At 34.0% G+C, this 110,613-nt stretch overlaps 17 protein-coding genes, 1 long non-coding RNA gene, 2 other non-coding genes and 1 pseudogene across 31 annotated transcripts in view; 11 read left to right on the forward strand and 10 right to left on the reverse strand.

Moving 5' to 3' along the window:
* Positions 1-2,750, reverse strand: part of LOC140175447 (uncharacterized) — a 3,726-nt gene extending 976 nt beyond the window's left edge. The window contains exon 1 of the mRNA XM_072203998.1: positions 1-2,750. This exon is cut by the window's left edge and continues 582 nt beyond it. Within this exon, the coding sequence (XP_072060099.1) occupies positions 1,326-2,081 (756 nt within the window). The 5' untranslated portion in view covers positions 2,082-2,750 and the 3' untranslated portion in view covers positions 1-1,325.
* Positions 2,751-2,958: 208 nt separating this feature from the next.
* Positions 2,959-7,319, reverse strand: LOC112714501 (putative zinc finger CCCH domain-containing protein 9). 9 transcript variants are annotated; one of them, XM_072204396.1, is made up of 9 exons: positions 5,398-7,319; positions 5,059-5,202; positions 4,847-4,927; positions 4,650-4,718; positions 4,416-4,442; positions 4,307-4,330; positions 3,823-3,892; positions 3,394-3,631; positions 2,959-3,264 (listed from the first exon to the last, which is right to left on the reverse strand). In XM_072204396.1, the coding sequence occupies exon 1, from the start codon at positions 7,224-7,226 to the stop codon at positions 6,072-6,074; it is 1,155 nt and encodes a 384-aa protein (XP_072060497.1). In that variant the 5' UTR covers positions 7,227-7,319; the 3' UTR covers positions 2,959-3,264; positions 3,394-3,631; positions 3,823-3,892; positions 4,307-4,330; positions 4,416-4,442; positions 4,650-4,718; positions 4,847-4,927; positions 5,059-5,202; positions 5,398-6,071. The 9 variants fall into 9 exon arrangements, with proteins under 9 accessions (XP_072060497.1, XP_072060501.1, XP_072060499.1 ...); XM_072204400.1 differs by having other exon boundaries at positions 5,398-6,070; XM_072204398.1 differs by lacking the exon at positions 4,416-4,442 and having other exon boundaries at positions 4,307-4,373.
* An 18,526-nt stretch (positions 7,320-25,845) lies between these two features.
* LOC112714503 (tetrahydroanabasine acetyltransferase) lies at positions 25,846-27,556 on the forward strand. Its single transcript, XM_025766118.3, has 2 exons — positions 25,846-26,805; positions 26,894-27,556. Exons 1-2 carry the CDS (start codon positions 25,988-25,990, stop codon positions 27,402-27,404), a joined length of 1,329 nt encoding a protein of 442 aa, XP_025621903.1. The 5' UTR covers positions 25,846-25,987; the 3' UTR covers positions 27,405-27,556.
* Positions 27,557-27,712: 156 nt separating this feature from the next.
* Positions 27,713-29,640, forward strand: LOC112714504 (uncharacterized). Its single transcript, XM_025766119.3, has 2 exons — positions 27,713-28,402; positions 28,612-29,640. Exons 1-2 carry the CDS (start codon positions 28,332-28,334, stop codon positions 29,303-29,305), a joined length of 765 nt encoding a protein of 254 aa, XP_025621904.1. The 5' UTR covers positions 27,713-28,331; the 3' UTR covers positions 29,306-29,640.
* A 568-nt stretch (positions 29,641-30,208) lies between these two features.
* Positions 30,209-33,208, forward strand: LOC140175448 (uncharacterized). Its single transcript, XR_011866251.1, has 2 exons — positions 30,209-31,886; positions 32,774-33,208. It is a non-coding gene; the product is annotated as an uncharacterized lncRNA (long non-coding RNA).
* A 6,556-nt stretch (positions 33,209-39,764) lies between these two features.
* LOC112714505 (magnesium-chelatase subunit ChlI, chloroplastic) lies at positions 39,765-41,768 on the forward strand. The gene is made up of 2 exons (XM_025766120.3): positions 39,765-40,146; positions 40,317-41,768. Exons 1-2 carry the CDS (start codon positions 39,946-39,948, stop codon positions 41,367-41,369), a joined length of 1,254 nt encoding a protein of 417 aa, XP_025621905.1. The 5' UTR covers positions 39,765-39,945; the 3' UTR covers positions 41,370-41,768.
* A 171-nt stretch (positions 41,769-41,939) lies between these two features.
* On the reverse strand, positions 41,940-43,276 carry LOC112714506 (nudix hydrolase 15, mitochondrial). The gene is made up of 4 exons (XM_025766121.2): positions 42,897-43,276; positions 42,666-42,808; positions 42,468-42,587; positions 41,940-42,391 (listed from the first exon to the last, which is right to left on the reverse strand). Exons 1-4 carry the CDS (start codon positions 43,147-43,149, stop codon positions 42,155-42,157), a joined length of 753 nt encoding a protein of 250 aa, XP_025621906.1. The 5' UTR covers positions 43,150-43,276; the 3' UTR covers positions 41,940-42,154.
* Positions 43,277-43,743: 467 nt separating this feature from the next.
* Positions 43,744-46,066, reverse strand: LOC112718111 (nudix hydrolase 15, mitochondrial). The gene is made up of 5 exons (XM_025770011.3): positions 45,961-46,066; positions 45,194-45,524; positions 44,837-44,979; positions 44,440-44,559; positions 43,744-44,366 (listed from the first exon to the last, which is right to left on the reverse strand). Exons 2-5 carry the CDS (start codon positions 45,486-45,488, stop codon positions 44,145-44,147), a joined length of 780 nt encoding a protein of 259 aa, XP_025625796.1. The 5' UTR covers positions 45,489-45,524; positions 45,961-46,066; the 3' UTR covers positions 43,744-44,144.
* A 1,222-nt stretch (positions 46,067-47,288) lies between these two features.
* On the reverse strand, positions 47,289-49,777 carry LOC112714507 (protein IQ-DOMAIN 9-like; annotated as a pseudogene).
* Positions 49,778-50,076: 299 nt separating this feature from the next.
* Positions 50,077-50,150, reverse strand: TRNAI-UAU (transfer RNA isoleucine (anticodon UAU)). Its single transcript has one exon. It is a non-coding gene; the product is annotated as a tRNA-Ile (tRNA).
* Positions 50,151-57,214: 7,064 nt separating this feature from the next.
* On the forward strand, positions 57,215-60,472 carry LOC112714509 (uncharacterized). Of its 2 annotated transcripts, none has more exons than XM_025766122.3 (5): positions 57,215-58,611; positions 58,707-58,841; positions 59,254-59,420; positions 59,537-59,753; positions 59,940-60,472. In XM_025766122.3, exons 1-5 carry the CDS (start codon positions 57,940-57,942, stop codon positions 60,105-60,107), a joined length of 1,359 nt encoding a protein of 452 aa, XP_025621907.1. In that variant the 5' UTR covers positions 57,215-57,939; the 3' UTR covers positions 60,108-60,472. The 2 variants fall into 2 exon arrangements, with proteins under 2 accessions (XP_025621907.1, XP_025621908.1); XM_025766123.3 differs by having other exon boundaries at positions 59,537-59,729.
* Positions 60,473-61,466: 994 nt separating this feature from the next.
* On the reverse strand, positions 61,467-68,901 carry LOC112714510 (probable pre-mRNA-splicing factor ATP-dependent RNA helicase DEAH9). The gene is made up of 22 exons (XM_025766125.3): positions 68,578-68,901; positions 68,403-68,477; positions 68,004-68,093; positions 67,742-67,821; positions 67,477-67,546; positions 67,282-67,367; positions 66,969-67,038; positions 66,389-66,484; positions 65,975-66,080; positions 65,708-65,754; positions 65,540-65,623; positions 65,403-65,456; positions 64,987-65,087; positions 64,469-64,559; positions 64,173-64,337; positions 63,458-63,547; positions 63,172-63,243; positions 62,913-63,011; positions 62,737-62,823; positions 62,419-62,472; positions 62,181-62,260; positions 61,467-61,913 (listed from the first exon to the last, which is right to left on the reverse strand). Exons 1-22 carry the CDS (start codon positions 68,830-68,832, stop codon positions 61,769-61,771), a joined length of 2,097 nt encoding a protein of 698 aa, XP_025621910.1. The 5' UTR covers positions 68,833-68,901; the 3' UTR covers positions 61,467-61,768.
* Positions 68,902-70,323: 1,422 nt separating this feature from the next.
* On the forward strand, positions 70,324-72,505 carry LOC112718112 (glutamate receptor 2.7-like). The gene is made up of 3 exons (XM_072205713.1): positions 70,324-70,582; positions 70,664-71,937; positions 72,185-72,505. Exons 1-3 carry the CDS (start codon positions 70,324-70,326, stop codon positions 72,503-72,505), a joined length of 1,854 nt encoding a protein of 617 aa, XP_072061814.1.
* A 57-nt stretch (positions 72,506-72,562) lies between these two features.
* On the forward strand, positions 72,563-73,759 carry LOC140175792 (glutamate receptor 3.4-like). Its single transcript, XM_072204405.1, has 2 exons — positions 72,563-72,979; positions 73,080-73,759. The coding sequence occupies exons 1-2, from the start codon at positions 72,680-72,682 to the stop codon at positions 73,569-73,571; spliced, it is 792 nt and encodes a 263-aa protein (XP_072060506.1). The 5' UTR covers positions 72,563-72,679; the 3' UTR covers positions 73,572-73,759.
* Positions 73,760-74,880: 1,121 nt separating this feature from the next.
* LOC112718433 (glutamate receptor 2.7-like) lies at positions 74,881-78,466 on the forward strand. The gene is made up of 5 exons (XM_029289458.2): positions 74,881-75,377; positions 75,493-76,786; positions 76,978-77,284; positions 77,375-77,772; positions 77,867-78,466. The coding sequence occupies exons 2-5, from the start codon at positions 75,905-75,907 to the stop codon at positions 78,143-78,145; spliced, it is 1,866 nt and encodes a 621-aa protein (XP_029145291.2). The 5' UTR covers positions 74,881-75,377; positions 75,493-75,904; the 3' UTR covers positions 78,146-78,466.
* Positions 78,467-78,761: 295 nt separating this feature from the next.
* On the forward strand, positions 78,762-81,014 carry LOC112714511 (uncharacterized). Of its 2 annotated transcripts, XM_072204406.1 has the most exons (8): positions 78,762-78,780; positions 78,971-79,226; positions 79,318-79,384; positions 79,471-79,501; positions 79,604-79,744; positions 80,382-80,407; positions 80,514-80,569; positions 80,651-81,014. In XM_072204406.1, the coding sequence occupies exons 2-8, from the start codon at positions 79,093-79,095 to the stop codon at positions 80,676-80,678; spliced, it is 483 nt and encodes a 160-aa protein (XP_072060507.1). In that variant the 5' UTR covers positions 78,762-78,780; positions 78,971-79,092; the 3' UTR covers positions 80,679-81,014. The 2 variants fall into 2 exon arrangements, with proteins under 2 accessions (XP_072060507.1, XP_025621911.1); XM_025766126.3 differs by lacking the exon at positions 78,762-78,780 and having other exon boundaries at positions 78,814-79,226.
* A 1,604-nt stretch (positions 81,015-82,618) lies between these two features.
* Positions 82,619-82,691, reverse strand: TRNAE-CUC (transfer RNA glutamic acid (anticodon CUC)). The gene has a single exon. It is a non-coding gene; the product is annotated as a tRNA-Glu (tRNA).
* Positions 82,692-82,911: 220 nt separating this feature from the next.
* Positions 82,912-86,671, forward strand: LOC112714512 (GDSL esterase/lipase At5g45950). Its single transcript, XM_025766127.3, has 4 exons — positions 82,912-83,495; positions 84,023-84,156; positions 84,646-84,879; positions 86,112-86,671. The coding sequence occupies exons 1-4, from the start codon at positions 83,207-83,209 to the stop codon at positions 86,544-86,546; spliced, it is 1,092 nt and encodes a 363-aa protein (XP_025621912.1). The 5' UTR covers positions 82,912-83,206; the 3' UTR covers positions 86,547-86,671.
* A 2,666-nt stretch (positions 86,672-89,337) lies between these two features.
* Positions 89,338-95,223, reverse strand: LOC112714513 (GDSL esterase/lipase At5g45960). 2 transcript variants are annotated; one of them, XM_025766129.3, is made up of 5 exons: positions 94,861-95,223; positions 94,424-94,545; positions 93,748-93,981; positions 89,794-90,079; positions 89,338-89,705 (listed from the first exon to the last, which is right to left on the reverse strand). In XM_025766129.3, the coding sequence occupies exons 1-5, from the start codon at positions 95,132-95,134 to the stop codon at positions 89,512-89,514; spliced, it is 1,110 nt and encodes a 369-aa protein (XP_025621914.1). In that variant the 5' UTR covers positions 95,135-95,223; the 3' UTR covers positions 89,338-89,511. The 2 variants fall into 2 exon arrangements, with proteins under 2 accessions (XP_025621914.1, XP_025621913.1); XM_025766128.3 differs by having other exon boundaries at positions 94,424-94,557.
* A 3,204-nt stretch (positions 95,224-98,427) lies between these two features.
* Positions 98,428-99,429, forward strand: LOC112714515 (ethylene-response factor C3-like). Its single transcript, XM_025766130.3, has one exon. The coding sequence runs from the start codon at positions 98,497-98,499 to the stop codon at positions 99,301-99,303; it is 807 nt and encodes a 268-aa protein (XP_025621915.3). The 5' UTR covers positions 98,428-98,496; the 3' UTR covers positions 99,304-99,429.
* Positions 99,430-101,939: 2,510 nt separating this feature from the next.
* LOC112714516 (pathogenesis-related genes transcriptional activator PTI5) lies at positions 101,940-103,094 on the reverse strand. The gene has a single exon (XM_025766131.2). It carries the CDS (start codon positions 102,486-102,488, stop codon positions 102,039-102,041), a length of 450 nt encoding a protein of 149 aa, XP_025621916.1. The 5' UTR covers positions 102,489-103,094; the 3' UTR covers positions 101,940-102,038.
* Positions 103,095-110,613: the final 7,519 nt, after the last annotated feature.

Here is a 110,613-nt window from a genome sequence, read left to right on the forward strand (position 1 = left end):
GAGTACCTTGTCTAAGAGTAATAGGAGGACTACTGCCAACTCCCGAAGAAGGATCCAAGGACGATTCAACCACGGATTCAAGAGATGAGTTATCTTGGACTGCAGGCCGTGGGCGGCGATGATAAACCTGGAGAGGTTTTGTGGGAATAGGAGGCCCATCTAACTAAGGAACATGAAGCACCTCCGTAATGGAAGGTGAAGTGATGTTAGGTGTAGAGAAAAAAGGAGTATTCTCAAGAAAAGTGACATCGGCAGACACGAAGAAATGATTAAGAGCTGGAGAATAACAATGATAACCCTTTTGAAATCGAGTGTACTCTAAGAAAACACATTTGATAGAGCGAGTAGTTAACTTGTCTTTGCCTAGGGTAAGATCATGGATTAAACAAGTACAACCAAATACTTGTAGTGGAAGAGAAAAAATGTGCTCATGAGGAAATAAAATGGAATGAGAAACTTGATTTTACAAAACAGAAGAAGACATACGATTAATTAAATAACATGCAGTCAGAATAGCCTCACCCCAAAACTTAAGGGGAACATGAGTATGGAGAAGAAGAGTGCGAGTAGTTTCAATCAAGTGACGATGTTTACGCTCAGCCACACCATTCTGTTGAGGGGTATGGGGACAAGACGACTGATGTAGAATGCCTTGGGAGGACAAGTAAGACGAAAAGGGTGCTGAAAAATACTCACGAGCATTATCACTTCGTAAAATTTTAATTGAAGTTTTGAATTGGTTTTGAATTTCAGAACAGAAAGACTTGAAATGTGCAAATAATTCAGATCTGTCCTTCATTAAATATAACCAAGTGCAACGAGAGAAGTCATCAATAAAGGTGACAAAATAACAAAAACCAGAATGAGAAGTAACACGATTAGGTCCCCATACATCAGAATGAATAACAGAAAAGGGAGACGTAGCTCGTGTATTGACACAACTTGAAAAAGAACTACGAACATGTTTACCTAAATGACAAGTTTGACACTCTAAGGTAGTAAGACGAGATAAACTCGGGACCATAGCTTGTAACTTCAGAGGCTGGGATGTCCTAGGCAACAATGGACCACGTCCGGAGACTCAACAGCAGCAACAGAAGACACAGTAGTAGTGGGTAGGGCAAGCCGATACAGTCCTTGAGACTCACATCCTGTACCAATCGTTTGTCCCGTCCCTCGATCCTGCACAATGACGGAGTCAGCAAAAAAGGTAATAGAACAATTAAGAGAACGAGTAAGTTGGCTAATAAAAATCAAATTGAAAGGACAATTGGGCATGTAAAGAACAGGTTTTAAAGGTAATGTAGGAAGAGGAGTAGCTTGACCTATTCCCTTAGCACCAATTTAGAACCATCAGCCAAAGTGATAGAAGGAAGAAATGCATGGTGTTCAAGTTTAGAAAGGACAGAAGAAGTACCAGAGATGTGATCAGAAGCACCTGAGTCAAGGACCCAAGGTCCAAGAGAAGAGGAATGAGAGATATAAGCAACAGAATTACCAGAGTGGGCCACCGAAGCAATGGGAGTAGATGCCTGCTTTGAAGCTTGGTACTTGAGAAACTCATCATAATCATTGCTAGAGACAAATATCCCGTGTGGTTGTGCGGCAGAGTGAACGTCAGATGGCTCATTAGTTTGGACAACATTAGCTACCTTGGTAGGACGACCATGGAGAGCATAGCATTTATCCTGAGTATGACCAATCTTATGGCAATAGGTACAACTAAGGCGAGTACGATTACCACGACCATTACCACGACCCCCACGGCCGTCGCGAGTGGGCACTTGAAAGGACACTTGAGAAGAAGATTGGGATGCTAATGCAGTTTGGTCGAAAGTATGGTTCTCAAGAGAGGGGCCGGATTGCAAGAGTCGTGCAAATACGTCCTCAAGGGAAGGAACGGGTGAGGTGCCCAATATTTGTTGCCGAAGAGATTCAAGTTCAGCTGGCAACCCAAGTAACGTAAGTATCAAAAATAACTTTCCCTGTTGAGCATGATGGTTATTAGCATTAAACACATAGGGAAGGAGAGTCGAAAACTCTTCCTTGACAGCTTCCACAGCCCCAACATAAGATTTCATATCAGTTCCTTGAAGCTGTAAACTACATAACTTCTTAGCAACATGGTAAAGTCTTGCAAGTTTTGTAAGCTCAAAACATAGTCAGCTTTGGTGGATCAATGGTCTGCCACATAAGGTTACATAGCTGGGCATCAATCTTCTTCCAAGTGGTTTTGTCAGCAGCGCGAACATCATCAACAGATTTAGTAAGGTGGTCTTCATAGCCTTGGCCCATGAACCAAAGTTCCACAGAATCAGCCCAAGAAAGGTAATTTTTGGCACACATCAATTTTTCAGAGGTCATTGTAGCAGTTCCAAAAACAACAGATGTTAGAACAACCGATTTGTCACCATTGGAGTTGGTGTCGGGGGTTACCTCAGAAGACATGATGGCAGACACTCAGAAACGGCCGAAAAACACCTGCAGAAGGGAAACGAGGACCGGAAAAAGCCTGGGCAGTAGAGCATGACGTTCACGCGTGTCTGGAGCGGAGGCGCGTGAGGACCACGTACAGGAAAAGGGGCGGCGCGTGTCGGCGCGTGCGACGGTTGACGGCAGTAAAATTTTGGGGACAGGCCGAACTTGGCTTTCCGGTTCTGATTCTGGGGTTGTTTCGGAGTGGGTCTGATGTTTGACAAGGTTTTGGCCGGAAAAATGGTTTTTGACGAAGAGACACAGCTGATAGTGTCAGCTGGTGGGAAAAGGGAACACGGCTAAGAGATTACAGCCGGAAAAGAAGAAAAACAAATAGAAACCAGAGCCAGGTCGGAACCCGCCGCTCTGATACCAACTTGAAATACACGAATGAAGTGAGACAAGGATTGTGTTTTGGATGAATTCCTTAAGAGAATCATCTCTCAGTGTCAATATATATATATATATATATATATAGGTACAGAAATAAAATTCCTTAATACTAGGAGATACAACAGAATCAGATATCTAAAAATAGAAACTATATCAAAACAGAATAACTTATATAAAGCCTATATCTCTCAGAATAACTTATATATAGCCTATATCTCTAATCTGATATTCAACAATAGTGATATATAATTAAGCAAATCGAAGCTGACATAGTCCAAAACACAACCGCCGAAAATATTCTTTTGCTTTGCAATGGATACAGGCCACCACAACTCCATACACCTGATGATCCGCTCACTAGAAGGTCAAGCCTGCCTAGAAGCTAAGATCCTTTACCTTGATTAAAAACAAACACGCAAAACAACTCAAATCATCGGCAAAGGAAACACAACTTAAAATCCCAAATAAAAAAGATAAAAAGTTCAGAAACAGAAATTGATAGAGGAATTCTGAAATTAAATTCACCTTCCAACAGAATAGAGAGACCTCAAAGGCTCACGGTAAAGTTCAATGGGATTTGCAGCCTCTACAGAAGCCTGACTGCTGGCAAGGGCATAAGGTACTCCTCAGCACAGGTGCAAGGGACACATCGGAAAGTTCAAGTAACGCAACAGATAAGCATTTGATCCGATAAACAGTAGAGTTTCTAGGTGTGTCTGAATAATCTTTGTTCTCTTTCTTATATTGCGGTCCTCAAACACATCTAAAAGTCTCAAAATTAAAAATTTTTAATAACTAATAATATTTCAAAAAAAAAAGTTTTTTTCCCATTTTAAAAAGTAAATAATTAAAAAAAATTTGTCACACCCTATCAATCCAAGAATCAATATTGACTCCCTGTAATACAAATACACAAACATATTATATAATAAATGATTTATAAATAAAAATTACCTTCTCTTTTGTCTTAGCGATCAATTCACGTGTACTTCTCTTTCGTCTTTCTTCTCAGACATCCTAAGATCTTCATCAAATAAAAGAGACAAAAACACTTGAAGCATTATAAAACAACAAACATCACTCAACAGCTTTATGCTGAACGAAAAATCTTCCACAAAAAATTTAATGAGTTTTGCAAAGGGAATTTATTATTCTATCACTCTATCAGTTTATAAAGCACAACATCAACTTATTAGAGAAATAGAAAATTGACAACGTACAGAATTCAAACACAAAATAAAACTAAATGAATTAGCAACTACCATCAAAACAAAACCCAATCAATGGAATCAGGATACAACTGACAATTATTATTCTTAATATAATTTAACTTTTATAAAATAAAACAGCTCAAATCCTGGGCAAAGAAAACGCAACTGAAAACTCCAAATAAAAAAAGATAAAAAAATTTAGAAGCAGGGATAGAGAAAATTCGTACATCAGGAGAACACCGGTTGAGATCCTGGGTCAGAATTTGTCAACCAGGTTAGAAGTGTAAGTGATAACTACATCATTTTAAAGGAACAAATAAAATTAATATACTCTACCTGTTTAGGAATCTGGATCAAGTAAACCTAGTAATCAACACACAAAAAGAATCTCAAACTATAAATATGAGTCAAAATAAAAATTCAAGATTATTCCAAACTACACACATACAATAGAATTATAGATTACCACGGAACACATCCTTTCATATATAAAACAAGAAATCACAGAAATCAATTGTGAAAGGGAATATTAACACATATCAAAAGTATAACCAGAACTATATTAAACACCTGGCACAAAGGCTGGCCAATTGGCTCCAGGTACTCCCATCCTCTAGCCCTAGCAACAACACCAACAGCCTGAAACATTCACATATCACGAAATCATTAGACCATTGCAAATATATGAATCTCATATTTCAATTGATTAAAAAGAATAGTGATTCAAGGGAAACTCCATCAAACAAAAAGACATTTGATTCAATAACCTCAACACTTGCCGGATCAGACCGGGAACCCTCGCTCAATCGGCCGTACTGATCCATTGGGCGGACACAATGAAACCGGATCTGATGGAATAGAAAATGAAAAGGTTCTTCATTTTCTACACTAAGAAAAACTGATGATCACATCAAGCACAAAAATAACACAACAAAAAATCCTCCACAAACTTAGAAATCAAACGAACTATAAATTTTACCTCGACCCGGTCACAGGGATGGTTGAAACGGCAGCGGGAACCATAGCCACAAAATCCAGTCCTCAAATAGTAGATACAATCAGCCTCACCAAGTCTTTGGGGATAAAATTCCTCTGCAGCAGCCAATCTCATTTGCCACGCAACCTTTGTATTTTTCAAAATCAGGATCATACACACTTCACAACACCCCACATTCTTTTATAAAACAAATTACAATCGCAAAAAATCACAAACATTGAGAAAAAAGGGAAACAATTTTCATATTTTATTTTATAAACAAGAAATAAAAAAAAAACAGAGCGGTTGGGGCATTATATCAAATTTAACATAATATCATACCTTTGAGTCAAATTCCGATCCACTTTAGCCATTGATCAGATTGGGAACCCTCGTTGGATCGCCCGTACAGCTCCATTCGACAGACACAAGAAAACCAGAGCTGATGGAACAGAAAATGAAAAAGATTCTTCCGATGAGATCTGTTGCTGGATCTCATCACAACAATCGATCATTCCTTCTCAGCGCCTCTCTGTAACTCCATAGATTTTCATCCTAATCTCCAGAGACCGTTTCATGATTCACACTATAGGAGATGCGTTAAAATTCCAGATAATTAAAATGAAGTGAAATCAGAATGAGATCTGAGGGTTTGTAAAAGAAAGAGAGAGAAGGGAATAGGACAAGAACGAAAGAAAAAGAACAAGAGAGAGAGCAGACGAACGATGATAGAGGTGGCAAGAGTCAAGAGTTATCCAAAAGAAGGAAAGAAGGGAGAAAGAAGCTCAATTTGGTGAAGCTTGAGGAAATGAATAGAGTTTCAAAGGGAGAGAGAGAAAGAAGAGAAAGAAGGGACACCATAAAAAAAAGAAAAGAGAAGGAAGCTCACGAAGAAAGAAAAGAAAAAAAAATTGAATTATGGACCTTTGAAAAGATATTTTTTGAACTAAAAAAAACTCTAAAAAATCATAAAATACCACTTCGAATATGATTCCTCCTTGATGAAGAGCAAAACATCACAAGTCATGAACTACTAAACTGCCGCCAATGGTGAATTGGTCAAAAGAAGAGAAGATTTTGTGGGACGAAGAAGGAGTGGCAGAAAGCTGCCAATCATCACCCCTCTTTGTGTTGTTGAGGTCCAGTTGAGAGCACCAGAGCTCATATTGTTGGTTCCAATAATGAATCCAAACCAGAAACAAGCTCCTCCCATTGCTTCCGGAACCAGCCAGTTGCTTGGGCCTCCTCCTAGTGCCTATTGAGTACCACATGGGCAAATCCAACAACCCTTTCACCGCCCAAGGCTTCCCCCAATACTCAACCGACTCCTCCATGTCCCCCAATTCGTGCCCCACCAGCTTGTCCGGGTACTCCAATGTGTAAAAGAAACCATCCTCAAAACAGCCCCACCCGTTTCTCCCCAACCATAACTTGTCCACTCTCCTCGCATCGCACGTCACAACACGCGCACCAACCGTAAAGCACGCTCTATTCTTCTTGAAATCCGTGCCATCTCCACTGCTTGAGTTGAGGCAGTTATAATCCGCCTCCACCCAACGACCAACAGCTGGGTCAAGAACTTCGCCCCAAATATCTGGCAGCTGGCGTCCCCGTCCGCCCATGACGTAGATCTTGCCGTCCGCGACAGCGGTAGATGCACCGACGCGAGGGATGAGCATGCTAGGGCCTTGTCGCCAGCGGTTAATGCGGCAGTCGAGGATCCACACTTGCTGGGAAAGTATGCCGCCGAGGTGGCCGCCGATAACGTAGATGTGGTGGCCTAGGATGGCGTAGGCGGCTTGATATGTTGGCGAAGGAAGCGGTGGAATGGGAAAGGGCATTACTTTTGATGGTGATGGAGGAGAGGCTAGGGAGAACGCCCACCATTGCGAAGGGAGGCCGCAGTTTGGGTGGAGATGGAGGTAGAGGAAGGGTTGCTTGCCATGAAAGGCAGAGTGGGCATTATAGAATATAGGAGAAGCCAGGAGGGAGCGTATGGGTCCCGAAACTTGGGAAAGTGCTTTGTAATGGCGGCGTGGCACGCGTGCTAAGCACCTCACTGCGACTTCGTTCGGGAGCGCTGGGATTAGTTGCTTCTCTTGTTCTTGCGGTGGTTTAGGGTTACCTCTGGTGGCCGCCGCCGATGCAGACGAGGACAAACAAGACATCATGCTTATGACTTTTAAGTTTCAATATTCCACTAATGAAATAATAAGATAAGTATCAATCTACACGGATTTGTTAAAATATAATTCAATCTACGTGATTTCTTAAAGATCCAATCTTTCAACATTTTGATTTCTTCCAATTTTGAATAAGATTCACTATTAAAAGTATTTAAAATATTTAGTAATCTAATAAAATTAGCCAAAAATAACAATATCTTATTTTATTTAACATTTTTTACCATCTTTTTTGTCTCCTTAATATTACTATAAAAATATTTTTAAATTAAATTATCAAGTTCTTGTCAATACAAGTATTGTCACATGTTCTCCGCCCTATTCATGCAACTTAACTAATTTTTATTAGCTTATAAACAATTATTCAATAATCAATTCTCCAAAACTTAGTAACTATAGTTGAATTTAAGATATTCTCTTAAACGTTCTTTAAATATTAAATCAAGTTAATATTATAAAATTTGGGGATTCAAACTTTTAAACCTCTAAAGGCAATACATCATTCTTCTTATTTGAATACGACCAAGTAAGCTTTTTTGTATTCTCAGATTCTTTCAATTCGTTATTAATATTAGGTATTTACTCTCAGTCTCGTACATATTTTAAACATATATAAAAACAGAGAAAAAAAAATTAACATGTTGGTCTTACTTTTTCTTTTTATTTTTTTTTTATTTCTTTTTTGGTTGTTGCAATGAGTGTCTATGTATTCTATGTACCAATTTCATATGTACTCGACGAGAATCCACCTAATATTAATGCCTCAAAGAGAAACAGAAAATGAGATATGAATCAAAATCTGGAAACCATGGTATTTTGGTAATAATAGTAACACTACTCTCTGTCTCTGAAATCTAAAGCCCTCATGACTGCGTGTATATGGTGAAAACTCAGGTGAAGTTAACTTCACATGAAGTTGATATCTGAGAGCCGTTAGATGAAAATTTAGTCAAATCAGTCAAATCATCTAATTGCTCTCAAGTATCAACTTCACGTGAAGTCGACTGCACGTGAATTTTCCGTGTGTATATATATATATATATATATATATATATATATATATATATAAAATAAGACAACAACTACCTACAAAAACAAAGATCTCAACACACACTGCAGCAAATGGAAGATACATAAAAACGAAAGACGAAACACAAGGTTGTAGTCAATAGTTTATGTAGTGATGCTGACTGTCGGGTCCTTCGGGACTCAGTCTTTGAGTGCTGTAATCATTATTATATCGTCCATTCATATTTTCTGCAATTGAACGATGATCGTGAGTAGCTGTGGTTGTTGCTGATGATGATGACGACGGCTCTTTCTTGTTGCGAAGCATGTAATTGCTTACAATTGTAGGACTCAGTGGCCGTGTCTCACTTCCACCACTTAGAAGAAGAAGCAACAACACCACCACCAAAATACACCCCATATTCCTCATCATCATCAACTTCCTCATGTATATATGTTGTATGTATATATATATCCTATAATAAACTAAGGATGTTTTGCTCGTATAGCTAGGTATAGAGCTATATACACATATTATGGTATTTATAGTATAGTAAGCTTTCCATAATTAAGGTGATGATGATATAGTTATATAGCGATGATGACGATGTAGATGACGATGATTGATGATCCTACACAGTGATTAGTGATGAAAATGTTAGTGCGGTTGAGCGTATCTCATTCATGATAATAGTATTATCTAAAAATGTTACTGTTTATTATACACACTACTATATATATACACTTTTTGATACCTAACTTATTTTCAACGTAAAAAAGTTTAGAAATTTTATTAAAATTTGATCAACACTTAATAAAAAAAATAAATAATTTTATAGAGAAATGTTAGGGGATAGTAATTTTTGTGTTTTGTAACTATTAACTAGTCATTAATAATATTTTTAATGGTGTGAGATTACATTTAATGGTGAGAGATCAACTACTTTTCTTTTGATGATTAAATGCCAACCACAAAATACAAAAGTTGCTGACCTCTAGACTTTTTCAATTTGATATTATGAGATGTAATCTCGTACCATTAAAAATACTAATAATAATTAATTAATGGTTATAAATCACAAAATTTACTTATTCCTAACACTTTTCTTTTGACATATTTAGATTATGATTATTTGATTGAATTATAACAAAAACTCAAGTGTAACTTAGTTAATTTTATGTAAAATTGATAGATAAAAATTGTTAAATTATGCTTAATTTTTTTTAATTTATATTTTCTCTTTTTAAATTTGAAAGGGCTATGGAATATAATTTGCCTAGAAAAAGACCTATAGCTAGGCAATGTTATTTACTGGTTGCTGCGTCGTCATATAAATCCACTTTCCACAACCAGCAAAGTGCTAATAATAAAGCTTCTATCTGTTGTGCGGATTAAAAGACACGTACGTGATAAGTTAGTTGTTCAAATTAAAACTTGAAAAGATTGCAATAAGCTCAGGTCAGGTGTGTATATTACTGTGTCCATTATATATTTCATCATGATCGTAAAAAAGTTTAGGAACAGTAATTTTATTAAATTTTGGCCAGTATATAATCAATAGAAAAAAGTGAATTATTAGATAAAATTTTACACCAATTTCACACTATCAAATCATCATTAATAACTAATTGATAACTAACAATCACAAAAATTACTGTCCCTAACATTACTCTTTCATCAATTCATCGTAATCTTCTCTTCTTATTAATTGGTTATAGTAATTTGTAAATGAACTGCATGCAAACTTTGGCCGACACAAAATAAAGTAAGGAAATAATATAAGGTGGCCTAAATAATAAAGTCATATCCATATGTGTAAGAGTTATACTTTAATTTGTATTACCAATTTTAATCATCTTCTTCTTCGATTAGCTCAATCTACTTAAAGATATTTCTAAAGTAACTTGATACCTATACTTATCGATTTCTAATATATATATGCTCAGTGGATTCCACTGGCTTGTGGATAAACAGGATTATAGTGGATAAGGCGGAAAAGGAAAAACAAAACATTCAGTTTGATTTGCATTACAAACAGAGAAACATATGACTGTGTTTTACACTTCCATGTCACACTTGTCAAATAAATGTGGCCACGGGTTGTCATTTCAACATTTTTTGGGTTACAAGTCAAATCCAATCCAGCAATATATATGAAATGTGACCTTCTTGTAGTTCCTTATGCATCTTAGACAAATTCATCATCTATATATATTATTTACGTCAAAATAAAATAAAAATATTAAAATGTTTAAATTTGAACTTTATATACTTCTAGGTGCGGTTTGGATCGGTTTTGAGGTATCCGATCCGAACACTAATTTTACTTATGGTGCGGTTTGGATTGGATGACTTTAAATAAAAATCAAATCCGATCTAATTTCAAGCGGTTTGGATCGGATTAGATTTGTGATTTTGTAAATTAAAAAAATTAAATACATATAACAAGTTTTAACATCAAATTTTAAATAATCAACAATAACATAACAAGTCTCAACAATATCTTTAAAAGCCAACAATAACATAACAATAGAAATAAAATTATAGGTTAGTTAAAATAAATAAATAAATAAATTTTGAACATAAAATATTTATTAAATAATAATAATACTGAATAATATAAAAATGTATAACAAATTGAACATGTTATAACTATAATTGTAAATATAATAATAAAATAATAATATTATAGTACATTGTGCAGTTTGGATTGGATTGGATCGGTTATGAAAAGTAGATCCGAAATCCGATCCGATCCAACGGTTTGTAAAAAATAGAATCTAATCAAATCTAAATTAATACGGTTTTAATCGATTTTCGGTTTGGATTGGATTGAACTGTTGAATTTAAATCGGTTTGGATTTTATATACTTCTACCTAATAAAAATAATTCATTCCCTTAGTGATGTACTAATGAGATGATGAATTCTAAGATGAACATAAAATGAAATATACATTATTCTTCTTTCTGCAACGCCAAAAATAAAAAAAAATACAAATAAAAAAGATAAAGGGTTACAACTTGGAATAATAATGTTAGTATACATGGGAGAAGGATGATGGATATTGAAAAAGATGATGGTTCCATCATGTATGTTTGTATGTATCTGACGATGATCTTCAATTTTGATATGTTCAGGATAATTCATTTTATTGAGTAGAGATCAGATAACATTACAAGTTGTGACTATTAGGATGAATATACATAACACCTGGTCAAAAGTTTGGCCTATTGGCTAGATAGATGGAACTCTTGGTCGTCAAAGATGAGGTTTCCAATTTCCATGTTAACCATCATCACCAACATATGATGCATTTGGAGATAAGAAGTGCAAAGCTAGCAGGGAAAAGTTATATAATAAAGCCTAAAGGTACGTAAATTTGTTTAATTTTTCAAATACTGAATTATCTAACCATGTTTTATAATTAAGGAAAAGTATAAGTAATGAAAATATTAAACAACGTGAATAAAAAATATATTAGATGTTCAATTTATTAGGTGTTTAGATGATTATCCTAATATTAAGATTTAGGTAGATAATTTAAAAGTGCAGTGTATTTTTATTTGATTGGATCAATTTTAAAATTTATTATTCATATTGTTCATAAAAGTCATTATCTAATATCTACCTAACAAAATTAAATTTAATTAATTATGTATGATTTTTTTTTTGCGGCGGAGGTGATGGTTTAACTTAAGTGATTCAATAGTTATTACATTTATCTTGAATAAAAATAAATAAATCATGTGTAATAATAAGTGATGGGTAAAAAATTATATAAAAATATTTTCATATTAAAATAATAATTAAAAATTATTTAATAATAATTTAATTAAATATATTAAATTATTTAATAATTATTAATTATTAACTTTATATAAAAACAGATATCGTGAATCTCATCTAAATGATGGCGTATATTATATGACCGGTAGCTTTTTTAAGGATGTGTAGAGAAATGAATTGATCTTGGGGTTTTAAATTTTGAAAGGAGTTTGCTATATATTGTGGATTATAACTGTAATTTCATTATATTTGATAATATATAAGTTTATAAACTTCAGCTCGAAACCATTGTTATATATGTAACATAACTATGGGAAAACACCGTTGAAAGAAAAAATCTTTTAAACTTGAGGAAATTAATAAAATGATAAAATAAAAGGTTAACTATTATTAAAGTTGTAATTTTTAAATCATATTATTTTAATTTAAGTGGGTTAATCTCTCCATTATCATTTTATGAATTTCCTTGCTTAAAAGGAGTTTGATCCCGTTGAAAATAAAGCAAAAATTCCATCCTAATCTACTCCAATACAAAGTATAAACTCTAACTTTTAATACATAAATAAAAATGAGTTTAATTTTAATGCAATGTAACAATCGTATAATTATATCTATTTTTTTAATGATTATTCACGTAGTCAATATAAAATTATTTATTTTTACTAATTTGACGTTATATAATTATTCCGGCTCAGTCTAGTTGGCCCATTAGCCGAACCCAACATACCAGCAGACCTGCTGGCCTCATACGACCCGAATCGGGAGACGGCTCGAATGTCGCCACCCCTCTCGCGAGGTATTTGACAGTGGGGGGGGGGAGCTTTTTGGAAGGTGGTTTGGCCATGTGAGACCCGCCCTAGGGCAGACTATATAAAAGGAAGGTCTTATCCCTTCCCCAGAAGTACGTTACCTAACATTTACCCTAACTATCGCATTTGTACGGACACTGACTAGATCGTCGGAGTCCTTTCATAGGTGGCACCCCATCTCCAATCCACATCGTCAACCCGGGAGGACCTCGAGCTCCGACCTTCTCCTCTACACACTAGTTCCAAAGGTCCAGACGCATGAAGGTGATCCAAATCCAGTTTTTTCATCATCCCTGAGCGTTTGGCACACCTGACCTGTTCGATACACGAGCTACGAATAATAATAAAATGCACGTATATTTTACACAGTACATCAAAATTAAATTAATAAAAATATACATTATTTATATAACTCTGCTTTTTATTATTATATACTTGTGTACTATTGTTGGATCAACTTGGGTTGCCTTAGGAAAATGTAGTGGCAAGGTGGGCCTGTAGTGATCAATTAATGGTGCCCTGGATCTGGCCCATCAGGACTAAGCCTGTTGACAATGGGACGTGGGCTTTCAGACAGTTTCGTCAACTAGATGCAGGCTGAAATTTTGAGCGCAATTGGTGCATCATTCCTCTTCAAATTTATCATTATATTGTAAACAACCATTGACATTCTCTCTCAGGAGAGAAGCTTTCTCTTTCAGGGAGAGTCAAGTAGAACTCTGGTTCTAATTCTTGTGAGTTTTAGCTTCATCAAAATATCCCTTTCATATCCAATTTTTCATCCATTTCACTACTACTAATTATCATCCAACCAAACCCCATATATTAACTCCCAATATTCACTTATACAAACAAACACTATCCGCTCCACTTCAAGGTAACACACAACCACTAAAATTTACATCATCAAACCAAACACTTGGAATCCCACAGAAACCTCCAATATCACGAAGAAGGGTCAACGAGCCAGTAAGAAATCATAGCAAAGTCAACATATGGACTACAACAGATTGAAGGAATGACCATCACAATCAACTAGAAGAAAAAGAAGGAATATAGAAAAGATTGTATCAACCTAGTGGGTAAAATAGTAGCAGATAAAGAAATTAGCTTTAAGGCAAGCAAGAATGCACTTCTGGAAATCTGGGAAAACCCGGAGGATATCTTCATTTCGGAAGTAGGAAAGAACAAACTACTGGTTAGCTTCAGGGACCAGAGAAGAGGGTTGCGAATTCTCAAGGAGGGACCTTGGTGTGTCAAAGGCCACTTCATTAACCTGCAATTATGAGGAAAAAATGCAGCCATTTATGAAGTTAGTCACGAGCTTATGGAGTTTTGGGTACAAATACATGGAGTTCCTTTGGAACACAAAGAAAGAGAAACTACAGAAACCATTGGCAATATGCTAGGAGTAGTGGTTGAAGTGGAGGATCCGAAAAAGAAAAATGTATTTGTCAGAACCTTCCTAAGAGTAAGAGTGGCCATAAACATTTCAAAACCCTTCCCTACGGGCTTCTGGATGACTAGAAAAGAACGACAAAAAACATGGATAGAGTTCAAATATGAAAGACTCCAAGATTGCTACTTTCTGAGATGCGGTATTATAGGACATGGAAAGAAGGAATATAAAAAAGAGCTAGCAATGGCTAGCTGGGATCCTCTGAGACCCAGATATGAACCTGGATTAGGAGTGAACCCAATTAGAGCAATTTTCAACATAGGGACGAGGATGAACAAAGAAGAAAACTCAGAAGGACAAGAGATGGAAGAAAGAGCGCGTGGAGAACACGATCACAATACAGAGAGTGAAAGTAGGCATACAAAAAGTAGCAGAGCAGGTGAATCCAAAAGTAAACATCAAGGGTCAGAGAAGGAGGGATTTGTGGGAGAAAAGGAGACTGAAAAACTGAAAGCGATGAGGAGAGAGGAGAATGACGGCGGAATCCCTAAAAATATGGTGAAAGAAAAGAGAGAGAAAAATAAGAAAAATCAGAATGGAGAAGGAGGAAAAGATATTGACAGAGGAAAAGGCATCATAGAGGAACTTGGGAATTTTCTACAAAACCTAGCGGAAAAAGGAAGGGACAAGCATATGGGCCAACATGAAACAGGCCCAAAACAAAAAGAGACTGAATATGAAGAAAAGAGAGAAGAAAACCATGTGGGCCTATCCATGAAGGAAAACTTGGACAGCCAAAGAGAAAGTGCAAACCATAAACCAAAAAATTTCAAGATGGATCGAAACATCAACATGGTGGACCTCTGTAACAACAGACTGAGCATGATAGAAAAGGAAGGAAACGATGAGTGTCAATCCAAGGCCCTTACTATACATAAGATTTTATTAGCAATATGGGAAAAAGGAAGAGAAGAGGCTAAAAAGAAAGTAGAAGGAAAATGCAAGATGTAGGAGAATATAAGAGCTGATGAAAATTTAGAGAAAAGTAGGAAAAGAAGCTAAAAGGCAGCACCAAAATAGAAACCCAAGTTTACAACTCTACAACAGGTGAGATGTACTTCGTTGAATTACCTGAGGAAGAGGGGGATGAAGAAGAAAAACACTATGAGAAGAAAAACATGACAGAAGCTTAGGAACTATAATTAGCACAAAATATCAAGGCCAGACTAAAGCTCAAAAGGAAGAGGGAAGGAGCAGACCAAATGCTGATAGAATATGATAATTAGAAAGGTGTAACAGAAGAAGAAGAGATGAGTAGCAGCAGCAAGAAAGGAAGAACACAAGTGAAAGAAGTCATGGGAGCAGAGAAAAGAATAATACAACAATCCGGAAAAGTTGACAACAACCAAATGATGGCTGAGGAGGTGGGCCTTACCATGCCCCACCCTCAGCCATGACCATCTTAAGCTGAAACTGTCGGGGGCTGGCGGTGCCTGCTACAGTTTTGGAACTAAGAAATCTGTGTAAATAGATAAAGCTAACCGTAGTGTTTTTAATGGAAACTAAAGCTAAGGAGAAATGTATTAGAAGCATTAAGAAGAAACTTAAATTTACTAGCTACTTTAATATGGAACCTCGGGGTTTGTCCGGGGGCCTCTGTTTATTTTGGAATGAAAGTATTGATCTTAATGTTTACTCTTGGTCTGATAACCTTATTGCTACTAATATTAACAACAGGAAAGGCAACAGATGGAAGTGTAAATTTATATATGATAGTCAGAAATTCGCTCAAAGAAGGCTTTTTAATTTGGAAGGAAATGGCAAAAAATCGAGATAGTGAGCTAATACCACAGCTGTTTATCGGGGATTTCAATGATATTATTAGCCAAAACAAAAAAGAATGTCTACATCCCAAGCCAAGCAGCCAAATGGTCGACTTTAGAAATTTTGTTGATGCCAACTATCTCATGGATTTGGAGCTGAAAGGGGGGCAATTCACCTGGTTTAGCAACCTAAGGCATGGCTTTATCACCAAGGAAAGGATTGGTCGCAGCCTAGCAAACTGGAAATGGAGGCTTATCTATCAACATGCTAGGTTAGAAACTAGGCCAGCTATAAGCTCAGACCGCTGCCTGCTCATTCTTACTCTAGAGTCGAAGAAGAAGTGCCCAAGATATTTCAAGTATGAAGTACATTGAGAAGATCACCGAGAATGAAAAGAAGTGGTTAGAAGGGGTTGAAATAGATGCGCAAGAGAAAGAAACAAATGGAAGAACTTGATTGAGAGAGTGGAAAGCTGTAAAAAGGAGCTCAAAGGTTGGAGCAGGAGAAATTTTACTAAAGCTGACAGGGAAATAGCAAGATTACAGGAAGAACTCCAAAGCCTTCAAAACTCAAGCATGACCAAGTAGCAGTAGGAACTTTCGGAGACCATCAAGAAGAGGATAGACCAATTATAGAAGTAAGAAGAGAAATATTGGGGTCAGAGATCAAGACTTAAATGGTTAAAATGGGGAGATAGCAACATGGCCTTCTTTCATGCCACTACTTTGCAAAGAAGGGATAGAAATAGACTGGAGAGAATAAAGAACAGTAGTGAAAACTGGTTGACCGACAGTTCAGCCATAATGAGAATGATAGAAGATCACTTCTCCAACCTTTTCACTAAATCTGTAAAGGAAGGTGTAGATCAATGCATCCAAAAAGTGTCAAAAAGAGTAACACAGGAGATGAATGAGAAGCTCACAAGAGAGGTGGGAGAAGAAGAAGTAAGAGAAACTGTCTTCAACATGGGAGGTCTCAAAGCCCCGGGCCCAGATGGTTTAAACATAAGGTTTTTTCAAAGTCACTGGGAGGTGGTTAAGGAAGATTTAGTTGCAATGGTGGAAGATTTTTTTGGAAATAGAAAGATCCACCTGGACATAAGCAAAACCATGGTTGTGCTCATTCCCAAGGTCAAGAGACCAGAAAATCTTAATCAGGTGAGACCTATTAGCTATTGCAATTTCATTTATAAAGTAATTACTAAGATTTTGGTGAAGAGACTGAAAAACATGCTTAATGACATTGTCTCACATATCCAAAGTGCGTTTGTGAGCAACAGGCTCATACAAGACAACATAATAATCGTACAAGAAGTATATCATAGGTTGGATAAAAGAAGAAGCGGTGGGTCGAAGAAAATGGTGATTAAGCTCGACATGAACAAAGCTTATGATCGAATGAAGTGGGATTTATTGAATCAGTGCTGAAAGCCTTCAGATTTCATCTGAGTTGGGTCAAGCTCATCATAGAGTGCATCACCACAACGTCCTACCGTTTTAAAATGAATGGAGTTCTTTCAAGAAAAATCATTCCTAGTAGAGGACTCAGACAGGGGGACCTGTTATCACCTTACTTGTTCATCCTAGCGGCAAAAGTCCTCACTTTTTTTATGAGAGAAGCATAAGAGCAAGGAAGGATCAAAGGTTTTAAGATAGCACCAGCGGCACCTACGCTCACGCACCTTCTTTTTACAGACGATTGTATTATTTTGGCTAAAGCAAATGTCGAGGAGGCATACCAAATTATTTCTATCCTCAACCAATGTAATGAGGCATCAGGGCAGAAAATAAACTTACAGAAGTCACAGATCACTTTTGGCAAGCAAGTGGCCTTACAAGCTAGAGTGGACATAGAGGAGATTATGGGCATGAGCACATGGGACAACCCGGGCAAATATTTAGGATTATCGACACATTGGGGGAGATAAAAAAGCAAAGCCTTAGCTTGGATAGAAGAGAGGGTAATGAACAAACTGGAAGGATGAAAAGAAAATTTACTCAATCAAGCTAGAAAAGAAACCCTCATCAAATAAGTGGTTCAAGCCATTCTGGTGGAGTTCTAATAATAAGGAATCTAGCATCCATTGAAAAGGTTGGAGAAAGATTTGTGAAAGCAAAAGAGAGAGGGACTTAGGCTTCAAAGATTTTCAACATCAAAATCTGGCCCTGTTGGCAAAGCAGGCATGGAAGATTTTAGAAGAACCGGAAGTAATTTGGGTTAAAATAATCAAAGCCATTTATTTCTCAAGTGAATGCTTTTGGGAGGCGAGAGTAAAGGAAGGTTCATCTTGGGTATGGAAAAGCATCATACAAGGGAGAGATTTCTTGACAAGGAAAGGAAAGTGGATGGTTGGTAATGGCAAAACTATCAATATTTGGGAGGATTCCTGGGTTTACGGCATGGGGAGGATTTTCAGAGGGAGAAATCAGGAGATAAGCGTAGTGGAAGAGCCGATAAAACAAGGAGAAGGTTGGGACGAAGTAAAGATCAAAAGAATTTTTTCGATTGATATAGCCAACAAGATTCTCATAACCCCGATAAGCTTAATAGATAGAGAGGATACTCTGAAATGGCCGTATAAGTTGGATGGATGCTACTTGGTTAGGACGGGATATCATACTGCTAGGAAGGAGGAGAACAAACAAAATTTGAATGCACCATCAACAAGTGGGGAGGACAAGGAGGTGTGGGAAGAAATATGGAAATTTCAGGTAGCATAGAAAATAAAAATGTTTATGTGGAGGGCGGCTCAGAATATCCTACAAGTGGGGGCCAATCTATTTAGAAAAAAACTCACAAGGAATCCCATCTGCCTTATTTGCAATGAGAGCATTGAAACTATAGAACATACCCTCTTGCTATGTCCCTGGACTAGGGCAGCCTGGTTTGGGGCTTAATGCCAACTCAGTTAATCAACAGAAACTATCTCAACTTTCGGGAACTGGTTTCTTATGAATGTGAGAAAAATTAGAGCAGACAAGGACAAGAATCAGGACATAATGATCAATAAAATTGCTTTTTTGTGTTGAGAGTTATGCAAAGTAAGAAATAGAGCTTATTTTTAGAATATAGCAGTCAATCCTAAGACTACAATCAGAAGAGCCAGCGCAATGGAGAAAGAATTTACAGCAGCAACCAATGATGAGAAACAAATAGCAACAAATACTAAAATGGCAAAGAAAATGAGAGCAGCTACCTGAAAGCCACCACCAAAGGAGGGGATCAAAGCCAATGTGGATGCAACCTTCAACCGCAACTCAGGAGAAGGAGCAACAACAACAATGATCAGAGACAACAGGAGGAGATTCGTCATGGGTGCTACAAACAGAATCATCGTAAGCTCAGCCCTAACAACAGAGGCAATAGCGATTAGAAATGCAATCATCCTAGCCAGAAACCTTAGTTTAAATAAAATTTTAATTGAATCAGATAGCCTTCTCATGGTACAAGCTCTAAAATCAAATAGCATAGGAGGCGAAGCGGAACCCATTCTAAGAGATATTTTAGACTGGATGAAAGAAGTGGAGAATTGTGGACTTACCTAGACCCCCAGGGAGGGGAACCAACTAGCACACATGGCAGCAACAATGGAAGAAGAGCGAAAGTTTGATAGAAATTGGCCTGAGAACCCGCCTAATCCGATACATGACATACATTGGAAGGAGGCTCGTCTAACTAGCAAGATTGGATCGAACACATTTGCAAGTTGGGTGCAGGCTCCAAACAGAATTGAGTAGCAGACAAATAAAGGAAAGCAGCTTACATCGGGGCTTCGGGGAAGGAAGACACAAACCATTCAAGGAAGCTCCACGAGGCATCAAATTGAAAGGAATGGAACAAGGGAGGATCAGCAGATCAACGCAGAAAATCAGAGACAAAATGCAGGCCATCTCGCATTTGAATTTGGAGCAGTAGAGATGTTCACTCTCAAGATTACTCTTTTTGCTTTGGATTTAAGGGGCAGCTCCACAACACAAGGTGATGAAGTCCATGAGAACCATTTCGAACTACGATGAAGGGAAAGCACAGACAAGACAGCACTGAGAGTTCTCGATCGCAATTGAAGTTCCAAAGCATCCGTAGGAGTTGAAAGTGGTGCCATATACCATGCAGTGAAGGCACCATGAATATTCAAACCATTTCATCTTTTTTGGTTAGAACACGACTTCAACTTTTGTTGTAGAACTGGGCGGGTCTTTTCAAATCGATTTTTTTTAAAGACTTTAGACCCAGACTAAAAAAAACATCATATTTTGAGTGAGAAGAATAGAGGATGAGATAGTACAAATTTGTGTGATTTGATTCCTCCAGTGATTTACGAACTTAGTACATTGGTGACTCAATAATCAATATATCAATATATATACCTTCAAATTTAAAAGCTAAATCCATATTTTGTTTGTTTCTTGTAAAGCAAGACTGCATCTCAAACTAGCTAAAGCATTCTTTTAATAATAGACAAATGATGAGGCATCATCAAATATATTAATTAGCTAATGAGTAGTGTGGACTGCTTTTGTTGTTCTTGTTTTTATTTGTTAGAGTATAATAAAGATTAATTAGTATTATTTAATATATCTAAATATTTATTATAGGATATTACATCTTTATTATTTCGATTCTCTTAATACATATAAATATCCTTTTATATTGTATTATTCTATACAATTTGAATACTTATAAACATTTTTTCTATTACTTCATCTTTCCTTTCTAACATAGTATCTTCCTTGAGAAGGATAAGTTGGTTTTCTTGTGGTAAAATCACCGTACTTTTTATACTTTTTTTGTGTCATTTTTTTTCCTTTTCTTTGGTCAATGCTATAATGTTTTTCTGACCTTACCGATTAGCTCATCTACTACTTACTTATTCTCGTAGAGAAACCAATGCTTTACATCACCTGCCGATAGTTTGTCATTTCTTCACACTTTATCATTTTTCAACAATTTTTCGACAGTTCGCCATCTTTTCAGCAGTAGTTTTTCGGCAGTTGGCCACTCTTGCGGTAGTTCCGTCTACATTCTTTTTTGGCAATTTCGTCTGCGTTCCCTTTCAGCAGTTTCATCTGTGCTTCCTTCTGACAGTTCTGCGTTTTCTTCCGGCAATTTCATCTGCGCTTCGTTCCGACAGTTCTATCTGCGCTTTCTTCAGACAGTTCCATCTGCACCCGTTCTATTAGTTTATGTAATTTTTATTTAGTTATTTCAAATAAGTTTCAAACTCAAGTTGCCACTTGAGTTTAAGGGGAGATGTTAGAGTATAATTAAGATCGATTAGCATTATTTAACATATATCTGAATATTTATTATAGGATTTTAGGTTTTTATTATTTCGATTCTCTTAATATTTATAAATATCCTTGTATATTGTATAATTTTATACAACTTAAATACTCACATACCTTTTTCCTATTGCTCCTTCTCCTCTTTCTAACATTATCTACCTTAATTAGCTGAATATTTATAATATAATTGGTTCCTGCATTGTCTTCTTTGGGTCTATAACGGCTACAAAATATGGATTACATCTACTAAAACGATGAATGAAGACAAGCAGCGCGACGTATATATGTTTATATCACAAAATTTGCGTTAAGATATAGTAGGTTCAAGCTAGCGTCCATGCATGTACTGATGATGTACACGTCAAACAATTTTAAAAAAAGAAAAGCAAATTATATTATATGCATGTGGATGCTACTAAACTAGAAACTAAAGTCATGAGAAAGCTTCAAATTAAATTAGTTTTGATAGAGATACGTTTTGATATGCTCTTTTCACTCTTCTCTTTACTTGAATTGATTTCACAAATGGAGATTTAATTTATTAGTATTTGGATTATTAAATCAGCAATGCTAAAAGTTTAATATATTTTGTAATTTGTAATTATTAATTAGTCACCATTAGTATTTTAATGATATGAAACTATATTTAATAGTGTGGGATTACATATTCTTTTTTTGATGATTAAATGCTGACTTAGATTTTAATAAAAGTAATGGTCTCTAAGATTTTTTCTTATCAATGTCACTCATGACTCATGTGTATATCCTGATTATAGTTATTTTTTAAGGGAGTCACTCAGATAAAGACGGCTAAAACGTCTTTTTTTAAAGATGCTTTTTAATAACTAAAATTTAACACATATAATCGATTAAATCGTACTATTTTTGTAAAAATTAGGTTAGACAAATTAATTTGACCGAAAAAATGGTGAATCAAATCTTGAACTGGTCTAAATTAATATTATTTTTTTATAGAAAATGACTACAATATCCTTATTATAGAAAATGATTAAAATATTCCTCTATATATATATATATATATATATATATATATATATATAAATTTTGAGAATCTTAAATTTTAAATTCTAGTCTTTTATTTTTCTATGGTCATAGGATTTGGATTTAGAATTTTTAGAATTAATATATATATATATATAATAGGAGTATTTTAATCTTTTTTATAATAAGAGTATTATAGTCATTCTTTATAAAAATAATATTAATTTAGACTAATTTAAGATTTGATTTATCATTTTTTTCTCAAATAAATTTATCTAACCTAATTTTAACATAAATAACACAATTTAATTGATTATATGTATTAAATTTTAATTATTAAAAAATATTTAAAAAAGACGTTTTGAAGTCTTTATTTATTTGAGTACTCCCATTTTTTAAATCAAGAAAAGTCGCACAAGCAATATACCCAATAGCAATAGCGTATGCTATATAAGTGGTGGTGATTGAAATAAGTGAAAAGTAAATTATATATCATCATCACCATATAAGTTCCTCTTCTTTATTGACTTTAATTTTTATATATAGTAGACGATAATAATACAACTCAAAAGCAGCTTCGTCCATTTCCACAAAAGTATTAAAGCTTTATATCGATGATTTTGCATTACATACGTGCGTACAAATTAAAGTGATCGCATTCGAAAAGCATAAGAGAAGCACGCATATCAACGTGGAGTCCATTACTTAAGGAAGTGTGTGGTCATTTTCTTTTCGAATTAGGCTACTGAACAATGAAGTATATGTAAGAACCATTAGCTTGATGAATGAAGATCATATAAAAAAATTTTAATTGGATTACCATATGATTTAATAACCCATTGATTCAAGATCTTAATGGAATGTACACCTCAAGGAGCTCGCTGTTTGGTATATAACTGGGCAGACAAATATACAAACTAGTAATAAGAAACAAAATTAATGGATTATCTATCCACAAAGTTGATAAGCTGAACCAATTAACTTAAAGTTGACTTTTGTATTAAATGGTTACTTGATCCCTATGAAATACCTGAACTTTATTATAACGATTTAATGGCAAATGTAATGCCTATGATAAAAGATTAATAGTACAAAGTATAAGATCCGAACTAGATATAACTTTTTATCCAGGAAAAATAATATTGACATGGCAGCAATGCAATGACACTATATGCATGCGCATGGACAAAGGACACTAGAAACTAACGTTAGCTAAAGCCTATATATATCAAGCAATTTCGAATTCAATTCACAAACACAACATATACTCCAGGATAAGCGTGTTACACACGCTACATATATAAATATAAATTAACTATAATGGCAAAACTGAGGTTATGTGTGATTCTTATTACGTTAGTATTTCTCTCATTTTTTTTGTATTCTGAGCCTCGTCCACTTATTGCTACTTCAGTTAATAATGCAGCTTCAGCCAAAGATTCTGGTTCAGGTGAGGAACATGACGATGTGCTCCCGTGGTTGTCTTCACTCTTTATTGAGAGAAACTCACATAAGACTACTCGTCTTAGTCCTGGCGGGCCTGATCCACGGCATCATTGATCACTGATACCACAGCTAGTGTCTAAGAAGACACGTCATGAGGATCACAAATAATAATCATTTCTTAATTATGAACTCCCAACTATAAAATATGCAGAAATAACGCTGTTATGCTCCTTTCTTTCTTTTTTTTTTCTTTTTTACTTTCGGAATAATGAAGGGGCTTATTAGTGTCGGATTATGCTTGATCGATCGAAAATCTATGCTTATATATGTAGTACTACTTAGTAATTTTCATATGAGTTGTTATTGTATGAATGTACACGTACGGTTCTACTCTCTATCAATAACAGAGAAAAAGAATTCTGTAACTTTGGCTAACTAATGTGACTTCTTGAATCAAAAGTATCAATAAAAATCCTATCATTGCTCTCTAAGTTGCGCTTATATCATATTTTCCAAATTAAATATTCTTCAAATCTTACCCTTTGAAATTTTATAACACTAAATCTTTTGAATTTGAACTTAAATTTTTCTTTTTTTTATTTGAATTTTGAATCTTCACATTATTTTTTTTATTTTTATCTTCGTGTGAGATGTTTTATCCAAATATTTCATCGTTTAAAATAAACTAATTTATACTTGAAATTATCCAAAATATATGAGAATAAGATATCAATTCAAAATTTTATTTTAAATCTTATATTCTCAAAATTCTTTATGAATTATTCATATTTTATAATATTATTAAGTAATATTACCTATTAATTGAGATATATTTTACAATGAATAATACAATTATTAGGCGGATTGAGTACATTGTACTTGTACTCAATTTTTGGTCTAATTATCTTCTAAGACTATATCTAATTAAAAGATAATTTAAAAATAACTCTTGTTATTTCTTGATGAATTGATCTAAAATGATTTATCCGATCTATTTTTTCGTTCAAATTATTTTCTTTTTAAGACCTAAACCTAATCTCTGTAGATAATCCAAAATCATTCTTCCTTTTTTCCTAAACCAGACTAGATGTTTTGAAAATGAAATGGAAACAATATAATCCATTATTTTTCATTGATATAAGTTACTGAGAATCGAATTGATAATTTTTCAAATCAAAATTATTGAAATAAAAAGATTATAAGAAATTTTTATGATAGACCTACAGATTCTACTGAGAAACAGAAAACAGCACAAAAACAGAATAACCAACTAAACTGAATTAACAGAATTTCTATTACTGGAATAACTCACTTCTCCTGTTCTCATCTAATTTGCTCTGCTTGTTGCTATCTTAATCATGGTTAAGGAATTTTGTTCTCCATTCACGTGCTCTCATATATTTTCATTTTTATAATCAATAATAATAAAAATTAGTAATAATTCATATAACATCACTCTAAGCTATAAATATAGCCTTAAATAATGCTTCCATCTTTTCTAAAAAACATTAGAAAAATTGTTTAATGCCTACAAAAGTTATGCTTAATTTGTCAAAAAAATAAAAATAGAATAAAATAAATTTATTTTTTTATGTTTGAATTCTATAAGTAAAATTTAAGAACTATACAAAAATACTAAAGAATTATGTCTGGAACTACGACACTATATTTTTTTTTTTGGTGACTTCTACGACACTATATTTGTTCCTTATAGTTGACCTTTTGAGGATTGTTTTCGTTTTAAATTGGTTTATTTGAAGGTGGATACTCCCATGAAGATATTATAATTGTCTTCATGTGATGATTTTTCTTTTTGACCTTTAGATGATGGAGTGTAGGGTTAGATTTTGATATGTTATAAAAGTGTTGTTTTTATTTGAAGTGTGGCCAAATTAATAAATTACACTTTTATACAAAGCATCTTCATAAAAAGATGTTTTTTGCATCTTCATTTGAGTAGCTCCCTTATTTGAATACTTAAATTCATTTTGTTATTTATGATTTTTGGGGTTGGTGGAGATGATGAGATGCAGGGAGGTCCACGTGTTTTGTGTTCGGATGGCATGTAATGCATGGAACGAAGCATGTTAATGTTAGTTAGGTTAGGTGGGAGAAAGCAACAGCTTGAGTTCAAGTTTGAAGCATACATAAAGCTTGAGCAGCTACAGCTTAGATTAACCGTCAAGGATGGAAGAAGCTGCTTCAAACACCATCAAAATCTCCCAACGCACTCTCATCTTCCCTTCTCGCACTCCCTTCTCCCAAAACCACGCCCTCCCTCTCTCCCCCCTCGACAACGACCCCAACCTCCGCCTCACTTTCCGCTACCTCCGCCTCTACATTTCCTCCCACCCCGACCCCTACGCCCTCATCTCCTCCTCCCTCTCCCAAGCTCTTCTTCACTACTACCCACTCGCCGGCACGCTTCGCTACCGTCTACATGACAACCGCCTCGAGAACTGGTGCGCTGCCGGTCAGGGAGTTCCCCTCATTCGCGCCACCGCCGCAGACATCACCCTCGAATCGGTAAACTACCTCGACGACCCGGATTTCACCTTCGTTGAGCAGTTAGTACCCGACCCGGGACCCGATGAGGGGATGGAGCACCCCTGCATGCTCCAAATAACGGTGTTTGGGTGCGGTGGGTTCACGCTGGGTGCTGCCATGCACCACGCGCTTAACGACGGTATGGGCGGGAGCTTGTTCTTCAATGCGGTGGCCGAGTTGGCTCGCGGATCGAGTTTGATATCGGTTGAACCGGTTTGGAACCGTGAGGTATTGTTGGGAGCGAGGAATCCGCCCCGGGTGGAGTCAGCGTTGGTAGGAGAGTTTTTGAGTTTGGAGAAGGGGGTTTTGCCGTACCAAGCGGACGCCGGTGATGTTGCGAGGGAGTGCTTCCACGTTCAGGAGGAGTCCTTGGAAGCGTTCAGGAGATCATTGTTTGAACAATCCGGTCTCAAATTCACCACTTTTGAGGTTCTTGCTGCTTATGTTTGGAGGTCCAAGTAAGTAGTATTCACCATTTCACCCTTCAATTCATCGATTACCAATGTTAATTACAATTATAGCCTTATAATTTGTGTTCTTAAACAGGGTTAGGGCGTCGGAAATGAAGGACAATGAGAAGGTTAAGTTGGCATACTCGGTTAACATACGAAGAGTGGTAAAGCCAGCACTGCCAGATGGGTATTGGGGAAACGGTTGCGTTCCAATGTATGTTGAGGTGAGTGTGAAGGATTTAATAGAGAGGCCCATTTGGGAAACAGCGGAGCTGATCAAGAAGAGCAAGAGCAACGTGAGTGATGAGTATGTTCGGTCATTCATCGATTTTCAGGCAGTGCATTATGGGGATGGGATCACTGCAGGGAAAGGGGTTACTGGGTTCACCGATTGGAGACACTTGGGCCACTCGTCTGTGGACTTTGGATCCGGAGGCCCAGTTACTGTTTTGCCACTTGGCAGGAACCTCCTTGGGAGTGTTCACCCTTGCTTCTTCTTGCCTTATTCAACTGCCACTAAGAAGGAGGGTTTCAAGGTTTTGGTCACCCTGCCTCAACCTGCTTTGCCTGCTTTTCGAGAGGATATGCACGTTTTTTCCCCCTAGCCAATATTGGTTTCATTTCTGGACACATGAAATCTGTTATAAATGTAAGAGTCTTGACAGGGAGCAAATAGAATATTTATACAATGTGTAAATGTGTAAAATGGACTGATTCTCCACTTGACTAGCTCTATAACTCATCCTTTTAACAACAACCGTTCCTTCACCATCCACATAAGTAGCTGTATGTATTAGTCATACTAAAGTTAGAGAAAGCATTTAAATATTAATTGACTCTAAATACCAATATGGATTAACTAAACATGTTATTACTTATTAGAACATACACACATACACACAAATATTAATTTACTTCCATTGCTTACTTCTGCCACTGAACATGTGTTATCCAACCAGATGAGGGCTCAGAAGATCTTCATCATCTAATAAGTACTGTTATTTTAACAAATCATATTACAGTCTTCGGAGATGTACAACTGAGTTGGAAGTAAATTAATTTGCTCTAGTGCTTGATACACCCTTCCTTAATATCATATTCCATCTTCTTTATTTGTGTATGGAGAAATTTTAGGTAGTTATGGAGACAAATAAGTGTATATTTAAAACATATAGAAATTATAATTTAAGTACAAATTTGGTATAGAAAATGTCGTAACAATTAATGAATGCTAAATAGGACAAATTCTGACTGTTTTTTTTTTTTTTTTGTCTCCCTAACTCACAAATGGCTGCAACAGAAACTCTGCAAGTGGAAAATGCCGCCGCGATCTTATATTATTCATTTAGGACAAACATACTATATAATGATTTGGATGCCGCTTTAATTAATTGATTTAGTATATGGCATTGTTGACGGAGCAACCTAGGCAGAGGCACAAACCTAACTCCTATTTTTATATTTTTTTCAATTTAGCTGCTGGATTAGGCTAAAGTATATTGGATATATATAACATTCATGCAAGCTTGGTAATGGTGGGTGTGGCTCAACGTTTTTTCTTTATTGTTATAGAGAAGGTCTCTCTATCCAGGCCAATTACAAGGTAACTATTGATTAACACACTTTGATACTTTAACAATCATGTTTGTCAGCATATTTATTTATGTTCAATCTTAAAGTTTATGCATCTCATGCGATACTGGAGATATACTTCATTACCAAACACTTTCAGTTACTATATTTCTTTAGCATTTTCAAAAAAGCATGATATAAAATCCGCCTTGACCATTTGAATTTGTTATTTTTTATCAGTATATACCAAAAGTTGTTGGTAATAATGGATGGTAAAGAAAAGATGAAAGAGAAACTGGAGAAATATTCTCCAACAGCAATAGCATTGCTGATAGGAGAATTGACAGCAATGGCAGGAGCAGCTATAAAAAATGCGCTATCTCGTGAAGCATGTCCATCTACTACTGCACTATTAGATGACATCATGGAGGAGCTAAGATATGGCCACAACGACACCATTGGGGTGTTGGGACCCGATTTGCGTCTAAATGCGAATCTTGTAGAAAAGGTTGCAAGAAGGGTGGAAAATGAAGGGTTGTTTGATGCAGTTGTCACGACAACTGTATCAAACAAGCCCAATTATAGAAAGATTCAAGACGAAATTGCTAGATCCCTGGGATTGAGATTTGATGGTGAGAATACCGGTACCGGTGTGGCTAAAAAAGGCTTAAGATGGCTTCCTAAGGTATTTGGTTCAAGAAATGATAAGTTGAATGATGAGATTGAAAGTAGAGCAAGAAGATTACGTCCGAGGATGTTGGCAGAGGAGAAGATTCTTGTGATATTGCGTGATGTTTGCAGCAATGGTGTTGATTTGGAGAAAGTAGGAATACCTTATGGAATATATCACACAGGATGCAAGTTGTTGCTTACTTCTGCTAGTGAGGATGTGCTATCCAACCACATGAGTGCCCAGAGGATTTTCACGCTCTAAGGTAGCGTTTGTTTTGAGGCGGACACCAAGGATGTGTTTGTTTAAAGTTAAAATGGGAAGAAGAAAATGAAAAAAAAAGAAAATGAAAAGAAAATAATTATTTTTCTTTGTCTCGATCTCTATTTCTCTTCTAAACCCTAGCTAATTGTTATGTATATGTTTGTTTCAGTTGAATTGACGTACATCTAATTTCATCTACCAATCAAACTATAATATCACTTTACAAATGACCATATATGGTAATCAAAAGCTAATAAGCAATATTTTGGGCCTATCACTGTAAATTAAAGTTGATTTTTCTTAATTAGTATACTATATAATGGTTTGGACTTGCATATTATATTCGTTTATCATCAGCTAGTTGATTAATTGGAGGCAGCCGCTTTAATTAATTGAAATTGATTTAGGATATGGCATTGTTGACGGAGCATCTTAATTACTTCTATGTTTGTATTTTTTATTTTTAATTTAGCTGCTGAATTAAGCTAAAGCATATTATTATATATAAAAAGTCACAAAAAAAAAATATATTATATATAAATAAAGTTAATATTCATGCAACTTTGGAAATGGTGGGCGCCGCTCAATGCTTTTCTTTCTTTTTATAGAGAAAGTTTCTCATTACACTATACTACTGTCTAACACTACATTATACGCATGCACTTGTTTTATTATTCTTTCTTTGCATTTAACTTCAACTATTTCTTCACACACTGTTTTATATCTTAAACGTTATTTTGTGTTAAGTCGATGATATAATTTAAATATTTAGATTTGAATTATTTTCCCCCTCTTAGTTATCCGGAATAATTTCGTATCTAAAAATTAGTGTTTTGGAGTAAAATAAAGTTTAAATCTACCACTTCTACATAATATTTCAATAAAGCATCTTATATATAAAATCCTTAGACCATTCAAATTTGTTATTTTTTAGATTAGTATATCAAAACTTGGTAATAATGAAGAGTGAAGAAACCATAAAAGAGAAAGTTAAGAATTATTCGCCAACAGCAATAGCAATTGTGATAGCAGAATTGGCAGCAGCGGCAGGAGCAGGTATAAGAAATGCTCTGTCTCGTGAAGCATGTCCATCTACTAAGGCACTATTAGATGGTATTATGGAGGAGCTAAAAAATGGCAACAACAATGTCATTGGGACCAGACAATCTTGAAAAGATAGTTAAAAGAAGAGTTGAGAAAGATGCAAGCTTGTTTGGGGCGGTTGTCATGACAACCGTATCAAACGAGCCCAATTATAGAAACATTCAAGATGATATTGCTAAAGCACTGAAATTGAGTTTTGATGGTGAGAATATTGGTGTGAAGACTAAGAAAAGTAAGAGATGGCTGCCTAAGGTATTTGGTTCTAAAAATGGTGGTAGATTTAATGATGAGATAATTGAAAGTAGAGCTAGAAGATTACGTCAAGAGGATGTTGGATGAGAACAAGATACTTGTGATGTTGTTTGATGTTTGCAGCAATGGTCTTGATTTGGACAAAGTTGGAATACCTTATGGAACATGTCACGCAGGATGCAAGTTGCTTGTCACGGCCTTGGACACACTCCAACGCTACCGTGCCGGCACTCGGACTTACTCAACCTCTTGAGCTAAGACCAAGTCAGCCTAACCCTCAATACTTAGCAAGAAAGTTAAGAATACAAGAGAACACAAGAGAAAGGAAGCTTTGGTGGAAGAACACTTTATTGCTCAAGTGTGGTTACAAATGATTCATACACACCAAACTCTAACTCTCACCCCTATTTATAGTCATCCACCTCCTCAATGGATGGTTAGGATTAAATCTAATCAACGGTCCAGATTAATCATCCAGAACCTTCTTTACAAATATCTATCCTATCCAAGGTTCTGAAAACCGGACCGGACCGGCCGGTCCGACCGGTTTAACCGCGAACCGGTAACAAACGGTTTGGTTTAACATAAAAAACCGCTAAAATCAAAACCGTTCTTAAACCGCTGAACCGGCCGAGAACCGGTCGGTCGGACCGAACCGGGACCCGGCCGGTTTTGAAAAACGGCGTCGTTTTCCGTTCTATTATAAAATGAATTGGCCAGGTCTCCATGCCCTCAACCCCTCGAGCCATTCCCATTCTTCAATCTTTCTCCCCAAAACACAACCCTAGATTACATGTCCCCCACTGCCACAGGGCTCAGCGCCGCCGTTCGTTGCTCTCAAGCACCACCGTGTTTTCATCCGATCGTCCGCGCTTCTCCCACATTCAGAAATTGGTGTGTCTTCCTCGAGCTCGCTGTCATTCGCTGCCTCGCTGGTCTTCGTCTGCTCAAACCCTAGCCTCGATCACTCTCCTCTTCAAGCTGTGTCACATCTGCCGTCGAATCTGGTCCAACCGTCGTCCCTACTGTTTCAGCGTCATCGCAGCTCGTCTCTGCCGTCGCGTCGCATATGCTCCACTCTCCTCTGCCGTCGCGTCGTGCTGCGAAGGGGAAAGAAGGGGTGGAGGTCGCGGGAGGAGGCACGCGAAGGGTGAAGCCTTTGCTGCTTCCGCCGTGTTTGAGCTCGAAGACTGCCGCCAGTGCTGCTACCTCTGTTGCTGAATTGGTAATCAATAAATTTGCAGATTTCCCTTCTCCTGTATTTCTGCATGTTGCTGAATCGGTAATCAATAAATTTGCCTTTTTGCTGTAAATTGGGACTTTACTAGGATTTGTTAAATTTGTTGCTTGTTGCTGAATTTGTTGCTTCCCAGTCACAGCATTAGAATATAAGCTGGTGAATAAGGTTTTAAACTGTGAAATCATGTGTTGTTGCTTGAATTTTAGGAGAAAGAGCAATGTAATGTATTCCTATTTATGATTTCATAAGACCAAGGTTAAATTAACAATTCAGGTGGAGTTGAGTTTTGTTTATGAGTAATTAAATGCAAGAAACAAGAATAGGATTGCTAATTAAATTTGGAATTTCTGATTAGTGACTTCTTAAGGTGCTGTTGTTGTTAACTTGTTATGCTGCTGTTTTGTTATGGCACTGTTGTTGTTATGCAGTTATGCTGCTGTTTTGTAATGGTTGTTGCTGAATGCTACTCTGTTTTTATTGTGTTTTAGTTGCTGGTTGTGTTGGTTTTGCTAGCTTTGTTTGTAATTGCTGGGTGAAGGTTTAGTGTTTTGTAATTGCTGGCTTTATTTTCTAATTGCTGGTTTTGCTGATGGCTCCTAATTTTTTTGTTCAAATTTGCTAATGGCTTTGATTTGTAGTTGCTGGTTGTGCTGGTTTTGCTGTTAAGTTCTTATAGGGTTTACTTGTATAACCCCTAACAAATGGGACAATGGTAAATTAATTATGAAAACAAGGATGTATTCTCATCAATTAGAAAAGTTCTTCTTGGTCAAACTTTGCCTCCCTATGTATCCTTTTGGATGGTAACATGTGTCATCTTCAATGCTTTTTAATTCTTCATAACCTATTCTAAATCTCTGTTTCTTTTGAAGGTGTTCTCCAAACTGAAAGAAGGAAGGTTTCCCGGAGAAATAGAGTTGAAAAATCTGATTACCAAAAAGATGGCTAATTCTAGACTTACAGATGGTGTGCCAGAATTGTGGCCATAGGTCATCTACATTTTGTTAAAGTTAGAATACAGAGCACAAATGATGGAAATGGACCTGTCTCTGCCTTGTAAAGTAGAGGTTGGTGTATAGATATCATAGGAATATTATGTTACAATGTCTTTAGTTGTTTAAAAATTAGAATGTGAACTCTATACTGAAATGACCAAGTAATGCTTTTATTACTATTTAGTCTTTAGTTGTTTAGTTGTTTAATATTTAGATATGCTTTTATTACTATTTAACTTTTGAGTTTGGATTTTGATAAGATTATATGTATTTGGTTGATGATATTTTATGTAGTATTTTAAATTTCAAAGATACTTTAAGATTTATATTAGACTATAATTATATTTTAGGATGTGTATTTATAATTTATTTATTATTTCTATTCTAAAACGGTTTTTCCGGTTGAACCACTGGTTGGACCGGTTAGACCAGTGAACCAGTAAACCAGTGATTAGAGCGGTTTGATGACCGGTCCGGTTTTCTGAACCTTGATCCTACCACAGCTCTCTAAATGTTTCTAGATTATTCCATACCACTCTTTATATTTCTATATACATCTATACTCTTCTAGAATATTCTATGATCTTCTAGAGTCTTCTAGGGTATTCCAGGAACTTCTAGGACATTCTAGAACGTTCCAGAACCATCTAGAGTATTATCAAACACTCTAGAAAACTATACAAACACTGTTAAATTTAACCTTCTAAAATTTACCGTGACATTCTCCCCCACCTAATGCGCAGACGTCCTCGTCGCGTTCTGTTCATGATAGCGCTCTAGGTGTTCTTGGAATTGCCACAGATCTTCACGAGCTTCCCAACTAGCTTCAGTTATTGGAAGTCCTTTCCACTTGATCAAGTATTGGATACTTGGTGGTACTCCTCTTCGTCGCACGACGCGATTAGCTAAGATCTCTTCGATTTCTTTATCAAAGGATCTAATTACCACAGGCGGAGCACGACTCGAATCACCTCTACTCGGTTCATCTTGGTCTTCGTGATATGGTTTAAGCATACTCACATGGAAGACCGGGTGAATCTTCATAGAGGGAAGAAGTTGTACTTTGTAAGCAACCTCCCCAACACGTCCAATGATCTCAAATGGTCTTTCGTATTTGCGGATTAAACCCTTATGAACCTTGCGAAAGGCTTTGAATTGTTGTGGCAGAAGCTTAATCATTACCTTATCTCCCACTTGATAGCTTGCATGCCTCCTCTTCTTATCTGCCCATTTCTTCATCCTCTTGGCAGCTTTGTCGAGGTAAGAACGAGTGTCATCTGCTTGTTCTTCCCATGACTTAATCATATGATAAGCTCCAGGGCTCTTCCCTGAATAAGGGGAAGAAAGAGAGTGAGGTGTAAGCGGTTGTTGTCCAGTCACAATCTCGAACGGACTCTTCCCTGTAGACTCACTCCTTTGCAAATTATATGAGAACTGAGCAATGTCGAGGAGTTTTGTCCAATCTTTCTGATTAGCGCTTACAAAATGCCTCAAGTAACACTCAAGTAAGGTATTCACTCTCTCAGTCTGCCCATCGGTTTGAGGATGGAAGCTTGTTGAGAAATGAAGCTCCGACCCAAGGAGTTTGAACAGCTCTGTCCATAGTCGTCCTGTGAAGCATGGATCTCGATCACTAATGATGCTCTTAGGCAATCCCCAGTACTTCACCACATTCTTGAAGAATAGTCGTGCTGCTTCCTCTGCAGTGCAGTCAGTAGGGGTAGGTATAAAGGTAGCATACTTCGAAAATCGATCCACTACCACGAGAATAGATCCAAACCCCTCGGACTTCGGTAAGGCAGAGATGAAATCTAGAGAGACACTTTCCCACTGTCGCTCTGATGGAGGCAGGGGTTCCAACAAGCCGCTTGGTGTCTTGTTTTCAATCTTATCTTGTTGGCACACAAGACAAGTCTTCACATAGCTCTCCACTTCATCTCTCATTTGAGGCCAATAATAAGAAGATTCAATGAGAGCTAAGGTCCTTCGCTGACCTTGGTGACCAGCCCACTTGGTGTCGTGGCATTCTCTTACCAACTTCCTTCTCAGATTTTCCCATTTAGGAACGTATAGTCTTCTCCCTTTTGTGTAGAGAAGGTCGTTTTCTAACCAAAATCTTTTGGTCTTACCTTCTCTAGCCAACTCCACCAACTTCTTGGCTAATGGATCGTGATGCAACCCTTCCTTGATGGTATGCACAATATCTCCTTCAGCCATAGAAATGGCCCCCATCCTGTATGGTTTTGAGATAGGCGGTTTCGCTCCTAACTCCAATTCAATGTTGTCATCCATCTTTCTTCTAGGTGGTAACTGCTTTGGCAACTCGAGAGGTATCACATCCCTATTTTCTTCAAGGACTTCCTTGATTTTATAGGGAACATCTTCTCCTTTGGCTGTTGACTCCTCTTGTAGTAAAGCCAAAGACATCATCTCCTCCTTCTTGAAACCTTTCTTGAGTTGCATGGTCGAGAGCATCGAGATTCCTCCCGCCTTTGAGATTGTAGGGACCATGCATGGAGACCCTTTCTCCATGACACATACTATATTGTAGTATGGCATAGGTATTATATTTGCTTTCCTTTGCAAATCGAGTCCGATGACTATTTTAAAATCGTCCATGGGTGCTACTGAGAAATCCACAAGGCCCTTCCAAGAACCAAGAGTCATCTCAACCCCTTTTGCTACTCCCTTAAGGGGTTTACCCTTGGTGTTCACGGGTTTGAACCAGCCATTCTTTTCGGTGATCTTCAACCCAAGTCTCTTTGCTTCATCAAGCGTGATGAAGTTGTGTGTAGCACCAGTGTCGATCATAGCCATAACGGGTTTTTCATTGATAAAGGCTTTGACATACATCAAGCCTTTCTTTTCTGCGGTGCTTGCCTCTTTGCCCTTCACAGCATTTATGTATTGGATGGATCCAACACACTCAGTTACTTGAGTTTGAGCTTCTCGTTCCTCGGCGATAGATGCCAGAGTCCCTAGCTTGGGACAGTCCTTCATTTGGTGTGGTCCCTTGCACACGAAGCATCCTCCTTTGGGCACGAAAGTCTTCTTCTTTTCTTCGTACTCTTTCTTTGAAGAGTATTTTCCTTCCTTCTTGGTTGAGAAACTCTTCCCCTTATCTCCCCCACCTTTAGCAAAACTAGGCTTGGAGGAAGACTTGGGTTTAGAGTCTCCCCTATGATACTCAGTGAGTGATTCGGCCACCACGATGGCCTCATCGACATCCTTAACATTTCTTCTTTGTAGTTCTTGCTTTGCCCAAGGTTGGAGTCCATCAATGAAGAAGAACAATGCATCCTCTGATGCTAAGTTGGGGATTTGAAGCGTGAGAGTAGTAAACTCCTTTACGTAGTCGCTAATCATACTCTTGTGCTTCAACTCCCTCAACTTCTTCCTTGCTTCATAAACCACATTCTCAGGGAAGAATTGTCTTTTCAATTCCCTTTTGAAATCTTCCCATGTGGCTATGTTGCAAGTACCCTTTTCCATATCTACGCACTTTCTCCTCCACCACAAAGTAGCATTATCAGAAAGGTAGAGAGCTGCAGTGCGTACCTTTATTGCTTCTTCGACCACCCCTTGGCCTTCGAAGTACCTCTCCATTTGCCATAGGAAGTTCTCCACCTCGCGAGCGTCCCTTACGCCCTTGAACTCCTTTGGCTTGGGGAGATCAATCTTTGTTGTCTCCCTTATAATGGTTGGTCGAGATTTCGCCTCCTCGAACCAAATTCGAACTTCCTCAAATAGCTTTAAGGAGTTCTCAAGCTTCTCTTCAATTTGGAGCATGCTTTCTTTGAAAGCATCTAGTTCTCCTAACACGTGAGCCTCGAGGGTCTCCTTATCATGTTCTATCCTTTGGAAACGCTCATCCATAGAGGATAGAACATTCTCCAACACAGAAACTCTCTCTTTTAGGAAGTTAGAGTCCTTACCTCTAGGCTCACTTGAAGAACGGATCTTCTTGCCTCCCCATTGAGAAGGAATAGCATCCCTTCCCATTTGAAACTCAACATGCTCCATGGTGATATTAGAAGCCATTCCCACAAACCACTTGTGCTCCCTCTCGAACCTTGCTCTGATACCAAATTGTCACGGCCTTGGACACACTCCAACGCTACCGTGCCGGCACTCGGACTTACTCAACCTCTTGAGCTAAGACCAAGTCAGCCTAACCCTCAATACTTAGCAAGAAAGCTAAGAATACAAGAGAACACAAGAGAAAGGAAGCTTTGGTGGAAGAACACTTTATTGCTCAAGTGTGGTTACAAATGATTCACACACACCAAACTCTAACTCTCACCCCTATTTATAGTCATCCACCTCCTCAATGGATGGTTAGGATTAAATCTAATCAACGGTCCAGATTAATCATCCAGAACCTTCTTTACAAATATCTATCCTACCACAACTCTCTAAATGTTTTTAGATTATTCCATACCACTCTTTATATTTCTATATACATCTATACTCTTCTAAAATATTCTATGATCTTCTAGAGTCTTCTAGAACCTTCTAGGGTATTCCAGGAACTTCTAGGACATTCTAGAACGTTCCAGAACCATCTAGAGTATTATCAACACTCTAGAAAACTATACAAACACTGTTAAATTTAACCTTCTAAAATTTACCGTGACATGCTGCTTACTTCTGCTAGTGAGGATGTGTTATCAAACCACATGAGTGCTCAGAGGATCTTCAGAGTCTAATTATTATTTACCATTATATATTTGGTGAAAACTCAGGTGCAGTCGACTTCACGTGAAATTTATAGTCGAGAGCCGTTAGATGAAAATTTAGTCAAATCAGTCAAATCATCTAATGGCTCTCAATTATCAATTTCATATGAAGTCGACTGTACCTGAGTTTTCACATATATATTTATATATTGTTGCTCAAAATTAAGAACTTCATCGTTAGAAATGTGTAATTCTTATTTTGAAAGCTACTTTCTACCGTCTGTATGTACTATGTTTTGCATATAAGCTAAGTAGACATGAACCTTCTATCTTTGGTACAAGGACAGAATTATATTTGGCAATATTTGTATTGCGGAAATGTTTTATAACAAAAGAAATTAGCCAAAACAACTCTAACTTGTCTTATTTAACATTAATTAATTATTACAACAATTAATAAATGCTAAATAAAGTAAGTTCTGACTGTTTTTTTTTTTTCTCCTTAGTATTATTACTGATGTACGTTAAGTTTCAATCACCAATCAACCACCTATACAGCTATGCCCAATGAAATTATCATAGTATTGTTAGTTTGGCTTTGATTTTTATTCTTTTATATGTTTTGGTCGTTTAGCGAAGCACCAAAAGTCTATTGTCTTCTAACCGTGAGTGAGAGACAAAATAAATAAATACATAAATAAAATTATTTCATTAACATGAAGTACGCCTCAATATGCAACTTATGAAGTTAATTTGGCTTCTTGGACTCTTGTAAATAAGGACCAAGTTCTTCAATGGAGAATGACTAGCATGATGCAAGTTGTTGCTTACTTCTGCTAGCTAGTGAGGATGTGCTATCCAACCGCATGAGTGCTCAGAGGATTTTCACACTCTAATTAATTATTTTTTACGTATTGTTGGCTAAAAAATGTCTGTTCTAGTTGAACTGAGGTAGTTTGACTTTTCCTTTCATTTATCTTTTAAAATCATGTGATATTATAATTTTAAGGGAGTCACTCAGGTAAAGATGTCTAAAACGTCTTTTTTTTTTAAAGATATTTTTCAGTAATTAAAATTTAACATATATAATCAATTAAATTATGTTATTTTTGTCAAAATTAGACTAGACAAATTAATTTAACCGAAAAAATAGTGAATCAAATCTTGAATTGGTCTAAATTAATATTATATTTTTATAAAAAAATGACTACAATACCCTTATTATATATATATATATATATATATATATATATATATATATATATATATATATATATATATATTTTAAATTCTAAAAATCTTAACCCCACGATAGAAAAATAAAAGACTAAAATTTAGGATTTTCAGAATTAATATATATAATAGAAGTATTTTAGTCATTTTTTATAATAGGGTATTGTAGTCATTTTTTATAAAAAATAATATTAATTTAGACCAGTTCAAGATTTGATTTCCCATTTTTCAGTCAAATCAATTTGTCTAGTTTAATTTTGACAAAAATAACATGATTTAATCGATTATATATATTAAATTTTAATTATTAAAAAACATCTTTATAAAAAGACGTTTTCAGCGTCTTTATCTGAGTGGCTCCCTAATTTTAAATAACCAATATTTTAGGCATATGATTGTAAATTAAAGTGGACCAACTTCTTAATTGTCATGATTTATCAAATTTATTTTAAACTTTAAATTATACAATTTATAAATCTCAACCGAATGCAATGCATTCTTAATAAGTTAAAAAAAAATATTAAGGAGTTTATTCTTTTTATCAATACAAAATTTTTATATTATAAAATTTAAAATTTAGAATTTAGTTTTTAATATTTAAAATTGGATGAGTATGATTTTTGTTCTTAATATTTATAATTTTTTTAAATATCGATAATATTTAATTTGATTCAATTTTGTTTTTTAAAATTTTTTATTTATTCAATTTTATTCTTAATATGTTTGATTTGTGTCAAAGCTACTTTTGAATATTTTTAATTTTTCTTCTAATGTTTTACATAGATTTAATATTTAAAATAATTTTAATATTTAAAATAATTTTAATACAAATTAAAAATATTAAAAATAAAATTAACATTAAAAGTATTATAAAACAATAAAAAATTATACTTTATCTTAAATTTTATTGATTGCTCGAGTTAATGTTTAAATAAAGAAAGAAAAGGGAGATCATTGGGTTGGGTAAAATACAGAGGAAAATGCTAATGAAATCCATCTTCTTATCCCCGAAGCTTTCTGGCCAATAGGAGAATGACAGCTGTCATCATTGCTCAATAAGCACAAAACAGAAAGCGAAACTGAAACTGAAACTGAAATTGAAACCGAAGCTGAAACTGCAACTACCCTTCTCCGAGCATGGCGTCGTCCACGCTGGGCACTTGCTCCGTTGCGCTCCTCTCTTCAACTTACCTTTCTTCTTCATCAAACCATTCCTTTCAATCTCTGTCCCTCGCATCAGGCCGCAAGTTGTACGGAGGAATAGGAATCTGTCGTATCAAGGGAACCTCTCAATTTTCTGTTGCCAGCGTTGCCACTGAAGTCAACTCTGTTCAACAGGTACGTAACGTAATTCTCATCACCAATTTTGAAACCTACTCCATAGCATTTTGCTTTCATTCTTCTCATATTACTTGCACCACAGCGTTTTGTTCATCTTGTTGATACTTGATAGTATGTTGCTAATCAATTTACTTGTTTCATGGCAACTATAAAATTTTCATATCCAGGCTCAGAAGATTGCTGCTAAAGAAAGCCAGAGGCCAGTGTATCCATTTCCTGCAATAGTTGGACAGGATGAGATGAAGCTTTGCCTTCTCCTTAATGTGATTGATCCCAAGATTGGAGGTGTCATGATCATGGGGGATAGAGGCACTGGTAAATCCACAACTGTCAGGTCATTGGTAGATTTGCTTCCTGAAATCATGGTTGTTGCCGGCGACCCTTATAACTCAGACCCAGAGGATCCTGAGTTCATGGGCATTGAAGTCCGAGAGCGCGTGCTGAAAGGAGAGAGCCTTCAGGTTGTCTTAAGCAAGATTAACATGGTTGATTTGCCATTGGGAGCTACAGAAGATAGAGTATGTGGAACAATTGACATTGAGAAAGCCTTAACTGAGGGTGTTAAGGCCTTTGAACCTGGGTTACTAGCTAAAGCTAATAGGGGAATCCTATATGTGGATGAGGTTAATCTTCTGGATGATCACTTGGTGGATGTCTTGTTGGATTCTGCTGCTTCTGGTTGGAACACGGTGGAGAGAGAAGGCATCTCAATCTCACATCCTGCTCGGTTTATCCTAATTGGCTCGGGCAACCCTGAAGAAGGGGAGCTCCGGCCGCAACTGCTGGATAGGTTTGGAATGCATGCTCAAGTGGGGACTGTTAGGGATGCTGAGCTTAGAGTGAAGATTGTTGAGGAGAGAGCTCGATTCGACAAAAACCCAAAGGAGTTCCGGGACTCTTACAAAGCTGAGCAGGAGAAGCTCCAGACACAAATTTCCTCAGCAAGGAGTTCGCTTTCGTCTGTTCAAATAGACCAAGACCTCAAGGTGAAAATCTCAAAGGTTTGTGCAGAGTTGAATGTGGATGGTTTGAGAGGAGACATAGTCACAAATAGAGCTGCAAAAGCTCTGGCTGCTCTGAAGGGAAGAGACAAGGTGATTGCAGAGGATATTGCTACTGTGATCCCTAACTGCTTGAGACATCGTCTTAGAAAGGATCCATTAGAGTCAATAGACTCGGGTGTTCTTGTCATTGAGAAATTTTATGAGGTATTTAGCTGAGGGTGAGGGTCTATTTGCTATGGTATCTGATGAGCATGTTACTACATTATTCTGAAGTTTTCCCTTTTTATTTATTTGGGGATTTTTCATTGTTCTAAACATTTGCAAGATTCAGAAACTCCATGTAAACAGGAAATTTTATATTCATCTGTGTCTGTAACTTGCTAGAGGTATTCTGCTAAGTTTATGTACCATAGTGAGGGAAATATGATTGGGGAAGTTTTAAGCTTTTCAGAGGACTCGAAAAGAGTTTAACTTTAGTGCTTGTTAGCATATGGGGGTTATAACCTTTTCGGCTGAGTTATCTACTTGTTCTATTGAATTTGGTTACATAGTTTTCTTCAGTTTGACTATTATTATTTTATATATAAGACACAGCAAAATCAGTGTTTGAGAGTATATGTTTGTATATGCTAGCTTTTATGATTCCCTAAGCAGTATCACTTTTAAAGTGTATAAAGCTAAGATGCTAATTTTCAACACAATTCCCTTATCATAAACTAGGTTAAATACCATAACATTCAACACAATATACATAAGAAAGCATTAATAACACAAAATAATGTGCACTTTGTCAGCAGGGAAATTTAGATCATGATCATTATTAAAGCTATATCACTGAAACAGTGCTTCACAAATAAGTGAGAAGTTTCTCAATTCCTCATGACCTTCCTCCAAATTCAGTTTGCTTCAATCACCTGTTTTATATTGCTCAAAAAAAGGAGAGCAGGTTCATCTGAAAAATATCATACAAATTAAAAGATGTAAAAATGGTAAAACTAAAACTACTTGGAACTATTCTGTAACATTATCATGTCGTTTTCAGTAATTCCTCCCCAGATTTTAGGCCTCTGCTCTAGAAACTCCGGCGGCCGCTGAAGTAAAACGGTCGCTGCCCTGATCAAGATAGCAGCAGTTATAGCCCATATCACATACTGTGTATTCTCAAATTCATAATCAAAATAATGTACAAGATGCTTCTCTCCCATCCATTCTCTTTCCTCAGCTCTCCTATTCTCATTCTGCATGCAAACCATGATCTCAAAAACTAAGTATACATAAGTTTTCACCCAAGAAATTAAATTTAGTACAACAAACCTTGAGGAACATCTCCAATGGAACATCAAATATTGCTTCAACTTCAGCTGAATCTAAAACCGGTGAAAATGCATCCTTGTTGGACAATATTCCCACCACAGGTATTACTGTAATGCCATACTGCAAATTAAAATCACTTTGTAAAGTAAACAAAATTGAGGAAAAAAGAAATGCAGCTAAACTTCTAGAAGTGCATACCTTAGTATGAAAGGGTTCAAGAAGAGTAATAACAGAAACAAGAGAAGGGTCCAATCCAATTTCCTCCTTAGCCTCCCTCAAAGCGGTTTCTACATCATCAGCATCACCTTCTTCCCTCTTGCCACCTGGCAGAGCAACCTCACCTGCAACAACCAACACAAACCCATTTCAGCTAGGGCGAGAAAGAAACAAACTTTGCAACTTTGAGGTTGAAATTGAAAGCGATCAAACCGGAATGGCGTGAGAGAGAAGAAGCCCTCAAAGTGAGGATCACTCTGAGATTCCCATCGGAACCTTCGAAGAGACAGATCAGAACCGCAGCTCTCTTGGTCGGTTTCGAGGTGAAATGGCTGCGCTTCAAGTTGTGGGGGTTGTTGGTTATGGAAGGTTGGAAATGATGAAGCAAAGCTTGTAGTCTCTGTGAACCTCGTACCTCAGCACTGTTTGATTCCATTTTCCCCTTCCTATGTTTTCTGCTTTCCATGTTGTTCTTATTAGATTCCAAATATTGTATTTTTGAGTCTTAAAGTATAAACTTGAGAGTTCTTTTATTGATGGCATGCAAGACAGGAAATCAATTTTTAGTGGTTTATTCTATTGCTTCAGAAGACAAGATTAGTTTGATATTTGGTACAAGAACTTATTAAGAGTTAAAAAAATAACTTTTTTTATAATACTATTATTTTTTATCACATTTCTATAAAATAAGTAATTTTAGAACTAAAAATCCAAACATAAAATAACTTATTTATAAGCTAATTTTAATATAGTCATTTATTATTTAAATTTTTTTTTAAAATAAGCTTAATTAAACTGTTTATCCAAACTGGTCCTTAGTCAGTTAGGTGCTAGCTGCCACTATATTTGCATTCATCTTTTTTTCAATACAATTACCAGAATAAATTATTTTGTATGAAAAAAGTTTTACATGATGTTGTTATGTATCATATTTTCCAATTGATCAAATATTTTTATCGCATCATAAATATATGATAATCGATTCGATTGTTGAAGGTGTGCACATAACATTTTTTTGTTAACAATTAAAAAAAAAATTCAAAATAATTACACATTTTAAAAATTAAATGAACTTCAAATTATGGCAAGTTAAACATCAAGTCAAACAAAATTACAAAGGCAAATATATATCTAGAATCTAGATCTAGGAATCTGACTCTCCTATTGAATCAAAGTTGTAACCAACAACAACATGCATGAGAAGACAAAACTCAAAAGTACCTTCTACTCTTGAGCCCTGCAACACTTGCAAGAACTTCTCTCTAAGTGAAAAAAGGACAATCTGACATAATAGAACTGAGGAATGAACTTCCAAGTGCTGTGCTATATAACTACCCTTTTCCTTTCCCAATGAATCTAATCACCTACCTTGGATTCTTAACATCTGTAGGCTGTATCTGTGATGAACATTGTACTATCACCAAATGATTAACACAATGAATAATCCAATAAACGTTGAATTCAATGAATTAAAGTATCCTTGGTTATGTCCCTAGGAATCATTATAGGATTGTGCTCCAAGAAAGCTGGTGGCCGTTGATACACAACTGATGCAGCCTTTATCAACATGCCAGCTGTTAAACCCCATATGAGGTATTTCTTGTGCTCAATTTCATATTCAAATAAATGTATCACATACTTCTCTCCCATCCATATCCTCTCTTCTTGCTTCCTCTTTTCATCCTGATCAATGTAAGATAATCATTAGATTTATATAAACTATAAGAGTTTTATTGTTATAAAATCTAAAATGGACCTTGAGAAACATTTCCAAAGGTACATCAAATACAGCTTCTACTTCAGCAGGATTTGGAGCTGGCTTGAATGCTTTTTTGTCATGAAGTATGCCAATGACAGGAACCACTATTATGAGGTACTGCAAAGGAAACAAAAACTAATAAAAATACAACATAGATTAAAATATTTACAAGTCTTGGAAACAAGTCTTGAAAGATTCTTAACTCTTTTACAAGTCTCCCAACCAATATGCATTTTCTGAAAGATTCTTAACTCTTTTACATCATAAAATATTTACAAGTCTTGAAAGCTTCCCAGACTTTGACCAAATATTGAACAAATGAAAACAAGAAACTGAGGGTGAACTCTCATGAATGTCATTTCTTTGAACATCAGAGATCAAAGGGGATTCATACCTTAGAGAAGAATGGTTCAAGAAATGTAACAACATCAACAAGTTGAGGGTCCAACCCAACTTCCTCCATTGCCTCTCTTTTTGCAGTGTCTCCATCATCCTTATCACCTTCTTCTGCCTTACCACCAGGCAAGGCCACTTCACCTGCAATTGATATAGTCCCTCATGCTAGATATATTTTTTAATAACTATAAGAAAATAAATGTATACCCTTTACTAATATATGTTAGCTTTTGGTCTAGTGTTAAGCATTTTTTGATGATTTTGAAGTCCTGTTTAGTCATTTTCCCCGTTTTTGAAAAGCAAACAACATGATCACACAAGTTTTCTTCTGTATTGTGTGACAAACTGAGCTTACCTGAGTACATAGAGAGCTTGGAAGATCGCTTGGTGAGGATCACTCGTAGTTCCCCTGCGTCGCCTTCGAAGATGCAGATCAAAACAGCAGCTCTCTTGAATCTAAATTCTCCTTTGTTTTGAGCAATTGCAGTGGCTGGTCCCGGGAAACCGACTCGGGAAACAACCTTGCCTTTGCTTTCTTCCATGATCTTTTCTAACATGTCCTCAGAGAATGGTGGGGGCTTGTGAAGTCTGAGCCGTTGTGCCAAGGCTAGGAGCCTCTTCTGTCCTCCATTGTTATTGGAAGGATCCATGAACTTTGAGGGGGAGAGAAAGAAGCTATGCTGATGCTATTTCACAACGGAAACCATGAATGTTAGTTAAGTAGCACTACCATAATATCATAAATGTCCTGAAACTGTAGAAATTGATGAAATTTTATGGTAGCTTTGATTGGATGATCTCAATGGAAACCTGTTTTTGGAGACAAATATTAATTTTCTTTAAAGTACAAAAAAGTGTCATAAGAAAACCACCGACATCTAAATCTTATTACGGTGCCCAATTGCCATTAGTTTGAGCTTAGTTGTTTATGATTGATCATGAATAATGAGAAATTAAATGCAAGAAACTTTCCAGCTACCGAAGGAATTGGAATGCTGAATATGAATGTACTACTGAGTATTTTCAATTCATCCATATTGTAAATGATTCTCTAATATCTTCTAGTTTAGAAAATGTTCTTGATACTGCCTCATTCGCTTGATATCACACGAAAATTCTTACCTTAAAAAGAACAGAACGGAACAGGTCCAGTGTGATGAGACAACAAGGTTGTTGGCTATCAACAATGGAAGATTTTCATTTTCAAGCAACTATTCTGGTGAGAAACATTCATAATTTTTATTTCATTTATTTTATTTTATTTATTTATGATTCAACTGCTAGTATCTTTATTGCAAAGGTAGGCTACAGCCTCCACTCTATTATCCTATTGAGTAGACACTGGCCACCATGTTTGTGAACCTAAACCATGCATGTATACATTCACAGTACTCAAATGAGTTGCATTGTTGACCTTGAATGGCATGGTGGCAATTTCGCACCCTTTTCATATAAATAGACAGCAAAGTTAGATCGGTGACAGTTTGGCATATTAATGATTATTCTATTTTTTTTCTTTTGTCTGATTATTAATGGTAGGCAACAAGGCCTGAAGAATATCACATCCCTTGAATTTGGGATTTGTTTTAAGTCTTTGAAATGAAAAAGGTGAAACAGAATCTAACTAACAGAAAAAGTTTAGAAAATATAATGACACAACTCTTTAAGACATGTGTTATAGACATTTTTTTTAGGTTTAATTTTCCACACCAATCTATTATGACGAGTAAATTTAGTTACTGGTGAATTTTATACGAGGATACAATGAAAAATATTTGACTTATTTTTATACTCATAAAGTCAAACCTTAAACTAATGATATTTTAGGTTGCATTTGTTTATGGAGACAAGACATTGAGACAGGAATACTGAGACATAAAATCGTATTTGACAAAGACATGGACAGAGACAATATGTCCAGAGACACTAAATTAATATATTTTATGAAGACGCTAACAAAAAACACAACTTATTTTTTATTTTTTTTTCATTGTTCTTATTAAATTAGTGTATATTCTCTGTTTTTTCTTCTGCCAAAAAAAAATAATGAAATGGAATAGATAGAAATAATGAAATGAAATGATAAGTTATTGTACAAATTGGTGTATTTTAATATACCAATTTAACATCCTATTTATAAGTACTGAATTTATGCATCAACATACTTATGAAGAGAAACATCCTTTTGAAAAAAAAAAATGCAATTCTTCAACGGATCACAACTATTTAATAAATCACAACCCTTCAATAAATTATAACTAATAAGTCATAACTCTATAAAAAAAAATGTAACCCTTCAATCATGACTTCTCATATATTTTGAAAATATATCTCACATGAAAGTGAAAATAGAGTAACCATGGTGATAAAGTAATAAGAGTTTAACAATGACATGTAGCATAATATAACACTGTATCACAAAAATGGAACCAACATGTAAGATAAGCACATCGGAAAATGGTAATAATAAACCAAACTAACAATGGTCCCATCTTAAAATTTTTATATTACAACAGCAGATGGGGGAATATCAGATACTGTTCCTATCTACAATCTGTCTCTTGGTTGAATATACAAGACTGAGAGAGATAAACAAAAGGAAAAGCAATCAACAAACCACACCCAAATGCTGGTCCATTAACTTATTCTCCATATTGTTCTGAATTTGTCACTTTCATATGCACAAATTGAAGCAATCCAATGAATAAATAACATAGCTTTTTTTACTTTCACTTAATGCACTTCAACAAATTGAACTCAATTTTAAACAGCTCAATTTCAATAGGCTTGATACTTAGAGCTTGCACGCTTTGCCTTAGCAACCACTAGTGAGAACTCACTGCACTTTTCTGCACCACAGTTACAGTTTTTTCTGTTGTTGGGTATGACAATCTCCTAGCTTTTGCAGACCCTTTAGCATTTGCCAAAGGAGGGGTCCCTTTTGGATTGGTGGAAGCTGGTTTTGCCAAAACAGGTGGTTTTGGTGGTGATGTCTTCTTATCCTTCTTATTCTGAGCTTTCTTTGCATCACTGGACATGGTGGCAACACGGCTTTCCCACGGCCGAGCAGCGATCCAGCGTGCCTTCCAGCTCCAACCCCAATTAGCTTTACCAAGTTCACAGCTTCCTAGCCCTTGGCTCTGACTACAGTTGGCCCTCCACTATGATTCACAAGAAATTCTTTTAACTTTCAGTCTGAACATGCAAAACTAGATAATGGGACATTTCTTAAGATCATAACATACCTGATGAGAAAAGGCATATGCCATAGCTCTTTCACGCTTAACAGCTGCTTCTTCTCTCTGATGTATCCTTCCAACAACTTCCTCCATGGTTTCAGAACCACTACACCATTCAACCTGTAATTTGATACATTAACTGAATTGATTCAAACAAGTTCATGTCTCTAGAATAGTTACTTAAAAAGAAGAAAGCAAGTCCTTAAGTTACCTCCAGATCATGCAGCTTTGCCTCAAGTTTAAGCTGATTTTCTAGTTTCTTCCGCCTGATCTGTCTTCAGTCACCATACAGATTCTTCGAGCTCTAATCTCAGTCTGTATCTTGCTCCATGAATGAAGGTAAGTTATAGCAGTATTGGCTTGCTTTTTAACCGAGTAACTTTGTGTTACAATCTGCAGTTTTGTGATCCCTTTCAAGCGGCGTAGAGCCTTTCTAGCCTGAAAAGTTTAAAAGTCAGCATTCACAACAAATAAAGAAAAAACCAGCAGATGATATTCTCAAAGCCTTACCTTATAAGCCCGGAATGCAGTCTGGATTCTTGTTGCAGCAATAGTTTCAACTGACCCAATATTTTCAGCTTTAGCACCATTTGCTAAGTCACTAGAGTCTCTTCTTGTACAATCATTTGAGTTCAGTGCACTTAATTTTGCTGAAGCTAAAGTACCCTGTCTCAAGTTGTGACCACATGTGAAGATAGAATCATACTTGTTAGAATTTTAGTATATGGAAATCAATATGCAGAAACTAATTTGGTTCTCAGTTCTCACCAAAGCATTTGAAAAGATGATAGGAATTGCACTGTACCTTTCCTTTCTTGGGTTTTCTTTCTTTTGATTTTCTTGAAATTAATGTCTTAAACCAATCGCCTGAACCCATTCTTGATGTATATGATAACTTGTCTCAGATCAACATACTCCTGGGAGTATTTTTATAAATACAAGTCATTAGCATATTCCTGTGTATTGTTTGTATTCAGGTTCAGAAAAATTTTACAGCTCTCAAGACATGGAAAAAGTATGCATAAAAACATAACAGAGGCTGAATTTTATCAGCATACTTTAAGAGATTAGAATAGCATAAATCACAGTTTCTTGTAATAAGCACAACCATTAACAACAAAACTATGAAACTAATACTTTGATCTAACAAACAACAACAAAAACATGGATCAAACAAGTCTTTGCAAAAGCGAAAACAACTAAGTACAAACATAAGCTTAATTTCCCAGGAAGTAGCAAGCTGACCAAGAATCCAAGCGAGTCAACCCAAAAAAACAAGCATGTAAAACAGCAAGAGCAGCATAAGACAGAAGAAGAAACAAAAGAAGCATATGTGGGAGATTGAGAATGACATACCAGACTAGAAGAAAGTGGAAAGTGTTGAAAGGAGGACCCTTCCTTTTTTTTCCTGAACTGGCCAAACAAGTTATGTGTGTAGCAAAATGATATGAGTTTTAGAGTAGAAGTAAGAAAGAAGAAAAGGAGAGAGAGAAGGGTCAGAAAAGAGAATAAAAGGGTTGGTGTGGAATGTGGATTGCCATGGCCCAATACCAGCTTTAGTTCCCTTGTCTCTGACGTTGAACTTGACAAAACTACAATTAAAAAAAAGAAAAAAAAAACAAACTTTTTTTCTTATGTGAAAATGTCATGAACCAAAGGAATTCAGGGAAGGAGAAGAATGAAGAATGGGTTGGATTTTTTTTATGGTGACAGCTGAACAAACAAGGATAATAAGAACATGATGCTGACGTCTTTGTCTTCCTTCCATGTTATATATACTTTGTGCTCATTTGCATCGTGCAAATATAGTATATCATTTTTATTTTTTTTATAACAATTGTATCATAACTCATGAAGTTTTTTTTTTTTTTAATGGAAATTGATTTTTACTAAACGTGCGATGAATGTTCTAATAATGCGTTATTTAATTAGACGTGAGGTACACTTTTCAATAATGTGTATCCAACCATTTTTATAAAGTAAACGAAAACTAACATAATGGTCCCGGCGAGGCTCGAACTCGCGACCTTCGGCTCATAAGACCAACGCTCTAACCAACTGAGCTACGGGACCATTTGAAATTTGATATTTAAGCTTTTTATTATTGAATGTAACAAGTAATAATAGCAAATTACTTCGCCACAATAATAGCCATAATAATAGTCGTCGGATTCTCTCATTTCAAGTATTAACTAATTTAATTTGTAGTAGTAATTTCCTATTAGCATTGATCCATTTAATTTAGATTCCCTAAAGTCACAAAACACGCATACACCAACCATGGCTATGGTTGGGGAATGGGACCATGTAACGCTAATACTAATAAGTAATGACATTATTATTGAAGTTAGGAGTTTTATTAGTTTTCTTTCTCATGTCCATGGACCAACCAATATAATCAAAACCACTACTAACTTGTTAAGAAAGCTACCTCTTACTTGTCTTCAGATCTTGATTTTTTTATTTTGATTTTGATTTATTCATTTATGTAAGTGGCTCTAGAAATTCAAATCGATGTCATTTTGACTTTTTCCTTGAGCTTTTCTTTTCGAAAAATTTATGTCTATCATATTAGTAAGAGGAAGAAGTTATCTATATCGTCTTTATGTTTGACACCTACATTGAACTTAAAATCATCATGTATGTATTCATCATAATTTAGATAAATATATTAATAAAATTTTAATTATTATCTTCTGACGGAATAATATAAGTTGGCAATTATTCTTCTAGTAAGTGCAATATACAATTATTAATACATAATTTATTGTTTACGTATATTTATGAAATATAATCTTAAGACATCAAGTCTCTCACCAATTTTATACAGTACATTAAATAAAATATTTTACTTATATAAATTATAAAACATACAATATATTTTGTCTAATTTTGGTATACGTATATTTTAATATAAATCCGGTCCTAAACCCACATTTGCGTTAAAATACAGTATTGATATGAGGTAAATCATGTAGATTTTAAGAATATTTTCCTTTAAACCTACAATATATTATGTTTTTATGGTGAGCGGCTACTCTTTGGAGCATATATATATATAAAACAGAAATGTTTTGCATCGGTTTGGTTAGTTCTAGATTATATGTTTGAAAACTTATAGAAACTTTCTTAATGCATTCAATTCAAATTTACATCCAGCAGAAGAATGCATCTCTTATGATTATGCTATTTAATCCAAGATTTGTATTAAATTAAAAGTATTACATTAAAATATCATAATCCAAAATTAATTAAGTTCTGTTATTTATGTTATTTGATAATTTATTCTCCATATCCGAATATTTAAAATAAAGTTTTTTTTTCATTACAATCTATGAAGCATGGACACTTCGCTGAATTGTCGTGTTTGTATATCACGGACACATTTCGGACACGATACTCATCGATATTCATGTTTGTTGTGTCTAACCGTATCTTAATAAAAAATAAAAAATTCTTCTCGGACATACTTGGACACACCTAATGCCATCATATGTCAGCGTGTCCAGTCTTATTCTTAACATATATTCTTAAAATAAATTTAGATATAGTATATATTATTATTTATTAAAACAAAAAATATTTTAAATACTTGATATAATTAAAATAAGACATTAAAAATAATTTAAAAAATTAATATATATTTTAATATCAATAAAATATCAAAATATCATTACGATTTATCTAAAAAATACTTTATATTTTATATGTATGCGTGTCATGTAAAATTTTTAAGTTCGTGTGTCGGCGTGTCTTGTGTCGTATTGTGTCCCGTATCCGTGTCAGTGTCCGTGCACCATAGATTGCAATAAATTCTTTTTTTTTTGGACATGGTTGCAATAAAGTTTGATAAGTCGTTTTGTTCAGACACTACACGCCCAATTTGTCGCACAGTAGTTGGGCCATGGTGCTGCCCGTTGGGCCTGGTCATTGGGCTACGAAAGTTCAAGCCCAAGCCAAGTGAGCCACAACCTGGTAACTAAATTTTTTATTATTTTTTAAAATAATGGAACTCCGATTCACGACGGATTAATCCTTGGCCTGTTGGGTTGGGAGATACTGTGGACAACCAAAATTTTTTTTTATTATTTTTATTATTTTTTTAAAAGTGAATTATTGGTGATGATGGTGGTAATTACTAATTAGGAAGGAATGAATATGATCATTGAGAATTGAGAAGGGCTTAAAGCTTGGATGAGTATGGCTTAGAGGATATAGTAAGGCACTAAATAAAGTATTGACTATATTCTTATATGCCTAGGCAACCTAGCTTTGTTATTTTCTTCTATCTCTCTGCACTTTTGGGATGTATTTTTATTTGAATGTTGCTTATTTTGTTTTATGGTTTGTGTTGCATAGGGATGTCTATACCAAAAGTTTCCCTTATTTGTAAACGATATGTTATTTTGTTTATTCTGAGGATGAATGTAAAATGTAAGTTGACCGATTAGTAATTGTTGTATCTTTTTTAGGGAATATTTGAATTACAATTTTCAGATCAATTTTGTCATTATCAAAATTTTTGTTTTGCAATTATGAGTTTAATTTTGATGCGTTTACACTGTATTTTACACAGTCGTGTAATTACAACCGTTCTTTTAAATAACCATTCGCACGGTTAAGATAAAAAGTAGTTATTTTTAGGGTTAACTACGATTTTAGTCCTTAAGGTATAGGCTGAATTTTTTTTATCTCCAACCTTTTTTTGAATACAAAATTGTCCCTAAGGTTCAATTTGGTTTTAAAATCGTCCTTACCTTAGGGACTAAAATCGTACGGAGGTGACAGCGAAAGCGGAAACAGAGGTGTATTGTGGATAACTTCTTCTTCTTTCCTTCTCCCTTCTTCTTCTTTCCTTCTTCCTTCGCAGGAGAAGAAACACTTTCTTTTTCTTATTTTTTTATATTTTATAATTTTTTTGTTATGGGTAATTTGATCCAAATGTTTAATATTTAAGTAAAAAAAACGATTTTTTATGTAAAAAAAGGTTAGGGACGAAAAAAATTTTCGAGGATCAAAATCGTACTTAACCCTTATTTTTACTAATATAACTGTTCATACCCTGGCCCAATAATAAAGGCCCAGGTACAAACGAAAGACCTAGTCCAAAGGATTGAGCCTTGCTGAGCACCGACCTTCGTACTGAGAAGTCGGTCTTGACTACGATTCGCTCCAAAGAAGTCGGGACGGAGAATAGTTGGCAGATCAACATCAATCCAAATGAGTAACTGCCCCTAAAATCTCTCTAACCACTTCCAGGAGCCATATCTTAACCTCCTTAAGATAAAGGGACGGTTATCACCCTAAAAGGGTGGCACTACTTCAGCGGTGGTTATTGGCTCACCACTATAAATACACTGACACTCTTCAGGTATCTCTAAACCCAATACATTCTAGACCTGCTCACACCCTTGCTAACTTAGGCATCGGAGTGTCTTTGCAGGTACCACCCCCCATTCACTCACGAACACAAGTCGGAAGGAGGCTCCAGCGCACAAACCTGCTCTGAGGCTACAATCCGCTGACGATCGGGCCGGCTAATACAGTCCAGTCCATTAATCTCCGGTTACCCATCGTAACAATAACGTTATGTGATTAGATTAGGAATGGCAACAGGGCGGGTAGGGACGGATTTTTGCTCTACCCGATCCAGCTCCGCTTTACAATAACTCGCATAGAACCCGCTCCGCTTCTACCTGCGAGTAGTAAAAAGTTGATCCCTAACCCACCCGCCCTACCCACCCCTATATATAATTATTAAAATTTAATAAATAAAATTAAATTTCAAAATTTATATAACCATCATCACATATATAACAAAAATGAAAGTAAAATTTTAAATATGATATGATATTATTAATTATTTTACATATGTTACACATTATATATTAAAATTATATATATATCAGGGCGGATAGGAGCGGGTATTATCTAAACCCAGTCCTAGCCTGCCCCACCAAGAACCCACCCCGCTAAAAACCCGTCTTGTGTACCCGTCTCGAGCGGATAGAGGCGGAGTAGGTATCTGCGGATTTGGATGGTATTGTCATTCTTACATTTTTTTTATCGAAAATAAGGAGACTCAAACTCGCAACCTCTTAAGCGAATATAGAGAGACTATACCATTTGAACTATAATTCATTGACTTGCCATCCTTAGATTAGATGCACGTGTAAAATAATTTTATATTAATAGTGTATCAAAATTAAATTCTTGCAATATTACATATAGTTAGCCGTCAATATTAAGGAAGGAAATATTAGCATCCAATTCCTTCTCAACATATATCATAAAAATGAATTTTGATAATAAATTGGCTTATATTTATAGAATTAGTGTGATTATATTCCATATTCCGTTACTTAAAAAAGAAAACTTTAGAATAGTTCCATCATCAATGCTTTATCTTCTTCACATGTAGATAGATATATGTTTCTATGAAACTTAATTAAGAAGCTTGTTAAAGAGGGGTAATACATAAATTTGATCCTAAAAGATTTTAATAAATTGTCAAAATTCCTCATTATTAACCATAGATTTGCGAAGATTTTAAACATAAATTTCTTAGTTGCTTCTGATTAATTTTTTGCTGACAATACGATTTTTTTTAACCATAGATTTGCTGAAGGTTTTCTTCAAAATGACATTAAAATATGATTAATAATTTTCATCACTTACAAGGTATGAAACTATAAATTTATGATAAGGATATAATTGTTTTTATTGCATTCCAAATTGGTGTGGAACGAAAGTATCAAAATCATTTCCTGCCAAAGCCTGTCAAAGTATTTATTACTAAACAAATCCTTTACTAATATCTCAATTGGAAAAACTAGTTTCATTTCAGTTTAGAAACCTCAAATTATTTGGCAATTGTTACAGATACGTAATCTTCTTACTTTTAATTTCTTGAATCATTTATATATATTCTTCGGTACTAAATTATCATTAAGTCTAAAGAAAATAATCACAATAAATGGTTGAATCTTTGGCATATATATTCTCATTAATTTCAGTTTATTACAATGCTTTCCCCCTCATTTCATATTCTCAACTGATCCCTTCAACATGTCATTACTAATTAAGTAATTATACATATTTAAGCAGAAGATAAAAGTGAAAAAAGTTTATATCTCATGGAAGCCATTGGTCAATTTGGTCATTCATATTTTTTAGGTTTAATTACTTTGTTGGTTTTTATAGTTTTGCGAAATTTTCAATTAGGTCCTATACTTTTAGTCTTTTTAATTGGATTCTTACACTAATTTTTTTTAATTAGGTTCCTACACTTTTTTTTATTTTATTTAGGTTCCTATACCGATTCTTTTTTTTTTTGGTCCTTATAAAATTAAGCCAATTATTATTAAAAAAGACTTAATTGAAAAAAAAAATTCATATAGGGACTCAATTAAAAAAAAAATATAAAGACCTAAAATTAAAATTTTCACAAAATTATAAGAACCAACAGAATAATTAAACTTACCATTTATTTAGACTGCATAAGTTATATTAGGCCACCACTTTTTCATAGAGTATTTCATATAAAACAAATTTGACCCATAATTGGAGTTGGTCCTGCATGGAGGTAGATCAATGAAAAAACGAATTAATAAAAAAGAAAAAAAAAACTAAAAAAGGTTATTATGATGATAGAGGGAGATGATCTTCATAATGAGTAAAGATTACATTGGCATGACCCATGTGGGTGTATTATTGCATTGCCAAAAATTTCTAAACGTACATGTATACATGGTTCTTGTAATGTATTTTTAGAAAGATTTACTTTTGAAAGAGGAAAAACATTATTAAGGTCAAATTCATTCTGACAAATCTTTCATTTCTTAACACATTAAAGAAGGTTTGGTGGCATAGATTGGTTGCTTTTGTGGTTGATACATCCATAATAGCTATTAAGAATATGCAAAAGTTTAAAACTGCCAGGTTGGACATTCAACATGTTTCCTATTGAAGTTTACTTCCAAAATCGTAGGTAGTACTTATAGGTTTTTTTTTGGATGCATTTAACTGAGGGGAAACAAAACAATTATATATGGATTAATGGTTAAATTAGTCCTTAACAAGATAACTTATTCTTCAAATTCAATCTTAAAAGATTTTTTCAATTAAATTTATCTTTTAAATATTATAAATTAATTACGTTTGTCATTTTATCATTTCATTAACAGTTTTTATCAATAATTAATGACGTGGAAGGTTAATTAATAGCATACATAATATCTAATATATTTAATTAAACGTTGATCAAATATATTTATGAAAATCTATTAATTTAATTTTTTGGTTGTGTTGAAAATTGAAATTGTAATTTATATAATTAAAAAATTAATTAAATTGATAAAAAATTTAAAAAAGAAAAAGAACATGTACATATAATACATGGCAAATGTCTTCACCAATAGGTTGATAAATTGTCAGTTATAATTTTCCTAAAAGCATATCATAGAAGAAAAATTGGAGTGTGATTTTCTTGGTGCCCAAACAGATTTCAAACTTGGTGATATTATACCTCTTTTTTATTTTTTCTTTTTTTTTAATAAATGATGAGATATCAAATTCGGCAACTCTTGGTTTTTTTATAGCAAAAATAATATTTACACACCAAAATTAAATACATGTGTATTTTATATTTTAATATATATTTTACTTGATAGATAATTTTAGTGTACATCTAATATAATTGTTATTATAATTATTAGTATCCAACTTACAAATTTGTTGGGTCACGTTTTTTTTTTTCATTATTTAGCATTTAGTGAAACAAAAATACTATTTATACATTAAAATTAGTCACTAAAATTAAATATTATATATTTGCGTATAAATATATGTATAGTTTAACACAATTTTAATATCTATTTTATATTTTAATGTATATTCTATTCTGATAGTTAATTTTAAAATATATTATACACGTAATATATTTGTCAGTGAAATTAAGGAGAGGAGTTAATTTTGCACAAGAGAATAAAACATATATTTATTAAAAGACACTAAACATAGGAATAAGAGCAAATAACTCAACTAATTATCTTTATAGATACAAACCTACCTTGATGTTATGTTGAAAATAAAAATGAATCTGTAATTGCACGGATCTGCATGCAATAGGTGGATTATGAATAAGAGTAATTAAGTTGGAGGGTTAAAAAGGGAAGTGATGAATATTATCACACGCGTCTAAGTAAGAAAAAGCAGTGTTAAATGTGTCACCATGATCAGTGCAGAAAGAAGAGAGAACACAAGTGAGGGTGAGTTGATGAGTGAATAGTGATGAGAAAAACATGGGCGAGAAAAACTCATAGAAAGAAAGATTCTGATGGAAATGCTTGGTTGGATTTCAGTGCCTTTTGCAAACTCCATGTTTTTCTTGGTCTGAGAAAATCCCGGGAACTCCCCTTTTACTTTGCAATTTAATTTAGATATCACGACACACAAGATTTTCCTAAGCAATAATAATCTATTATTATAATTATAATTAATAATTAATAATTAATTCATTGATTATTGATTATAATAATAAAAATATAATACTATAAGTTATATAGTAGAAGTAGCCGCACTCACTCTCCTCCTCTATGTTCTTCTTCTTAAGAGAGATTTTGTTTCCTTATATCACGCTATTTGTTTTTGAATGAATATTTTTTGTTACTCCTTTTAGATTATATTTTGTGATCCTTCAAATGGGGGCATTTTGGATCATGTCTGAATCATCTTCCTCTCTCTCATTTCATTGATTATTTAATCCCCATTGGATTCTCAATGATCTTCATCTCACATCTATATTGTATGGCACCAATCAAACCTTAGGAGAAGCATCATCATTGTCATTACAAGAACAAACATGAACATGAACATGTGCAGCAACACAGGTAACACTGGTTGTGGTTGTGGAAGCAGTGGTGCTGCTAGCATGTGGAGTTCCGGTGTGAAGAAGCCGCAGAATAAGCGTCCAAGGATTCCAAAGAGAGGCCCTGGTGTTGCTGAGCTTGAGAAGATTCTCAGAGAACAAGAGAATATAGACACCATTTCAGATCATCATCATAGGGGAAACAATAACAACAATGGTGAATGTGCTTTTTCATTTCAATCAAATCATCATTCAAATCCTTTTCATCATAATTCTTCACCTTTGAAACCACATCATTTTCATCATCTTCAGCCACCACCACCCTCCTCCTCGCCACCTCGGCTGCCACATGTTCCTCCATCGGCAACAAAATCTGATCATTTAGTCCCAACTACTCCACCACCATCCATTATGACATCTCCTTCTGTCTATGCTCACTTTGGTAGAAATGGTGGAGGATCAAGTTTGCTTAGGCCTGAACAGGAACTGTTTCCAATGAATCTAAGTTCATGTATGTCCAAGTCCAACATCAATGATGTCATAGATGTAAGCCAATCTGATTCTGGAAATTCCTCATCTAGGAATTTGTCTTCTGAATCTAATCAAATTTGGCCTCAACCTCCCACAATTCAAAAGAGAACTAATTCATTTCCATCTCCTCCCATGGTAAGGTTTATGAAATTATAATAATGTTTAACTTTGATTATCTAGTCTGTGTCTATGATATCAGTATCATGTGAAATTTAAACCTATGCTTGCAGATGAATCAGTTTCTTGGAAGTGGTATCCCTGCCTCTTCAGGATCATTGCCACTTGGACTGCACAATCATATAGAGCCCCCTTCAAACCAAAGTTCTTATTACAAACACACATCTAATGTCCCAGAGGAACATAAGGTATAAACTGTTCTATGTTCTTATAGTACATTTGGAACTGTTTTCTGTACTTTTTCTTCTAGTTGAGTAGGTTTTGTGAGGCATGTTTTACTTTAATTTCATATAGGCATTTGATTTCTTATAGTTGATGCCTTGATGCTATTAAGAACAGTGATTGATTCAGTTCTTAGCTATTGATTTTTCAAAAAGAATTTGCCAAATTCTCGACATATTTACCTTAATCTGTTTAGCTTAATAATTAAAAAGTTAATCAGATCTAGAAATCTCAATCCTTCTTGAGATTAAGTTTATTTGGGTCTGTGGGATATGAGAAGATTATAGAACAATGATGTAAAGAGCAAAATTTTTGGATTTAGCACCAATCTGAAATTTGCAGTTCTATCTTGACAACAAAGCTATATGTGTAATTTAGGTATCTGGCATGAAGAGATCTCACCCTTCATCCTTGGAAAACTCTCTGATTCCTCCACCTAACTTCCAAGTTTCTTCAATCTTTTCTCACCTTAGTAGACCTCATCAATCATCCATTACTGATACTCAAGGTGCAAATGGTTTCACCTCAGCCAATAATTGTTACAGGTAACTCCTTTGTTTACCATTATAGGCCTTATTGGTTTTTGTTTTCATTTTCAGTATCTTTTATTTTCAAGATAATGTTTTCATTTTTGTCTCTGCTTGTCTTTTTTTCTTCTCAGGGATGCCAAACGGGGTAGTAGCAGTAGTTTGGATCTCAACAACAAAAGGTTCAATTCTGACATTGGTGTGCATGGCCAAGCAAATTTCCCATCATTTGCAACTCATCATGATGTTCATCCACCACCACCACCTATGCATTTGTTTCAAGGTGTTCTTTCCAAAGGCACTATGCTTCCTTACCAAGTCACTGAAGTAAGTTGCAAGAAATTTCAGAAGGTCAATATTCTTAGCTCTTTGGTTATGTTTAGAACAATCACCTTTCTTAATGTTCCTCTCTAAAGAAAAAAAAAGTTAAATTTTCTATCTATCCAAATGTTTAGAACAATGAAGGACAATTTTTCTTGATTATAGTTTGCATATCTAACTATACATTTCCATTTTCCTGTTTTTGAAACATTATAGGATAGAACTGAGGACTCAAACCATCGTTCAGGATCAAATGCATCAGACAATAAGCCTTTTTATAATTTCTTAGGAGTTAAGGATCCAGAGTGGGGGAATGCACCTGGATCACATCACGGACGATGCGAAGCAGGACGCTGTGGCATTGATCTTAGCTTGAAGCTTTGATTCTAGCAGGAAACCGTGAGCGTGAAGCAGTAACAATGGCTATGATGAGTATGCATTTACAATGGTTTTGTGCTTGAAATCCAACAATGTTAACAAGCAAAGAAAGAGTGAATAGTTTCCTAGTCTTGGTTGAGGCTAAGGTAACTCGGAGTTATAGATAAAAGGGACTTGTTACATTGGAGACCATGCTCTTGGATTCAAGGAAACTGGAAATCAAAGATAAGAAGAAACCTTGCATGGGGATTTCATTTGACTTATGTTAGTTTCGATAGTTATAGTTTTATTTTATTTGAGATTTTTAATTTGGTTACATTACATGTAATTCTATAGTTGCTCTATAGTCTTAAGAGTAATGAAATTTTAAATTCGATGACACTCCAAGTTTTGGTTCCTACAAGGGTTTGTTAGCATGAAAATGCATGAGTTTTCTTTAAGAATTAAGAGGAACGTTATTTGAAAAATTTTGTTTACCCTTCAAAATGTTCGCTAAATTTATTATTTTCTCAAAATAGGGGGGGGGGGGGGGGGAGGGTTTAAGTACTCCTTTATCATTTTCTTTCTTTTTCCCTTCAAACATTTCACATAGAATAATTAAACTTACTTAAAATGAAATTAAATATGCCTCGTCTTTGTTTCCTTACCCCTAATGTAAAAGTGTAAATCAAATTTGAATAAATTAAATAAAAATCAAATATTATAGTTTTAATTTAGATGTTTTCTTTATGTATATGAATTAAATGTAATATTATCCTTCTTCCTTCTTGCTTCTTTTTATTCTTCAGTTAGTTCTACTTTCTGCGTTTTTTTCTAATATAGAAATTCTATGTTTCAATAAAAAAAAATTGTCATTTTCCAATATATCTACATTTTTTTTTCAAAAAATTTATATTTAGTTTCATAAAATTTGTATGTATGTATTATTCTAAATAAACAAATTTTGAAAACTTAATATAAATCACAAATATTTCTGCGTTATCCTCATTCCTCGTGTTAGTCTCTATTTTAACTTTTTTAAGTGTATATAAATAGATATAGATTTTGGTATAATGTTCTCAAAATATATAATTTCAATATGAAATGAAACTAAACGTATTCCAATTTAGTTTCCCTTTTCGTAATATAAAATAAATTTAATAATTATCTGTAAACAGATTTGAATAATTTAAATATCTTTAAAATGAAATTGAATAAACGTTATTTATGAAGTTCTTCTGTTCTTATGCTATTTATAAAATTTGATTTGACAGTTTTTTATTTTCCGGATATACATGTAATATATATGTGTGCAAAATGATCGAAATACTCTCAGACTGTAATGTTGAAAAAATATAAAATCATGTATGCTGAGAAGAGTAAAACTTTATCTAATTATCTCTATATAAGTATATATCACTTCAAATGGCACTTTCTCAAAAATGAGCAGAAACCAATCTTCTCTTTTGTTATTCTTGAATACAATTTACAAAATCTATAGAGCGTTAATGGTTGAAACCGTAACCTGGCTATTAGGACTGAGGAGCTTGAAGGATTAACAATAAACCTTAAATGACATCCAAAGGGGTTTCTACCTTTAACCTGTCCTACTTGAACCAGAGACATGATATCTTAGCAAAACATTTCCCTTTTGTCTCAGATTCTTCCAATAATTAAGGCCAAGGCAATTAGTGAAGAGGATTAGATTGTTGTAGCTGGTAGAAGTGTGGAGCAGCCTCCAAGAGCCATGAAGGATCTATGGATATGACGTTACGCATGTACTGTCTATCAGTTGATACAAGAGAATTGTAAATAATCCACTTCGGATTTACTCTGCAAAAGAACATACAAAATGCTAATCAATTAGTTACCTCACATGAAAACTAAGACTCGAATGAGCTTCGATTAATGGAGTGAACTCAATAAACTAGAAGCAAACTCCTGATCTCACTGTTTTAGTTGGATTTTGTTCTCGCAAGCATCAAAACACTTTCATAAGTAACATTCCAAATTGTAAATGATCTTGATGTCTTGATTCATGTTATTTTGATAAATCTTCAAAGAAATTTCTCAACTTAGTTCAGATTCGCATAACATTACCTAAATAGCACTGATGAAGGGTGAATATAAACTTCTTGCGATCCTCTTATCGTCTTGTACATCCCATTATGGCTGTATTCCTTTTGCAACAAGGTACAGAAACAACAAAGATAGGAATCAAGTCAAAAAATATACAGAAGTTGCTCAACAATGTACATCCGATTTGGAAAATATACAGATAAAAAAATAAAAAATAAAATCAGAAGATCTGCCATTTTAGTTTCAAGAAGCCGCTCACCTCTAAACGGCATGTATTAGTGAAGAATCCTGCAGTAACTGCCTTCCGAACCACCTATAATGACATAATTTAAATTTATAAATATAATTGTACCCAGTAAGACTAACAACCAATGAACTGAAAGTTAAAAAGATATGGTAGGGTAAAAAGCCAAATAAAGGAAGAGGATCAATAAGATAAAAAATACATTAGGGGAAACCCGGAGAGCTTATCTAACTCAAATATTCATGCAAAAAATAATAAACCACGAGAAGATTGTATCCTTTTCTATAATATGTTTTCCAAAAAAGTAAAAATATCAGAGAGCTGAGAAACAACCTGCATATCACTCTCGCAAGACTTCAAGACTATGCCAATCCTCTGTGCAATTCGTTTGAGTTGTTCTCTAACTTCAAGAACCTTTCTCTGTTCAATTTAAGTAGGCTATCAACATGTATAAATGGAAAGGAAAATGGAAAAGCTTACAATGTCAAAGTTGCAAAACACAAACACACCATTGCATGGTAGTTCACGTAGTTCTTGTGACACCACTGGGAAGATTTACCAGACTGAAGAAACCCCTTGTATACATTAAGGAACGTCACATGGTCACCCTGTAGAAGATGAAATTAATTCACCAACCAATCAACCGACCCCATAAAACAATCATTAAATGATGAATCATGGGAAGTTTAATACAAAACTTAAGTATGAACAGAGAGAATGAGAAAAAGTGTGTGTGTGTGTGTGTGAGAGAGAGAGAGAGAGAGGTACCTCTGCTGCAGCAAATCTCAATTTTGCTTCATCTGATTCCTTTTGTATCCCTCGTCCCGAGATCCAGATGGACTGCACATACAGATACTTTGAAACTGAATTGAACTGTCACTATGTAAATATTTTAACTACATTTCTGTGCTGTGATCCAGATAAATTTCATTTAACATGTACCAAAATAGTAACAAAACGTATATACTGTTTACCAATCCTGATTTTAACATGCATAGAAAATATAAAATTTTCCCTGAAACAACTAATTATGAACCAGAGCAAAAAGCTTTACTTGGATGGAAAGAACAGCAGCAACCGTGATTATTTCCTCTGAACATCCAAATTGGTTGGAAGCTATTATCATTTTTGAGATCATTGGGTCCTGGAAAAAAATTGCATGTCATCAACAAGTGTCGGCAAAAAAGTGTAAGAAATGCATGTAGATTGTGATAAGAAAATGAATAAATGGAAAACCACACAAAAACTCTTTTAACAGCTGAACATTGACCACAAATGTAATTAGTGCTAAAGAATATGATAAGAAAGAATACTAGAAATTTAAATGAGCTTTAAAGTGTTGATTATTTCATGAATCCACACTGGTCATCTATGTTAACCAAGAAACGCAAGCAAAACCATACTAGAACCACATTACCACATGCACTGAAAGCAAAGCTAAGTAACAGGTGTAAAAAATGATCCAAACTCCAAGGATAGCATATGTTTCCTCTATGGCTGCAAAGGATTAAGGTCGTTATGGAAGAAGGAAATAGACTTTCATTAACATTTTATAAGAGAGTGCAGGTTTCAGATGAATTCCTATAATAGGATACCACATTTATCCTTTACAGGTAGAATTTATAAATAAAGTCATTGATGCTTCCAATTTTCAATATTTCAGTTCTTTGCTATTCCTTTGTGGGTGCACTTCGAATTAAACCTGTCCCCATGGTGGTGAAATTTTAACAAATGGATGAAATATGATTTTAGATAAATCCCAAACGTACAAGTGGAATCTCTGCAACTTGAAATCCAGTAGGTGAAGTAAGCTTCGCATCATCGTCCAAGACCCCAAGTGAGTAGAGAACTTCTAGTGCCCGGATCATTGCTTCAGGAGATGGAGATGCAGGCCAATCAAAGCCTAAGATATTATCAATCCCCAAGGCCTTCAACTGGAAATCATCATAAAAGGTATTAAACACTTTACTCAAGATAAACATACATAAACTGCACTGTGAAAAAAAATGTTACTTTGAAATTGTTTCTTTTTTTTTTTTAAAAAATAAAAAATAAAATGACTAACATGGATTATACAGGAGACAAGATTTGATCTCTGTATCTCTGGAATTGCCTCATTAGACATGTGATTAAGAAAATATTCTTCTGCATATAACCTGGTTGCAGCCATACGCATAATGAATGGTAAGAAAGGGGATGCCAACATTACCATCACAAATCATAATAGTTATGGTTACAAGGTAACAGGAAGAGAAAGCAGACATATGAATCATAAAATGCATTTAAAAAAATAGCGAAATAAGACACAACGAAATTCAATGAAGAAAGATAACTAGTTGAACAAAATGCTTAAGATGATATTAAAATGTATCTGAGGAAGTGAACCACCTAAAGAGTTTGCAGTTATGCCACAGCCTCTATTAAGAAAGGAAAAACAGCAGCAAGAAACACAGAAGCAACTTTTAGTCAACTTGTTATGGATTTCATATCTCTTAGCAACAAAGGATTAGACAAAACATTATATTTGAAAATAGAAATACCTTGAACCTATCTGAAAAATACTAACTAGTTTCAGTCACAAACCTGTAACATTTTCCTGGTCGAACTCGTCCAGCCCTACCAGCTCTCTGTTTAGCAGAAGCCTTAGATATTGGTGCCACAACCAGATTTTCAACATCAGTAATCTGTGACAGAGGAGAGCAGAAAGTTAAACTTGCAGATGAAAAGACATCCAAGAAAAGAAGAGAAGGGTGGAGAAGGTAGGACTTATGAACATAAAATTATTAGCAAGTCAACTAGAAACGATAGATGCAGAATACAAAGCAATAAACTTGAATGGAAACCAGAATTGAAGGGCATCAATCTAAAAGGCATGTACTTTTATCCTGTATTAAATCTGGAAAAAAGATTTAATTTTATAATAGTATGAACATATAATTTCCAGCTCATTAAAATATATCTTTAATAGAAATATACTTAAAGAAACAAAATGGAAATACCGGATTGTAGAACTTTTGTTTTGAAAATCCGCTGTCAACAACATAGACAATACCCTGCACAATATAAAACATTGAGCATGGATAAGGAGAATCCTGTAGCCTCTGGCGATAGTTAATACTTTGCAGAAAAGGGTTACCTCCAATGTAAGGGATGTTTCTGCTATATTGGTAGAAATTATTACTTTCCTCTTTCCTCTAGGAGTTGGAGAAAACACTAACTCCTAAAAAAGTGAAACATATATGACATTCAAATATTTTTATACAAACACATGTTGCAGCAACTAAATGCACTGATGTATAGTAACCTGTTCAGCTCGTGGAAGTCCAGAATAAAGAGGCAAAACAACCAATCCTGAAACAAAAGAAAACACCATGCGTTACTGGTATTCAATAGACAGGTATAATTATGTGCAAAAGATGACATTCTATTCCCATTGTGTTCATTTTGGAGAAATGAAAATACAGTTCAACACTGCTTAATATTTTCTAAATAAAGTAAAAAGAATTTGTACATGATATAAACAGCTGTAAGAATCTAACTAAATCACAATCTAATGTTTCATAAGGTGTACCTGGAGAATGTTTCTTGCTGGTTTGAACTTCATCAGCAATCAACTGAACAGCAGCATCAATATCATCTTGACCAGTAAGGAAAACTAGAATATCTCCCGGAGGCTCCTAACAAGGGATGGTATAGACCAATTACCATTTTTAATCCATTTTGCTTTTGTTTTAAATACCAAAATACATATGACTTTCTACTTATGTCAAAAGTCAAAACGTTAAATGTGTTTCACTATGTGGTGGAGAGTCCCAGAATTACTGGTTCTCCTTGAAATGAACACTAATACTTGGGTTCTATAACTTGAAGCTTAGTGCATACTCGGATGCACCATGCAACTGCATATATATTTACATTAAATAAAATGCATAAAAAATAGAATAAATTCCTTGATGTGATCATGTTTCAATATAAGACAAAATACCCTCTCATGAATCAACAGTACTGTTGAAACGGCAGCCTGAACATAGTCTTGGACAGGTTCCTCAACATAATTAATTTGTACATTGAAGCCTCTACCCTGAAAAACAAAAAATATAATTCATTTTATATATTAAAACTCTACCATGGAAATCACAAAGGCCTAGTGACTATGAACATCAGATCTTCAAATTAAAATGCAGTCCAAACTTTGAAAAGTATGTATTCTTCTGCTAATAAAATATCTCATTATTAGCTGCTAACATTAAATAGAATGAAGAACATTGAGGACCAGGGTGAGGATGTGGTAGTGGGGTAAAATAAGGAAACAATGAAGCTTGGAATACAGTAGGATAGAAGAATCCTTTGCAAATTGAATATGGCAACACCCTTGAAATAAATGTGGACCAAGCACCTGAGGGAAACTAACAACCGAAAAATATAATCTTATCCCAAAAAGAAATCCAGCCAATGATATTCTAGTCACATCAAGAAGCATGTGTATTCCTGCCTAGAAAAGTAAATAGTATAGAGTTCGATAACCAAAAACATGCAGGCATCAATACTATCTCGGAAAATAGTACCTCAACTGATAAGATTGCAGGTTCCAATTGTATTCCATTCTCCTCATTTTCAAGTTCCCGGCGCTTTTTCCTGTTTACCATGCACAAATGACTGAGCGAGTGAGTGGGTTTTCGAGGAAAAAAATAAGCGTGTCCTTCTTCAGGATAGGGAAGCAGCACCAAGAATTTCTAATTGATACAACATACTAAAATGGACAAATAATGGGTATAGTCAATTGGATGAATTCTTATTATATCTACGTACAATGTTTACCGTCTGTAAGGTTAAAAGTAAAGGAATAACAATTAGAACATCGAAAGATAAGAACAAAACCTCTTCCGGAAGAAGTCAGACATCGCCTTTGCTTCAATTGTAGCAGATGAAATAATCAATCGCAACTCCGGTCGACGTTTTTGAACCTATACAAATATGAAGCAGAAAATATACAAAATAAAGACCCTGAAAACCGGAATAAAAAAGTTGAATTTGATACTTCAATAATGTATGGCTAGCCTATAAATTTGATACCTTTTTCAACAGTCCAAGTAAAATATCAGTTGAGATGGACCTTTCATGAGCTTCATCTACCATTATAACACTGCAAAAGTTACGTTCAGGGTCAGATCACTACAGGACATAGAAATGGAAAAAGATCTCTTTCATTCTAAAGCACAGAACAAATACAGGGTCCTTGCTACTTGGCACTTGGCACAAACTATAAAATGCCATGGAAGGACAACTACTTTACATTAAGGTTTACAATTAGGCTTTGTGGACAAATTTTGACGAGTACCTATATTTGGTCAAAAGAGGATCATCCATCATCTCCCTCAAGAGGACACCATCCGTCAAAAATTTGAGTACTGTTACATCCTGTGCTGCCGAGGAAATGAAAACTATTGTAAGCATTCGCATTATATGATCACAAATTGCAAGTACAAGAAAGATCATTCAAATGACCACATGATTATTAGTGTTTAATGGGTAGATATTCATCAGCACTAAGTCAGATTTAGAGATTTCCTAATCTGAAAGAAATAAACAGAGATGCTTACTGGCTTTGTAACATCTTCAAACCTAATGGTGTAACCAACTTCCTCACCAAGTTTAACTCCCATTTCTTCGGCAACCCTGGAAGCAACCGCCTGCAAAAACGTTGGTGTGAGAATATTATCAATAAGGTGAGCCATAAATGAGAATAATGACATTATAAGATGAGAATTTAATTAAACTGTGAGTGAAGTTAAAAGAACCCAGCTAAATAGCACAGTGACAGTGTTACATCAGCTCATTTAGCCACATCACAAACGAATGAATTCACTGTTTACCATTCAGCAAGTACTGCTTCAGCATGGTCTGAGGCTAACCAACATGGCCAACTAACTTGAGTAACAGAATAACTAACTTCTAATCTTATATTGAATAGAATATATCAGTGAAAGATATGGTGGAACCTGAACAGCTAGTCGCCTCGGCTGGGTGCAAGCAATGAGTCGGCCACCGGAAGCCCAGCCAGCCTCCTTGAGGAACTGCAAGTTCCAGTTAGATACAAATGAATTTCAAATTTCAATTTCAGTTTAAAATGGTCGAATCCAATTTGCACAAGACAAGGGTTCTTGTGTGTGTTACCTGAGGGATTTGCGTGGTTTTGCCACTGCCGGTCTCGCCGACAATGATGGTGGTGGCGTGAGTCTCGACAAGGTAGAGAATCGCAGTGCGGTACTTGTAAACAGGTAAACGCTGCCTCTGCTTCTCGATGCTCGCGTATCCATAACCAGAAGAAGAAGAAGAGGACGAGAAGCCACCAGAGAAGAAGAGAACGCCACCTTCTTCATCGTCCACAAGGCGAGGCTTCTCCGTCCCCGGTTTCCAGAACTGCGCCATTCCTTCTCCTTCTCCACTCCACCGCACTCGAGTTTCCAGCTTGAGCTGAGCTTCAACTTCTGGGCTCGCGGTTCACTTAATCGGAGCCCCGATCCGATTACTTTATGGACCGGACGTAATAGCCCATTGATCCAATGCTTCTTCCCCTAGGCCCGTAACACCGGCCCAATCTGGTTTTTTGAATTTATGAGTTGACCCAAAACCCGTGATCCATCTCTCTTGTGCTCCCCTAAACAAGTGATTTTACTTTCTAACCCTTGCAACCTTCGTCCAATAAAAAAAAACCACCCCAGCAATTTAGCAAATTATGATAACTTTACTTCGGAAATAATATTAGCTTATTTCCTTTCTTATTAGAATGTTAAGCATATGTATTGGCATGAAAAAATCATTATTCAAATTTAAAGTTAAACACCAAAATAGTTTCTGAAATTCACAAAATACAACGATTTAATTCTTGATTTTTTAATTATACTATTTAGGTCCTCAACTTTAAAAAAATTGCACTTAGTTAGTTCCTTCTCTCTTTTGTGCCGGGAAGGAGTTTCACGGAAAAAAGAAAAGGGACTAACTAGATGTATTTTTTTTTTCAAAATCGAGGACCTAAATAGTACAATTAGAAAGTCAGGAACCAAATCAATACATTTTGTGAATTTCAGGGACTACTTTAGTGTTTAACTCCTCAAATTTACCTAAGAACATTTCCAAAATACATTATTTATCTAACCTAAGCCAAAAATATGAGTTGAAACTCATTTTGGCTCCTGAAATTTTTTAGTGATCTCAATTTCAACCCTTAAATTTATGAAATTGAGTTCATTCAACTTTTGTCACATCATTCACTCATCACATATTTATTCTGGCAAGTTGGGTGCCACGTGAATACCACTCTGCCAATTTAGTATGCCACATTAGATCTCCGTTAACATAGATAGCTATAGGAGCAAACGTGGGATACAATTTAATATTTGGAGGATATTAATTGAGTAACTATAAATTTAGGGGTTGAAATTGAGGTCGGTCAAAAATTTCAGGGCCAAAATGAATTTCAACTCCCAAAAATATGTTAACATCAGTTTGAAAATTATTTTAATACAACCATTAGTTAATAGACATTCCAAGTTTCTTGGAGAACGGATTTGATCGAACTATGTAAGTTGACCTTTCAAACTTTTAATCCTTGGTCAAACAATAAAAAGTTTAATTTTATTTCATGAAGTGATTCTTATCAAATTTACATTTTTATTCTCACACGTTAGACATTGATTTACACTTGTACGCAATACACTTAGAAATGATCATATGCGAACTTTCAAAGGGTAATGTTCCATAAGTTGAGAACAAATGAATAATTTTCAATTCAACAACACCAATGTGCTATAAGATTATGACCAGTTCCCTCCATTGAATACATGTATATAACTATTATGCTTCTTTTATTGGAAATAACAACTTTTTTGCAAATGCTTAAACTTGCCTATTAGGACCAACATGAATTCACATATTTTGCTTCTTCTTCCTATAATAATCACCTTGATCCTGTTCACCTCTGTTTCAGAAGCTCAAGCTGCCAAAACTCCTCAAAATGCAAGTGTTGGTGTTGTCATTGATGTCAATTCTGATACCGGAAAACAGCAGAGAAGAGCCATGGAGATTGCAGCTCAAACTTTCAATAACCATTTAAAAACTCATAACATAGTTCTTTCCTTCCTTGACTCTAGCAGGAACCCTTTACAAGCAGCTTCAGCTGGTGAGTGGTACTAGTACTAATCTGATCATAAAAGAAGTGAAGTGTTGAACCAATTTAATCTAAGTTCTTTTTGGTTTTCAGCTGAGGAACTAATTGCTAAGAAGAAAGTTGAAGTCGTTATTGGCATGGAGACATGGCAGGAAACAGCTCTAGTTGCTGATCTTGGAGCTAAAGCTCAAGTACCAGTTATTTCATTCTCTGCTCCACCTATAGTACCTCCATTAATGCAAACTCGTTGGCCTTTCTTGATTCAAATGGCTGATAATTACACTGCACATATGAACTGCATAGCAGATATTATCCATTCATACAACTGGCAAAAGGTTGTAGCAATATATGAAGATGACTTTTATAGCAGCTATTCCGGTATGTTAAGCCTCTTATCTGAGGCTCTACAAAAGGTTGATTCTGAGATTGAGTACCAACTAGCTCTTCCACCATTTAGTTCTTTAACTGATCCAAAAGGGGTTGTTCTTGATGAGTTGCTTAAGCTATTGCAAGTAAAATCTCGGGTTTTCGTTGTTCTTCAAGCATCATTACCTATGGTAACACATTTGTTCAGAGAAGCAAGGAAAATTGGATTGATGGGAAAAGATTCAGCTTGGATAATCAATGAAGGGAGTACTAGTACATTTGAATCTTACAACACAACCATTTTATCCTCTATGGAGGGTGCTTTGGGAATCAAAACCTACTATTCTACAAGCTCTATTGCTTATACTCAGTTTCAAGAGAATTTCCAAGCTGGAACATCTAAACCAGGATTATATGCACTAAGAGCCTATGATAGCATCACAATGATCACAAAAGCCTTGGAGAAAATGAATGCTAACTCTAGCAACTCAAGAGTGTTCATGGAGAAAATGTTGTCAAGCAATTTTGATGGCTTAAGTGGGAGCATAAGTTTCAAAGAAAGCCAGTTATCCTACACTCCAAGAATGAGAGTCATAAATGTGGTTAATAACAGATACACAGAACTGGACTTTTGGACCCCAGAATTGAAGTTTGAAAGATCTCTTAAAACACTGGAAGACATAGAGAAAAGAGATGATCTTGGTACAAGAAACATAACTGGCACAGTGGTTTGGCCTGGAGGCCTAAATTCTACTGTTCATATTCCTATGGGATGGAAGTTACCAACAGATACAAATCCTTTAAAAGTTGCAGTTCCTGTAAACCCAGCTTTTGAAAACTTTGTAAAGGAAGTATCACAAAATCAATATCAAGGTTTCTGTATTGATCTTTTCTACTCAATAAGACAAATTCTGAGTGAGAACTATGGTGACCTATTGCCCTATGAATTTCATTCCTTCAATGAATCCTATGACAGTCTTTTTCAGAATGTCATAAATGAGGTAAAGAAATTTTACTTTAAGCTATTTATCATCTGGAATATATGCACATCAAAACATAACACTGAATTGTACAAGCAATTTGCTAAGGACTTCAAATAAAATCATATCAAAAGCATCTTTGGCATACTTAATCATGGACTAGTTCCAAATCATGTTCATAGTTGCATGCTTTTTTTATTATTACGTCGATCTTTCTTTCTGAAAATTAAATACTAATACTACTGCTGTGGATCATACTCATGTGCAGTCCTATGATGCTATAGTGGGAGATGTAACAATCCTTGCGAATCGATCAAAGTATGTTTCGTTCACTCAACCATACACTGAGTCAGGTTTATCACTCATTCTTCCAGTAGAGACTGAAGGGTCAGCATGGTTGTTTATGAAACCATTTAGCTGGCAAATGTGGATAGCAACTAGTAGCATCCTCATCTACACAATGTTTATCATCTGGTTCTTAGAACATAAACTGAATCCAGAATTTGGTGGACCACTGAAAAATCAGATCAGCACCACACTGTGGTTTGCTTTTTCTTCTCTATTTTTTTCTCACAGTAAGTATAATTAGTAACATCAAAGCTTTTGATTTTTCTTCTATTTTCTGTAAAATAAGTATCATGGTTTTGATTTGTGATGTATCACAGGAGAGAAAATAAACAGCAACTCTGCAAGAGTAGTAGTTGGTGTATGGCTATTTCTTGTGTTTGTTCTAACATCAAGCTACACTGCAAGCCTTTCTTCAATGCTCACTGTTACAAAGTTGAAATCTGGAAGAGATATTAATTGGCTGAGGCAAAATAATTTACCAGTTGGATGTGACAATGTCAGTACCTTTGTCAAGGACTACATGGTGAATGTATATAAATTACATCCAAAGCAAATTATAGATGTTGATGGTGAGAGTGATATTGTGGAAAAATTCAAGACCAAACAAATTGTTGCTCTATTTCTTGAGAGTCCATATGAGAAGGTTTTCTTGAATAAGTATTGCAATCAATATTCTTCAACCACAGCTGCATATAGATTTGGAGGAATGGGATTTGTGAGTGCTTAATTTTAGTTATGCATTTTATTTTTTTCACTTTCAAGTTTTGATTCACATTATATATGTGATTATAATATGATACATAATCCAAATGCAGGTATTCCAAAAAGGATCTCCAATGGCAAAGGACTTCTCTGAAGCAATTTTAACACTGGCTGAAGATGGAACACTAAAGAAATTGGAAAATGAATGGTTGACACCATCCAATGAATGCTCAAACACATCATCCCCTCAAACAGAGAGCCTGACCCTCAGCAATTTCTTGGGCCTCTATGCCATATGTGCTGCTACATCCACCATTTGCTTAGTGCTGGCATTGCTGACAAAATGGCACCATCATCATCATCATAATCAAGAAGAAGAAGCAGCAAGTCAACAAGAAAGGAAAGATGAGGATAGTGTTTTGAAGAGAGCATTTAGATTGAGCACAGAACTATATAATGGGAGCCTCAAAACACTAGATAGAGCTGCAACTACACAAGGGGTGCGCCTTAGGAATAATTCATCAAGGTGGGAGAGTGTAAGCACTTCTGAGCATGTAGCAAATAATCCACAACGCTCCCACTCAGCTGTCATAAGAATGCTATAACCATAAGCATACTATGGAAACTACAGCCTCATTTTTTTTAACAAACCAATAACAACAATCAACAATAACAGCGAAGTCTTATTTCGTTAGGTGGATCGGCTACATAGATCAAACCATATCATTGTGTTCTATTATGTATCATATTTACCGTAAGATCGGTTATACATAAATATCCTTTGACCACCTTATGTATATAGTCTTATTGTTTGGTCTTTCTCTACCATTCACCACCTAACCTCCTAATCGGATGCTTTGTCGATCTTCTCCTAACATACAAACCACCTGAAATGAGATTCTACCATTTTTTCAATAATATTTGTTATATTATTTATCATCTAACTGGGATCCAGCTGATTCAATAATATAAATTGGTTGAAGTGAAAAATTATATTTTTGGTTTAGTTTTATGCTTTCATACTTACCAGCATCATGAAATATTCTTGCCAACCAGAAACCAGTAAAAGTATTGATTGCTGAATATTCGTCCCTACACAAGACAATAAATTCAGACTTTTGTCTCTTAGTCTTTTTAGTGGACTTCTAAATTTTAATAGTTGTGGTTTCGATACTTCTATAAATGCATTCTTTTTCTCACATAGAATTGTCTTATTTCAAGATTCAGCCCTATAATTTGCTATAGGAATCTTAGGTCTCCCATAGTATTTACAAAAAAAAAAAAATAAGGCTTTTACATTGTTGCCATTAGCCCATTGCAGAACTCATTTGCATCACTTATCTTTCATCCAAATTTGTCTACTCTTATAGTCTTCTATCAACTCTTGTGGTCCAGAACTAAAAGAACGTACTTGTTACATTTATTTACAAAACTTAGAAAACAAGAAAACAAAATGTCCAATCCTGATCATTAATTAATGAATTTTTGGAGGAACTCTTAATTAGATTTCGTACATAGACTTGCATCTATGATCTATCCCGGGAATTTATTAACTTAGCATTAATATATACACAAGCGCATTAATACATTAATAGACCAAAAATATTATTTGTAATTTTTAACACCAAAATCAACCACTAAAATCAGTCATTTTATATATATATATATATGTGGTTTTTAATTTATTTTTAACGTGTATTTTATATTTTAATATGTATTTTATATTGATAACTGATTTTAGTATACACTTAGCATGATTGTTGATAGACTTATAGACACTAATGTGACTAAGTCATAATTTATTAATTGTGATTATTTACATATGTAGTATATTCTCGTTAGAATAATCTTATCTCAATATCATCCAAGAAAATATAATATCCTCTCTGGGTGCTAAGGCTAACCATTATTTGTGTGTAATAAAAAGTCTTGTGTCTCTCGCTTCTGATATCCAACTATTTCTTCAAGACTCAAATGTTGTGGAGTCAACCCTTCACAATTGACAAAGTCTCATTTCTCAAATTCCATGCCCCACTTAGATCCCTTTAATTTGTATCACAAAGTTTAAATGCCTAAGGAAGCCTATACATCAAAACATACAAAAGAAACTCCAACAAACTGTTTATGCAGCATGCATTATTGCCCTTCAACTATTCTTCAATCACTTGCAATGACTTGGCTCTTCTTTTTTCTTGTTTTCATCATGAATGCAAACTCCCATGAGGCCAAGAATGAATGCAACAAAGTTATATCAGTTGGGGTGATTATGGATGCTAATTCTCGTGTGGGGAAAGAGCAGAGAGTAGCCATGGAAATTGCAGCACAAACTTACAATAGCACTTCAAAGAACTACAAGTTGTCTCTCCATTTTCATAACTCTACCATGGACCCCATAAGTGACACCAATCTTGGTTAGTACTATATCTAGCATTTGATAAGAAAAAAAATAAAAGATATTATTTTTCATGCGTTAGGATTATTAACTTAGCATCTTTAGTATTGAATATTGTGTGACTTTTCTTGCAGCGGAAGAAATGATAAGAATGCAGAAAGTGCAAGTGATTTTAGGCTTCCACACATGGCCAGAAGCAGCTCTTATAGCTGAAATAGGATCGCGGTTTCAAGTTCCTATTATATCCTATGCAGAACCTTTGATTACTCCACCATTGATGTCAATCCGGTGGCCATTTTTGGTAAGAATGGCCAACAGTGGCAGAGCATATGTAAAATGCATTGTGGAAATAGTCAAAGCTTATGGCTGGCAAAGAGTAATAGCCATCTATGAAGATGATGCCTATGGTGGAGAACAAGGGATGCTAGCCCTGCTATCTGAGGCCCTCCAAGATGCAAATTCAATGATTGAATACAATTTATTCTTCCACCAATTTCTTCTTTGCATGATCCAAGAGGGCTAGTGCAAGACGAGCTACTTAAGTTAATGAATACTCAACAATCGCGAGTGTTTATCGTGCTGCAATCATCACTAGAAATGGTGATTCACTTGTTCAGAGAAGCTTCAAATATAGGACTTGTAGATAAAGAATCAGTTTGGATAATCCCAGAGAGCATAACCAATCTAATTGACTCCATCAACAAGTCTTCCATTTCATACATGGAAGGAGCTATAGGAATCAAGAACTACTACTCTGAAGGAAACAACAAGTACCAAGATTTTGAGGCTCAGTTTCAGAGAACTTTCTGGCCAAGAAGCCCCGAAGAAGATAACCGAAAGCCTGGATTTTTTGCTTTGCAAGCATATGATAGCATTAACATTGTGACTCAAGCACTGGACAGAATGAGCAATGGCAAAAGCAGCACAAATACCTTACTAAGAGAAATACAGTCAAGCAAATTTTCTGGTTTAAGTGGCCATATTGAATTTGAAGATGGAAAACTGCTGCAGAATCCTATCTTGAGAGTAGTGAATGTGGTTGGGAAGAGTTACAAAGAGTTGTGCTTTTGGACTCAGCAACATGGATTCTCCACAAGCTTCCATGCAACAAGACAAGATGGTGGTAATGGTAACCATGTTTCAGAATGCTTCAATGCTGTACTTTGGCCTGGGAATTTGCAAAGGACACCAAAGGGATGGAAAATGCCTACTAAACAAAAACCTATGAAAATCGCGGTCCCAGGCAGAACTACATTTTCCAGGTTTGTCAAGGTTGATTATGCCAAGAATCAAAACCTTGATAACTATGATGGATTCTGCATCAAGATTTTTGAGCAGGTGCACAAAATTTTGGGGTATGATCTACCCTATAAGTTCCATGCTATCAATTGCACCTATCCTGATTTGGTTCAATTAGTCTATAACAAGGTATTTATGATTTCCCTTGTTCCTTTTTTCCATTCTTAATTAACCATTATCATATTATGTAATACTGGTATGACCAAGTCTATTACAATGTGCAATTATGTCCAAGTTCACTTATCAAAATGTTACAATTATAATTTATTCTAAATACAACCAGCTATCTTATTGATTTTTTATTTTTGTATTTTTGGAAGAGTTATGATGCTGTTATTGGGGATATTACGATACTAGAGGAAAGATTGCCATATGTGGACTTCACTGTGCCATATGCAGAATCAGGATTGTCAATGTTAGTTCCAGCAAAGTCTGAAGAATCAGCATGGATGTTCACCAAGCCATTTACCTGGCAACTTTGGACAGTTACAGGAGCCATCTTGATCTATACAATGTTAGTAGTTTGGCTACTTGAGAAAGAACCTAATCCAGAGTTTCATGGCAATTGGAAGAGCCAGATCAGCACTGCTCTTTGGTTTACCGTCTCCTCTTTGTTCTTTGCTCACAGTTAGTATCAATCTCTATTTTCAATTTGGTTCCAATAATTTAAAAGTTTCAAACCTGAGTAAAATGAAGCCAAATTTTCTCATTTTTCAGGGGAGAAAATGTATAGAAAGTTAACTCGGGTGGTGATGGTATCATGGCTCTTCCTAGTTCTGATTCTTAATTCAAGCTACACTGCAAGTCTTTCTTCAATGCTCACAGTGAAGCAGCTGCAGCCAAATGTCACAGACATTGAGTGGCTGAAGAAGAACAACATGAAGATTGGTTGTGATGGTGACTCATTTGTTAGAAACTACCTAGAGGATGTGGAGAAGTTCAAGCCAGAAAACATAATCAACATTACCAGTGAAGACAGATATATTGATGCATTTGCAAATGGTAGCATAGTAGCTGCATTTCTTGAATTACCCTATGAAAAAGTATTCATTAGCGAATATTGTGATGGATACACTGCCTCCATTCCCAGAACTAGATTTGGAGGATTAGGCTTTGTAAGTAAAAAATAGTACCAAACTTTTGTTCACCAAGTAAAACAAAAATATCATATTATGTTTTGAATAAAAACATTCAAATGATTTGATGCAGATGTTCCAGAAAGGCTCCCCGGTGACAAGAGATGTTTCCAGAGCTATATTACATCTCTCAGAAAATGGAGAGCTGAAAAAGTTGGAAGAGGAATGGTTGTTTAGTGCATCACAGAAATGCTCCAACAATATGACCTCCAATGGCATGGAAAGCTTGAGTCTAAGAAGCTTGTGGATTCTATTCGTCATCTCCGGTGCCACTTCCACTATTTGTATGCTACTATCAGCAATGCCATGGCAAAAGTTGTCTCCAAAGTCAAGAATTGGCACCAGAACATAATGCCACAACAAGCGATGAGAGTATTTGGAGAAGGGTGATTACACTTGCAATGCAGATTCATAGCAAAAAGATCAACAATTCAAGTGATATCTGATAATATAAGTGATCATTCTTCTTCTTTTGGAAGGGACAATCATTTGAGAGATGATGATAGCACTGAGCAACAACATCATCATCAAGAAGAAGAAGCAAAAATTTCAGATCTTCCTCATCACTGATAAGAATATTTTGGAGTATCAAAACTATATATAAAGGGTGTTTCAAGTATGTCTACCATATAATAGTACTAAAATTACAAAGAACCATATTGGTTTTCCAAAACTTCAACGCTATTTTTTTTTTTTTGGTTTATCCAAACGGTATCCCCCAACACGACAGGTTAAAGACTAATCCGTCGCGGATCCGAGCTCTATTTAAGGGTCTGCCGCTGGTCAATGAGTCACTGCATTTTTTTTATGATACGAGGGGCCATAGGCCCAAAGAAAGAAAAAAAAAACAAAAGAAAACAAGCACACTAGCGTTTGGAGATACATTTGATGAGTCGCTGGTTAATGAGTCGCTGCATTTACAAGACGGGATTCGAACTCCGATACTTGTTTAAGCGGACGAGTCAGCTCACCACTCCACCAACCCATGTTGGTTCTTCCATGCTATTCTAACTTCAACATTTTTATCATCTCTGTTTTTTTTCACCAACTTAACCAACCAATATAAGTCGATGAGTAATGAGTAACAACTATTCAATCTAGCCCAATCAGTATTTTTTTCCAAAAAAAAAAAAGATGAAGCCCGTATTGAATGTTGTTCCACGTGTGACGGTGGCAGTAACAGCAGCGCCAGCAGTAGGAGTGGTAGTATCTGCGCTTTCCCGCACAAGAGGAAGAAAGCCACTGCGCGGAGTCGCACGCCGGATAAGGTCCAAGCCGCTCACACTCACAGTCAAAGCAATGCGAGCCGTCGTTCAGCGAGTCGCCTCCGCATCCGTCGAGGTTGAAGGCCGCATCGTCTCCGAGATCGGCCCCGGCCTCCTCGTCCTTGTCGGAATCCACGACTCCGATTCCGACGCCGACGCCGATTACATGTCCTCCTCCACGCTTCTCTCTCTTCTTGTTCTTTTTATGTTTCTTCAAAGCTCCAATTTCTAACTTCTTTTTCTTTTTTTGTTTCCACAGATGCAGGAAGGTCTTGAACATGAGGTTGTTCCCTAATGAAAATACGGGAAAAGCATGGGACCATAGTGTAATTCTATCGATATCTTCCTTGCTATCTTTTACAATTCTGATTGTGAATTCATATTACAGTGTGCGTATCTTGTGTTTGTGCAGGTGATGCAGAAAAATTATCAAGTTCTGCTTGGTATTATTCACATTCTAAACGTTGATTATGGAAATTGGCGTTTCCTTTTCCTTTTCATTTTCATTATCAGCTGAATGATTATTATTAATTTGTATGTAACAGTGAGCCAGTTTACCTTGTATGGATTCCTCAAGGGTAACAAGCCAGATTTTCATGTTGCTATGCCTCCGCAGAAGGCCAACCCCTTCTATGCGTCTTTAGTTGACAGGTTCAGGAACACATATAACTCAGATGCTATCAGGGGTATCTAACTAATATCCATCTTCCTATTTCTATAAATCTGTAATAATCATTTGAGTACTAGCAATGCATGGTTTTCGTTTTCCATTCATGTAGTCAAGAATCAATTTTATGTAATTCATGTGCTTACACTTTTATTATACTTACAGTGTATTGTAATGAAAACAATGACATAGACCTTCCCACACCAAACAATCTCTAACTATAGTGCTACTGCTTAGACCTAACTGACTAGAGGAATGGTCTAGGGTGGTTGATGGCCAAATATAGCAGTGTATGGTATAGTGTTCTAGTATACCCCGGCGTTTCAGGGGAATCCATGGTTGTGTACCCCATTGTTTTTAGAATTGCAAAAATGATTCACATTAATGACTTATGTTTCCTGTCCTGGCCAACAAAGATGAATATGCCAATTCTATCTATCACACTCTATATCAAAATCAAGTTATTGTTGGTTTGAAAAAAGTTGTTTATGAAATCATATCTATTAACTTATCAATAGCAAAATTATAAATAGAGAACACAACCTCAAAGATTCAAGTGTGCCTATTTGCTGCTTACCTTTAACAAGTGCTAGTTGTAGTTGCTTTGCATTGATGCACTTTTAGATTTTGCTGAAGCCATCTAAACTTCTATGCAGATGGTGTGTTTGGAGCAATGATGAAGGTATGTAACATCACCCAACTCTTGTGTGAGGTTTCCATTGTTGTGTGATTACATCAAATGCTGCCTTTTATTGGTGTAACAATCCTCACCCTTATGATGGTGACAGGTAAATTTGGTTAATGATGGACCAGTTACCATGCAGCTTGATTCACAATCGTCCAAGTGAGTATATGATAATATTAGTTTTGATAAAAATATTTGCTTGTTTCATGATAACAATTCTGTTTAAAATTCATCTTTCAGGAATACGTCTGACACAGCAGAATCTTGATCTGCCTTGATGAAAAACGAGTTTTGAGATCCAACCAATTTTTTTGGCAAAATCATGTAGGACATGGTCATTCACATGGGTTTTGTTGATCATTCTATATGAAGCTCATTATCTGCTACTGGAAATCACTTATCCATCTTGGAACACTATTTCAGCTCAAGGATGCCTAAGGTTGTCCTTGCCCATTCTGTTTATACGGAAATAGAGTTTGTATTCTTTTTGTACTCACTAAAGCCAGATGATTACCCTGTGTGAAGGGCTAATGCCTTATGACCATTATATTTGCCAAATTGTATTTTTAATGTAGTCTGTTGTAGACCCATATTTTGTACTAAATCCCTGTAGTGGTCCCTCATATTCACGAATTTCACCATTTTAGTGCCTCATATTCAAAATTCAATATACTGGTCTTTGAGATCCAATTTTAGGCACCACATTGGTCCTTAAACGCTTTCCAATATTGAATCAACGAACGAAATGCTTAGCTAACTTTGACTTGCTACGCTAGACACATGGCTTAATAGCATCTTTTCGTTTTAGCTCTTAAAAAGGACAAAAGAAGGTCGTTTTGGAGAATGAAGAGAGACATAATGATTTACACATCATATAACTCTTCTTCCTTTTCTCGATTTTGCATTGTTTAAATGCCAAAATGAAATGACGTAGTTTAGCCATATGTCCAGTGTGACAAGTCAGAGCCAATTCAGCACTTAGTTTGCTAATTCAGTATTAGAAAGGGTCCAAGAACTAATATGGTACCTAGAACTGAATCTCGAGAAACAGTATAGGTAATTTTGCAACTAACTAGTTAACGAGCATACTGTTAGTCTCTCCTACATATTTCAGCCATTTTGCACTACCAGATCATTTTGACAATAATAATGTCATCACACATCATCCGTGATTAGCTACATTAAAATGGATTGTTAGTCTCTCCTACATATTTCAGCCATTTTGCAGTACCAGATCATTTTGACAATAATAATGTCATCACACATCATCCGTGATTAGCTACATTAAAATGGATTGCAGATGCTTCATATATTCTTGATCTCTTGTACAGTAACAACAACAAATAAATTCTTAGGCTCTAAGGTCGGCTACCTATAGCAGTCGGTTTACTAATACTGCAAATAGTAATCATGCATGCATCCTATTATTTCAAAGGCCAAAAACCAACTATTGTTCAAAGACAGTGAGCTAAAATGGATCAAATCAATCTATCACATCAATCTAAATCCTACGCGGGATTCTCAACTGCCTTGGCAGTCCATTTTGCAAGTGATCCCACCAAATATGAAGCATCTAAGAGTTGATAATGCCAAATATCATGCTGTTAATGTCGAGGTAAACTAAATGCCCTAAAAACAATATCCATCTACATTGCTTGCATATCATAAAGTAGCTTAGATATTATGCAGAATGCATTGATTTCGTTAGTACTATTGGGGACTTTGGGGAGCAAAGCCTTCAATATTTGTTCCAAACTCATGTGAAGGGTCCTACCATAGTAAGAACATAAGCTCACATGTTATTTGGTGCATTTTTAATAAGACTAATGATTTCCTGCATATAGTTCTTGCTTTATTAATTATTAGCCTCTTTTATGGATATTCATAGATCATTGATTTTTTAACTTATAAAAAAATTCCTTTGCCTATTGTGTTTCTTTCTTTTGTTAACTGATGGGTTCTCCTGTTAGTATGAAAACAATATCATACCCAAATGAATAAATAATGTGCACTATTCACATACATAAAAATCAAGGATGCAGTTTTGCATTATAGTAGTCAGTTGTTGAACAAGAAGAAAAAGTAATATGCATTTATGAAGAGCTAGTAAGCTACTGCTACTTGAACAACATTTTACCACATTTTCTGGTAGGCCATAGATCATCATTAAATATGGTGGGGACAAGAAATCAGAAAAAAATTATTAAATTCCGTTGCCGGGACTTGAACCCGGGTCTCTCGGGTGAGAGCCGAGTATCCTAACCAACTAGACTACAACGGAATTTTGCTATTTATTGCAAGTTATAATATATTATTTAAACTTTAAAAATACAACATGCTATAAACATTGAAACTGGGAAAAATGCAAAACAAAAACAAAAGAAAATGTGAGCCACTCTGAAGTGAACACATAAGAAGTTATCATGTGGAGTGTCCAGCAAGGAGCAAGGAGGATCAGTTTGGAGCTGTCTTCAAATAAGGAAGGGATCTCCTGAGTCCTCATTATTATAGTGACAATAGTCTTAAACTTTTAATGCTGTGTAGTTGATTTTATAGAACCGAATTATAAATGCTCTAACTACCTCAACAAATTCTTACCTGGCGAATTTAAAGAACGGTGTGAGGCTACTACTATATCATAATATCAACATCACTTTATTAACATTATTATTATAAGTACTCACCTATGAAGGTGGGGGATTTCGCTTCATCAATATCACTGAAATATCTAGCTACTTTCTTGCGGGTCCTTCAATTTCTATAGAGTTCAGAATAGAGAGCTTGTTCCATTCCATTATGGAGTTGGTGGTGGTGAGAATGATGATAATAACAATGGCATTAATAATAATAATGCCATTATATTATTCAGTAGTTGCTAAAGTGGACATTGGTCTCGTGAGGCAATTGGCTGCAAAGAACAATGTTTCATGCATATTGGTTTTTGGAGACTCAAGTGTTGACCCTGGCAACAACAATGTCCTTGGCACCACCATGAAAAGCAACTTCCCTCCTTATGGCAAGAACTTCTTTAACGCCCGCCCAACCGGAAGGTTTAGTAATGGCAGACTTGCCACTGATTTCATTGGTAATAAACACATATTTATACTTTCATTCAATTGATTAAGACCTTAGTCTTTTCTAGCAGTTATTATTATTAGAACTTAGAAGTAGTATCTATCATTATGAAAACAAAACTTAAGTAGTGTTGCATGGGACTTTCACATTTAATAAGTGCTAAAAATTTCTTGACAGATGAAACAAATAATATAAATTCATAAATTTATTATATATGCTAGCTAGTGTTATGTTTCACCTCTATATAATAGAGTATCTGTACAATGTGAAAAATGGGAGTGCAGGAATGTTCGATTCAGACAGATATTTATTATTTCTGGTATTCGGATGGTTATTCTGGATAACATGAGTGTATTATGTTTGAGAAATTAGTAATATTTTATTCTGAATGTTCATTTCTTAACTCATATTGGGTCAAATAAATAGCCCGTACACATTTTAAAAATACTCCGTTGATTCCCTAGCAGAATTCATATTCAATAATGTACAAACTCTTTTAATTTGAGTCGTACTTCTTACAAACACTTGTATACACAGCTGATGAAGCAATGGGGTTCAGAAAAATAGTTCCACCATTTCTTGACCCAAATTTGAAGCTAGAAGATCTGCCATACGGTGTTAGTTTTGCATCAGCAGCTACAGGTTATGATGATCTTACTGCCAATATTTCGGTATGACATTCTAATCTATATATGATGACCTCTTAGTTAACTTAGGTAGCGTTTGTTTTGAGGTATTTGGACGGAGATTGTAAGACCGAGACTCAGTATTATATTTGTTAGTTTAGAGACTACTACTAAAATTTTAGTTTCTGTCCTCAAAATTTTAGTATTTCATTACCTCCAAAAAGTAGGGACACAGAGGATTGAAATTTTTGGGAATGAAGACTTAAATTTTAATAAAATTTTATATTTAAAATACCTTCATTTTAATTAATTAATTCCAACTTTATTATTTGTGCAAATTAAATTAGAACTTCATTCTTATTTCAGTCTCTATTTTCCACTTTACACCAAGTACAATCCTGACACTTATTTCAATCTATGTCTCTCGGTCTTCATCTCTCTTCCAAACCCTACCTTAGCTTCTATATTACTATAACTATACAACATACATATATTTGAAAATTAATTTGGAGTCTATTTAATTTGGTGAAACAGAATGTTCTACCAGTATCCAAACAACTAGAGTATTTTGAGCATTACAAGATTCACATGAGGAAATTGTTGGGAGAGAAAAGAGCTGAATTCATTATAAGGAATGCATTGTATGTGATAAGTATGGGCACAAATGATTTCCTACAAAACTATTTCTTGGAGGATACTCGCCCAAAGCAATACAGCTTGCAGAAGTTTGAGGAATTCTTGCTCTCCCAAATGACTAAGGACATTGAGGTTAGTTAATTCCCTTAACTTTAATTAACCTCATTTTTTAGTTCCATTTAGAAAATTTGATAGCTTATACAGTAGTGTCCTTGTGCTATAGGAATAGGAAACTATTGTTTGCAACTTTACACAAAGATATTATTGTTTTGCTACATTGGAGTGGTGGACCCATGTCCCTTGAGTGAAAAACATGTTCAATAAATGCTCTACCACTGTGGCAGATTGTTTGAATAAAAGTTGGATTTGTCATATGTCTGATTCTGAATTAAGAATCCGAGTTAGGTGGTTAGAAAAGCTCAAAATTGTGGAAAATTTCAATTAGTGAGTTAATATCATTAAGTTGGAGATTTTTTGCTAACGAGTGCAGAGCTAAAATCTCAAGTTATGTTGTTAAGTATCATTTCTTGCCATATATTTTTTGAATAGGAGAAAAAAATTATGTGAAAATATAATTAAATAAAAAAAATCACACTTAACAATATCGAAAAAACTAAAAACATCTATTTCCATTCCAGTATGGTAAAGTCTAAAGACCTGGAAAGAGACTTATGGACTATATATGGCTTATAGGTAATATAAATTGTTTAAAACATTTAAATTTTTTATTAACTAATATTTAATTATTTTGTTACTCTCTATAATTACACCAAATTTGCAATTAATTTTGTTTCTTTCAATTAGGCTTATATACTACTTTTAATTTTGTAATTAGATTTTTTTGTGTCAAAAAAATTAAAATTAATGAAGTATTTTTTAAAAAATATATGATCAAAAGATCTAATTAAGTTATTAATTATGGATACTTTCAATTTGTGGAAAAATATTTCGTTAACTCTAATATTTTTTTATAATGGTAAGAACCTAATTATAAAATTAAAAACAGTATTGAGATCTAATTTAAAAAATATATAAAAATTTAATTACAAAATTGATAAAATTACAAAACCCAATAGAATAATTAAAACATTAATTAATTATCCTTAGATTGATTATAGACAAACCCTACCTTGCTTTCTTTTCTTTTCTTTTTTTTTTATTTGGTCTAACACAACATACACATTCACTTACACACACTCCCGCTATTAGTACATGAATTATATAGTCTTCACTCAAGACAGACTCAAACTCTCATACATCATTCAATGAGACAGGTAAGTTTAGTATTTTGTAACATGCATGTCTACATTTTTTTTCCTTTGAAATCACATGCATATCTATTTTTTGATGTGGATACAATGCAGATGATGCATAGGCTAGGGGCCCAGAGGTTAGTTGTTGTTGGGGTCCTACCACTTGGGTGCATTCCACTTATGATGACCCTTAAGAACACCAACACTTGTGATCCAACTTTGAACAATGTGGCCCACTCATTCAATGCAAAGCTATCACTCCAATTGACCCAATTGAAGGCCCAATTGGGCATGAAGACCGCTTATGTTAATGTTTTTGGTATGATCCAAAACGCAGTATTGGACCCCAAAAAATACGGTTTTGTGGAAACTACAAAGGGATGCTGTGGAACAGGGTTAGTAGAATATGGTGATTCATGCAGAGGGTTGACTACTTGTTCAGATCCTGATCAATACATCTTCTGGGATGCTGTTCATCCAACCCAGAAGATGTACAAGATTATCGCTGATGAGGCCATTGAATCCATCGCTAATGAAATTGTTTAATGCATTTACACCACAACCAAATAAATATAAATATGTAATATGGTTAGTTAGTTGATTTGGTGTGTGGACATTATTTCTTCAATTTGTACCAACATTACTTAAACAAATCGTTTTGTCAAGTAAAACCTACCGTGCAAGAATAGCCATGATTTCATTTCCTTGCTATTTCACTGTTTTAATCTACAGACATCTATGTAAGAGGCTTGGTTCCCTATACACAAAACAAAACAAATACTAATGTGCTTCTTAGAAATTAAAAAAAAAGAGTGTTCTTTAAAAATTATTTTGTTATTAAAAATAAAATAAAAAAGCGAAAAAAAAAATAAAGCATTCTAAATTTTGAAATCTTAAATACTAAATTTAAGTTGTTTGCTACGGTACGATAATAAATTCATACATACCGATACGTTTAAAATATAGACAAATAATAACAATCCATGTGGAATTTATTTTCCACATCAACATTTAATTTTTGTTTTTTAAATATATATTATATCACCACTTTTACCAATACACTCCTTTAATTAAATAAAAATAAAAAATATTTTTTATTTAATTTTATAAAAAGTCTTAAACATTCTTCTTTTATTTGATTAGACAAAAATATCTTTTTAAATTAACGAAATTTTAGAATTCAATTAATCATAATTTTATAATTTCAAATAATTTAAACAACAAAATAAAAATATATTAAAAAAACAAAAAATCAAAATTTGTTCATTTTCTCTAATCATTTGTGCTCCCTCTAAGCAAAACATATCAAAAAAATAAAAAATCAATCGTTCTTCATTTTTTCTAATTACCCCTCTGAAGTAAAGTAGTAAAAGTTCCAAACCAAGACCCAAGGTTCTTTGCCGCCGACGTGCTCCCCGAGGTTCTAAGGCACTCCCTTCCTTCCAATTCTTCCTTCTTTGCTTCCAAATGGGTCCTTCATTCTGACCCAAAAATTCAATCTTTTGTTAACCCAGATGCAATCAACCCTCTTCGAGCTTATGTTTCGTTGCCTCAGGTCACGTTTGGTCCCAAAAGGTGAAATTTTTAATTCAGGCGTCCTTTAATTTTACTAGCTTACGTGGAAGAAAGGAATTTGAGGCCAGTTATGCTATAATTTTAGTTGCATAAAGTTATTTTTTGAGTTTGAAGTTTTAAAGGTTTAAATTTGATTTTTTCAAAACCCTTTAACCATACTAGTTTATGTGGAAAATTTGAGGAAAATTTTGTAGCTAGTTATTATAATTTTAATTGCATAAGGCTTTGCATTTAGTTAAAAAACCTAGAATTTTGGTTTAGGATTTTTACTGTTTTGTTTTAAAGAAGTAATTGGAGAAGATAAAGAACGATTAAATTTTTATTTTTTTGATATGTTTTGCTTAGAGGGGCACCAATATTAGAGAAGATGAAGAAATTTTGATTTTTTGTTTTTTTTAATATGTTTTTGTTTTGTTATTTAAATTATTTGAAACTATAAAGTTAGGATTAAGTGGATTCTAAAATTTCGTTAATTTAAAAGGATATTTTTGTCTAATCAAATAAAAGAAGAATGTTTAAGACTTTTTATAAAATTAAATAAAAAATATTTTTATTTTTATTTAATTAAAGGGTTGTATTAATAAAAGTGGTGATATAATATATATTTAAAAAAATAAAAATTAAATGTTGATGTGAAAAATAAATTCCACATAAATTGTTATTATTTGTCTATATTTTAAACGTATCGGTACGTACAAACACCTAAATTTAAAGGCAAATGCTAATGAGTTCCAAAAATTAAGGAATCTAGCACTCTTTAGACTCTAAAATTTAAATTTTAAACTTTAAATTATAATTTTAAATTCTAAAACTCTAAATCCTAAATTCTAAATCTTAAATTATAAATTCTAAAATCTAAAACAGAATCTTTGATATAAATTATAATAAATAGAAAGTTGAGATTTATTTAATTAATAAAGAGCACAATACTTTTTAGTTAGTAAATAATGTTTAAGGATGATTCAAATCTAATTCATTGATATAAAATAAAATAAAGAATCACATTAATTAACAAACTCCATAATAAACACTGAAAAATGAATAGCAAAACATAACACAATAATTTTTTTTTGTTATCTATGGTATTTTTCAATTCGATAGGTCAAAAATTAATTTATCGTGAATTTAAATTCTATTTATGGATCTATCGCTGCCTAATGAGTTATTGCATGGACAATATGAAATTCGAACTCCAACAATCTTGCTTAATCATATAAGTAAATTGACCAACTCAAATTGGTTACATAACATAATAGATTGAGTAAAAGGATTTTAGAAAATAATTTAGGTCACATAAATTCACTACAATAATTAAAGCAAAATAGAGAAAAACCGTTTCGAAAAAGCAGGCAAGTAAAATAAAGGTAAGAAGAATAAAGGTAACACAAATAAAATAAAAGGGTAGCCAAAAAATAAATAAATAAATAAATAAAACGAAAGCACACAAGAAATAAAGGGTCTAATATAAGAGTCTTCTATATATTTCAACCATGTAAAACTTTATTATCTGACACATATCTGTGACCTTTCTATTTCTGAATCCTCTGTATGGCTACCAACTTTGATGCCATGCCAATGTTTGCAATGTGTTAGTATATAAATAATTTTGGTAAGTTGTTGATCACAATTAATAAGATTATGACTTTATTTCATACAATACAATATAACAAATACAATAGCATCACATGATGTTGTCCCAAACTCCCAATATATGCATGTCATATACATGTGCCACTTTTCTTTAATATGCAAGCAATTTATATGGTAGAAATAATAACATGACTATTTTATACTATATAAATATAACATACACACATGCACTGTCCAATAATAGAGACTAATTAACCTCATATCATTCCATTTGAAATAAAATACAAGAAGAATAGCTTTTATTAGATGCCATATATAACTTGGAAGGAAAAGTAGTCATTAATTTCTAGCCGTTGATGATGAAATCAATGGTGGGGAGTTTAGCCAAGAACAGATTGTGATATGCTTTATCTGTTGGGTGAATTGAATCCCAGAAAACATACTTGGATGGATCTAAACAAACACCTGAAAACTTGTTACACAGTACTGATGCTTCAATATACCCACTTCCACAACACCCACTACCAACCTCATCAAATCCTACCATAGAAATAATATATAATGTTAATTAGCACAAAATTAATTGATACATTAAAAAAATGAATGTTAATATACTTGTGATACAAACCGAATTTTTGAGGTGCTTGGATCATTTGGGCTAATGGGCCATATATGTCAACATAATAGATTTTAGTTGGGGAGGTAGATATATTATTATTATTGAGGTGGAATTGAAAAAGATGTAACTCTTGTTGAAGGAGATGGTTGTAATCTCTTGCAATGGATGAATAGTGATCGATGCAATGACGATGGAGAATGTCATTAGGGGAATTTAAGGTGATCATCAAAGGTAAGCATCCCATTGGAGGTACTCCGGCAACTGCAATTTTTCTACCACCTTCTGCCACCACATCCTGATCACCAATTTAGGAAATTAATTAAATCCGTTATTCTTTATAATGTAAGCTAATTAAGCTACCTAGGATAATAATTAAGAAGACAACATATTAAACAACTTCAATTTCTTCTTATTTATGAGTTAATTAATGATGTAATACTAATGCAAGTTAGATTATGAAGTGTCAATTTTCCCAATCAATTAAACTCCTATATATTTCTCATGGAAAAATATAGGTAGACAATGAAAATACTAAATAATATGAATAATAGATATATCGGATGTTCATTTCACTAGGTGTGCGGATGGTTATTCTAATATTAAGATTTAGGTGAGTAATTTGGAAGTGTAGTGTGTTTTGATTTGATTGGTGGTTGTTCATATTGTTCAAAAAAATTATTGATTACCTATCATTACTTATTTCTGATTTTTTCTATAATTCTAAACCTTAAATCCTAAATAAACAACTATACTTGAATTACTTAAGGTAGAAACTCAGGTGTAATCGACTTCACATAAAGTTGATAGACGATAATCGTTAGATGAAGATTTAGTCAAATCAGTCAAATCATCTAATTACTCTCAACTATCAACTTCACATGAAGTCGACTGCACATGAGTTTCTACCATTACTTAATTAATATATATTTCTATATATTCTCTATGTTTTTTTTTTAAGAAAAATTCAAGATATGTTACGTCCCATTAAATTTGGCCTACTAATTAAGACAGAAACATAGTTAGAGACTCAATATAGATATTCAAAATAATCAAAATGTGTATGCATCATATTATACCTAGATTATATAATTATTTGGATGTATGTGTACAGTGTTTAGGAAAAAGTAGATGTAGCCACACAAATAAGCACATAACCACATTCATGAACATATTGACATAAAAGCAAATAAACCAAATCCAACCCTAAAGAAAGAAACCTATAATGGGATGCATATCAATGCTTCTTTCATTTCATGGCCCCTCCTAACTATCTCCTCCCTCAGCCACACTCTTTACAATTAGAAAACTATATATATATATATATATATATATATATATATATATATATATATATATATATATATTATAAAATTAAATACATGAAGGTGAAAATTTAGGTGCAGTTGACTTCATGTGAAGTTGATATCTGAGAATTGTTAGATGAAAATTTAGTCAAATAAGTCAAATCATCTAACAGCTATCAGTTATCAATTTCACGTGAAGTCAACTATATATAAGTTTCCATCCTACATGAAAGTTCACGTTAACGCGTTATGATTGCTAGCTAGTGCGGTGGTCCATTTAATTATTTATTATATATTCACCTACTTAATTAATCCTATAAAAATTTACCTGCGATCCATGGTTCATACCATGTATATATGGACAGAGTGAAAAAATTTGGGACCTTATTACTACTAATAATGTGTTTCCTTTTTACTCTAGTTATAGCTAGTACGATTAATGTAATTCATATTCAATATATATATGCTTGTTGCAGTACCCATATATATATATATATATATATTAACGTACATAAATGTTGTGTTTCATGTCTATGTATGTGTAGTCTCCAGTTTGAGTAACCAAAATTATTGTGGCTATGCCTACCATTATTCATGGCTTTCTAATACTATGTAATTTCATTTTCATAGTCTCATCTTTTAATTTTCTTTCATTTTCTCCCTCTATATATTGGCAAACATGTTGCTTCACATACAAACGTGTTAGTTTTTAATTTTTTTTATGGTGGAAATTCAGGTGCAGTCGATTTAATGTGAAGTTGATAACTGAGATTCGTTAGATAATTTGACTGATTTCACTAAATTTTCATCTAACGGCTCTCGACTATCAACTTTACGTGAAGTCAACTGCACTTGAATTTTCACATTTTTTTTTATTGAGAACAACTTAGCTATAGCTTCGAGGATTTTTGGTGGTTGGGTTTCTATATTAATTTTAATTTATTTCTTATCTACCATCAACTATACTAGAGACAACGACACTCCCAACTCATACATAGTTAAATAACTTATTTCTACTCTCATTATTTTATATATAGGAAAATATAAAAATGTAATTTTAAAATAGTGCATGTTAGTTAATTTTTTATTATAAAATTAATTTTTATCCTATTTTTTTAGAATTTAAAGTTTGAAATTAGAATTTAAAATTTATAATTTTAAGACAGATGATTTAAAATTAGAAAAAGAATTGACTAATGTTAACTGAAAAAGTTTATTCCTTAAACTTTTTTTTTTAAGTTTGGTGGGATAGATGTAAAAATAATGTGTTGTAGAATATATATTCTTGTTCATTATTTTGGAAAGAAATAATATGGTCTTTCTTGTGAGTACTTCAAATTTTGGAAAAGATGGATATTATTAATTGTAAAGTTATTAATTAATTATAATAAAAAAAGTATAAATAAATAAATTTTAATCAATTAATTTTTAAACAACTATAATTAATAATTTTAAATTTTATATATTTAAAAAATAAAATTTAAATAATCACTAATTAATAATAATTAATTAGTATGGAGTGTAGTTTAAAACAGTTTGTTGATTTGTTGTTGGCTAACTCCCTGTTATAATAACACTTGTAATCTTTGAATAATATGGAAGAAGCTAAGTACCAAAGATTAATTTTGCTAATATAAATTCAAAAACAATAATGTTTGAGAAGCAATAAAAATTCAATCCAAACAATTTAAAATTATCTTATTTAATATTTATTAATTATCGCGTTAAAATAATTGTACACTTTTAAATATAATAAATATATAATTATAAATATTAAATTATATAAAATAATTTTAGATATTTTCCGTCTAGCATATTAATATTCTATAAAAACCAAAAGTGTCAAATGAGAAATCAATGTTTCTAGCTATCTCCTATATCATCACATCTAACGAATGATTCGCTTTGATAAGAAAATACCTATTTTTAGCTAGTGGGTATTATTTCATTGTTTGAATTGAAAGCAACCATGCATGTCAAAGCTAAGTTAGAACTGAAAATTAATTTTATACTTCCCCATACAACAATGATATTAGCTAGTAATAGCAATAAAATAACATTTTAATATGATATACGATAGACATTAACTTACATTATTATAATCATACTTTCCCATACCAACTATTTATTATATATTCACTCGCCATTAAATTAAAGAAATAAAATTTAGTTACTTATTATACTAAAATTCATACCTTATCCAATAATAAATAAGTGATATTTCAACACGAGACACTGACTCAACATACCACTATTAACCATCATAAATATTTAGAATAAAGAGTTAGGTGGTTCATCGACAAATAATTTATAGTTGAAGTCATGAGAAATAGTATAACAGTACAAGACATTTGAAATTAAAATATCCTCCATGCAAATTAAATTTCAAATGTAGTAGTAGTATAATTAATTATTAATTAATATTTAGTAAATATTAGTTTGTTCTTTATAATAAGAAAGAATGATATGGGTAAAGCAAATAGCCATACTTAATTAAAGTTTAATTAAAGTACGCAGTAGCGTTAGTTGAATGTTATAATAACCAAACATATTTATAATTTATGCATATATATCACGTGTGAATATTCAAACATTAAAAAGGGATGGAAATTGAAGATATGAATGTGTGTGGTAATTGAGATGAAATTAAACATCAAACCTGAATAAATTGTTTCACATGTTGGATCAAGAATTGCTGGTAGGATAAGATAGTAAAACTCTTTCTTCTAATTGGTAGAGCGAAATAATTAAGAACGAAGTCGTTGGTACCAGCACTCAAGAAAAACACAGCCTTTTCTAGATGATTCTTGGTTCCTTCTTTACCAAGCTTAACCTCTAACTTCTTTTTGCATTCTCTAAAATATTCCAATTGTTTTCCTATTGGAATCACATTCTGTAATCAACAACAAACACAGAATAAATATAACACAAACAAATTATATATTTGTCCATAAATATGAAAATAACATATAGACACATATCAATATCATACTATAAATATATATATTGAAAGACAAGTGAAGTTTGTACTATTTTTTTCATGTCAAAACTTAGTCTATTTAAGTTCATGTGAAGTTGATAGTTGAGAATCGTTAAATAATTTAACAGATTTGACTAAACTATCAACTTTACATAAAGTTAACTGTACTTAAATTTTTACCATTGACTTAGGTGCAGTCGACTTCACGTAAAGTTTATAGTTGAAAGTCGTTAGATGAAAATTTAGTCAAATAAGTCAAATTATCTAACGACTCTCAGTTATCAACTTCACGTAAAATCGACTGCACTTGAATTTCTACATTTTTTCAATGCACATTTTTTTATATACGACATACACTGATTGATGGTGTAAGTTGGTCAAAGCCAGAACCAGCAGAGGCAAAACTAACACCTGTGATAAGCTCTTCAACGCTGAGATTTGGATCCAAATAAGCTGGAAGAAACGATTTCTTGAGTCCTGCATAGGAAGCTATACATATATATATATATATATATATATATATATATATATATATATGTGTGTGTGTGCAATGCACATTTATATATTTGAAGTTGAATGAATATATACTCAATCATATAGTAATTATAAGCATGTAATAAAGCCATATATATATATATATATAAAGGTGAAAACTCAGGTGAAATCGACTTCACGTGAAGTTGATATCTAAGAGTCGTCAGATGAAAATTTAGTCAAATCAGTCAAATCATCTAACAGCTCTAGGTATCAACTTCACGTGAAGTCGACTGCACTTGAGTTTCCATTATGTACCAATGTAATCAGTGGCAAGCTTGCCATTGCAGAATCTTCCAGTAGGAACATGGTTAGGGAAATCCATGCCATAAGGCGGAAAGTTGCATTTGAAAGGCGTGTCAATGTAGTTATTGTTTCCAGGGTCAACGGTGGAGTCTCCAAACACATAGAAGGCAGATATCTTATTATTACTACTATTGTTGAAAGCTTCAACTGTCAAACATAGAAGCTGCCAGAGAATAAAGAAAATCTGAGCAAGAAAAAGGAAAGAAGAAGAAGAAAAAGTCCCCATTTTTCGAATGGCCTCCAGGCTCCAAATAATAACAAAAAACTGGTCAAGTTTCAAGTTTTCTCACTGAAACACTGCCCCTATTATTGTGTCTATCTACTAGCATTTATAGAGTAATAATGGCCCAATTGTTTATCGTACAAATTAAACCCTATGTACCATGCATCATGACCAAAATAACCTTTTCGCATTTCATCTTTCAACCACCATTGTTATTATAACAATAATAATCATAATCATTATAATATGCATATAGTAATTAATTAATTAACGCCCTATAACCTCACACTATGTAGGTATAATAGTACCAAACATTTCCGTAGATAGTACATAATCAACTTTTTTCATTTTTCCCCACTTTATTAATGATCGATCTTTGCAAGGAACATTACCTATCCCAAAATGACATTTAACCGACAAAAGGTTAATCAGAGAAAGTATAGGAAGTCAATAAAATATCTATATAATGTATATAATGGGGGTTTATAAATGTTCGATTCAGTAGAATATCAGATGTTTATTATTTCTGGTACTCGAATGGTTATTTTGAATAGTATAAATGTATTATATTTGAGAAATTAGTAGTATTTTATTTTAAATGTTCATTTTTAATTCATATTGGACTAAATAAATAGTCCATTATACAAATACTCTATTGACTCTCTAGCAGAATTCATACATTATTATCTGATCTTAGATTCATTGTTAATCAATTAACTATTCACCACAGGCTTGCATCCCAATTTAGTGGGTTGAGATAATGTAAGTTAATCCTAATAAATATCATGATCAAAAAGTCTTGTTATGGCATCTAGATTGGTAACTGTGAAACCTCCTCTCTGAAAATAACAAAAAAATCTTCCAATTCCTACTTTTCAATTCACTGATTCTTCTAATTAGAAAATTGGGGTGGGTTCCTGGCTTTCTGCCCCATTTATACGCTGATCGAAGCTTCCACTTTATTAGTTTTTGCTTATTGGTTTCACCAAAATCAGAGGCCACGTGATGCCTTTTGGGCCTTTTTTGAACACGTGTTTTTGGGCCTGCCGTTCATTCATGTGCTAAAGCCCAAAATACAGAAATAAGAATAATCCAAGCCCAACTCCAACAACAAGTGTGCTTACTAGTTACTTGTTGGCCCGGGTCCCTGACCCAAAATAAAAAAGGTTACTACTCCGTAAGGGCTCTCTATTTTTTCAGAGTTGGAAAAAATTTCAGAATAAGCTCAAGTTGAAAAAATATTCTCTTATGCTATATTTTATGGTTGAGAGTTGACACAACATATAAATAGAGCAATAAATAAATAAATAAATAAAATTTATGTCTTATATTTAAAAAATCCATTGAAAAATTTAACAACTTGAGGTATATAGATGAATATGTCGGATGTTCAATTTAATAAGTATGCTAATGATTATGTTCATTATCTTTAATTTGATAGTTATTCCTTTTGATTTGATTTACTCGTGCACAGTTAATAATGCATGAATGTTCAATTTATTAACATTAAGTGTGTAGATGATTATCCTAATGCGAATTTAGGGATAATTTGAGAGTGGAGTAATGGTTTTTTTATTGGATAAATTCTAGAATCCATTATTCACATTATTTACAAAAGTCATTGTTTACCTAGCAAAACCCATTATCTTATACTATTATCTTGAACTTTAAACTCATTTTTTCACCTGTTTATTAAACACTACTAATTGCTATTTGTTTAAAAAAAATCCAAAACCGATAATAGTTTTAAGAAATGTGTTTGAAGTGGTTACGAAAATGGAAATATAATAACAAGGTTGATTGAAAGACGTATATATGCAGCGAGGCATTGGGATTTTGAAGTTTCAAAGCCGCAACATGTGGCGGTTCATGGAACCGAGACCGCCACGCCGCATTCGCATGCACTGCCTACCATTTTTCTTCCCTCTTAATTATCTTTAATCTGTAGCACTCTTATTTTAATGTCCCAACCGTGTGCCTTCTATTAATTAATACATCACTTATTAATCAACACCCACAAATATTCTTTGCCAACGCCAATTACTCCTTTACGCCACCGTGTATGGTGTATAGTATTTTGGCCAACCTAGCTGCCTTAATTAACCCATAACCAAATTGCATGTTTAAGACAAATAATGCTGGTCACGCCACTATTATTGATAACCTCAACTCCTCAACAATGATTAGGAAGAAATAAGAGGTGTATTCTCTTTCTTTTTAAAGACAACTAATTAATATTAATCAAGCCCAAGAATATGTGTTTTCATAATCTATATATGTGTGGCTATGCCATCAATTTCGTAAAATAAAATAAGTCATATATAATTTAGGCTGCGTTTGTTTCTAAGAAAAGATAGGACAAGACAATAGAATAGGAGAAGACATTAATGGATAAAGACACAAAATTTTATGTTTTTGTATTCTGTTTGATAATAAACTAAAATAAATTATGAAAATTTAATTTATTCTTATTTTTTTAAGTCAAAAAATTTGAGATAAAAAATATAATTATGAAAAATTAATAAGAATAATAAAAGAAAAAATAAAAAATAAGTTGTATTCTTTGTTAGTGTCTCCGTGTCCTTCCTGTAAGGATAAACACAAAATACACTAATTCAGTGTCACTAGACACATTGTCTCTGTCTATGTCTCATTTGCCAAACACGATTTTATGTCTCAATATTTCTATCTCAGTGTCTTGTCTCTGTAAACAAACACAATTTAGCTATCCCATAATTCATCCCTCATAGGCTCATACTTTTTCGCTCATACGCAACTAATTTCGTACAAATCAAAGACTACTATATGATATTAATATTATTATGATAATACTATATAGCATTGAGTCAAATAAAACCCACGGTGAAAATTAAAGCGACTAAAATTGGTTTAGCTTAATAAATTATTGCGTTTAATTTCCCTTTGGTTTGACTTAGAAAACATTAAATTATTGTAAAGTGATGATTTCCCCCTAACTCCAACAAAGTCCACGCTTGCCAGCTCTAATTTGAGACTGAAAATGCTTCTGCTTCTCATCAGTTTCGTAATCTTATAAACTTGATCTCTGAAATTGAGGGATTTATTCCAATAATCAACACGAGATAAATCCCCCCAAATGATTGAACAAGCACACAAGTCAAGGGATAAACAATAAAATAAACCTTATCTTATATTATTTTAATCTTGTATTAGTGCTGAAAATAATACTGCATTATGTATCTATAGCTGGAGATTCAATCAGTGTATTAATTAATGCACAAGCTTTCCAACTGTGTTCCAATTCACTCATCATTTATCTGATTAAAGCAAAATACAATAATAAATTAAAGCTGAGCTGTCAAATTAAAAGAGCATTCACACTTTTTATGTGTATATATATATTTACACTGTTATGTCCCTTTCTTAAAATTTTCATCAACATGGACAGTCATAGTAATGATGCAAATTCTGAAGGGATTCTTGAGAATGTATGGGCCAAAATTATCAGCAATCAAAGAGGAGCCGATCATGTGAGAACATATGGTGATGGTGATGTTGCAGCAGAACAATCATGGGAAGAACTTCCACAACTTGATGGAAGAGACAACAATAACGGTTCAGTGGGAATTCTGCAGAGGCTTCCAAGCTTAGGGAGGTGGATATCAATGGGAGCAGATTTCTGGGAAGATGTTTTAGATGGAGTTGTTAACATTACACCAAATGATGCAGCAACAACAACAAACAATAACGAACAAGATTGTAATAAGAAGGTAGAACTAGAGAAGAGGGTGATGAAAACAGAGAAAAAAGTGGTGACAAAGCACTACAGAGGAGTAAGGAGAAGGCCATGGGGGAAATATGCGGCGGAGATTCGAGATTCGTCGAAGAAAGGAGCTAGAGTTTGGCTTGGAACATTTGAGACGGCTGAAGAGGCAGCATTGGCATATGATAAAGCTGCTTTGAGGATTAGAGGGCCAAAGGCATACCTCAATTTCCCATTTGACACTGTTTCAAAAGCTATAGAATTTGATCATCATTATTGTAGTAAGAGAGGGTCATCTGTGGTGTTGAATGAGCAACCTCCAACAAAGAAGGTAGCAGGAGGGTTTCATGATCATCATGAAGAAGTAGATGTTTTTGTGTTTCAGGATTTAGGAAGTGATTACTTGGATAATTTGCTGTCTTCTTTTTAATAATGTATCAAGATGCATGGCATGGTTTAATTTGGTTGAGCAGTTACATATACATATCACCAATTTGTATATCATTTGTTGTTTTTCTTGGCTATCAACTATATATATCTAATATGATTAATTAAATGTTCAAAGTTTTGAAACTCGTCTATCCCTTTTATTTGCAGCACATGACTTTGACAAATAATAATTTGGAGAAATTAGTTCATATTCTGCGTACGAAGCAATGTTATGAAAATCAGACGGGATTAAATAGTTTGACCGATTAACTGAAAATCGATCTTTTGGTTGGTCTAATTGATTTCTAAAATTCTCTTAAAAAAACTAATAAAAAAAAGCTCAACAGGTGGTGAACCGGATGAATTGATCTAGGTTTTTGAAGGCCTGGCTCACTACTTAGAAGAAAAAGAAAAAAAGAAGAAAATCAAACGGGCTGAGACGTAAAGGCTCTCTCTCTCTGCTCTCAAAATTCACAAAACCTAAACCATATTAGGGACAACTCAGACAAGAGAAGCCCCCACCAACCACAACCATTCACCCTCTTCTCCTTGCCGTGGAACATTGCGGTCGCTCGCATTGCCCACGTTACCGTCGCGCGTCGCTCATATTGTTGGCTCTTTTCTTCGGTCTCTGGCCGTTGCTCACCTCGCCGTTGCTCACCTCTACGGTTGCGTCAACGAGGAAAGGAGGAGCCGAGGAGTGCTTACCATAGAGGTGAGCAACGACAAGGAGAGCAGAGACTGGGGACCGAAGGGAAGAGCTGACAATATGAGCGACGCGTGATGGTAAGGTGGGCAATGCGAGCGAGTGCGATGTTCCACAGCGAGGATAAGAGGGTGAGTGGTAGCTGTTGGTGGGGGCTTCTCTTGTCTGAGTTGTCCTGATAGAGTTTAGGTTTTGTGAACTGTGAGAGTGAGAGAGAGCCTTTGCATCTGCCCATTTGATTTTCTTTTCTGTTTTGTTTTTTCTCTAGATAGTGAAACGGACCTTCAAAAAACAGACCAATTCATCCAATTCACCACTTGTTGAGCTTTTTTTTATTGGGCTTTTAAAAATAATTTTAGAGATCAATTAGACCGACCAAAAGATTGGTTTTTAATTAATCGGTCGAATCATTTAATTCGGTCCAATTTTCATAACCTTACTTCATGCACAGAATATGAACTAATTTCTCCAAATTATTATTTGTCAAAGTCATGTGTTAGCAAATAAAAGGGATAGAAGAAAGCAATAGAGTTTAAAAAATTTGAACATTTAATTAGATAAAAAGGAGCCACTAAAATAAAGATTCTTAAAAAATATTTTTTAAAAGATATTTTTAATAATTAAAATTTAATATATATAATCAATTAAATTGTGTTATTTTTGTCAAAATTAGATTAGACAAATTGATTTGGTTGAAAAATTAATAAACCAAACTTTGAACCAATTTAAATTAATATTTTTTATAGAAAATGACTATAATAACTCGATTATAGAAAATGACTAAAATATTTCTATTATATATATATATATAATAAGAGTATTTTAATCATTTTTTATAATAGAAATATTATAATTATTTTTATAAAAAAATATTAATTTAGACCGATTCAAAATATAATTTATTAATTTTTTTTTGTCAAATCAATTTATCTGATCTAATTTTGATAAAAATAACATAGTTTAATTAATTATATGTATTGAATTTTAATTACTTAAAATATCTTTTAAAAAAAGACGTTTTTAAACATTTTTATCTGAATGAATCCCTTATTAGTAATCCTTTTATTATATATACTTTCCATAAATGTAATCAATCTGTTCATACCAATAATATGCATATAGAAGATATAGGAAAAAGTGAAAAACTCTTTGGGACCATTAATTTTTTGTATTTTTTGTTATTATTTAATTAATATAAATATTAAATTTTTTATAATAAATAAATTTTATTAATTTATGTGTGTAAATCTGAAAAACATAAATACAAACTATAATAATTTATATGTGTAAATTCTGATAAATATAAGTATAAATGATATATTTATTAAGTACAACATTTTTGTAAATATAAGTACAAATTATTATTGATTAAGTACTGGTTATGTATAGATATAGCTGTTTGACGCGCGCACCCACAGATATATATATATATATATATATATATATATATATATATATATATATATATATATATATATATATTTCAACAATCTAATATATATGGAGTAGCTTTTTAATTGTTTTGTTTTTGTTGAACATGGCCATTATATTATCTCTGCTCTGCTTTCTTAGCCATGTATATAGACATTTTTTAAGATGATATTAATTCACTTTGATCTCCACTGGGCAGTTGAATAGAAATTTTAGTTAATGTGCAACACAAATTGTTTTTTAGCTGAATTCTTATCTTTGGACATCAAATTGTGGCATTGACTTCTGGCTTTGTATTCAAAACAGGGTTCCCGTTTCCCTTAGCTCTTTCAATAATCACTAGTGTAATTTTTAAAAAACTTGAATACTTTTTCTAATTCATATAATATTTGAAACTTCAAGCTTGAAATTAGTCTTTAACAAATCTTTTTGATGAACACTAAATAAATTTGTGAATGTAATTATTGAGTGCTTTGATGTAAACAAAATAGTAATAGATATGAAAGATGAATGAGAGAATTTTGATTGATTATATATAATTAAATACAGAAAATTAAAGTAAAAGAGAGAAGAAAGAAAGAGAAAGATTTGAAGAGAGTCTAAGTATGAGTGGAAGTAGAAGCAGTGGCAGAAGCAGCTGCAACAACCTCAGCAGGGAAATTCAACAAGGCCTTGGAACCTCTCATCTTGAAAGCAGCTCTATCATAAGCCATGGCAGCTTCTTCCGCTGTTTGAAACGTCCCAAGCCATATCCTTGCTCCCTGTCTCGCCGAGTCTCTTATCTCCGCCGCATACTTCCCCCAAGGCCGCCTCCTCACCCCTCTGTAGTGCTTCTTCGCTATGTTCTTCTTTGCTTCCATGCCACGCCGTTGCTGTCCGCTACTCATCATCATGAACGAAGCCGCTTCATGCTGCTGCTGCTGATGGTTATTACTAGCCTCGTTCAGGACTTGGTATATAACCATGTCCTGAGAGTCATTCTCATTTAAAGGTAGCTCTGTTTGGGATTGGGAAGCTATAACCATGCCTTCTTCTTCGATCTTATTCATCTGTTTCTTTTCAAGAACTTGCCTTGCCAATGCCTATGGACTTTGCATATATTCTCTTTGGGGGAATGCGAGGGAAAGCATGTCCCACATCGAATATTTTGTCCCGAGGAAAGAAGATTATTTTGAACCATTGACTTGACTTTTCTCTTATTATTTTATCATTGCCACTACTTTTCCTGCTATTTACAATATTGCCCTTATTATAAATTTATAATCAACTCCCGGATAACCAGTCCATATTCTTGCGTTGTTAATAACTAGAGCTGATATTTCAAAATATCGTGTAATGAACTAATAATCGAAAAAAGCCAATGGACTATTTGTACAATATGTACAATAAATTATTGAGTTACAAAATAAATATCATCCATACTATCTAGAATAATCATGTGTATAATGGACTATTGAATTGATCTTTCGAATCTAGAGTTCTAATACCATGTCATGATATACTCATTCTAAAAATTCTATCCGATAAAAAAAATAACACTAATAGTTATATCTCTAATACTTTCTAAATTTTTATTGTATATATTGTACAAATATTTCATTAATTCCATTCTTTTCTCTCCATTATTAGTGATTGGGTTGTGGAATTTTAGATGTGGGTCCAAATTGGATCACAAGTTCACAACCTTGTTGAAGCCAATAACAGAGTAACACACAATGTAAGGAGGATCCGTCGCAAACTTGTATGATTTAATGATTAGACAAGAAGGGTGTTACTTTCCTAGTATTAGGGTTTGGCTGTGCCACCATAGGTGGAACTTAGCTTGGAAGTGATACAAATTGATAACAAGGGAACACAACAGACGTGGATAACGGGGACAAAGAGGAAAGTGACACTCATGGTAGTAATGCATATATATTCCAAGCGTCACATCTATCTGTTAAGAATAATATTTTTAAATAGTTTATAAATATAAAATATTTTTATTTTATGAATTAATTTTAATTCTAGTAATTAATATATTTAATATTATAAAAATTTATAAATTTTCGACACATAAAATCATATTTCTAATAGAAATGTGTATTATTATTATTATTATTGAATTTATTTTTTTTAGAGTGATTAATTTTTTATTTTATTTTAGAGAATATTAGTCCATTATTATTAGGTGGGAAAAACATGAGAAGGTGTAAATTGCCTATCTCATGAGTCATGATTGGGAAAGAAAATGCTATCATCCATGCCACATACCTTATTATAATTAGAAAAGGAATTTGAGAAGCAAACAATTTTGAATAAAATGGCATATGGAAAGACTTTAGTCCCCGCAAACATCAAACACATTCACAACTTTTCCATCTTGCACATGAATGCATGATATTCTAAGACTTAATATCACAATCACTAGAAGGTCCTAAAACTTCAGTTTTATCGTGTCTTTTATTAATTCAAAGTGTTAACTAATATAAATATAAAAAATATATTTTCAAGTATATGCATAATTGTTTTATACCAAGAATACATGGAAAATTAAGTTCATGAAATTGAGAGTTGGGGTAGATTTGTAATTCTATGGAAATTCCGGTGGCAAATGCCAGAAGACATCACAGCTCAACAATTGCTGGGCCATTCTTATTTAGTTAGTGACGTCATGAATGCCATCACAGATCAAAGGTTCCTCGTGCGATGACGTAATCGATTGGCAATATTGCAAGACTTTCCAATATGTGACGTCATCATCCGACGAGACCGGGTGTTTAGTAAATTTGGAGGGCCCACACAGTTACTAGAAGTCTTATTTCAGTCTTCGTTTAAAACTTTTCTTAGTAAACCACTTTCATATTTTTTCTTTTAGCATTTTATAATAGTGAAAATTCAGGTGGTGAAGTCGATTTTATATAAAATTAATATTTTAAAATTATTAGATAAAAATTTAGTCAAATTAATTAAATTATTTAATAATTTTTAGTATTAATTTTACATAAAGTAAATTGTACATAAATTTTCATCTTTTATAATTGTCTAACTTTTATTAAACTCTTTTATTTATTACATCTTATTTTATTGCGAAGGAAAGAAGGTTTTAATACGTAAAATGTATCCAAAATGTTAAACTTTTATATTTTTTATTTCTTTAACTATTGTTTTTGGAATTAAAATCTAAAAAACAAAATTAGAGGCATCAATTAATTTAATATTAAATGTTTTATTTTAGAAGAGAACAAATAAAAGTTGAGGACTAAATACTAATGACATGCCATGTTTGAAGAATAGAATTATAGAAAGCCAAATAGTATCTAGTGGGTTGCCACGATAGCATCACGTGTTTTGAAATTTTGACCAGCGAAAATAAATATTTCACGATGAACACCTTTTATATATGTTGTTAGAGGATACGTAGTTACGTACGATCAAAATTATTAATGTAAGTTACGGTAAATTATGTAGTTTTAGTAATGTTTTAATATTATAAATAAAATTGAATTTTTTTATAATATAATCTTAATTTTAATAATATTAAAATTACTGTTGAGTGTTTTTAGAGCAGTGTGTAGAAACTAGAAAGAGGAAGACAAATCCAAGTTTGGCATTGAATAGCCTATGATCAATAATCAATAATCATAATAATTTTCCAGTCTATCTTCTCCATTTGAATAATATAATGACTGAAAAAGCATCCAAAGTTGAATTCGAAAGTCCTTCAAAGTTTGACGTGGAAAAATCCGTGTGCTATTTTATGCTTTTGATATGGAAATGGGAGAGTGGTTCGTTTATTGAGCTAAAGTGTTTTACCTTCCTAATTAATTGCTTATATATATAACTAATTAATAACATACGGATATAATATGTGTATGGATTTTAATGTGTCAATCATAATCGGAACACAGTCAATTAGAGATCGTACAAACTCGACAACCGAAAACCAATGACTAATTGGATACAATGGAAAATCATTTCAGTAATTGGATTCTGGGGTTAAGATCTTTACGACCACCTCCGCGAGATTTCTTCCATTTTGTGGTTGATGTAATGCTTCAACATGAAATTTCTGTTTGACTTAATACATGGCTTAATAATCAAGGGATAACCCATTTAAGAAAAGAAAATATAAATAAAGGCATAGCCGCATAGAGTATTTAAATAACCTTTTCTTTTTTTTTGAAAACTAAATTACTTCCTTTTTTTTCTGTGTGTCTTAAATAATCCTATTTAAATGCCCATATTATATGATTTTTTTTTTTTTTTTGGTCGACCACGCACACACGATTTTCTCTTTTTTTTTTGGTTAAGATTATATTAGATGAGGCTTGAATTGAGACCTCTTAGTAAAAAAGAGAAACATATACCACTTAGTTAAGGTTCATTGGCATATGAAATTTCTTTTCAAAATTAACTTTTATTTGTACAAGTTCTTAGTATTTATATGGTAATTGATTTTGGTTTTTTTTTTTTAATCGTCATGACAACTGCTTTTAGAATTTAATTATTATGCTAGAGGTGTTTAAAATCTAATCTGACTCAGATCTAAAATATATTTTATCGGGTTCAGATTTGCTATTTTTATCTGGATTTATTTTCGCATCAATTTCAATTTATGCTTGGAGTTGCTAACCTAACATTATTTTTTAGAATGAAATTATTAATATTATATTATACTTTTATACTTAATTAATATTTTTATATTATACGGTATTATTTCTTTTAAATAATTATTTTGATATTATCAGAATCTTGAGTAACAAGATTGAAGAACGTGCAGATGAATATTAGAAAATGAGAGAAGAAAGTAAATTTGATGGGTTGAATATTAGAAAATGAATAGAAGAAAGTAAATTTGATGGGTTGAATATTAGAAAATAAATATCAGAAAAATCATGTTTTTCCAAAAAGTAAAGTTATTATACATAGCATATACACAAGCCATCCCTGATTAGAGTAAAAAGACTAATCTACCCTCTAACTAATCATAATAGAATAGAAAATTAATTCACTAACTCAGCTAATACTCTAACATCCCCCCTCGAATTGAGGTACTTGATCTGTCATGTACTCTCAGTTTGGTTCTAAACTTCTAAAATGCTGACAAGGAGAGAGGTTTAGTTAGAGTATTTGCTATCTGATCTGTTGAAGGCATATGCACGACAAAAAATTCTCTGCGGTTGATTAGATCTCCGATAAAGTGTAAGTCTAGCTCCAAGTGCTTGCACCTGCTATGAAGGACAGGATTAGCAGCTAAAAGGCAAGTGGACTGGTTATCGCAGTAGATGGTTGGTGAGATTTTTTGAGGAATGTGCAGCTCCCCGAGCAACTGTTGAAGAGACATAATTTTAGTTTGTGCAGCAACTATAGATCTGTATTTTGCTTCAGTACTGCTTCTGCTGAGTTTGGTTTGTTTATTACTTTTTCAGGAGACTAGATTGTTGCCAAGATACACATAAAAGCCTGTAATGGATTTTCTATCATCTAAGTCACCACCCCAATCAGAATCTGCAAAGGAAAGTAAGCGAAAATTAGTAGATTTTGTGAAGAATAAGCCATGATTCAAAGTTCCTCTCAAATATCTCAAAATTCTTTTCACACACTTCCAATGATGTAGTGTAGGTTGGTGCATATATTGAGATACTTTATTAACCGAGTATGATAAATCTGGTTTAGTAAGAGTTAAATATTGTAAGCCACCTACTATTGACCTATAAAGTTTTGGATTATCAAAGAATTTTAAGTCATTAGTAGACAACTTAAGACTAGATATCATAGGAGTAGGCATGGGACTTGAGTCCTCCATAATTGATCTTTTTAATAATTCGGATGTATATTTAGATTGAATAATTAACAAATTTTCTTGTGGCAAATAATTTGCTTCCAGGCCCAAGAAAAAGCTGAATTGTCCCAAATCTTTCAAAGAAAAAATTTTATTGAGATCAGATATGAGAGTATTAATTTTATTCATATTATTATCAGTTACGATAATATCATCAACATACACAATTAAGTAAACAACAGAAGAGGAAGTATATTTAATAAACAAAGAAATATCAGATTTAGCATTCTTAAATCTAAATTTGGCTAAGGTTTTGGCCAAGGTATTGAACCAAGCTCGTGGAGCTTGTTTCAAACCAAAGAGAACCTTGTTTAGACAGAAAATCAATGATAAATTTAAATGAAAGTAACCTGGTGGTTGGGCCATATAGATGGTTTCTTCTAGTTTACCATTGAGAAACGCATTATTAAAATCAAATTGTCGTAATGGCCAAGTTAAAGAGACAACAATACTAAAAATAACCCGAACTGTACTAAGCCTCACAACTGGGTTATAAACCTGCTCATAATCTATTCTCTCTATTTGATGAAAGCCCTTACTAACTAGCCTAGTTTTATATCTTAGAATGTTTTTAAATTTATCATTTTTAATGAAAAAAACCCATTTGCTTCCTATCATGGTAGCATTTGGGGGTGGTTCTTTGAGAGTTCATGTTTGACACTTCATGAGTGCTTGAAATTCAATGTCCATGGCTTGTTTTCAGTGTGGAGAGGCTAGAGCTTGAGCTACAGTCTTAGAGATGTTATTTATCAAATCATTGGTTGTAGGTTTGAAAATAGTTGTGGTAGCTAAAGCTCTAGGTTTAGTAATTCCAGATTTTGAACGAGTTACCATGGCATGGGTGTTATTGGGTGGGGATGGAGTCGGAGAGATAGGGGGTAAGACAATGTCAATGTCCCCAATCGATATAGATGAATCTGATGTACTAGAAGCTGAATGCGGAGTTGTGTTGCTAGATAAAGTGTTTGATGTAGATGTAGGAGTGGATGGACAAGTGTTAGGTTGTTCTAAACGAGGGGGTTGACTAAGAGATTGATGGGACGATGTACTAGTTGAAGGGAAAAGAGGGAAGGAGGTTGTATTAGTTGGTGGAGTGATATAAAAAATAGGACTCTCAACCAATGCTACAGATTCAGACTTATTATAAGAGGAGTCAGACTTAGAAAACATACTATAGGGAAACACAGATTCATTAAAATTAACATGTCTTGCTAGGTATATTTTTTCCATTTTTTGCCATACACCTATAGTCTTTGCGATTAGTATCATACCCTAAAAACAAACATTGTTCTGATTTATATGCAAACTTTACCTTATTATATGGTCTTAAGAAAGGGAAACATGCACAACCAAAAATTTTAAAGAAATTATAGTCTGATTTTTTATTAAACATCATCTCAAAAGAATTTCTATCTTGTAATACCTTCGTAGGGAGTCTATTGATGATATAAGCTGCACTAATAAAGGCATCTTCTCAGAAATTCATAGGCAAGGAAGCTGTGTCAAGTAAAAAGAGGCCCATCTCTGTGATGTGCCTGTATTTTCTTTTCACACTTCCTTATTGATGATGTGTTTAACCACAAGATTGTCTGTGTAAAATGCCTTCTAATGCCAAGAATAAAGTAAAATCTTTTGAAAGAAATTCTATACCTTTATCCGATTGTATTGCTTTGATTTTGTGACCACTTTACTTCTCCATAAAAACTTTATAAGTTTGAAATGCAACGAATGCTTGTAATTTGTTAGTTAGCAAATAAAGACAAGTATATTTTGTATATGCATTAACAAAACATATATAGTATCGAAATACATTTCTAGAGTTCATGGCGGCTAGTCCCCAAATTTCTACAAAAACAAGTTGTAAGGGCTGTGTATAACAAGTTCCAGAGATCGTAAAATGTAAGCGATGCATTTTTTTCATAGAACATATTTCACATACATGTTGAAATTTAGTAGCAGAACCAGAAAAATTATAAGTTTGATTAAGAACAGTAAGAACAGTCTGAATAGCAGTATGGCCTAACCTCTTGTGCCATAATTGCACATCTTTATTTTTATTTGCCGGAGAATTAAAGGTCGGATCCAAACATGAGTCTAATACATATAAATTACTAAAATTAGAAATAGGCACAATGTTGATTACAATGGATTTAGTTTGACGCTGCTGAAGAATAGCATTATTACAAACAATTTTAGAACTAGTAGTCAAAGATCTTGGGATTCTAAGATTATCTAAGGTATAAATCTGATTCCTAGCATTGCCTTGTAGCAGTAGGTTCTTGGTATCCTGGTCACGAATTAAGAAAAAATTAGACCAAAATTCAAAATAAACATGGTTATCAAAGGCAAATTTTAAAACACTTAATAGATTTTGTGTAATTTGAGGAACATGAAGAAGATCATTCAGACAATAAACAATGTTAGTGGAAGGGTCAAAAAGAATAGAGGAACCAGAAGAAGAGATCGATATACCTGTCCCATTACTTACATAAAGCTTGTCTGAATCAAGATTCGTGGAAGAGGCAATGAATAAATTGTTGGAGTCTGGGATAATGTGGTGACTTGCTCTTGAATCCGGGAACCAAGAAGCTTCAATAACAGATGATGGTGTATAAATATAAGCTCTTGGTTGATGAAAGATGGAAGACGGAGGTGGTGGCTGGAAATTTCCATACGGTATCTGAAGCTGATTAGAGGAATTAGCCACATTTGGTTGAAAGAATGTATCAAATTGATGATAATAGTTCTAAATCACATGGCCAAAACGACTGCATAGTTGAAATTGGGGTATTTGATTCATAAATCCAAACCTCACACCTCTTCGAAAGCCTCTTCCACTTTTACCTCTTATTGCTCCTCCTCCTCTGTTGAAGTTGAAGGGTTAAGTGAAGTTGGCCATCAACATATCTATTCCAGGATTCTTGTGTCTGTCAAGCATGTTGTCAAATGCCAAAAGAAAAGATTCAGCTTCTACAACCTTGAAGGAGCCCAATCTTGACATTACCGAAGTGCTGTAGACAGTGTACTCATCTGAGAGACCATCAAGAATAGCTTGAATGTGGTCATCCTCATGAACTTGATAGCCAATTGCAAATAGAGAATCTACTAGTTTTTGAATTTGAGCAAGATAATTAGGTACGGTGCCCGTCTTCTTCACGAACTTGAGCTGCGATTTGAGGCTCTAAACGCGAGCTGAGGATGCGGCGGTGAAGTAATCATCAATCTTTTCCCAAACCAGATGAAATCTGGTGAGATGTATGACCTTTCTTTTGAATTTAGTGGTCATGGATGCCACGATCCAAGTAATGAGGGTTAGGTCTCGGAGACGCCATTTCTTGAAGTCTGCCGAT

Source organism: Arachis hypogaea, chromosome 10 (genome assembly GCF_003086295.3).
Source record: "Arachis hypogaea cultivar Tifrunner chromosome 10, arahy.Tifrunner.gnm2.J5K5, whole genome shotgun sequence".
Classification (NCBI taxonomy): Eukaryota; Viridiplantae; Streptophyta; class Magnoliopsida; order Fabales; family Fabaceae; genus Arachis; species Arachis hypogaea.

Bases quoted from the DNA above. Each gene is read 5' to 3' on its own strand.
- LOC112714501 (XM_072204399.1), bottom strand. From the start codon at position 7,226: ATGATGTCTTGTTTGTCCTCGTCTGCATCGGCGGCGGCCACCAGAGGT.
- LOC112714503 (XM_025766118.3), top strand. From the start codon at position 25,988: ATGGAAGAAGCTGCTTCAAACACCATCAAAATCTCCCAACGCACTCTC. The intron at 26,806-26,893 runs GTAAGTAGTATT...GTTCTTAAACAG, and splicing joins GCTTATGTTTGGAGGTCCAA to GGTTAGGGCGTCGGAAATGA.
- LOC112714504 (XM_025766119.3), top strand. From the start codon at position 28,332: ATGGTGGGTGTGGCTCAACGTTTTTTCTTTATTGTTATAGAGAAGGTC. The intron at 28,403-28,611 runs GTAACTATTGAT...ATTTTTTATCAG, and splicing joins CTATCCAGGCCAATTACAAG to TATATACCAAAAGTTGTTGG.
- LOC112714505 (XM_025766120.3), top strand. From the start codon at position 39,946: ATGGCGTCGTCCACGCTGGGCACTTGCTCCGTTGCGCTCCTCTCTTCA. The intron at 40,147-40,316 runs GTACGTAACGTA...TTTCATATCCAG, and splicing joins AAGTCAACTCTGTTCAACAG to GCTCAGAAGATTGCTGCTAA.
- LOC112714506 (XM_025766121.2), bottom strand. From the start codon at position 43,149: ATGGAAAGCAGAAAACATAGGAAGGGGAAAATGGAATCAAACAGTGCT. The intron at 42,809-42,896 runs GTTTGATCGCTT...TGGTTGTTGCAG, and splicing joins TTCTCTCTCACGCCATTCCG to GTGAGGTTGCTCTGCCAGGT. The intron at 42,392-42,467 runs GTTTGTTGTACT...GTTTGCATGCAG, and splicing joins CATTGGAGATGTTCCTCAAG to AATGAGAATAGGAGAGCTGA.
- LOC112718111 (XM_025770011.3), bottom strand. From the start codon at position 45,488: ATGGATCCTTCCAATAACAATGGAGGACAGAAGAGGCTCCTAGCCTTG. The intron at 44,560-44,836 runs GTATGAATCCCC...TTTCCTTTGCAG, and splicing joins TTGAACCATTCTTCTCTAAG to TACCTCATAATAGTGGTTCC. The intron at 44,367-44,439 runs GTCCATTTTAGA...TACATTGATCAG, and splicing joins CTTTGGAAATGTTTCTCAAG to GATGAAAAGAGGAAGCAAGA.
- LOC112714509 (XM_025766122.3), top strand. From the start codon at position 57,940: ATGAACATGAACATGTGCAGCAACACAGGTAACACTGGTTGTGGTTGT. The intron at 58,612-58,706 runs GTAAGGTTTATG...CTATGCTTGCAG, and splicing joins CATTTCCATCTCCTCCCATG to ATGAATCAGTTTCTTGGAAG. The intron at 58,842-59,253 runs GTATAAACTGTT...TGTGTAATTTAG, and splicing joins ATGTCCCAGAGGAACATAAG to GTATCTGGCATGAAGAGATC.
- LOC112714510 (XM_025766125.3), bottom strand. From the start codon at position 68,832: ATGGCGCAGTTCTGGAAACCGGGGACGGAGAAGCCTCGCCTTGTGGAC. The intron at 65,457-65,539 runs GTAACCCTTTTC...TATATTGTGCAG, and splicing joins AAACATCCCTTACATTGGAG to GGTATTGTCTATGTTGTTGA. The intron at 64,560-64,986 runs GTTTGTGACTGA...GGCTGCAACCAG, and splicing joins CGACCAGGAAAATGTTACAG to GTTATATGCAGAAGAATATT.
- LOC112718112 (XM_072205713.1), top strand. From the start codon at position 70,324: ATGAATTCACATATTTTGCTTCTTCTTCCTATAATAATCACCTTGATC. The intron at 70,583-70,663 runs GTGAGTGGTACT...TTTGGTTTTCAG, and splicing joins TTTACAAGCAGCTTCAGCTG to CTGAGGAACTAATTGCTAAG. The intron at 71,938-72,184 runs GTAAAGAAATTT...ACTCATGTGCAG, and splicing joins TTCAGAATGTCATAAATGAG to TCCTATGATGCTATAGTGGG.
- LOC140175792 (XM_072204405.1), top strand. From the start codon at position 72,680: ATGCTCACTGTTACAAAGTTGAAATCTGGAAGAGATATTAATTGGCTG. The intron at 72,980-73,079 runs GTGAGTGCTTAA...ATCCAAATGCAG, and splicing joins GATTTGGAGGAATGGGATTT to GTATTCCAAAAAGGATCTCC.
- LOC112718433 (XM_029289458.2), top strand. From the start codon at position 75,905: ATGAATACTCAACAATCGCGAGTGTTTATCGTGCTGCAATCATCACTA. The intron at 77,285-77,374 runs GTTAGTATCAAT...CTCATTTTTCAG, and splicing joins CTCTTTGTTCTTTGCTCACA to GGGAGAAAATGTATAGAAAG. The intron at 77,773-77,866 runs GTAAGTAAAAAA...GATTTGATGCAG, and splicing joins GATTTGGAGGATTAGGCTTT to ATGTTCCAGAAAGGCTCCCC.
- LOC112714511 (XM_025766126.3), top strand. From the start codon at position 78,928: ATGAAGCCCGTATTGAATGTTGTTCCACGTGTGACGGTGGCAGTAACA. The intron at 79,227-79,317 runs GTCCTCCTCCAC...TTGTTTCCACAG, and splicing joins GACGCCGACGCCGATTACAT to ATGCAGGAAGGTCTTGAACA. The intron at 80,570-80,650 runs GTGAGTATATGA...TTCATCTTTCAG, and splicing joins CTTGATTCACAATCGTCCAA to GAATACGTCTGACACAGCAG.
- LOC112714512 (XM_025766127.3), top strand. From the start codon at position 83,207: ATGGAGTTGGTGGTGGTGAGAATGATGATAATAACAATGGCATTAATA. The intron at 83,496-84,022 runs GTAATAAACACA...TTGTATACACAG, and splicing joins ACTTGCCACTGATTTCATTG to CTGATGAAGCAATGGGGTTC. The intron at 84,880-86,111 runs GTTAGTTAATTC...GATACAATGCAG, and splicing joins AAATGACTAAGGACATTGAG to ATGATGCATAGGCTAGGGGC.
- LOC112714513 (XM_025766128.3), bottom strand. From the start codon at position 95,134: ATGGGGACTTTTTCTTCTTCTTCTTTCCTTTTTCTTGCTCAGATTTTC. The intron at 94,558-94,860 runs GTACATAATGGA...ATATATGTATAG, and splicing joins GCTTGCCACTGATTACATTG to CTTCCTATGCAGGACTCAAG. The intron at 93,982-94,423 runs GTATGTCGTATA...TGTTGATTACAG, and splicing joins AACTTACACCATCAATCAGT to AATGTGATTCCAATAGGAAA.
- LOC112714515 (XM_025766130.3), top strand. From the start codon at position 98,497: ATGTGTATATATATATTTACACTGTTATGTCCCTTTCTTAAAATTTTC.
- LOC112714516 (XM_025766131.2), bottom strand. From the start codon at position 102,488: ATGAATAAGATCGAAGAAGAAGGCATGGTTATAGCTTCCCAATCCCAA.